This window comes from Coregonus clupeaformis, chromosome 12 (genome assembly GCF_020615455.1).
Source record: "Coregonus clupeaformis isolate EN_2021a chromosome 12, ASM2061545v1, whole genome shotgun sequence".
Taxonomy (NCBI): domain Eukaryota; kingdom Metazoa; phylum Chordata; class Actinopteri; order Salmoniformes; family Salmonidae; genus Coregonus; species Coregonus clupeaformis.
In genome coordinates, this window is record NC_059203.1 from 32,732,490 (window position 1) to 32,876,668 (window position 144,179).

At 41.9% G+C, this 144,179-nt stretch overlaps 2 protein-coding genes and 1 pseudogene across 4 annotated transcripts; all 3 read right to left on the reverse strand.

The window, feature by feature from the left end:
* Nucleotides 1-53,004: 53,004 nt before the first annotated feature.
* On the reverse strand, nt 53,005-77,767 carry LOC121578442 (annotated as a pseudogene).
* A 6,486-nt stretch (nt 77,768-84,253) lies between these two features.
* On the reverse strand, nt 84,254-106,113 carry LOC121578027 (rac GTPase-activating protein 1). 3 transcript variants are annotated; one of them, XM_041892075.2, is made up of 17 exons: nt 105,892-106,113; nt 105,480-105,567; nt 104,784-104,986; nt 104,368-104,522; nt 104,087-104,156; nt 103,841-103,894; nt 103,576-103,653; nt 102,456-102,576; nt 102,164-102,309; nt 96,068-96,235; nt 95,752-95,850; nt 95,355-95,553; nt 94,825-94,930; nt 94,431-94,566; nt 94,059-94,167; nt 93,825-93,930; nt 84,254-85,928 (listed from the first exon to the last, which is right to left on the reverse strand). In XM_041892075.2, the coding sequence occupies exons 2-17, from the start codon at nt 105,562-105,564 to the stop codon at nt 85,853-85,855; spliced, it is 1,911 nt and encodes a 636-aa protein (XP_041748009.1). In that variant the 5' UTR covers nt 105,565-105,567; nt 105,892-106,113; the 3' UTR covers nt 84,254-85,852. The 3 variants fall into 3 exon arrangements, with proteins under 3 accessions (XP_041748009.1, XP_041748011.1, XP_041748012.1); XM_041892077.2 differs by having other exon boundaries at nt 105,480-105,645; XM_041892078.1 differs by lacking the exons at nt 84,254-85,928; nt 93,825-93,930 and having other exon boundaries at nt 94,167-94,249.
* Nucleotides 106,114-115,180: 9,067 nt separating this feature from the next.
* LOC121578028 (major intrinsically disordered Notch2-binding receptor 1-like) lies at nt 115,181-121,300 on the reverse strand. Its single transcript, XM_041892079.2, has 4 exons — nt 120,888-121,300; nt 117,970-120,103; nt 117,041-117,274; nt 115,181-116,533 (listed from the first exon to the last, which is right to left on the reverse strand). The coding sequence occupies exons 2-4, from the start codon at nt 120,088-120,090 to the stop codon at nt 116,339-116,341; spliced, it is 2,550 nt and encodes an 849-aa protein (XP_041748013.2). The 5' UTR covers nt 120,091-120,103; nt 120,888-121,300; the 3' UTR covers nt 115,181-116,338.
* Between the last annotated feature and the right edge of the window lie 22,879 nt (nt 121,301-144,179).

Consider the following 144,179-nt stretch of genomic DNA (forward strand, 5'->3'; position numbering starts at 1 on the left):
TGGTCGGGGCTCTTCTCTCTCGCTCCCCGACCACCCCTTTAGCCCCCCCAAAATTGTTTTATTGGGGCTGCTTCTCGGGCTTCCTCCTCGGCCGGCTTCTGTGTTGCCATTGCTCCTCTCCTGCCTCCTCGCCCAGGGTCCTTTTCCCGCAAATATCTCCTCCCACGACCACATCTTCCCCACCTGTGTCCAGGGTGTTCGGTCTTCCTGGGCACGCTGCTTGGTCCGTGTTTGGTGGGATCTTCTGTCACGTTCGTTTAAGGACGGGTTAGACCAAGGCGCAGCGTGATATGCATACATGTTTATTTACAACGAATAAACACACGACAAAACAACAAACCAAATGAAAAACATGAAGTCCAAAGGCTGAACACAAAACTAATCTATACACGGAACAAGCTCCCACAACTAACAAGTGCCAATAGGCTGCCCAATCAGAGACAACGAGCGACAGCTGCCTCTGATTGGGAACCACACCGGCCAACATAGATCTACACATACTAGAACATACACATAGATATACACAACATAGAAAACCACACCCTGACTCAACATATAACAGTCCCCTGAGTCAGGGCGTGACAAAATACCTGTTAGCACTGCAGAGTGTTGCCTACACACAAAGTTATTAACAGGCTAGCTTGTTTGAAGTTCCAGAATGAATATAATCCTAATGTAGTGGAATGGGATGTTTGTTAAATTAGCTTTGGCTGAGACATACTCGTAGCCCTTTTATGCAGTCAAATGACAAAATTGCCCTCTAATAGCCTCATGGGTGGAATGTTATTCATATTTTTCATAATTAATAAACATTCATTCTTTCTTTTTTTACAGCCGAAAATCCGGTGTTTCTATGTCAAACGGTTTTGTTACATTTCAGTCTTCTGTGATGTACATGAAGTGTAATATTGGGATGCAAACTCAAAATTGAATACATTTCAACTCTATATCTGACATGGTACATGTGTGTGATCTGTATATGATTGTTTCAAAGAAGATTTGTTTAAGACTACCAAGAAGCACCCTGATTTAGCCCACTGCAGTAAAAGGTTACTTTGCCCTCCCTTTCTGTGTCCTACATGGCCAAATACCCTCTCTGTACTGTTGATATGTTTGTATAATCAAGTGTCTGTGCTGAGAAATGGGTTGCGTGATTTGGCCAAGTTTTGATAGATAAATCTATATTCAAAGTGTAATATTTTAGAGAACTCTTTGATTTAGAAGAGCTGAGGATTGTTGAATAATGCATTGGCTATTTAGAGTCAGCGAGACTGGACTGGCTTCAAACAAGGGCATATGAGACCTTCGAATAAGCCCACTAATGAAAAGGAGACATACTGCTCTGCCTTCCCCACTTCCCCTTGGTATTATATAATTCAAACACGCGCCTGCACCACACACACACACCCACACATGCCAAAGCAATGCTTATCAGGAATAACTTTTGGGGGAGAGTTGACAAGTAGCACATGCAATAGGAGCCTACTTTCATAATCTGCGTGTGACAGTATATCATTCATTGGGAAAATGCTGGTTATTTTGCTGACACTGGTGGAAGATGTGGAAAAAGAGAAGTGATGCACACAATTCTGTTGAACTAGTTTAGAATGTTAGTTATTGTCATTCTTGACAAGAAGCAGTTCATTTCTCATTCTTTACAATAAGCAGTTGTCACTGTGAGAATTGTTGCTAGAGGTAACTCATGTTAGTCATGCAACATCGATTCTAGCCTGTTAACTTGAAGGATAAGCAGCATCTAAAGCTGAGCCTGTGCAGGGTTTCGGCATGTGTAGTTTCACCACAGGTGTTCTGCTGTTCACCCTCAGGAACTGAGGAAGAGGACGCTAACGCAACAGAATTTGCAGTGGTAGGACTTACCCGCTAATTTGTATATTTACTTTAATTTAGCCTCTGTAGGCTATGTACTCATTCACCTCTATTTCATGACACTATCGCTGGGGATTGGGACATTGTCACAACTACATCTACCACTGCAACTCAAGGTAAACACAGTTTTGGCTCTTTTCAACATGTGGAACATGTTGTTAGGCCACAACTGTAGTCAACAGTCAGTTATTGGCACCCTTGATAAAGATGAGCAAAAAATAAATACTGTTATACTAATACAATTGGTCAGAGAAAAATATTTTTTTAACACTAGAAAAGCCAGGCCTCGAGGGACCCCACTTTGAGCCAATGAGCACTTTGATTGCATCAGTCTAATAAATACAGTTGCTATATTATGCTATCGGAAAAATAATCCTTTGTTTCTGTTTATGAAGGTCTTGGGTAACATTCGAATACAAATGTGTATTTATTTCAAAGAACACAATAGCATTTTCATTAGTGTGCATACAGCATATGGATTTTTGTCAACTCTGCTTCTACATGTGTTGTCTGTATATCCTGTTTATCGTCTGTCTGTATATCCTGTTTATCGTCTGTCTGTATATCCTGTTTATCGTCTGTCTGTATATCCTGTTTATCGTCTGTCTGTATATCCTGTTTATCGTCTGTCTGTATATCCTGTTTATCGTCTGTCTGTATATCCTGTTTATCGTCTGTCTGTATATCCTGTTTATCGTCTGTCTGTATATCCTGTTTATCGTCTGTCTGTATATTATGTTTATTGTGGCAGCACCATTTCACCATGTCAAATTCCTGGTTATACAAATGTATTTGTCGAAAATAAAGGTGATTCTGATCCTGTAGGCTATCTGCTGCCGCATGCTCATGTATGGAGAGCGGTTATTTGGCAAAAGTACGTGTTTTGGAACCCTCAGAATCTGCACTTTCTGATACTATATAGAAATAAAAACGTCTTACCTGCATGTAGAAGGATTTGACAAAGCCACTTTTTGACTCTCTTTCCCTCCCTCAGTGTCAATTCCAAGCTGCGCTGGCCCATCTCTTCATTTACAATTAGACAATTGATAATATTGTCACCCATCAGACTATTGTCAATTTAATATTGTCTTTAGGCTAACTTTATTAAATTATTTCAACATACTGTAGTTTAGGTGTAGTTTAGATGGGCCATTATCAGCTGTGCAGTCTGACTGCCGGTGAATGGGGGCGGTGGTGGGGATGGAATGTCCTCTTAAAACTGCTTATAACACATTCTGTTTGTGATATTGACATTTTAACAACCTACGTGTGTTAAATAGACTTCATTAGGAAAATTCAAGGGAAGAGGGGGGCATGACTTTCAAAATGGCCGAGATATTTGCATTTGCAATTCATATGTCGTCAAAATGACTGGCTCTGTGCTTCTATAGTTAACAAGTAATACAAAATAAAATTATTGGCACTCCTCTGTTTTCAATACTCGGGCACCCTCCCCTTGCGAGGATAATGACACTGAAACTTTATCTAAAAAATTAATATGAAACCTGAGAGGGAGAGAAATAGATTTAATTGCATTTAGTTATTCCAGAGCTGTTACTCAAATACTTTCCTCACTCTGTCTTAACCGCCCCTCCCTGTTGCCACTTAGTGTGAAAAGGAAAATGAATGAAAGAGTGTTGTCTCCTTTCTCTCAGTCTCATCCCTCGTTTTCTCACTTGTTTATTTGTTTGATTTGATTCAGTGTCGCTGTGTGTGTGTGTGCATGTGTGTGCATGTGTGTGTGTGTGTGAAGTAAAGGGTGAGAGTGAAGCCGGTGTAAAGTGTGAAAAAGAGAACCAGTGGGACCGTACATCAATATGCTGTATGAGGTGTTCTCTGATGAGGTGTGTCCCCTACTGGAGTCCATCTTTCCTCACATCTTAAAGAGGAGAGATGGACCTGTCACAAGACAGCCACAGCCATCAATCTCTGACAGACACCAACATACTGACTGCCCCCCCTCCCCTCCCCTCTCTCTCTCTCGCTCTCTTCTCCCTCTCTCTCTCTCTCTCTGATCCTGTCTCTTTCTCTCGCTCTCTCTCTCTGTCGCTGTCTCTGTCTCTGATCCTGCCTCTCTCTCTCTCTCTCTCTTGCTCTCTCTCGCTCTCTGTCTCTGTATCTGATCCTGTTTCTCTCTCGCTCTCTCTTGTGCGCTCTCTCTCTCTCTCTCTCTCTCTCTCTCTCTCTCTCTCTCTCTCTCTCTCGCCTTATTTCTCTCTCTCTGTTGTCATTGGCTTAGTGGTTAGGGTAATGGTGGTTGGATATAGGTGCACGTATTTTCGCTGGGGATTGGCTAGAGTAGAGGGAGCTGACCATTGGCTGGCTCATGATTTTAACCCTTAAGTGCAGAGGGTGGTTATAGTTAGAGATTGGTGGTGTAGGTTGTAAGACGTAAGGCACTATAGGTCCTCCTATATGAGAGTATTTCATTCCAATCCTCTTTCTAACTAGTCTTGTAGTGCATCTAACAAGTATTTTAAGGACTCTAATAACTTTCACCCACTAAAATGCCATTGCCATTTTGAAAAGGTCAATATCCACAACCATGTGTTTCACACACTATAAAGCATAATAACAACCTCATTAATTCCTGCTGCACTCGTTCAACAGCCAACTCATCAATGGCTTTTAAATAGACACATTATATAGCGTTTTATGGGTTTGGTGTTACGCTTGGTTTTATGGTTTAGGTCTTTGGAGTTTTCACCAACTCAAAGGGCGTGAGAGGTGGAATTGGGATTTTAGTCAGGGTTCATTCTGCAGAGCTATGATTTTAGTCAGGGTTCATTCTGCATATGATTTTAGTCAGGGTTCATTCTGCATATGATTTTAGTCAGGGTTCATTCTGCATATGATTTTAGTCAGGGTTCATTCTGCATATGATTTTAGTCAGGGTTCATTCTGCATATGATTTTAGTCAGGGTTCATTCTGCATATGATTTTAGTCAGGGTACATTCTGCATATGATTTTAGTCAGGGTTCATTCTGCATATGATTTTAGTCAGGGTTCATTCTGCATATGATTTTAGTCAGGGTTCATTTTGCATATGATTTTAGTCAGGGTTCATTCTGCATATGATTTTAGTCAGGGTTCATTTTGCATATGACTAATATGGTATAAGAATAATGTGACAGCATGTCATTATATTCCAAAGATCACAATTAAGAAATATCAGATTCTCCTAAAATGTTCGTAAAAGAGATCCATCAAAAGACACAATATGTAATGACCAGAACAATATTGACCCGAGCAACTACCAATTAATTATTAAATTAGACCTATTAATGATTCAGTATCCGACAAAAGTAATGATGTTGATCGTGCGGTGTGTTGCTAAAAACAGAGGGGAGAGTACAAACACACACACTCTCTCTCTCTCTCTCTCTCTCTCTCTCTCTCTCTCTCTCTCTCTCTCTCTCTCTCTCTCTCTCTCTCTCTCTCTCTCTCTCTCTCTCTCTCTCTCTCTCTCTCTCTCTCTCTCTCTCTTTATCTCTCTCTCTCTCAGTCCTTTAGTATGGATGAGTCAGTGAAGTGGAGTTTAATGATGTGTGTGGGGCCACAGCAGTCTCCATTACTCAGGAATAATTACCAAATAAAACATGTGTAGGCTAAATGGAGGAACAGCCTGCAACTGTGCCTGCAATCACTGCAGAGAGAGAAGGAGACAGAGAGAGAGAAAAGTGTGTGTGCGTGCTTGGATGTGTATGTTTGTGCATGTGTTCATGAGTAACAGAGTGATCGAAATAAGGTGTGTATATTATAGCCTAAGAGAGGGTTTTGTTAGTGTGTGTGACACAATGCAATAGAAAGGTGTGTATGTGAATGTTACACCTTGTGAGAGCGTTGTGTCCATTGGTGTGTGTGCAATAGAGGGAGGGAGCAAGAATTTGAAAGAGAGAGAGAGAGAGAGAGAGAGAGAGAGAGAGAGAGAGAGAGAGAGAGAGAGAGAGAGAGAGAGAGAGAGAGAGGAAGAAAGAGAGAGAGAGTCGTTCTTTTGTGATAGTAATAGGAGTGTAATAGTAATAGGAGTGTAATAGTAATAGGAGTTAATAGGAGTGTAATAGTAATAGGAGTGTAATAGTAATAGGAGTGTAATAGTAATAGGAGTGTATAAGTAATAGGAGTTAATAGGAGTGTAATAGTAATCGGAGTGTAATAGTAATAGGAGTTCATAGGAGTGTAATAGTAATAGGAGTGTAATAGTAATAGGAGTGTAATAGTAATAGGAGTGTAATAGTAATCGGAGTGTAATAGTAATAGGAGTTCATAGGAGTGTAATAGTAATAGGAGTGTCATAGTAATAGGAGTGTAATAGTAATCGGAGTGTAATAGTAATAGGAGTGTAATAGTAATCGGAGTGTAATACTAATAGGAGTTCATAGGAGTGTAATAGTAATAGGAGTGTCATAGTAATAGGAGTGTAATAGTAATCGGAGTGTAATAGTAATAGGAGTGTAATAGTAATAGGAGTGTAATAGTAATAGGAGTGTATAAGTAATAGGAGTTAATAGGAGTGTAATAGTAATCGGAGTGTAATAGTAATCAGAGTGTAATAGTAATAGGAGTGTAATAGTAATCGGAGTGCAAAAGTAATAGGAGTTCATAGGAGTGTAATAGTAATAGGAGTGTAATAGTAATAGGAGTGTAATAGTAATCGGAGTGTAATAGTAATAGGAGTGTAATAGTAATCGGAGTGTAATAGTAATAGGAGTTAATAGGAGTGTAATAGTAATCGGAGTATAATAGTAATAGGAGTGTAATAGTAATCAGAGTGTAATAGTAATAGTAATAGGAGTGTAATAGTAATAGGAGTGTAATAGTAATCAGAGTGTAATAGTAATAGTAATAGGAGTGTAATAGTAAAAGGAGTAATGGAAATATAAGTGCACTTGTGTGTGTGTCTGTGTGTGTGTGTGTGTGTGTGTCTGTCTGTCTGTCTGTCTGTGTGTGTGTGTGTGTGTGTGTGTGTGTGTGTGTGTGTGTGTGTGTGTGTGTGTGTGTGTGTGTGTGTGTGTGTGTGTGTGTGTGTGTGTGTGTGTGTGTGTGTGTGTGTGTGTGTGTGTGTGTGTGTGCGCGCAAGATCTATATTGATGCAGTAGAAGACACCAGGCTCCTGCTGAGACGATCATCAGAAGCAACCCAGATCTGTCATAAATACGCCGAATTACCCTTCACTCACTGCAACGCTGCCTTGAGGTGGAATGAAGGGATGATATGAAGCGATGATATGAAGAAGGGATGATGGGGTGGATAAATGGAGGAGGAAGGTGGCATCTGACCTCGTTGTCTGGAATGGCAGGTGTAGTTTCTTTCATACTTTCATACATTCTCTGATTCCCAGACTGCGGAATTAAATTGAAGACTGGGTAATATGATGCAATTCAGAATAGTCCTTTTACAGTTAGACATTTATATTCTCAAAGCACAGAGTGGAAAACAGATTTCTCTGTAAATACTATAGAAAGTATTAGTCACTTTTGTATTTGCAACCCTTGTAATTGTACTTCATGGCTGAATGCTTTCTGTTTCCCTAAACTACAATAACAGACTCTAAAGCACTTCTGGGCCCAGTTTTTGGAAAATCAATGCTTGTGTTCGTGTTTGTGTTTCTCTTCTGTTCACCTCACAAACTAAGCTGTGAAATCTTTCCTGATATTTAGTTGATGTAGATAAAAATCATATTGATGTATGGTCAGTATCAAGAAAGGCTGGAATAGTTTCCATTTTGGCAAGTCTTTGTCATGGAGAAAAATATCTGCAAGGGAGAAGATAAGAGGACGATTTAATTGGCTACGGCGCTATAAGAGAGGGAATGTGAGAGGAAATGAAAGAGAGGGATTTAGTTATGAGCAGCAGAGAGAGAGAGAGAGAGAAAGAGAGAAAGAGAGAGAGAGAGAGAGAGAGAGAGAGAGAGAGAGAGAGAGAGAGAGAGAGAGAGAGAGAGAGAGAGAGAGAAGGGAACAGTGAGAGAGAGAAAGAGAGAGAGGGGGAGAGCGCGAGAGAGAAGAGACAGAGAGAGAGAAAAGGAGATAGACAGGAAGCTTGTAATTATTGTGCTGGTGTTAGCCTTCTCAAGGTGAATCAGTGGATTATTTCTGTCACACGCTGATACTGTAGCCTGCGTGTTACCACCCACGCATGCACACACACACTCACATACTGTATATACTTACACACATACAAACACATGCAGGGACGATCACATACACAAACGAACGTGCACACACACACACACACAAACACACACACACTTTCTTACATTCACACACACATACCTTCTGTGGCCCAATGGAGTGACATGCTGTCAGACTAGGTGGGGAATAAAATAACAAGGTAGGTACACACACACACACACACACATAGACACACACACACACACACACACACACACACACACACACACACACACACAAGCACACAAGCACACACACACTCAAACACACACGTCAAACCCAGCTGGGTGTACTTCTTTATTATTAAAATGGCTTCCAGGCCTCTCTCTTCATTAAATCACCTGCCATCGTACCTCCGCCCCTGCTAAATAAAGTCTTCATTAGTTCACACCTACATTACGCTACAGGACCTCTACTTTGACATTGGAAAATGAATCCATTCAGTGTTGTTCATTACTTACCACACCGCTGTCCCCCAATACATGCAGGTGGGAGGTGTCATTTCTATTAGTGACACCAGGGCAGAACAAATTGACCTGTTGTTGTCCCCAGTGGCTTTGGCTGAAACAGCTCGTCTGAGTGACTTGATGTCATGGGTTTCTGTAGTACCGTTAATCTAGGGCTCTATTCAATCTGCGTTGAGGAAGTTGAGCTTGACTGCGTGATTTAAATGTAAAGGCAATGTTCTCGCGTTAGCAGAGACTGCATTCATGGTAAACGCTGCAAATGTTGGCTCAATCGGGAATTACCTTTATATTTATATTTATATTGCGCAGTCTGTAACACTTCAGCAATGCAGATGTATAAGCTGTAGACCACACTATTTACCAAGAGTTTTCATCTATATTTTTCATAGCTATCTATTTACCACCACAAACCAATGCTGGCATTAAGATTGCACTGAATGAGCTGTATATGAGACAGTCTATAGGGAGGAGGTCAGAGACCTGGCCGTGTGGTGCCAGGATAACAACCTCTCCCTCAACGTGACCAAGACAAAGGAGATGATTTTGGACTACAGGAAAAAAAGAGGACTGAGCACGCCCCCATTCTCATCGATGGGGCTGTAGTGGAACAGGTTGAGAGCTTCAAGTTCCTTGGTGTCCACAACGTGACCACAACGAACTATCATGGTCCAAACACACCAAGACAGTCGTGAAGAGGGCACGTCAAAGCTTATTCCCCCTCAGGAGACTGAAAAGTTTTGCCATGGGTCCTTAGATCCTCAAAAAATTATACAGCTGCACCCTCGAGAGCATCCTGACTGGTTGCATCACCGCCTGGCAACTGCTCGGCCTCCGACCGCAAGGTACTACAGAGGGTAGTGCGAACGGCCGAGTACATCACTGGGGCCAAGCTTCCTGCCATCCAGGACCTCTATACCAGGCGGTGTCAGAGGAAGGCCCTCAAAATTGTCAAAGACTCCAGCCACCCTAGTCATAGACTGTTCTCTCTGCTACCGCACGGCAAGTGGTTCCGGAGTGCCAAGTCTAGGTCCAAAAGGCTTCTTAACAGCTTCTACCCCCAAGCCATAAGACTCCTGAACAGCTAATCATGGCTACCCAAACTATTTGCACTGCCCCCCCACCCCCACCCCCAGCCCATCTTTTTACGCTGCTGCTACTCTGTTAATGATTTATGAATAGTCACTTTAACTCTACCCACATGTACATATTACCTCAACTACCTCAACTAGCCGGTGCCCCTGCACATTGACTCTGCACCGGTACCCCCCTGTATATATAGCCTCCCTACTGTTATTTTATTTTACTTCTGCTCTTTTTTTCTCAACACTTTTTTGTTGTTGTTTTATTTTCCTTTTTTTATAAAAAAATTAATGCATTGTTGGTTAAGGGCTGTAAGTAAGCATTTCACTGTAATGTCTACACCTGTTGTATTCGGCGCATGTGGCCAATATAATTGTATTTTATTTTATTTTAATTGAGCCCTTATTGATAGTAGAGTGGCTACTTTACTGATGGTGACAAGACAGTGTAGGACAATGCTTACAAACAGAACTTTGGCTATTACACCTTTGGGATGATGACCCAACACTCCGGCCCCAATTCAATCAATCAATCAATCAATCAATCAATCACGCAACTGATGAATCTCTCAATCAATGTGGGTTCATTCAGAATGGTTACACTGCATTGATCTATTTTACTGTAAAGTTAATTGAGATGTTTAAATGCACTGGAAGTGTGGAAGGTTTTTTATTTTAATTTAACTTTTAAAAAAGGTGTTTTGTAAATGATAGGAACATAGCATTGCCAGCACCTATTTCTCAGCACCTCTCTTTGTAAATATTGCAAACCTGACAGTGAGAGTTGCAACGTGTCTGGTCTCGCTCAATCTTTGCCTTTGGGCCAAACAGATGAAACACGGAATTAGCCAACAGCGCTAGCTTTGCACAGGAAGGACAAGGCATTTCTCACGGGTTAACAATGTGTGTGTGTGTGTGAGTGTGTGTGTGTGTGTTTGTGTTTGCATGTGTTAGTGCATGTGGGGACAGCAGGAAATAAATCATTCCTATCAAACTCACTAAGCTCCATGTTCCATATAATAGCTCATTTAAAGAAACACACAGCTTTATTCATATTCATCATCCTGAACAGTACCTTAGGCATTCTGCTGTTGTTGCTGTGCAGTTCCACTAAGCTGGCTGGCACGGCAGCACTGGTACCCTTCTCACCCTGCTGCCACACACCTCTTTAAGTCAATTCAAGTGTTTCATTAGGAAAGGCTCATTTGTGTAACGTCATTTACATGACGCAGTCAGCCTTTGCCAGAATATTGTTGCCTGAAGTGCAATTGTTGTGTGTGCGTGTGTGTGTGTGTTTGCGTGTGTGTACATGTGTGTACAAGTCCATGTTACGCAAATTACTTGTTGACTTGGTGTACACAAAGTGATACAATTTTAGCAATGAGACCTGCAATGTCATTTGCATAGTACACACTTAACAATAGTACATGTGTGCAAATGTATGACGCTGATCAAATCTTAGGGCATCTGTTTTAGAGTAAACCCATCAGAAATAAATGTATAAAAATTTATCGATATTCATAGTAAATGTAAAAATGTCTTATGTCTTATTCTGCATTTCTGTTTTATCCTGATCATTTTCCGTTGGAAATTACAAAACAAACATCACAATAGGGCTTCTCTTTCCCATCTGAAGTAGCTCTTAGCACCACTTAGCATGCTCTTGCGTACATGATGCATCCACAGAGCCGGTGCCAGCGAGGGCCCCCACCAACAGTGCCCCACATGAAACAAAGCACCTTGAATTAAGGGTTCCCTTTCACAAAGCCCTATTTTGTAATGAAGTACCTTCCCTCCTCCTTTTAAAAATGTATCTTTTGAGGCCAGCTCCATTAAGGTAGAGGAACATCTCTATCTCTCCGTTAGAATCATAAACTACCATTTGATGAAGCCGCTCTCTGACCCATTTTACACTACTAAGAGAAAGGGAGAAGAAAAAGGGATGAAGAATGGAGACTAAGGAGAAAGAGAAAGGGAGGGAAGGAGGGGGGTTGGAGGACAGAAACGTTACGATGGGTTATTAGAATTCATATTTCCTCTGTAATGGATGGTCACTCAGTGACGCTCACGATACTTCCTCATTCTATTCACCATCTGCACAACAAAAGGATACTGAATTATAAGCAAATGGTTGCCACGGTAATGTGATGGTACTTGTTCTCTCATAAGCTTCTGGGAACAAGCTGATAATTAAAGGAGAGAGGAGAAAGGAGAGAGAGGAGTACAGAGAGAGAGGAGAGTGGAGAGAGGAGGGAGAGGAGAAAGGAGAGAGGTGAGAGGAGAGAGGAGAGAGGAGAGAGAGGAGAGAGGAGAAATGAGAGAGGAGAGAGGAGAAAGAGGAGAGAGGAGGAAGAAGAGAGGAGAAAGGAGAAAGGAGTAAGAGAGAGGACAAAGGAGAGAGAGAAGAGAGAGTAGAGAGAGTAGAAAGAAGAGAGAGGAGAGAGGAGAAAGGAGAGAGGAGAAATGAGTGAGGAGAGAGGAGAGAGAGGAGAAAGGAGAGAGAGGAGAAAGGAGAGAGAGGAGTGAGGAGAGAGAGGAGAAAGGAGAGAGAGGAGAGAGAGGAGAAAGAAGAGAGAGGAGAGAGGAGAAAGGAGTGAGGAGAGAGAGGAGAGAGAGGAGAGAGGAAAGAGAGGAGAGAGAGGAGAAAGAAGAGAGAGGAGAGAGGAGAAATGAGAAAGGAGAGAGGAGAGAGAGGAAAGAGGAGGAAGGAGTGAGGAGAGAGGAGAGAGAGGAGAAAGGAGAGAGGGGAGAGAGGAGAAATGAGTGAAGAGAGAGGAGAGAGGAGAGAGAGGAGAAAGGAGAGAGAGGAGAAAGGAGAGAGAGGAGTGAGGAGAGAGAGGAGAAAGGAGAGAGATGAGAGAAATGAGAAAGAAGAGAGAGGAGAGAGGAGAAAGGAGAGAGAGGAGAGAGGAGAAAGGAGTGAGGAGACAGAGGAAAGAGAGGAGAGAGAGGTGAAAGGAGAGAGGAACTATAGGAGAGAGGTGATAGAGGAGAAAATAGAGAGAGAAGAAAGGAAAGAGAGGAGAGAGGAGAGAGGAGAGAGGAGAGAGGAGAAAAGAGAGAGAGGAGAGAGGGGAGAAAGAAGCGAGAGGAGAGAGATGAGACACAAGAAATGAGAGAGGGGAGAGAGGTGAAGGAGGAGAAAGGAGAGAGAGGAGAAAGGAGAGAGAGGAGTGAGGAGAGAGAGGAGAAAGGAGAGAGAGGAGAGAGAGGAGAAAGAAGAGAGAGGAGAGAGGAGAAAGGTGTGAGGAGAGAGAGGAGAGAGAGGAGAGAGGAAAGAGAGGAGAGAGAGGAGAGAGGAGAAATGAGAAAGGAGAGAGGAGAGAGGAGAGAGAGGAAAGAGGAGGAAGGAGTGAGGAGAGAGGAGAGAGAGGAGAAAGGAGAGAGAGGAGAGAGGAGAAATGAGTGAAGAGAGAGGAGAGAGGAGAGAGGAGAGAGAGGAGAAAGGAGAGAGAGGAGAAAGGAGAGAGAGGAGTGAGGAGAGAGAGGAGAAAGGAGAGAGATGAGAGAAATGAGAAAGAAGAGAGAGGAGAGAGGAGAAAGGAGAGAGAGGAGAGAGGAGAAAGGAGTGAGGAGACAGAGGAGAGAGAGGAGAGAGAGGTGAAAGGAGAGAGGAACTATAGGAGAGAGGTGATAGAGGAGAAAATAGAGAGAGAAGAAAGGAAAGAGAGGAGAGAGGAGAGAGGAGAGAGGAGAAAAGAGAGAGAGGAGTTAGGGGAGAAAGAAGCGAGAGGAGAGAGATGAGACATGAGAAATGAGAGAGGGGAGAGAGGTGAAGGAGGAGAAAGGAAAAAGAGGAGAGAGAGGAAAAAGGAGAGAGAGGAGAAAGGAGACAGAGGAGAGAGGGGAGAAAGGAGACAGAGGAGAGAGGAGAGAGTACAAAGGAGAGAGAGCAGAGAGAAGAGAGAGAGGAGAGAGGAGAGAGAAGAGAGAGGAGAGTGGAGAGAGGAGAAGGACAAAGGAGAGAGGAGAGAGAAGAGAGAGGAGAAAGGAGTGAGGAGAGAGGAGAGAGAGGAGAAAGGAGAGAGAGGAGAGAGGAGAAATGAGTGAGGAGAGAGGAGAGAGAGGAGAAAGGAGAGAGAGGAGAGAGAGAAGAAAGGAGAGAGAGGAGTGAGGAGTGAGAGGAGAAAGAAGAGAGAGGAGAAAGGAGAGAGAGGAGAAAGAAGAGAGAGGACAGAGAGGAGATAGAGGAGAGAGGAGAGAGGAGAGAGGAAAGAGAGGAGAACGAAGACAGGGGAGAGAGGAGAAAGGAGATAGAAGAGAGAGAGGAGAACGGAGAGAGGAGAGAGGGGACAGAGGAGAGAAGAGAGAGGAGAGAGAGGATAAAGTAGAGAGAGGAGAGAGGAGAGAGAGGAGAAAGGAGAGAGAGGAGATAGGATAAATTAGAGAGAGAAGAGAGGAGAAAGGAGTGAGGAGAGAGAGGAAAAAGGAGAGAGAGGTGAAAGGAGAGAGGAACTAATGGAGAGAGGAGATAGAGGAGAAAATAAAGAGAGAAGAAAGGAGAGAGAGGAGAGAGGCGAGAGAGGCGAGAGAGAGACAGTAGAGAGGAGAGAGGAGAAAGGAGAGAGACGAGAGGTGAGAGGAGAAAGGAGAGAGGAGAAAAGAGAGAGAGGAGAAAGGAAAGTGGAGAAAGGAGAGAGAGAAGAGAGGAGAAAGGAGAAAAGGAGAAAGGAGAGAGGAGAAGGAGAGAGAGGAGAAAGGAGAGAGAGGAGAGAGGAGAGAGAGGAGAGAGACGAGATTGGAGAGATGAGAGAGAGGGAAAAAGGATAAAGAAGAGATGAGAGAGGGGACAGAGGAGAGAAGAGAAAGGAGAGAGAGGAGAAAGGAGAGAGAAGAGAGAGGAGAGAGAGAAGAAAGGAGAGAGAGGAGAAAGGAGAGAGAGAAGAGAGGAGAGAAGAGAGAGGAGAGAGATGAGAAAGGAGAGAGAGGAGAGAGGAGTAGGTGAAAGGAGAAGGAGAAAGGAGAGAGACGAGAGAGAGAATAAAAGAGAGAGAGGAGAGAGGAGAGAGAGGAGAAAAGAGAGAGAGGAGAGATAGGAGATAGGAGAGAGAGGAGACTGGAGAAACGAGAGAGAGTAGAAAGGAGCAGGATTAGAGAGGAGAGAGGAGAGAGAAAGTAGAGAGAGGAGAAAGGAGAGAGAGGAGAGAGGCGAGAGAGAGACAAGTAGAGAGGAGAGAGGAGAAAGGAGAGAGACGAGAGGTGAGAGGAGAAAGGAGAGAGGAGAAAGGAGAGAGAGGATAAAGGAAAGTGGAGAAAGGAGAGAGAAGAGAGGAGAAAGGAGAAAGGAGAAAGGAGAGAGAGGAGAAGGAGAGAGAGGAGAAATGAGAGAGAGGAGAGAGGAGAGAGAGGAGAGAGAAGAGATTGGAGAGATGAGAGAGAGGAAAAAGGATAAAGAAGAGAGGAGAGAGGGGACAGAGGAGAGAAGAGAAAGTAGAGAGAGGAGAAAGGAGAGAGAAGAGAGAGAGGAGAAAGGAGAGAGAGAAGAGAGCTGCGAAGAGAGAGAGGAGAGAGACGAGATTGGAGAGATGAGAGAGAGGAAAAGGATAAAGAAGAGAGGAGAGAGGGGACAGAGGAGAGAAGAGAAAGGAGAGAGAGGAGAAAGGAGAGAGAGGAGAGAGAGGAGAAAGGAGAGAGAGGAGAAAGGAGAGAGAAGAGAGAGAGGAGAAAGGAGAGAGAAGAGAGAGAGGAGAAAGGAGAGGGAGAAGAGAGGAGAGAGGAGAGAGAGGAGAATGGAAGGGAGAGGAGAGAGGGAGATATGAGAAAGGAAAAAGGAGAGAGAGGAGATTGAGGAGAAAGGAGAGAGAAGAGAGAGGGGAAAGGAGAGAGGAGAGAGAGGAGAAAGGAGAGAGACGAGAGAGAGAAGAAAGGAAAGAGAGGAGAGAGGAGAGAGGAGAAGAAGAGAAAAGAGAGAGAGGAGAGTGAGGAGATAGGAGAGAGAGGAGGAGGGAGCGAGAGGAGAGAGAGGAGACAGGGGAAAGGAGAGAGAGGAGAGAGGAGAAGGAGGAGAGAGGAGAGAGAAAGGAGAGAGAGGAGAAAGGAGAGAGGAAAAATGAGAGAGGAGATAGGAGAGAGAGGAGAAAGGAGAGGGGAGAGAGGGGAGAGGAGAATGGAGAAATGAGAGAGAGGAGAGTGAAGAGAAAGGAGAGAGATGAAAAAGGAGATAGAAGAGAGGTGAGAGGAGAAAGGAGAGAGGAGAAAGGAGAGGGGAGAGAGAGGAGAAAGGAGAGATATGAGAGAGAAGAAAGGAAAGAGAGGAGAGAGGAGACAGAGGAGAAAAGAGAGAGAGGAGAGAGAGGAGAAAAGAGAGAGAGGAGACAGAGGAGATAGGAGAGAGAGGAGGAAGGAGAGAGAGGAGATAGGAGAGAGGAGAAATGAGAGAGGAGAAAGGAGAAAGGAGTGAGAGGAGAGAGAGGAGTGGGAGAGAGAGGAGAAAGGAGAAAGAGGTGAGAGGAGAGAGAGGAGAGAGACGAGATAGGCGAGAGGAGCGAGAAGAAAAAGGATAAAGAAGATAGGAGATAGGAGTGAGAGGAGAAAGGAGAGAGACGAGAGAGAGGAGAGAGAGGAGATAGGAGAGAGAGGAGGAAGGAGCAAGATCAGAGAGAGGAGACAGGGGAAAGGAGAGAGAGGAGAGAGGAGAAGGAGGAGAGAGGAGAGAGGAGAGAGAAAGTAGAGAGAGGAGAAAGGAGAGAGGAAAAATGAGAGAGGAGATAGAGAGAGAGGAGGAAGGAGAAGGAGGAGAAAGGAGAGAGGAGAGAGAGGAGAAAGGAGAGATATGAGAGAGAAGAAAGGAAAGAGAGGAGAGAGGAGAGAGAGGAGAAAAGAGAGAGAGGAGAGAGAGGAGATAGAAGAGAGAGGGGGAAGGAGAGAGAGGATTTAGGAGAGAGAGGAGGAAGGAGAGAGAGGAGATAGGAGAGAGAGGAGAATGGAGAAAGGAGTGAGAGGAGAAGGAGAGAGAGGAGAGAGGAGAGAGGAGAAAGGAGTGAGAGGAGAGGAGAGAGAGGAGAAGGAGAGAGAGGAGAAAGGAGAGAGAGGAGAGAGGAGAGAGAGGAGAAAGGAGAGAGAGGAGGAAGGTGAGAGAGGAGTGGGAGAAAGTAGAGAGGAGAGAGGAGAAGGAGGCGAGAGGAGAGAGGAGAGAGAAAGTAGAGAGAGGAGAAAGGAGAGAGAGGAGTGAGGAAAAAGGATAAAGGAGAGAGAGGTGAGAGAAAAGAAATGAGAGAGAGGAGAAAGGATTGAGAGGAGAAAGGAGAGAGGAGAGAGAGGAGAGAGACGAGATAGGAGAGAGGAGAGAGAAGAAAAAGGATAAAGAAGAGAGAACATAGGAGAGAGAGGAGAAAGGAAGAGAGAGGAGAGAGGAGAGAGGAGAAAGGAGAAATAATGGAGAGGAGAGAGAGAAGAGAGGAGAGATAGGAGAGAGGAGAGAGGGGAAAGGAGAAAGGAGAGAGAGGAGAGAGAAGAGAAAGGAGAGAGAGGTGATAGGAGAAAGGAGAGAGGAGAGAGAGGAGAAAGGAGCGAGAGGAGAGAGAGGAGACAGAATAAGGAGAGAGAGGAGAAAGGAGACGGAGGAGAGAGGAGTGAGGAGAGAGAAAGTAGAGAGAGGTGAAAGGAGAGAGAGGAGAGAGGCGAGAGAGGAGAGACAGTCGAGAGGAGAGAGGAGAAAGGAGTTAGAGGAGAGAGGAAAGAGAAGAAATTAGAGAGAGGAGAGAGAGGAAGAAGGATAAAGAGAGAGGAGATAGGAGAGAGAGGAGAGAGAGGAGAAAGGAGAGAGAGGAGAAAGAAGAGAGGCGAAAGGAGAAAGTAGAGAGAGGAGAAAGGAGAGAGAAGAGAGAGAGGAGAAAGGAGAGAGAGAAGAGAGGAGCGAAGAGAGAGAGGAGAGAGACGAGATTGGAGAGATGAGAGAGAGGAAAAAGGATAAAGAAGAGAGGAGAGAGGGGACAGAGGAGAGAAGAGAAAGGAGAGAGAGGAGAAAGGAGAGAGAGGAGAGAGAGGAGAAAGGAGAGAGAGGAGAAAGGAGAGAGAAGAGAGAGAGGAGAAAGGAGAGAGAAGAGAGAGAGGAGAAAGGAGAGGGAGAAGAGAGGAGAGAGGAGAGAGAGGAGAATGGAAGGGAGAGGAGAGAGGAGATATGAGAAAGGAAAAAGGAGAGAGAGGAGATTGAGGAGAAAGGAGAGAGAAGAGAGAGGGGAAAGGAGAGAGGAGAGAGAGGAGAAAGGAGAGAGACGAGAGAGAGAAGAAAGGAAAGAGAGGAGAGAGGAGAGAGGAGAAGAAGAGAAAAGAGAGAGAGGAGAGTGAGGAGATAGGAGAGAGAGGAGGAGGGAGCGAGAGGAGAGAGAGGAGACAGGGGAAAGGAGAGAGAGGAGAGAGGAGAAGGAGGAGAGAGGAGAGAGAAAGGAGAGAGAGGAGAAAGGAGAGAGGAAAAATGAGAGAGGAGATAGGAGAGAGAGGAGAAAGGAGAGGGGAGAGAGGGGAGAGGAGAATGGAGAAATGAGAGAGAGGAGAGTGGAAGAGAAAGGAGAGAGATGAAAAAGGAGATAGAAGAGAGGTGAGAGGAGAAAGGAGAGAGGAGAAAGGAGAGGGGAGAGAGAGGAGAAAGGAGAGATATGAGAGAGAAGAAAGGAAAGAGAGGAGAGAGGAGACAGAGGAGAAAAAGAGAGAGAGGAGAGAGAGGAGAAAAGAGAGAGAGGAGACAGAGGAGATAGAGAGAGAGGAGGAAGGAGAGAGAGGAGATAGGAGAGAGGAGAAATGAGAGAGGAGAAAGGAGAAAGGAGTGAGAGGAGAGAGAGGAGTGGGAGAGAGAGGAGAAAGGAGAAAGAGGTGAGAGGAGAGAGAGGGAGAGAGACGAGATAGGCGTAGAGGAGCGAGAAGAAAAAGGATAAAGAAGATAGGAGATAGGAGTGAGAGGAGAAAGGAGAGAGACGAGAGAGAGGAGAGAGAGGAGATAGGAGAGAGAGGAGGAAGGAGCAAGATCAGAGAGAGGAGACAGGGGAAAGGAGAGAGAGGAGAGAGGAGAAGGAGGAGAGAGGAGAGAGGAGAGAGAAAGTAGAGAGAGGAGAAAGGAGAGAGGAAAAATGAGAGAGGAGATAGGAGAGAGAGGAGGAAGGAGAAGGAGGAGAAAGGAGAGAGGAGAGAGAGGAGAAAGGAGAGATATGAGAGAGAAGAAAGGAAAGAGAGGAGAGAGGAGAGAGAGGAGAAAAGAGAGAGAGGAGAGAGAGGAGATAGAAGAGAGAGGGGGAAGGAGAGAGAGGATTTAGGAGAGAGAGGAGGAAGGAGAGAGAGGAGATAGGAGAGAGAGGAGAATGGAGAAAGGAGTGAGAGGAGAAGGAGAGAGAGGAGAGAGGAGAGAGGAGAAAGGAGTGAGAGGAGAGGAGAGAGAGGAGAAGGAGAGAGAGGAGAAAGGAGAGAGAGGAGAGAGGAGAGAGATGAGAAAGGAGAGAGAGGAGGAAGGTGAGAGAGGAGTGGGAGAAAGTAGAGAGGAGAGAGGAGAAGGAGGCGAGAGGAGAGAGGAGAGAGAAAGTAGAGAGAGGAGAAAGGAGAGAGAGGAGTGAGGAAAAAGGATAAAGGAGAGAGAGGTGAGAGAAAAGAAATGAGAGAGAGGAGAAAGGATTGAGAGGAGAAAGGAGAGAGGAGAGAGAGGAGAGAGACGAGATAGGAGAGAGGAGAGAGAAGAAAAAGGATAAAGAAGAGAGAACATAGGAGAGAGAGGAGAAAGGAAGAGAGAGGAGAGAGGAGAGAGGAGAAAGGAGAAATAATGGAGAGGAGAGAGAGAAGAGAGGAGAGATAGGAGAGAGGAGAGAGGGGAAAAGGAGAAAGGAGAGAGAGGAGAGAGAAGAGAAAGGAGAGAGAGGTGATAGGAGAAAGGAGAGAGGAGAGAGAGGAGAAAGGAGCGAGAGGAGAGAGAGGAGACAGAATAAGGAGAGAGAGGAGAAAGGAGACGGAGGAGAGAGGAGTGAGGAGAGAGAAAGTAGAGAGAGGTGAAAGGAGAGAGAGGAGAGAGGCGAGAGAGGAGAGACAGTCGAGAGGAGAGAGGAGAAAGGAGTTAGAGGAGAGAGGAAAGAGAAGAAATTAGAGAGAGGAGAGAGAGGAAGAAGGATAAAGAGAGAGGAGATAGGAGAGAGAGGAGAGAGAGGAGAAAGGAGAGAGAGGAGAAAGAAGAGAGGCGAAAGGAGAAAGGAGAGAGAGGAGAAAGGAGAGAGAGGAGAGAGGAGAGAGGAGAAAGGACAAAGGAGAGAGAGGAGACAGAAGAGAAAGGAGTGAGAGGAGAAAGGTGAGAGACGAGAGGTGAGAGGATAATGAAGAGAGGAGATAGGAGAGAAATAGGAGAAAGGAGAGAGGAGAAATGAGAGAGAGAAGAGAGGAGAAAGCAGAGAGGAGAAAGGTGTGAGAGGAGAGAGAGGAGTGGGAGAGAGAGGAGAAAGGAGAGAGAGGAGAGTAGAGAGAGGAGAGAGACGAGATAGGAGAGAGGAGAAAGAAGAAAAAGGATAAAGCAGATAGGAGATAGGAGAGAGAGGAGAAAGGAAGGGAGAGGAGAGAGGAGAGAGGAGAAAGGAGACAGGAGAAAGGAGAGAGAGGAGATAGAGGAGAAAGGGGGAGAGAGGAGAGAGGAGAGAGAAAGTAGAGAGAGGAAAAATGAGAGAGGAGATAGGAGAAAGAGGAGAAAGGAGAGAGAGGAGAGAGGAGAGAGGAGAATTGAGAAATGAGAGATAGGAGAGTGAAGAGAAAGGAGAGAGCGGAAAAAGGAGAAGAGACGAGAGGTGAGAGGAGAAAGGAGAGAGGAGAAAGGAAACAGAGGAGAGTAGAGAGAGGAGAAAAGAGAGAGAGGAGATAGGAGAGAGAGGAGGAAGGAGAGAGAGGAGTGAGAGAAATGAGAGAGGAGAGAGGAGAAGGAGGAGTGAGGAGAGAGGAGAGAGAAAGTAGAGAGAAGAGAAAGGAGAGAGGAAAAAGGAGATAGGAGATAGGAGAGAGAGGAGAAAGGAGAGAGAGGAGTGATGAGAATTGAGAAAGGAGAGAGAGGTGAGAGAAGAGAAATGTAGAGAGGAGAAAGGCGTGAGAGGAGAAATTAGAGAGGAGAGGGACAATTAGAGAGGAGAGAGACAAAATAGGAGAGAGGAGAGAGAAGAAAAAGGATAAAGAAGAGAGGACATAGGAGAGAGAGGAGAAAGGAAGAGAGAGGAGAGAGGAGAGAGGAGAAAGAGGAGAGAGGAGAGAGGAGAAAGGAGAAAGGAGAGAGAGGAGAGAGAAGAGAAAGGAGATAGAGGTGAGAGGAGAAAGGAGAGAGGAGAAAGGAGAGAGGAGAGAGGAGAAAGGAGAGAGATGAGAGAGAGAAGAAAGGAAAGAGAGGAGAGAGGAGAGAGAGAGGAGAAAAGAGAGAGAGGAGAGAGAGGAGATAGGAGAGAGAGGAGGAAGGAGCGAGAGGAGAGAGAGGAGACAGGAGAAAGGAGATGGGAGATAGGAGAAGGAGGAGAGAGGAGGGAGAAAGTAGAGAGAGGAGAAAGGAGAGAGAGGAAAAATGAGAGAGGAGATAGAAGAGTGAGGAGAAAGGAGAGAGAGGAGAAAGGAGAAAGGAGAGAGGAGAAAGGAGAAAGGAGAGAGAGGAGAGTGAAGAGAAAGGAGAGAGAGGAAAAAAGAGAGAGACGAGAGATGAGAGAAATGTAGAGAGGAGAAAGGAGTGAGAGGAGAAGGAGAGAGGAGAAAGAGGAGAGAGACGAGATAGGAGAGAGGAGAGAGAAGAAAATGATGAAGAAGAGAGGACATAGGAGAGAGAGGAGAAAGGAAGAGAGAGGAGAGAGGAGAGAGGAGAAGGAGAAATAATGGAGAGGAGAGAGAGAAGAGAGGAGAGATAGGAGAGAGGAGAGAGGGGAAAGGAGAAAGGAGAGAGAGGAGAGAGAAGAGAAAGGAGAGAGAGGTGATAGGAGAAAGGAGAGAGGAGAGAGGAGAGAGAGGAGAAAGGAGCGAGAGGAGAGAGAGGAGACAGGATAAGGAGAGAGAGGAGAAAGGAGACGGAGGAGAGAGGAGAGAGGAGAGAGAAAGTAGAGAGAGGTGAAAGGAGAGAGAGGAGAGAGGCGAGAGAGGAGAGACAGTCGAGAGGAGAGAGGAGAAAGGAGTTAGAGGAGAGAGGAAAGAGAAGAAATTAGAGAGAGGAGAGAGAGGAAGAAGGATAAAGAGAGAGGAGATAGGAGAGAGAGGAGAGAGAGGAGAAAGGAGAGAGAGGAGAAAGAAGAGAGGCGAAATGAGAAAGGAGAGAGAGGAGAAAGGAGAGAGAGGAGAGAGGAGAGAGGAGAAAGGACAAAGGAGAGAGAGGAGACAGAAGAGAAAGGAGTGAGAGGAGAAAGGTGAGAGACGAGAGGTGAGAGGATAATGAAGAGAGGAGATAGGAGCGAAATAGAAAGGAGAGAGGAGAAATGAGAGAGAGAAGAGAGGAGAAAGCAGAGAGGAGAAAGGTGTGAGAGGAGAGAGAGGAGTGGGAGAGAGAGGAGAAAGGAGAGAGAGGAGAGTAGAGAGAGGAGAGAGACGAGATAGGAGAGAGGAGAAAGAAGAAAAAGGATAAAGCAGATAGGAGATAGGAGAGAGAGGAGAAAGGAAGGGAGAGGAGAGAGGAGAGAGGAGAAAGGAGAAAGGAGAAAGGAGAGAGAGGAGATAGAGGAGAAAGGGGGAGAGAGGAGAGAGGAGAGAGAAAGTAGAGAGAGGAAAAATGAGAGAGGAGATAGGAGAGAGAGGAGAAAGGAGAGAGAGGAGAGAGGAGAGAGGAGAATTGAGAAATGAGAGAGAGGAGAGTGAAGAGAAAGGAGAGAGCGGAAAAAGGAGAGAGACGAGAGGTGAGAGGAGAAAGGAGAGAGGAGAAAGGAAACAGAGGAGAGTAGAGAGAGGAGAAAAGAGAGAGAGGAGATAGGAGAGAGAGGAGGAAGGAGAGAGAGGAGTGAGAGAAATGAGAGAGGAGAGAGGAGAAGGATGAGTGAGGAGAGAGGAGAGAGAAAGTAGAGAGAAGAGAAAGGAGAGAGGAAAAAGGAGATAGGAGATAGGAGAGAGAGGAGAAAGGAGAGAGAGGAGTGATGAGAATTGAGAAAGGAGAAAGGAGAGAGAGGTGAGAGAAGAGAAATGTAGAGAGAAGAAAGGCGTGAGAGGAGAAATTAGAGAGGAGAGGGACAATTAGAGAGGAGAGAGACAAAATAGGAGAGATGAGAGAGAAGAAAAAGGATAAAGAAGAGAGGACATAGGAGAGAGAGGAGAAAGGAAGAGAGAGGAGAGAGGAGAGAGGAGAAAGGAGAAAGGAGAGAGAGGAGAGAGAAGAGAAAGGAGATAGAGGTGAGAGGAGAAAGGAGAGAGGAGAAAGGAGAAGAGGAGAGAGGAGAAAGGAGAGAGATGAGAGAGAGAAGAAAGGAAAGAGAGGAGAGAGGAGAGAGAGGAGAAAAGAGAGAGAGGAGAGAGAGGAGATAGGAGAGAGAGGAGGAAGGAGCGAGAGGAGAGAGAGGAGACAGGAGAAAGGAGATGGGAGATAGGAGAAGGAGGAGAGAGGAGGGAGAAAGTAGAGAGAGGAGAAAGGAGAGAGGAAAAATGAGAGAGGAGATAGAAGAGTGAGGAGAAAGGAGAGAGAGGAGAAAGGAGAAAGGAGAGAGAGGAAAAAAGAGAGAGACGAGAGATGAGAGAAATGTAGAGAGGAGAAAGGAGTGAGAGGAGAAAGGAGAGAGGAGAAAGAGGAGAGAGACGAGATAGGAGAGAGGAGAGAGAAGAAAAATGATGAAGAAGAGAGGACATAGGAGAGAGAGGAGAAAGGAAGAGAGAGGAGAGAGGAGAGAGGAGAAGGAGAAATAAGGGAGAGGAGAGAGAGGAGAGAGGAGAGAGGAGAGAGGAGAGAGGAGAGGAGAGAGGAGAGAGGAGAAAGGAGAGAGAGGAGAGAGAGGAGAGAGAAGAGACAGGAGAGAGAGGTAAGAGTAGAAAGGAGAGAGGAGAAATGAGAGAGGAGAGATAGGAGAAAGGAGAGAGATGAGAGAGAAGAAAGAAAAGAGAGGAGAGAGGAGAGAGAGGAGAAAAGAGAGAGAGGAGAGAGAGGAGATAGGAGAGAGAGGAGGAAGGAGCGAGAGGAGAGAGAGGAGACAGGAGAAAGGAGAGAGGAGATAGGAGAAGGAGGAGAGAGGAGGGAGAAAGTAGAGAGAGGAGAAAGGAGAGAGGAAAAATGAGAGAGGAGATAGGAGAGAGAGGAGAAAGGAGAGAGAGGAGAAAGGAGAAAGGAGGGAGGAGAAAGGAGAAAGGAGAAAGGAGAGAGAGGAGAGTGAAGAGAAAGGAGAGAGAGGAAAAAGGAGAGAGACGAGAGATGAGAGGAGAAAGGAGAGAGGAGAGGAGAAAGGAGAAGGAGAGAGAGGAGAAAAGAGAGAGAGGAGAGAGAGGAGAGACAGAAGAAAGGAAAGAGAGGAGAGAGGAGAGAGGAGAGAGAGGAGGAAGGAGAGAGAGGAGATAGGAGAGAGAGGAGACAGGAGAAAGGAGAAAGAGGAGAGAGGAGAAGGAGGAGTGAGGAGAGAGGAGAGGGAAAGTAGAGAGAGGAGAAAGGGGAGAGGAAAAATGAGAGAGGAGATAGGAGAGAGAGGAGAAATGAGAGAGAGGAGAAAGGAGAGAGGAGAAAGGAGAGAGAGGCGGGAGAAGAGAAAGGAGAGAGAGGAGAAAGGAGAGAGACGAGAGGTGAGAGGAGAAAGGAGAGAGGAGAAAGATGAGAGAGGAGAAAGGAGAGAGGAGAAAGGAGAGAGAGAAGAGAGGAGAAAGAAGAGAGGAGAATGGAGAAAGGAGTGAGACGAGAGAGGAGAAGGAGCGAGAGGAGAAAGGAGAGAGAGGTGAGAGGAGAGAGACGAGAAAAGAGAGAGTGGAGAGAGAGGAGATAGGAGAGAGGAGGAAGGAGAGAGAGGAGAGAGGCGAGAGAGGAGAGACAGTCGAGAGGAGAGAGGAGAAAGGAGTTAGAGGAGAGAGGAAAGAGAAGTATAGAGAGAGAGGAGAGAGAGGAAGAAGGATAAAGAGAGAGGAGATAGGAAAGTGAGGAGAGAGGAGAAAGGAGAGAGAGGAGAAAGAAGAGAGGAAAAATGAGAGAGGAGATAGGAGAGAGGAGAAAGGAGAAAGGAGAGAGAAGAGAGAGAGGAGAAAGGAGAGAGGAGAAAGGACAAAGGAGAGAGGAGAGAGAAGAGAAAGTAGAGAGAGAAGAAAGGTGAGAGACGAGAGGTGAGAGGATAAAGGAGTTAGAGGAGAGAGGAAAGAGAAGTATAGAGAGAGAGGAGAGAGAGGAAGAAGGATAAAGAGAGAGGAGATAGGAAAGTGAGGAGAGAGAGGAGACAGGAGAGAGAGGAGAAAGGAGAGAGGAGAAATGAGAGAGAGAAGAGAGGAGAAAGAAGAGAGGAGAAAGGAGAAAGGAGTGAGAGGAGAGAGAGGAGTGGGAGAGAGAGGAGAAAGGAGAGAGAGGAGAGAGGAGAGAGAGGAGAGAGGAGAGAGAGGAGAGAGACGAGATAGGAGAGTGGAGAGAGAAGAAAAAGGATAAAGAAGATATGAGAGACTACATTTACATTTACATTTTAGTCATTTAGCAGACGCTCTTATCCAGAGCAACTTACAGTTAGTGAATACATATTTTTTTATACTTGCCCCCCGTGGGAATCGAACCCACAACCCTGGCGTTGCAAACGCCATGCTCTATCAACTGAGCTACATCCCTGCCGGCCATTCCCTCCCCTACCCTGGACGACGCTGGGCCAATTGTGCACCGCCCATGAGTCTCCCGGTCACCGCCGGCTGCGACAGAGCCTGAATTTGAACCAGGATCTCTAGTGGCACAGTTAGCACTGCTATGCAGTGCCTTAGACCACTGCGCCACTCAGGAGTAACCCCGAGGACTACAGAGAGAAGAAAGGAAAGAGAGGAGAGAGGAGAGAGAAGAGAGAAGAGAAAAGAGAGAGAGGAGAGAGAGGAGATAGGAGAGAGGAGGAAGGAGAGAGAGGAGATAGGAGAGAGAGGAGACAGGAGAAAGGAGAAAGAGGAGAGAGGAGAAGGAGGAGAGAGGAGAGAGGAGAGGGAAAGTAGAGAGAGGAGAAAGGGGAGAGGAAAAAAGAGAGAGGAGATAGGAGAGAGAGGAGAAAGGAGAGAGAGGAGAAAGGAGAGACGAGAAAGGAGAAAGGAGAGAGAGGCGAGAGAAGAGAAAGGAGAGAGAGGAGAAAGGAGAGAGACAAGAGGTGAGAGGAGAAAGGAGAGAGAGGTGAGTGAGGAGAAAGGAGAGAGGAGAAAGAAGAGAGAGGTGAGGGAGGAGAAAGGAGAGAGAGAAGAGAATAGAGAGAGGAGACAGGAGACAGGAGAGAGGAGAGAGGAGAAAGGATAAAGGAGAGAGAGAAGAGAGATGAGAAAGGTGAGAGGAGAAGTGAGAGAGGAGAGAGAGGAGAATTGATAAAGAAGAGAGAGGAGAGAGAGGCGAGAGAGGAGAGAGGTGAGGGAGGAGAAAGGAGAGAGAGGAGAGGAGAAACGAGAGAGAGGAGAGAGGAGAGAGGAGAAAGGAGAGAGAGGAGAACGGAGACAGAGAGGAGAGAGGAGAGAGGGGAGAGAGGAGAGAGAGGAGAGAGGAGAGAGAGAAGAGAGAGGAGAGAGGAGAGAGAGGAGAGAGAGGAGAGGAGTGAGGAGAGAGAGGAGAGAGGAGAGCGATGAGAGAGGAGAGAGAGGAGAAAGGAGAGAGAGGAGAGAGAGGAGAGGGTTGAAAGGAGAGAGAGGAGAAGGAGGAGATAGGAGAGAGGGAGGAGATAGGATATTGAGGAGAGAGGAGAGGGAGGAGAGGGAGTAGAGAAGCGAGAGAGGAGAAAGGAGAGAGAGGAGAGAGAGGAGAAAGGAGAGAGGAGAGAGAGGAGAGAGGAGAAGGGAGAGAGGAGGAAGTTGAAAGGTGAAAGGAGAAAGGCCAGAGGAGAGAGAGGAGAGAGGAGACAGGAGAGAGGAGAGAGGAGAGAGGAGAAAGGAGCTGGTAGAGAGGAGAAAGGAGAGAGTGGAGAAATGAGAGAGAAGAAGGGAGAGAGGAGAGAGGAGAAAGAAGAGAGGAGAAAGGAGAGAAAAGAGAGGAGAGAGGAGAAATGAGAGAGAGGAGAGAGGAGAGAGGGGAAGGAGGAGAGGGGAGAGAGGAGAGATGAGAAAGGAGAGAGAAGAGAGGAGAAAGGAGAGAGAGGGGTTAGGAGAGAGAGGAGAGAGAGGAGAGAGAGGAGATATGAGAGAGGCGAGAGGAGAGAGGAGAGAGGAGAAAGGAGGGGAGCGAGATGAGAATGGATAAAGGAGAGAGGGGAGATATGCGAGAGAGGAGTTAGGAGAGAGAGGAGAAAGGAGAGAGAGGAGAGAGAGGAGAGAGAAGAGAGAGGAGAAAGGAGAGAGGTGAAAGGAGACAGAGGAAGTGACAAGTTCAAAGGTGTTTGAAGAGAGGGAGAGATATGGTTATGTACAAGTGAAGGAGAAGCAGGGATAAATGTGAAGAAATTGTCTGTGTGACCGACCAGGGTTTGAATCCGTGTTTTTACACGCTATGAACTGTGTTAGTTTGGTCAATAGCCTAAGCATTAGCTCAGGGACTCAGGCGAATTTACCACCTCGTGTACACCTGCATGTGACTGATGAATTTTGAGCTTTTTTCAAACCAAATTAATATGTGTTTAATATTCTAAGTTCAGTGGAATGTACTTTACTGTAGCCTATTGTATGAATTCAATATGAGAGAGGAAGGGAGGGAGGGAGTGAGGTAAAGGAGGGTTTAAATACTGTTTTCCCTCTTATTAACCCTAGTCATTCCCCAGTGGGCCCTGTGGCTTTGACACTGTCAGTCACCCGTCACTTCTGTCACATCTGTCAGTGTGTGTGTGTGTGTGAGTGTCGCACAGGGGATCTCATAATGATGTGCCATGTTGTACCATGAGGACTCTGAATATTATTTATAGGGGTCTCACCAAATAGGCCCATCCATCAAAAGTACTCAGTCAGGTGGAAGAGACAGGAAAGACAGACGGGGAGAGAGCAACGTCATTGGCTGTGACATTTATCTACTCTCCTATTGGTTCCTCTTCCATTTCCTGGCTAGAGCTTCTGCCTCCTATTGGTTGGCCATGATGCAAGCAGTGTTGAAAGTTGAAGCTCATGCACTGTGTTTTGTACACTCAGTGTAAGAAGAGGTAACTGCTGGTGCACAACCACATTTCTAAATTACACCTTGTGTATTCTACTATTCTAACTCGCAATAGTAAGTTGAGACCCCAAGTTCCCCAAAATCAAAAAAATTAAATATCCTCATATGTAGCTACGATGCTGTCACGCCCTGATCGAGAGAACTCTTGTTGGTTGGGTCAGGGTGTGAGTGTCGTTTGAGATCTATGTTATTAGATTCTATGTTTAGGATAGTATTTGTATTTCTATGTTTGGCCAGGTGTGATTCCCAATCAGAGGCAGCTGTCGCTCGTTGTCTCTGATTGGGGATCATACTTAGGTAGCCTGGTTGCCTACCTTAGTTGTGGGATCTTGTTTGTGTTCCTGTTAGGCTTGTTGTGTGTATAGCCCATTGGACTTCACGTTTTCGTTGTTTTGTTATTTTGTCAAGTGTTTATTGATCTTAATAAACATGTACGCATACCACGCTGCACCTTGGTCTGACCCGTCTCTCAACGATCGTGACAGATCCTGGATGCAAGCTAGAGTTTCTACCTGCTATTGGTTGTCCATGATGCAAGCCACTTGTGTTCGTTTGGTCCATCTATCTGGTAATAGGATATTATTAACTAATTGAATCATTGATTGGATTTATAGTGCCCTTTCCAAATGTTTTCCCGTTTGAATTAAGAACCAACAGCTTTGATTGGTTGTTTCTCAGCATTGTGTGTTTACAGCCAGGGGTCTCACTTATTTCAGAACCATAAAATGGAACAAGACACATCATTTCCATGCTATTACATATCAGTTCAATGCTATTACACATATTTCCCTGCAGTTACACATCAGTTCCATATTTTCGTAGATTACAGACTATTCATATTGGAGCAAAAGCAGTCTAATCTGTTGCACTGTGTTAAGCCTTCAATCTAAACTAAAGCATTCATATCCATATCAGTCTCGTTTCCACAAACAAACAGCTGCAACTCTCCCCCGGATCCATCATTCTAAATTAGCTCAGCCTCTCACCCCTCTACTGACACCCCCACTTTGAATCAAATGTAGTTTGTCTATGGCAGAGCCAATATGCTTCTTTGTTGTGCACTTTTGATCATATTATTTTTATGACCAAAGATGAACAAGAACAAAGGGCATCTTCTGTCTTTGATGTGTATTTTTCTTGTTGTCTTAAAATGATGAAACCGGCTTGATGTCAACAAACCCTGCTTTTCTCTCCCTCTGATCTGTCTATACTGCGATCAGAGGGAACGTGATCAGTGGTTGCTGGTAGTGCAAGCCGTCATAGTACAATCACATGGTTCTGTCCCCATCCCCTGCCGAGTAATGGCAAAATGTAGATTTCCGCCTAAATAGACATACCCAAAAGTAACTGCTATTCATGTGTAATTATATGATTCTGACATGCAAACACTTGGTATATTTGGAAAGAAGATATCTGGGAGATTATGAGGAAATTATCAGAAGATAGACAGGAGTTACATAGTTCAGAATACACAAGATCAAGCACACATTTTCTGGAGATGGCGCCGGAGGGGATGGCTGCCGTTTTATGGACTCTTAAACAACCGTGCTATTTTGTTTGTTTTTTCGCATTGTTTGTAACTTATTTTGTACATAATGTTGCTGCTACCGTCTCTTATGACCGAAAATAGCTTCTGGACATCAGAACAGCAATTACTCACCTTGAACTGGACAAATAATTTTCTTTAATGAGTCGGACGAGAGGGATTTGCTCCAGACACCCGACAGGGCCCTCATCCCCGTCATTCGCAGTAGAAAGAAAAGGAGATATCGAGGAAGGAGATTGGGGTGCCTGGTAAGGAGCCGGCGACGAGTGGCTAATCTGCCTTTGCCATCGATACTATTGGCCAACTTACATCCGCTTGATAGTAAAGTGGACGAACTACAGGCACGTAATTTATATCCTACCAACGGGACATTAAAAACTGTAATATCTTATGTTTCACCAAGTCGTGGCAAAACAAAGACATGAATAACATACAGCTGGCGGGTTATGCGCTGTATCGGCAGGATAGAACAGCAGCCTCTGGTAAGACAAGGGGTGGCGGTCTATGTATATTTGTAAACAACAGCTGGTGCACGATATCTAAGGAAGTCTCAAGGTTTTGCTCGCCTGAGGTAGAGTATCTCATGATAAGCTGTAGACCACAGTTTTCGTCTATATTCTTCGTAGCTGTCTATTTACCACCACAACCCGATGCTGGCACTAACACCGCACTCAATGAACTGTATACGGCCATAAGCAAACAGGAAAATGCTCATCCAGAGGCAGCGCTCCTAGTGGCCGGGGACTTTAATGCAGGGAAACTTACATCCGTTTTACCTCATTTCTACCAGCATGTTAAATGTGCAACCAGAGGGGAAAAAACTCTAGACCACCTTTACTCCACATACAGAGACGCGTACAAAGTTCTCCCTCACCCTCCATTTGGCAAATCTGACCATAATTCTATCCTCCTGATTCCTGCTTACGAGCAAAAACTAAAGCAGGAAGCACCAGTGACTCGGTCAATAAAAAAGTGGACAGATGAAGCAGATGCTAAGCTACAGGACTGTTTTGCTAGCACAGACTGGAATATGTTCTGGGATTCTTCCGATTGCATTGAGGAGTACACCACATCAGTCACTGGCTTCATCAATAAGTGCATCGATGACGTCGCCCCAACAGTGACTGTACGTACATATCCCAACCAGAAGCCATGGATTACAGGCAAAATCCACACTGAGCTAAAGGGTAGAGCTGCCGCTTTAAAGGAGCGGGACTCTAACCCGGAAGCTTATAAGAAATCCCGCTATGCCCTCTGACGAACCATCAAACAGGTAAAGCGCTAATACAGGACTAAGATCGAATCGTACTACACCGGCTCCGACCCTCGTTGGATGTGGCAGAGCTTGCGAACTATTACAGACTACAAAGGGAAGCACAGCTGCGAGCTGCCCAGTGACACAAGCCTACCAGATGAGCTAAATTACTTCTATGCTCGCTTCGAGGCAAGTAACACTGAAACATGCATGAGAGCATTTGCTGTTCTAGACGACTGTGTGATCACGCTCTCCGTAGCAGATGTGAGTAAGACCTTTAAACAGGTCAACAAGGCCGCAGCGCCAGACGGATTACCAGGACGTGTACTCCGAGCATGCGCTGACCACTGTCAATGTCTTCACTGACATTTTCAACCTCTCTCTCTGAGTCTGTAATACCAACATGTTTCAAGCAGACAACCATAGTCCCTGTGCCCAAGAACACTAAGGTAACCTGCCTAAATGACTACCGAGCCGTAGCACTCAAATCTGTAGCCATGAAGTGCTATGAAAGGCTGGTCATGGCTCACATCAACACCATCATCCCAGAAAACCTAGACCCACTCCAATTTGCATACCGCCCCAACAGATCCACAGATAATGCAATATCTATTGCGTTCCACACTGCCCTTTCACACCTAGACAAAAGGAACACCTATGTGAGAATGCTATTCATTGACTACAGCTCAGCGGTCAACACCATAGTGCCCTCAAAGCTCATCACTAAGCTAAGGACCCTGGGACTAAACACCTCCCTCTGCAACTGGATCCTTGACTTCCTGACGGGCCGCCCCCAGGTGGTAAGGGTAGGTAACAACACATCTGCCATGCTGCTCCTCATCACAGGGGCCCATCAGGGGTGCGTGCTCAGTCCACTCCTGTACTCCCTGTTCACTCATGACTGTATGGCCAGGCACGACTGCAACACCATCATTACGTTTGCCGATGACACAACAGTGGTAGGCCTGATCATCGACAGCGATGAGACAGCATATAGGGAGGAGGTCAGAGACCTGGCCATGTGGTGCCAGAATAACAACTTCTCCCTAAACGTGATCAAGTCAAAGGAGATGATTGTGGACTACAGGAACAAGAAGAGGACCAAGCACGCCCCCATTCTCATCGACAGGGCTGTAGTGGAGCAACAAACTATCATGGTCCAAATACACCAAGACAGTTGTGAAGAGGGCACGACAAAACCTATTCCCCCTAAGGAGACTGAAAAGATTTGGCATCGGTCCTCAGATCCTCAAAAGGTTTGTCAGCTGCACAATCAAGATCATCCTGACTGGTTGCATCACTGCCTGGTATGGCAACTTCTCGGCCTCCGACCGCAAGGCACTACAGAGGGTAGTACGTACGGCCCAGTACATCACTAGGGCCAAGCTTCCTGCTATCCAGGACCTCTATACCAGGCGGTGTCAGAGGAAGGCCCTAAAAATTGTCAAACCCCCCCTCTCTTTTATGCTGCTGCTACTCTCTGTTTATTATCCATGCATAGTCACTTTAATACCTCTACCTACATGTACATATTACCTCAACTACCTCAACTAGCCGGTATTATTACCTAACAACTAGAAATGGGCAGATGTTTTAGTCAGTGGTGTCAGGTGTGGTCACTGGACGTTTCCAAGTGTCCCTAAACTTCTCCAATGTGGCATATGTCTGTAAATTAGATAATTCCAGTGCTATTACATATTTGCAATCCCTAAATGCTATTTGTTCAGTATAAAAACACAATTTCTACCATATCAACCTCACTCAAACAGTCCATGTCTCGGTTGGCTGGAGTCTTTTTAGGGCCATTTTTAGGGCCTTTCTCAGACACACCTGGCATGTACACTACATTAGCAAAAGTATGTGGACACCTGCTCGTCGAACATCTCATTCCAAAATCATGGGCATTACTATGGAGTTGGTCCCCCCTTTGCTGCTATAACTGCCTCCACTCTTTTGGGAAAGGCTTTCCACTAGATGTTGGAACTTTGCTGCAGGGACTTGCTTCAATTCAGCTACAAGAGCATTAGTGAGGTCGGGCACTGATGTTGGGCGATTAGGCCTGGCTCGCAGTCGGCGTTCCAATTCATCCCAAAGGTGTTCGATGGGATTGAGGTCAAGGCTCTGTACAGGCCAGTCAAGTTCTTCCACACCGTTATCGACAAACCATTTCTGTAGGGACCTCGATTTGTGCATGGGGGCCTTGTCATGCTGAAACAGGAAAAGGCAATCCCCAAACTTTTGCCACAAAGTTGGAAGCACAGTATTGTCTAGAATGTCATTGTATTCTGTAGTTTTAAGATTTCCTTTCACTGGAACTAATGGGCCTAGCCCGAACCATTAAAAACAGCTCCAGACCAGTATTCCTCCCAAACTTTACAGTTGGCACTATGCATTCGGGCAGGTAGTGTTCTCCTGGCATCCGCCAAACCCAGATTTGTCCTTCAGACTGCCAGATGGTGAAGCGTGATTCATCATTCCAGAGAACGAGATTCCACTGCTCCAGAATCCAATGGCGGCGAGCTTTACACCACTCCAGCCGACGCTTGGCATTGCGCATGGTGATCTTAGGCTTCTGTGCGGTTGCTCGGCCATGGAAACTAATTTCATGAAGCTCCTGACGAACAGTTATTGTGCTAACGTTGCTTCCAGAGGCAGTTTGGAACCCGGTAGAGAGTGTTGCAACCGAGCTCAGACGATTTTTATGCGCTACGCACTTCAGCACTCGCCAGTTCCGTTCTGTGAGCTTGTGTTGCCTACCACTTCGCGGCTGAGCCGTTGTTGATCCTAGACGTTTCTACTTCACAATAACAGCACTTACAGTTGACTGGGGCAGCTCTAGCAGGGCAGAAATGTAACGAACTGACTTGTTGGAAAGGTAGCATCCGATGACAGTGCCATGTTGAAAGTCACTGAGCTCTTCAGTAAGGCCAGTCTACTACCAATGTATGTCTATTTTATTTATTTTACCTTTATTTAACAAGGCAAGTCAGTTAAGAACAATTTCTTATTTACAATGATGGCCTACACCGGCCAAACCCGGAAGACGCTGGGCCAATTTTGCACCGCCCTATGGGACTCCCAATCACAGCCGGTTGTGATTCCATACAGCCTGGAATCGAACCAGGGGGTCTGTAGTGACGCCTCAAGCACTGAGATGCAGTGCCTTAGACCGCTGTGCCACTCGGAAGCCCAATGGAGATTGCATGGCTGTGTGCTCAAGTGAATACACCTGTCAGCAACGGGTGTGGCTGAAATAGCAGAATCCACTAATTTGAAGGGGTGTCCACATACTTTTGTATATACAGTGGCTTGCGAAAGTATTCACCCCCCTTGGCATTTTTCCTATTTTGTTGCCTTACAACCTGGAATTAAAATTGATTTTTTTGGGGGGGCTGAAACAAACAAGAAATAAGACAACAAAACAGAAACTTGAGCGTGCATAACTATTCACCCCCCCAAAATCAATACTTTGTAGAGCCACCTTTTGCAGCAATTACAGCTGCAAGTCTCTTGGGGTATGTCTCTATAAGCTTGGCACATCTAGCCAATGGGATTTTTGCCCATTCTTCAAGGCAAAACTGCTCCAGCTCTTTCAAGTCGGATAGGTTCCGCTGGTGTACAGCAATCTTTAAGTCATACCACAGATTCTCTGTTGGATTGAGGTATGGGCTTTGACTAGGCCATTCCAAGACATTTAAATGTTTCCCCTTAAACCACTCAAGTGTTGCTTTAGCAGTATGCTTAGGGTCATTGTCCTGCTGGAAGGTGAACCCCCAGTCTCAAATCTCTGGAAGACTGAAACAGGTTTCCCTCAAGAATTTCCCTGTAATTAGCGCCATCCATCATTCCTTCAATTCTGACCAGTTTCCCAGTCCCTGCCGATGAAAAACATCCCCACAGCATGATGCTGCCACCACCATGCTTCACTGTGGGGATGGTGTTCTCGGGGTGATGAGAGGTGTTGGGTTTACCCCAGACATAGCGTTTTCCTTGATGGCCAAAAAGCTCAATTTTAGTCTCATCTGACCAGAGTACCTTCTTCCATTTGTTTGGGGAGTCTCCTACATGGCTTTTGGAGAACACCAAACGTGTTTGCTTATTTTTTTCTTTAAGCAATGGCTTTTTTCATCCGTAAAGCCCAGCTCTGTGGAGTGTACGGCTTAAAGTGGTCCTACGGACAGATACTCCAATCTCCGCTGTGGAGCTTTGCAGCTCCTTCAGGGTTATCTTTGGTCTCTTTGTTGCCTCTCTGATTAATGCCCTCCTTGCCTGGTCCGTGAGTTTTGGTGGGCGGCCCTCTCTTGGCAGGTTTGTTGTGGTGCCATATTCTTTCCATTTTTTAATAATGGATTTAATGGTGCTCTGTGAGATGTTCAAAGTTTCTGATATTTTTTTTACAACCCAACGCTGATCTGTACTTCTCCACAACTTTGTCCCTGACCTGTTTGGAGAGCTCCTTGGTCTTCATGGTGTCGCTTGCTTGGTGGTGCCCTTTGCTTAGTGGTGTTGCAGACTCTGGGGCCTTTCAGAACAGGTGTATATATTCTGAGATCATGTGACAGATTATGTGACACTTAGATTGCACACAGGTGGACTTTACTTAACTAATCATGTGACTTCTGAAGGTAATTGGTTGCACCAGATCTAATTTAGGGGCTTCATAGCAAAGGGGGTGAATATATATGCACGCATCACTTTTCCGTTATTTCTGTTTTAGAATTTGTTTAAACAAGTTATTCTTTTTATTTCACTTCACCAATTTGGACTATTTTGTGTATGTCCATTACATGAAATCCAAATAAAAATCCATTTAAATTACAGGTTATAATGCAACAAAATAGGAAAAACGCCAAGGGGGATGAATACTGTAAAAGTTCCTAAGGATCTGAAGGGCCATGCCAATTCATTTCAGCCTCCTGAGGGAGAAATATGTTTTTTTTTGTTGATAAATGTATTTAAATGCCTCCATACTGGTGTCACATTACTACAAAATGGGAAGATATCATGAATTATACATGGCATTAGGGCATAGTATTTATTCGTCTTTAGAGGGAAGACGCAGATTTTATGTCACGGGCTAGCTCGAGCAAAAACATGCATGACACCTGTTCATTTCATCATGCTCTATTAAAGTCTTGGTTTAACCTCAACAATAAGCCTGGCTTGTTTTGCACTGCACATTGCGAGGAACTATTCAAATTCACCAATACACTGTATTTATATGCAGATGCGTATGTCTATAAATGAAAGAGCATTCCCTTTGATAGAACGCCAGACTTTTGAGACTCCTATTTTCCAAATGCCAATCTATATTTATATAGTATATAAAAAAATAAAATAAAATAAAGAATGCCGGGAGCAGAGCATCTGCAGAGGGCTAGTTTACTTTCACCTTTGAGAGAGAGAGAGAGAGAGAGAGAGAGAGAGAGAGAGAGAGAGAGAGAGAGAGCTGTGGCTCCAGGCACAAGTCCTCTTCATTACAAGGCTTTATACATTTTAGGAGACGGGCTTCTTGTGTGAGTGTATTTTTACTGAGCTGGTTAAGGTCTGACATGGTAAGAAGAGGAGGAGGAGGAGGGGGGAGAAACACATTTCTGCAATTGAGGGGGGGGTTAAAGATTCTCAATCAACGTTTAGCTGAAACCCCAGAGGTGTGTGTATCTACGAGACTTAACAATCAACAATAGACAGATATACATGTTTTTTATTATATATTTCACTTGCTTTGGCAATGTAAACATATGTTTCCCCTTAAATTGAAATTGAATTAAGAGAGAGAGAGAGAGAGAGAGAGAGAGAGAGAGAGAGAGAGACAGAGAGAGAGAGAGAGAGAGAGAGAGGAGGGGGGATGGGGGTAAGATGGAGAATGGAGAGAGAGAGAGAGAGAGAGAGAGAGAGAGAGGGGGGGATGGGGGTAAGAGGGAGAATGGAGAGAGAGAGACAGAGGGTGGGATGAAGGGAGGGAGAATTGTTGATAATGTGTCTAAGCAGAGTTTGCCATGACAGTGTTACCTGACTGACATTACAGAGGTGATATCAAGTTTCAAGTTCAAATTTCACGTGCACAAGTAGAGTGAAATGCCTTTCTGAAATGCCTTTCTTGCAAACTCTATCACCTGTCTGATCGCCAAAAGAGTCAGTCCCATACCATGCTATCACCTTCTATCACACACACTCTCTTAAACATGCTAACGTGCCCATAGTCATGCTAGCACTCTATATCTATCTCACAAAGGACCAAGGCAGTGTTGACTGTGAAAACGACTAATGTCTTCTCCAGGAACCCAGAGAGACAAGCTTATGAAATAACCATCATGGCGAATGCAATTAGAATCTAGTTAAAAACAAAGGTTGTAATGAATTATGCTGAACAAAAATATAAATGCAACATGTAAAGTGTTGGTCCCATGTTTCATGAGCTGAAATAAAAGATCCCAGAAATGTTCCATATGCACAATAAGCTCATTTACATCCCTGTTAGTGAGCATTTCTCCTTTGCCAAGATAATCCATCCACCTGACAGGTGTGGCATATCAAGAAGCTGATTAAACAGCATGAGCATTACACCGGTGCACCTTGTGCTGGGGAAAATAAAAGGCCACAGAACACAATGCCACAGATATCTCAAGTTTTGAGGGAGCGTACAATTGGCATGCTGACTGCAGGAATGTCCACCAGAGCAGTTGCCAGATAATTTAATGTTAATTTTTCTATCATAAGCCGCCTCCAATGACGTTTTAGAGAATTTGGTAGAACGTCCAACCGGCCTCTTAACCGCAGACCACGTGTGACCACGCCAGCCCAGGACCTCCACATCCGGGTGGGGAGCCCACCCATGGCTGCGCCCCTACACAGTCATGTGAAATCCATAGATTGGGCCTAATGAATTAATTTCAATAGACTGATTTCCTTATATGAACTGTAACTCAGTAAAATCGTTGAAATTGTTGCATGTTGCATTCATATTTTTGTTCAATATACATAATTGCTGATGAACAATCCTTTTTTTACCATTGAAAAGTTATATTCTATTCTCAAAATCATTGTGAAACATTGATTCACACATAGATTCAATTGTTTGGTACATGTTGACTATTAGAGTAAATCTGGTAATCATTTTAGGATGGATTCAGCCGAAAGACACAGACACATACACACACGCACGCACACACACACACACACACACACACACACACACACACACACACACACACACACACACACACACACACACACACACACACACACACACACACACACACACACACACTAGCATGCTTGCTGGTGTGTGCCTGACTAGCCTATCTTTCCTCATACTTAAAACCTGTGGTGACATTTACAGTATATGTGAATACTGCATACATAGAGACATTCAAATTCAGACATTCAAAACACATCACACTCTAAGGCCCTTACTCTCTGTCCTTATAGTAACACCATCAGCATTCCGGCTGATTTAGATGCAATAGCGTATTCACACATGGAGAAAATGACACTTCGCTTTGCAAATTAAGGGGTGTGACAGCTTGTGCGACGGCAGCGAATGCATGCAGGGCTTTGGATGGCACATGTTCCCTGAGGGGGTCGGCCCTGGTTTGATATATTTCATAAACTTCAAATCCGACAAGCTGGCAGCAGCAGCTATAGCGCTGCTAACGTCTCTCCTCAGGGAAAGGAGCTGTGAAACAGTTTTTTGATCGATTTTGGTGAAATGTGTGTGTGTGTGCACACGTTTGTGTGTGTGCCTGCATGCATGTGGATTCCACATTAAGCTATGTAATGAAATGACTTCATACCACATCCTGCCAACCTCAGATTCTCGAGTCAATCACCGCTGGACTTTTCTTCAGACGTTTTGGTGCATTTTGATGTGCTCTTTTAGAAAAGTGTCCCTTTCAGAGATGTTTAAAGTGCAGTAGCTACTGAATTATAACATGTACACTACCATTCAAAATGTTGGGGTCACTTAGAAATGTCCTTGTTTTCAAAAGAAAAGCATTTTTTTTGTCCATTAAAATAACATCAAATTGATCAGAAATAGTGTAGACATTGTTAATGTTGTAAATGGCTATTGTAGCTGGAAACGGCTGATTTTTTATGGAATATCTACATAGGCGTACAGAGGCCCATTATCAGCAACCATCAGTCCTGTGTTCCAATGGCACGTTGTGTTTGCTAATACAAGTTTATCATTTTAAAAGGCTAATTGATCATTAGAAAACCCTTTTGCAATTATGTTAGCACAACTGAAAACTGTTGTGCTGATTAAAGAAGCAATAAAACTGGCCTTCTTGAGACTAGTTGAATATCTGGAGCATCAGCAATTGTGGGTTCAATTACAGGCTCAAAATGGCCAGAAACAAATAACTTTCTTCTGAAAATCATCAGTCTATTCTTGTTCTGAGAAATGATGGCTATTCCATGCGAGAAATTGTCAAGAAACTGAAGATCTCGTACAAAGCTGTGTACTACTCCCTTCACAGAACAGCGCAAACGGGCTCTAACCAGAATAGAAAGAGGAGTGGGAGGCCCCGGAGCACATCTGAGCAAGAGGACAAATACAGTCGTCTTCTGGCTCTACTATCTGCTGTCCAGGTTCCTGAGGGGAGACTTCTATTCTAAATAGAGATGAAAATCAAGGTTTAGGTGGTGGTGCTGCTAACACAATCATGGTCTAAAGTAGTTTTATGAATAACCTCAGTCTTAAGTATTCACTATTCTTTAAAGGGGCAATCAGCAGTTGCTACATCAATTTTTGGACTTATAGATTAATGATCGGTACCCATTGTTTCTTGAAGAATGTAACGTATACATGCCTCAGGGGCTTAGTTCAACTGTCATACCCCATGAGAACCCAAAATATAAGCTTGTTTTACTTCAATGTTTGTAAACAAAGTAAATGTAAACAAACACTGTATAGCCTCAAAACATGGTTAAAACTATAATTTTGATACCATGGCTGGTCAGTCATTGCCTCCATAGCTCAGTCTATGAATTTGAGAGTTGTTACATTTCTCCAGCCTTATCCCTCAGCTTCTTACAAAAAACGGGTGGGGAGACAACCTTTTGTGAATGTGAGAACCCACTACCAGAGATCTATAAACATAATCCAGCATCCCTGCTACATCTCATCCTCCTCTAGTAAATTAAAGCGAGTTAAATTGAATTAAACACTTTCTGTCCAATCCAGATTTAGAACAAATTATCTGACAGAGTGCAAAATGGTCTCTTTAACGCTGTCTCTACGTCTAATCTCTCCCTCACATGGCCTGTCTGATGTCCAATTAGCCATAATGCAAGCTGCTTGCTTATCCTATTTGAAGCCATTATCAAGATGAGGGAAACCTCAAAGCTACCTCCAAGTTCCCTGCCAAAATCCCCCAAATATATGCTTTTCAGATAACGCTGTAGAGCGATAAGTGGAGGGAGAAAGCCAAACTCTGTCAAACAATGAAAAAATAACTCAGGACTTAATACGACTTAATGTGATTTAAAATGACTTAAAGCGACTTAATAATCTAGACTGGAAAAGTATGAGTTAAATGAGTTAATCCGATATTGATTGTGTCAAGTGTTAGTTTGTTGTCACAAATATGGCTTGACGAAGATAGTTTGAAGCTTTGGCTAAACTTCAACGCAAGTGTGTCAAATCCCTTTGGATGGTTTTAGATGATAGATTTCCCAAACTGTAGTCAGTCACATATATCTATTGAATAGAGATAATAATTCATTTCTTTGTGGGACTGTCACGCCCTGGCTCTGGGGACTCTAATATGTTGAGCCAGGGTGTGTATAGTCTATGTGTGTTCTAGGTTTCACTTTCTGGTTTTGTAGATCTATGTTGGCCAGGGTGGCTCCCAATCAGAGACGGCTGTAGCTCGTTGTCTCTGATTGGGAGTCATACTTAGGTAGCCGTTTGGCACTCATTCATTGTGGTTTCTTGTTCGTATTTGGTTTGTGTATTACCATTGACTGTCACGTCATCGTTTTGTTGTTTTGATCGTGTGATCATTCTATAAATAAATATGTTCGCCTTCAACGCTGCGCCTTGGTCCTCCTCTCTGTTCGACGAGCGTGACAGAAGAAACCACCAAGACTTGACCAAGCAGCGTGTCCAGGAGCCATCGCCAGGGAGATCTCTAGCAGATCTCCTTCGCCTCCTCGACCAGGGCTTGACATTGAGGCAGAAGGGCGAAAGGCTGGCGAGGGACATGGAGACCTGGTCCACGGGTAGGAGAGACGCCCAGAAAATCTTTAGGGGGGGCTAACGCCGTGGACGACGGGCCAGCAGGAGACCGCGGCAGAGCGGCCCAGCGGATTGGCAGAGGAGGCCGCCAGGTTACGGGGGCCACTGGTCGAAGAGGGGGTGGAAGGTGTAGAGGCACGGCGAGAGGTACTGGGGTGTGTTACCAGTCCGGTCCGGCCCATTCCAGATCCCTGCGTAGGACCAGTGGTGTGTGTCCCCAGTACGGTCCGGCCTGTTCCTGTTCCCCGCACCAAGTAAGTGGTGCGCTTCGTCAGCCCGGCTCGGCCCGTTCCTGCTCCCCGCACCAAGTCAGTGGTGCGCTTCGACAGCCCGGCTCGGCCCGCTCCTGCTCCCCACACCAAGCCAGTGGTGTGCGTCGTCAGTCCGGCACGGCCCGTGCCTGTTCCACCGGTGGCTGGTCCGGCACCGGTCAGATGCTTCACGCCGGAGCTAGAGCAATCCGCTCCACCAGTGTGCAGTCCAGCTCCGGCCAGCGGGGCCAGACCGGACCAGGGGTACTTTGGGGGGTTGGAGAGGGAGCGGGGATCAGGCCCGGAGCCGGATCCGCCGCCTAAGCGGAGTGCCCACCCGGTCCCTCCCCTGTGGTGTTTGGTGGGCGCGGTCGGAGTCCGCGCCTTTAGGGGGGGGTACTGTCACGCCCTGGCTCTGGGGGACTCTAATATGTTGAGCCAGGGTGTGTATAGTCTATGTGTGTTCTAGGTTTCACTTTCTGGTTTTGTAGATCTATGTTGGCCAGGGTGGCTCCCAATCAGAGACGGCTGTAGCTCGTTGTCTCTGATTGGGAGTCATACTTAGGTAGCCGTTTGGCACTCATTCATTGTGGTTTCTTGTTCGTATTTGGTTTGTATATTACCATTGACTGTCACGTCATCGTTTTGTTGTTTTGATCGTGTGATCATTCTATAAATAAATATGTTCGCCTTCAACGCTGCGCCTTGGTCCTCCTCTCTGTTCGACGAGCGTGACAGGGACCTGGTTTCTATATATTATGCTATTGAAATATCATCTTTTATACATACAACATGATGAAATCATTAATTCCACTGGTATACTATGAAACAAAATGTGGCAAATGAACACGAGGCATCTCCACTAAACCCAGCACTGTGAAAGATCTGAAGTCAGATGACGTAAGCCTACTGACATGAATCTCTTCTCATCTCTCTGTGCTATATAGTGTGAGAAGCTTGTGCTGAGGTGGTGAGAAGAAGCCCCACCATATATTCTTCTAACGAGCCCCTGTGGGACCGGTTACAGTGCCGGGCTACAAGCAACCAACTGAAAAGTGAGAGCAGCCTGAGCTACTTTTGGCCTATAACAAGGCAAGTGTGAACATTACAATTCATTAGATAAGGACCTAATATCACACTCCTGGGTGACAAGCTGTTAGATGGCACGCTACAAGGGCTACAAGGAGATGTCAGATTCAATGATGGCTCAATGCAGCAAAACTGAATTGTTGCATGGCCGATCCATGTTCTGTGATCATCTGTGGTTCCTAAGGGTTTAAGGGTATGTCAGGCAATTACCGCAGTGCTAGACAGAGCTTGTCTGACTCTCCCATTGGCCAGTTGTGGATGTGTCTGATGTTCTTTGTATCAGTTACTCTACCTACATGTACATATTACCTCAATTACCTCGACTAACCGGTGTCCCCGCACATTGACTCGGTACCGGTACCCCCTGTACATAGCCTCACTATTGTTATTTTTGCTGCTGCTCTTTAATTATTTGTTACTTTTATTTTGAAATTATTTAATATTGTATTTTTTTGTGATTTTTTTTGGTATTCTTTCTTAAAACTGCATTGTTGGTTAAGGGCTTGTAAGTAAGCATTTCACTGTAAGGTCTACACCTGTTGTATTCGGCGCATGTGGTTAAGAGCGTTGTGCCAGTAACTGAAAGGTCGCTGGTTCTAATCCCCGAGCCGACTAGGTGAAAAATCTGTCGATGTGCCCTTGAGCAAGGCACTTAACCCTAATTGCTCCTGTAAGTCGCTCTGGATAAGAGCGTCTGCAAAATGACTTAAATGTAATTTGATTTGATATGCTGGATATAGTGTTCGGTAAAATATTAGACTTGGAGGATGTGCATTCCTCTTCCTCAGTCAAATTGATCTGTAAAATTTTTCAGAGACACTGGAGGGACATGTATCCCTCCAACTGTGGTTTGTAGCGTGTGTATGTAGCCTTCCAGTGTGTAAGTCACTGATATTTCAGTGCATAAACCACTGGTATTTCAAATCCAATCAAATGTTTTTTGTCACATGCGCCGACTACAACAGGTGTAGACCCTACAGTGAAATGATTACTTACAAGCCCTTAACCAACAATGCAGTTTTAAGTAAAAAATAGATAAGTAAAAAATAAAAAATATAAATATAAATATATAATATAAAATAATTAAAGAGCAGTAGTAGAATAACAGTAGCGAGGCTATATACAGGGGGTAGCGGTACGGTTCACGGGTTAGTCGATGTAATTGAGGTACTATGTAGCTAGAGTCAAAGTGACTATGCATAGATAATAAACAGACACGAGCAGCAGCGTAAAATAGGGTGTGGGGTGGTGTGGGGGGACAACGATAATAGTCCGGGTAGCAATTTGATTGGCTGTTCAGAGTCTTATGACTTGGGGATAGAAGCTGTTAAGAAGCGCTCCGGTTCCGCTTGCCATGCGGTAGCAGAGAAAACTGGAGTCTTTGACAATTTATAGGGCCTTCCTCTGACACCGCCTGGTATAGAGGTCCTGGATGGCAGGAAGCTTGGCTCCAGTGATGTACTGGGCCGTACGCACTACCCTCTGTAGTGCCTTGCGGTCTGAGGCCAAGCAGTTGCCATACCAGGCAGTGATGCAACCAGTCAGGATTCTCTCGATAGTGCAGCTGTAGAAACTTTTTGAGGATCTGACGACCAATGCCAAGTCTCCTGAGGGGGAATAGGCATTATCGTTCCCGCTTCACGACTGTCTTGGTGTATTTGGACCATGATAGCTTGTTGGTGATGTGGACACCTAGGAACTTGAGGCTCTCAACCTGCTCCACTACAGCCCTGTCGATGAGAATGGGGGCGTGCTCGGTCCTCTTCTTGTTCCTGTAGTCCACAATCATCTCCTTTGTCTTGATCACATTGAGGGAGAAGTTGTTATTCTGGCACCACATGGCCAGGTCTCTGATCTCCTCCCTATAGGCTGTCTCATCGTTGTCGATGACCAGATATACCACTGTTGTGTCGTCGGCAAACTTAATGGTGGTGTTGGAGTCGTGCCTGGCCATTCAGTCATGAGTGAACAGGGAGTACAATAGGGGACTGAGCACGCACCCCTGAGGGGCCCCCGTGTTGAGGATCAGCGTGGCAGATGTGTTGTTACCTACCCTTACCACCTGGGGGCGGCCCGTCAGGAAGTCCAGGATCCTGTTGCAGAGGGAGGTGTTTAGTCCCAGGATCCTTAGCTTAGTGATGAGCTTTGAGGGCACTATGGTGTTGAACGCATAGCTGCAGTCAATGAATAGCATTCTCACGTAGGTGTTCCTTTTGTCCAGGTGGGAAAGGGCAGTGTAGAGCGCAATGGAGATTGCATCATCTGTGGATCTGTTGGGGCGGTATGCAAATTGGAGTGTGTATATGGTTTCTGGGATGATGGTGTTGATGTGAGCCATGACCAGCCTTCCGAAGCACTACATGGCTACAGACGTGAGTGCTACAGGTCGGTAGTCATTTAGGCAGGTTAACTTAGTGTTCTTGGGCACTGGGACTATGGTGGTCTGCTTGAAACATGTTGGTATTACAGACCGAAAGGGACAGGTTGAAAATGTCAGTGAAGACACTTGCCAGTTGGTCAGCGCATGCTCGGAATACATGTCCTAGTAATATTGACCTGTTTAAAGGTCTTACTCATATCGGCTACGGAGAGCGCGATCACACAGTCATCCGGAACATCTGATGCTCTCATGCATGCTTCAGTGTTGCTTTCCTCGAAGCGAGCATAGAAGTAATTTAGCTCGTCTGGTAGGCTCGTGTCACTCGCGGCTGTGCTTCCCTTTGTAGTCTGTAATAGTTTGCAAGCCCTGCCACATCCGACAAGCGTCGGAGCTGGTGAGGTACGATTCAGTCTTAGTCCTGTATTTACGCTTTGCCTGTTTGATGGGTCGTCCGAGGGCATAGCGGGAATTCTTATAAGCGTCCGGGTTAGAGTCCCGCTCCTTGAAAGCGGCAGCTCTACCCTTTAGCTCAGTGCGGATGTTGCCTGTAATCCATGGCTTCTGGTTGGGGTATGTACGTACAGTCACTGTTGGGATGATGTCATCGAAGCACTTATTAATGAAGCCAGTGACTGATGTGGTGTACTCCTCAATGCCATCAGAAGAATCCCGGAACATATTCCAGTCTGTGCTAGCAAAACAGTCCTGTAGCTTAGCATCTGCATCATCTGACCACTTCTTTATTGACCGAGTCACTGGTGCTTCCTGCTTTAGTTTTTGCTTGTAAGCAGGAATCAGGAGGATAGCGTTATGGTCAGATTTGCCCAATGGAGGGCCAGGGAGAGCTTTGTTTGCGTCTCTGTGTTGGAGTAAAGGTAGTCTAGAGTGTTTTCCTCTCTGGGTGCACATTTAAAATGCTGGTAGAAATTAGGTAAAATGGATTTGTTTCCCTGCATTAAAGTCCTCGGCCATTAGGAGCGCCGCCTCTGGATGAGCGTTTTCCTGTTTGCTTATGGCCTTATACAGCTCAGTGAGTGCGGTCTTAGTGCCAGCATCGGTTTGTGGTGGTAAATAGACAGCTATGAAAAATATAGATGAAAACTCTCTTGGTAAATAGTGTGGTCTACATGAGATACTCTACCTCAGGCGAGTAAAACCTCAAGACTTCGTGCACCAGCTGTTGTTTACAAATATACACAGACCGCCACCCCTTGTCTTACCGGAGTCAGCTGTTCTATCCTGCCGATTTAGTGTATATCCTGCCAGCTGTATGTTATCCATGTCGTCATTCAGCAATGACTATGTAAAACATAAGATATGACCGTTTTTAATGTCCTGTTGGTAGGATATCTGTGATCTTAGTTTGTCTATTTTGTTATCCAATGATTGTACGTTGGCTAGTAGGATTGATGGTAGAGGCAGATGACGCACTCGCCGTCGGATCCTTTCAAGGCACCCCGACCTACAATATCTCGGTCTCTATCTCATGCGAATGAAAGAGATTTGGTCCTTGTCGGGTGTGTGAAGAAAATCCTTTTCGTTCGACTCGTTTAAGATAAAAATCTTCGTCCAGTACGAGGTTAGTAATCGCTGTCCTGATATCCAGAAGCAATTTTTTGGTCACAAGAGACGGTGTCAGAAACATTATGTACAAAATAAGTTACAAATAACTCGAAAAAACTAACACAATAGCACAGTTGGTTAGGAGCCCATAAAACGGCAGCAATCTCCTCCGGCGCCAGTGATTTCAGTGTATAAGTCGCTGATATTTCAGTGTTTAAGTCACTGGTATTTCAGTGTATACATCAAGAGGCCGCAGGCACATTACCAATGAGGTAGTCTTCATCACTCGCAATATTATGCTGTGTTTATTGCGAGTGCGAGCAACTCAATAAAGGATAGTGTCGGTTGGTTGAAGCCGAGGAGGGAAGAGTCAGTGTAATACATTTTCCAGTGTGTGTGGCTTGGCCATTTATTTATTCAACTAGGCAAGTCAGTTAAGAACAAATTCTTATTTACGATGACAGCCTACCCTGGCTAAACCCAGAAGATGTTGGGCCAATTATGCGCCGCCATACAGGACTCCCAATCATGGCCGGGTTGTGATACAGCCTGGTATCAAACCAGGGTCTGTAGTGACACCTTTAGCACTGAGATTCAGTGCCTTAGACCGCTGCGCCACTCGGGAGCCCATGGTGGCGTGTCATAGCTCATTTCAAGCCATATCACTGTTAGGAATCTCCCTGCAGACCCCAAGCTTCAGCTCTGGGATCTCTAACCTTATCTACACCCTGTCTTATCAGAGGCGTGTCCCCACACAACCTGTCTCCGAGGAGATAAGCGTCTCTTAGGCCTGTATCCAGTTTTTTTTCTGTGGCCTTATGTAGCTGTATAAAGGAAACTAACCTAATCCTAGATGTCTACTGGGGCTGGTTTGAATTTTTTTTTGACCGGTCTCTTGGAAACAGATTAAGCCTAGTCCTGGGCTAAAAAAGCATGCTCAAAGGAAAATATCTTAATTTGTGTCCAGGAAACGGGCCCTACGGTTTAGAGAATTAGGGCCTTTAACTGAGAGTGGTGCTCTCTGGATCGCTGGTCCTCAAATGCATTTTGATGCCGAACACGAGTTAGCGCTTACTTTTTAAGACAACCCTCATAGCACCACATTCATTAACTTTGCCTTGTTCTCATTAGTCATGGAAAAGACAACGCAAAACATATGTTTCCTAGAAAAAAACGAACTTATAATAAACATTTCCTTACAGCCTAATTTCTACGCCACGTGTGCAGCCCCGCAATTTATAACTTGATGCAAGTACACATGATCATGATTTTGCGTAACTGCATTCTTGCATTGTGTAGGTTATAAACTAGGCTAGATTCACCGCTTCATCCTTAATTACTCCTGATGTCCACCATGCACTCCGAAAGACCACTGGATTGATTGGGCCACTGCATCTTCTAATTACTTTTAGAATAATATCACATTAGGGAACAATAAATCCCATATGTGTTTTTGACATATAGACTCCGAAAAAGTCATTTATTTATTTTCATCCCACTTAAACTTGAATCATTTCATTATTACTACTTCAGATGTTGGCCACTCTGGAGAGATAAGGTGAGCATGTCTGGGCTCTTATTTATTTTTTGCCTGTGAACTCTGGGTGTTAATTGTGTGAGGTTCTAGCAGAGGTGGGAATCATTTAACTGTACTAGGCAATTAGAAGGGTAAGCGTTGGGTCCTGCATGTGTTAACCTCTTCCATATGGACTGCTTTCTATGTGTGTGCGTGTGTGTGCGAGCGGCGTGTCCTTTGCGAGCGTGCGCATGTGTACACTTGCACATGCCTCTATGTGTGTGTGTGTGGTTGTGTTGGAATGCGCCTGGTTTATGTCTTCAATAACGGGATTGTTTGTGGTGTGTGGTAAATTTGTGCATCAGATCTGAGTGTTTGGCCACATGCAGTCATATGGTTGCTGCCAGAGGGTCTTGGACAGTGAGACAGTCCCTAGCGCAGTCAGCCCTTACTGTTTGCATTGGGGCAATCCCCCAGTCTCACCCTGACAACTGTTCTGAGATCTGCTCCTGGCTTCTGGTCACAACAAGTACGCCCATGTTTGCTATCAGAGGCCGTGTGGCTTCTGTTTCCTTTATGCCACCGAGTATTTGGGTTAAAAGGCAGTAGAAACTGTCAAAACAAATGTGTGTTTAAAAAATGTTTATTTAAAGAGGAGCGTATCTGGATGAAAAGGGCCAGTGTGGCATCGGTAGTAGTCAGAAACATTCATTCTACAGCCAAATTGACTACAAAGTGTAAATAGGATAACTTTGGTCATAAAGTCAGTGTCTTCCAAAACAGAGATTTGCAAGATTTAGGAAATTAATTATTGATGTTGCTAAATCATTGGATATTTGAGGGTTTGGTTTGGATTCCAGTACTGCCCACTTACACGGTTCAGCTGCCTGGTAGCACCTAAATCATCAAGCTCCACGCTATATCAACCTACAGCCCACCCATTTCTTTATAGACAGCAGAACTACCCAATTGAGTCATTAGCATGCAGCGCCTGGGAACTTGTTTGATTGACATGAGACAACGAACGAGAAATAGCTACAATACATCATCGCAATGTTATGTTGAAAGAACAATAAATGTTTTTTATAAATGGCTTGGGGTTTTTCTCCAACACAAACATCCTCACATTTGTGCGCTAACGTTAGCATCACAAACACAACTGTCATTCCTGTCGTTCCAACTTTATCTCAACTACAGTGAGTGAAGAGGAACAAACAAGCATAACTGCCAGAGTATGATGTAGCGAACACAACACACCCACAAACCGCACCCCCAAGATGCAAATCACGTTTTCTTTATGAGTTGGAAAACCTAGCCGAAATCCTTGCAGCCCCCCTTTAAAAGGGTTTAAAAAGTGTGGAAAAGGGGCCAAAGCCTCGAACAGAATCTTGCAACTGTCCATAACCTCATTTTTCATGTTCTCTATGTTGTGTTTCCATGGTGATCAATGATACTTGTTTTTTTCTTGACTTACACGTTCTACCATTTTGATGTACGTCGTGAAATGAATCGATGTGAAAATCAACAAAGTTGAAGTTAACGTATAAACTTGCTGTTTAATGAGGTAGATGCATGGATAAATGGATACATGTATGGAGTCTCAGTGGGTTCCATATTACCCGAAAAACATTATAGATTCGGAATGATTTGAGAGAAATAATGATTTCCAATTAAGCACGTGTTTGCAACAACATTCTCACATTGTTTACATTTTAATGGTTCTATATATTAATTCACTTTTTAATCTAGTGATCTTGTGCTTATTTTTTAATACCTTGTATCACTTCAAAACAGCTATAACTGTAAGGGACCAAATGATTAATTAGGTAAACAATATGCTTCTATTTTGAGCGTGAGGGGTCAATGGTAGACCACAGGCAGTAATGTACCTTCATGATGATTGACAGAAACACAGAATGAGGAGAATAACAAAGACCATGATGTCACAGAAACAAAGCTGTCTGTTACAACAAAGCTAGGATTCATTTGCAATGATTATTAATGTCTCTATGGATTTTTTTCCCGACAGTATGTGGTAAATTGTTGATATATTACGCTGTGCAAAGAACAGACCCACTAGGCAAAAACTGAATCAACGTTGTTTCTAAGTCATACAATAAATAAATAAAATCAATGCGATGACATTGAATCAATGTGGAAACCTGATTGGATTTGCAAAAAGTCATCAACGTAAAGTAACTGCGTCTTTTGTTCTCTCAACTTTTAACCTAAATCCAATGATGTGAAATATTTTGTTGATTTCAAGTTGAATTCACATTAGTTGGCAACTCTACCAAATGTAAATCAAAACTAGACATTGAACAGACGTCTGTGCCCAGTGCGAAGGAAGTGCATTCTCTCGTACTACTCTCACATACGTTTACTTTTCGGAACATTTATTTATAAACAACTTACTGTATTTGTATCCTTAGTCTCTTTGTGCTTGTGTGTCCATTCCTCTCACTTATAACATTTCTTTGCAGGTATTTTGTCTCACTCAAACGTGTATTCATTGAAAACAAGGATGGGTGCAGAACAGGGTTATGAGATACAATATGACACATTTACTTTGGAAAATATTACTAAAGCTGAACTCTGACATTGAATGAATTACAAGGCTAAATGTTTAGTTTTCATGCATGCACACACACACACACACACACACACACACACACACTGTCACTCACACAAAGACAGAGACAGAGACAGAGACAGAGACAGGGACGAGGCAATAGTACATGCGAGTCCCTTTTGAGGTACAATCAAATGGAATATTTAAATGCAACCTAGAGTCAATTGTCATTACAAAATATATTTTTTTTACAGATTTAACTAGATACAGTACTGAATATTGAACAATATGATCCAAGTTGACAGTGTGTATTTTTATATGCACACAATAATATGATTATTGTGAATAGTCAGAGCAAGAAACAGCATGTGCATTGGCCACATACAACAGTCCCACAAGAATAGTTTTTTTTTTCTTCTTCTCAAGATTTCTATCTTAAACCGTGATCATTTTTACCCATTATCATTCAAGTGTTGAGTCTCCAACAAAACAAAGAACATGCTGAATAACTTCAAACAGCCTCCTCTTCTTTCTTCAACATGAATGCTCCTACACTTCGTTTGCTGAGTACCATTTCCCAATGCAATGCAGGTTGCCTTTGATACCGGGAGAGAGTAGAAAAATCTCATTTTATAATTCAAATGACGCAATTAAAGTTAGCATAATAACAACCTCTCTGGCTATTGTGTATGCAAGGTTTCTGTTTGGGAGCAACATGGTTGTTGAATAAAACCATTCGGGTCAGGCCCGCATTCAATCTATCTCACCTCATTGAAAGGGATCAGAGGAGGCAGGTTGGTTAATTCCCCTCATTTGATAACAGAATGGCCTGTGAGGGGAAGTATCTGTATGGTGGGGGTGTTTCGAAGGCCAAAGGTGGCCATTTTGTATTCTGCAGGTTTATTTATTTTATTTTTTATTTGAAATATATATATACTGTATATTTCTTCTTACAAACAACAATACAATACAGACAATACAAATCTCCTCTCCCACTGTGGGTGCTCTGGTCAGAGGGTGCTCTCCCACAGTGGGTGTTCTGGTCAGAGGGTGCTCTCCCACAGTGGGTGTTCTGGTCAGAGCAAGGCCCCGCCCCCGCCCCAAAGGGATTTTCCAAGGGTGGGCATGGAAGCGAGCGCACCCATAACTACCCGGACCAGCACACACACCGCTCACAGCATGAAACCAAACCACAAAACATAAATAATGAAAAGCAAAACATATAATAATCCCATCCCTCACCTTTGATTGGAGGACCTCAAACATTTACACTGTACATTTGTGTATATAATTATTCCAACACTTATCAATTCCATCCTTCAGACAGACACAGATCAACCCATCTTTCCCAATCATTCTACCATTTCCTCTCGCAATACATCCCTCCATTCTCCCATGGTGTCTCACTAGGGACTTGAACCTCCTCATCTACAATATTTCTGCTGAAATTGCCCCAAACATAAACATTTTACCCATTTTACATTTTAGTCATTCAGCAGACACTCTTATCCAGAGCGACTTACAGTTAGTGAGTGCATACATTTTTCATACTGGCCCCCCTTGGGAATCGAACCCACAACCATGGCGTTGCAAGTGCCATGCTCTACCAACTGAGCTACACGGGGCCAATTACCCAAGAGCACAATGATATTTCCTATTGACTGACTGGTCCTTCAAATCCCCCAGCAATACAGTGTACAGGTCCAACCGCACCCTGATATTATGACAAGGTTAGTTCTATTTGCTTTGCCCCTAAAAACCTGGTCTTAGGTTAGATCTGTGCCTACTGCCTACAAGCAATTTCTACCTGGTGCTAGAGAACCTATATGCTTATCACAACAACCTAGCATTGTGCATTGGGACTTAAATTCATGATATTCTTTGTTGTTAATTTTACAGACAGAAGGACATTTCTGCACAGATCAGTGAATGACTACAAATGTATTATTGTTCATTTATTTCTGAGAGAGTGAGAGAGCGAATGAGCTTTAAAGTGAGAAAGTTAGATGGGTGAAGATGAGACAGGGACTTTTGTTCAGGGAACATTCTCAATCGTCTCAAAAACATCAGTGTGCTCGTTCTTCTAAAATGACAAGTCAGTAAAAAGAGCTTTCTCTCTTTCCCACATCTTGATTTAACTAGTTTAATTAGTTGAAATACTGTCTGAAAAGCATATTTCCTTACAAGCACTTTTATTCAACAAGACAAAAGCTTTTTTCCTTAGATGTAAATTCTCCTTTGCTTCTACTCAACCCTGCTATTTGCTTATCTCAGTAATGCCTTTTCTTTGTCACTCATTTTTTTAAATAGAATTCCAACTTCCACTTTATCCACATAAAATGGTACATCATTTTGCATTCTGCAAAACATGTATGCTCAAGCAATTAACAGGAAATTTATAAAAATGGCCAATGTACCATTAATAAAAATGGCCAAATCTGTGTACAAAAGCTATTTTCTCTGCGTAGTGTTGTGGGGGTTTACAGCATGAGCCGTGCATGTAAGAGGATGGTCAGAGGCAGGGAGACACATTGGAGGCTAGTTAAATGCCCATTGGTATTAATTGGTTTTAAAATCATAACAGGGATGTCGTCGAGGTAGATGAAGATGAACCGGTTCAACATGTCACGGAGAACGTTGTTAACCAGGGGCTGGAACACAGCTGGAGCGTTGGTCAGACCAAATGGCATAACCAGACATTCGTAGTGTCCGCTGGCCATGTTCAAGGCTGTCTTCCACTCGTCCCCTTCCCGTATCCACACCAGATGGTAGGCGTTCCGCAGGTCCAACTTCGAGAAAACGGTGGCTCCCTGGACCGGCTAGAAGGCCGAGGCGATGAGTGGTAGCAGGTAGTGGTTCTTAACCGTGATGTTATTGAGCCCCCGGTAGCCGGTACATGGGCGCAGGGTTTTGTCCCTCTTCTCCACAAAGAAGAAACCTGCGCTGGCGGGGAAGGCAGAAGGACGGATACACCCTGCAGCCAGGGAGTCCTCGACATAGGTCTCCATAGCCTTGGTCTCCGGACCCGACAGAGAATACAGTCGTTCCCGGGGTGGTGTGGTGCCCAGGAGAAGTTGAATCCCGCAGTCATAGTGTTGATGCAGAGGAAGCGAAGTGGCCCGGGCCTTACTGAAAGCCTCCCTGATGTCCGGGTACTCCGCAGGAACGGCGGAAAGGTCAGAGGCTATTTCCAAGCCCACAGGAAGATGTCCCGGGGCAGGCTGTGCCGACTTCAGGCAATGGGCATGGCAGAACGGGCTCCAGCCCCTGATGGCCCCAGCAGTCCATTCGATGAGGGGATTGTGTCGCTGGAGCCAAGAGAATCCCAATACCACGGGAACCTGAGGAGACTTAATAAGCATGAACTTGATAGGCTCGCTGTGGTTCCCTGACACCCGCAAGTTGATGGGAGTGGTATTGTGGGTGACCCTGCCTATAGAGCGCCCAACCAGCGCTCTAACGTCCATGGGAATGGAGAGGGACTGAGTGGGGATGCCCAGCTCTGATGCCAGGGTAGTGTCCAAAAAACTCTCATCGGCCCCAGAGTCGATGAGTACCCGGAGATATTTCGACTGGTTCCCCCACAGCAGGATGGCATGGAGAGGGGTGCGAGGAAGGGGAGAAGGAAAGTTCTCCATATGGTCCACCAGAGTACTCGCCCCTACCGTTGAGCCTGGTCTTTTAGTGGACAGGTAGACACGAAATGACTGGTAGTCCCGCAATATAGACAACACTTTGTGTTAAGCCTGCATAAACGTATGGCTTGAGACAACCTAGCTCTGCCTAGTTGCATCGGCTCGGGAAGAGGCGAATTGGCAGACTTCGGAGACTCTCGGTGGAACTCGGGTAGCCTCGGATTCTCTCGGAAACGTAGACGTCGGGGACTTCCGGGATGCCTCGGAGGTGAGGTAGAATCCTTGGGTGGGTGCGTGGAACCGGAAACGGACCTCCTCTCCTTCCTATGTTCCCAAAGCCGCCCATCAATCCGGATGGTCAAGGCGATGAGCGAGTCGAGATCCGTCTGCAGTTCCCGGGCTGCGAGCTTGTCCTTTACTTCCTCAGATAATCCGTGCAGGAACGTGTCAAACAGGGATTCTGGGTTCCAGGCACGATCGGCAGCCAACGTGCGTTTGCCACACTGCGGGATTCTTGCCAAAGCTGGAGTAACTTCTGGGCAGCCTCTCTCCTGGACAACAGAGAATCGAAAACCTTCTTCACCTCAGCCACGAACTCCTCCAGACTGTAGCACACGGCAGACTGTTGTTCCCACACTGCTGTAGCCCAGGCGAGAGCCCGCCCGGACATCAGCGTGCTGAGGTACGCTATCTTCAAGAGAGCTGAGGGGAAGGAGGAAGGCTGCAGTTCGAAGATGAGCTTCTGCCAAGGTCTGGAAACCTTCCATAAGACCACGAAGCTACTCCTCGTGCCTTCCAATGGTGGCTCCTTGGGAGGAGATGGCGTTGCGGAGCTGGTTCGAGTCTGCTGGGTCCGTCATGGCCAGTTCGTACTATCACGGCTCAGGAAAAGACCCAGATGCAGACAGTTCGAATAACGGACATTTATTATATAAACAGGGGGCAGGCAAAGGACAGGTCAAGGGCAGGCAGAGGTCGGTAGTCCAGGGCAGAGTCCGTAAGGTATAGAGTGGCAAGCAGGCTCAGGGTCGGGGCAGGCAGAGGTCAGTAATCCAGGGCAGTGTCAAAACGGTACAGAACGGCAGGCAGGCTCAGGGTCAGGGCAAGCAGAAAGATCAAAACCGGGAAAACTAGAAATCAGGGCTCAAGATAACAGGTGTACGAAAAACACGCTGGTAGGCTTGACGAGACAATACGAAATGGCAACAGACAAACAGAGAACACAGGTATAAATGCACAGGGAATAATGGGGAAGATGGGCGACACCTGGAGGGGGGTGGAGACAAGCACAAAGACAGGTGAACCAGATCAGGGTGTGACATGTCTTCCAGTTGGTGCCTTGTGAACACAACCCAGGCTTTCAGTACTTTAATATAGCCACACAATGCTAACGTTAGCATAGATTAACACAACAATATAGGCAGAAATGTTGCAGACTGCAGGAACTATCAAGCAACTGTAGAAAGCAAAATGAAATCTGTGTGTGGTTAATCTTTTCCACCACATTTTATGCAGCCATCTGTCTTTTCCAATCATTGTCAAGCAATCCTAAGGTTCATCCACCTGTTAGATGTCATTGGGCCCTGGTACATTAGAAAGCATTGGTGCAACAATAACTTCATAGACACACAGCAAATGGCATCATATACATATTAACCTTTCATCCCTAGCTGCTTCGTGTTCAACATGACAAGGAATAAGCATTAAGTTGTGGCCCACTTGTACGGTGCACATTTTAGGACATCCCTACTCTATGACAAAATTCCCTGTTCTGTAATTTGCCACCATTCACCCGCCATGAGACTTAATGAAGGGTGATCGAGACCATGCCTCCTACCTTTGTTCTTCTGTGTAAATAATTCCTGAACATACCCATGAAGTGCACGTATATTGAGGTACATATGTACCTCGATGTCGATTGAATATGTATTTATGTATGAATTCTGATCCTCCTCACACAATATTGACCCTGGGGGTTTCGACCAAGACAGATGGATCTTAATCATAGAAATATAATCTATTGAATGTATTCTACTTCTATGACTATGATCTTACAGTTTTTCTCAAGCGCGTACAAGCATTTTTTGGATTCTATGTTGAGATGCAGAGAAGGAAGTTGGGTTAATTCTAAGTGACTTTGGGTTAATTCTAAGTGACTTTGGATTACTCCTAAATCATCGTCTCAAAGATTGTGACCTTCCAGTGTAGAGCTTTGCTTTGGTGTGGCTGAGGCCTATACAGTCATACCAGTTGTGTTCCTCCATTGTATTCACCTTTCCTTATGTCTATTGTGGATTGTGTTTCTTTGTGCCAATGGAAAGTCTACAAAACTATGAGGAAATCAGCATATGTATTGAATAGATGGAATTGGATTGTGATACCGATGAATATATAATATATATAATATAATAATAAATAATATGCCATTTAGCAGACGCTTTTATCCAAAGCGACTTACAGTCATGCGTGCATACATTTTTTTTTGTGTATGGGTGGTCCCGGGGATCGAACCCACTACCTACTACAAGCGCCGTGCTCTACCAGCTGAGCTACAGAGAACCACAAAAAATGAATGAATCTTGCAAACAATGGTCTTACATTTTTAGTCATTTAGCAGACGCTCTTATCCAGAGCGACTTACAGTTAGTGAATACATATATACTTTTATTTATACTGGCCCCCCGTGGGAATCGAACCCACAACCCTGGCGTTGCAAACACCATGCTCTATCAACTGAGCTACATCCCTGCCGGCCATTCCCTCCCCTACCCTGGACAACGCTGGGCCAATTGTGCGCCGCCCATGAGTCTCCCGGTCACGACAGAGCCTGGATTCGAACCAGAATCTCTAGTGGCACAGTTAGCACTGCGATGCAGTGCCTTAGACCACTGCGCCACTCAGGAGTCTTATTTGTATTTTTTATATATATATATATATATATATATATATATATATATATATATATGTATGTATGTATATATATATATATATATATATATATGTATGTGATATATATATATATATATATATATATATATATATATATATATATATGTATGTATATGTATATATATATATATATATATATATATGTATATGTATATGTATATATATATCAGGAATAATATTTAATTTGATGTGTATGAAATTGTTTAGTGAAATGTGCATAAAAGGAGAGTAATTGCCCATAAATCTGCACCTTTACATAGTTGTCCTTCCAATTTTGATCATCATGATTTAGTGACTGCAAAGAAAATGTATCGATCTACTGAGATTTTTAAAAGACAGACTAACTTTCTGTTTTGTGGTCTTGGACTCAACAGATAAATGTTGTGTTCATCTTTTTGCAGGCAGTCGTGTTCTTTTTAAGAATGTATTTGCAATTTTGATGGTATAATAGTTGTGTGAAAGCGCATTTACTGTTTTGCAAAATAACAAAGAGTTCTGTGTCTTGTGGACTCGATTTTGAAAATCGATAACGTTGTTCAACAGCAATGTGATATATGATGCAGTACATAAGAGGTTGCCTACTTCCCAACCCTCTTTTTGAAGAGTGTGTATGCTTTTGTTCCATTCCTATCTTAACTCTCCAAATTCACCGAATCAAGGTCCCGTTGAGCTGCTGATTGGTAGAACCAAGGTTGTTAAAGCAGGGCTGGAATAAAAGCCTGCACACCCGGTAGCTCTATCCTGGAGGAAAGTTGCCAAATTAGCAACCCATGCAGTAGGCTACATCTACCCATGTGAATCATTTTTCAATTCAAACAGACCTATGCATTTGACAAGACAAGAACATATATCTCCTATAAACCACCATCAACAATAACGTACCCCAAATGAGATGGTGCTCTAGGAAAATATGACGTGTTCATGCTCGGTTCAGTGAGACGACAGAGGAATAAACTGTCACCTGATTTTATAATTATCACATAGTACAACACTACCCCCTAGTGTCCATTATGTGGAATTAAATAAATATGTGGTGACCAGGGTTAGTGGGGGGTGCCACTCAATATTAGGAAGGTGTTCATAATGTTTGGTATACTCAGTGTATATCAGTAGGCTGGCTAATCGGTAGGTTTGTGTTTATGTGTGTGTTCTGTTCTGTTTACAGGGAAACATATCCCAGCATGTCACAGTTCTTTTAACAGGAAAAGGAACACCAGCTATTCTACCTGACAAGGGACACTGAGGATTCAACATTCGAAAGCCCAAACCCTGGGTAAGAGGGGCTCTGTGAATGTGGTCTGGAACGTGTGCAGGTGGGTCAGTGTGTCAGAGGAGACACTGTAGAAGAACAGGGTGCCGGCCGGCCAGTCCAGATACACCCCTACTCTCTGGCACCGGGAGGGGGGGACAGGTATTTCAGTCCTATTATTGTGCCAAGCACAGTAATAGTTACTATAGATGCTCAGGCACCAGGACTTGTCATTGAGTCCAAATTCACAGTCATTATTACCAATCCTCCTCTCCTGATTCCTCTATAAAGTATTCATCCCCCTTGGTGTTTTTCCTATTTTGTTGCATTACAACCTGTAATTTAAATTGATTTTTATTTGGATTTCATGTAATGGACATACACAAAATAGTCCAAATTGGTGAAGTGAATTGAAAAAACATAAAAATAAAAATAACGGAAAAGTGGTGGAGAAGTACAGATCAGGGTTGGGTTATAAAAAAATATCCGAAACTTTGAACATCTCACAGAGCACCATTAAATCCATTACTAAAAAATGGAAAGAATATAGCACCACAACAAACCTGCCAAGAGAGGGCCGCCCACCCAAACTCACGGACCAGACAAGGAAGGCATTAATCAGAGAGGCAACAAAGAGACCAAAGATAACCCTGAAGGAGCTGCAAAGCTCCACAGCGGAGATTGGAGTATCTGTCCATAGGACCACTTTAAGCCGTACACTCCACAGAGCTGGGCTTTACGGAAGAGGGGCCAGAAAAAGCCATTGCTTAAAGAAAAAAATAAGCAAACACGTTTGGTGTTCGCCAAAAGGCATGTGGGAGACTCCCCAAACATATGGAAGAGGTACTCTGGTCAGATGAGACTAAAATGGAGCTTTTTGGCCATCAAGGTAAATGCTATGTCTTGCGCAAATCCAACACCTCTCATCACCCGAGAACACCATCCCCACAGTGAAGCATGGTGGTGGCAGCATCATGCTGTGGGTATGTTTTTCATCGGCAGGGACTGGGAAACTGGTCAGAATTGAAGGAATGATGGATGGCGCTAAATAAAGGGAAATTCTTGAGGGAAACCTGTTTCAGTCTTCCAGAGATTTGAGACTGGGACGGAGGTTCACCTTCCAGCAGGACAATGACCCTAAGCATACTGCTAAAGCAACACTTGAGTGGTTTAAGGGGAAACATTTAAATGTCTTGGTATGGGCTAGTCAAAGCCCAGACCTCAATCCAACTGATAATCTGTGGTATGACTTAAAGATTGCTGTACACCAGCGGAACCCATCCAACTTGAAGGAGCAGGAGCAGTTTTGCCTTGAAGAATGGGCAAAAATCCCAGTGGTTAGATGTGCCAAGCTTATAGAGACATATCCCAAGAGACTTGCAGATGTAATTACTGCAAAAGGTGGCTCTACAAAGTATTGACTTAGGGGGGGTGAATAGTTATGCATGCTCAAGTTTTCTGTTTATAAAAAAAAAGATTTCTTGTTTGTTTCACAATAATAAATATTTTGCATCTTCAAAGTGATAGGCATGTTGTGTAAATCAAATGATACAAACCCCCAAAAAATATATTTTAATTCCAGGTTGTAAGGCAACAAAATAGGAAAAATGTAAAGGGGGGTGAATATTTTCGCAAGCCACTGTACGTCACTCCTATCCAAGTTAACCCGCTCCACTCTGATTCCCAGTAACAACGTCCAGTCAGACTCTCTCTACACAGCACCTGTTGCCAGACCTGCAATCTCTCTGGGTGATCAGGATAGGGCTTGCCCTCTCTCACCCATTTCATTGTGTTGTTCCCCTCAGACAGAGAGTGCTGTCTGTATGCTGTGTTTAGATCCAGTGTGAGATCAAAGGCATCTGATGGGGAGACCAAGACACAACATTATTACAGCTCATGTTTGTGCAATCAAGTATGCCAACCACAGGAGGTTGGTGGCACCATAATTGGGGAGGATGGGCAGGTAGTAATTGCTGGAGCGGAATAGGTGGAAAGGTATCAACAGCATCAAACAAATGGTTTTCATGGTTTCCTTGTTTTTGATGCCATTCCATTCGCTCCATTCCAGCCATTATTATGAGCCGTCCTCCCCTTCCAGTCCACCAGAGAGCAGCTTCACTCCTGAATCTCCTGGGTGATACTAACTCAAGTCCAGGTCTCTCAGGTGGGAGGAGTTTGACCTCAGAGCTGAGCCCAGAGGAGTACAACATCTTTCTGTGATGTTACAGCCATTCAGCCTAAATGAAAAGTATAACAGGCAATGTTCAGGAATTTGTGTGTGAATTGTTATTTCAGAAAAGTAGCAATATGATGTTTTACTTTGGTACGTATTCTGTCTGAAGATTACATTTTGAATATCCATGTACTTACAGAGCTGTTCTGGAGGCTTTGACCACTGGCAGCAGCCCCAGAAGTCCCTCCTCTGATCTGGAGTATTTAATCAGGTCAAACACATCCAGCTCCTCTTCTGAAGTCAGCAACACAAAGACCAGAGCTGACCACTGAGCAGGGGAGAGGTTGTCTTCTGAGATACGTCCTGACCTCAGGTAGCTTTGGATCTCCTTCACTAGAGAATGGTAATTCAGCTCATTCAGACAGTGGAACAGATGGTTGATGCATCTCTCAGAGGAGGATTTGTCCCTGATCTTCTCCATGATGTACCTGACTATCCTCTTATTGGTCTGTGAGATGCTTCTTGTCTGTGTCAGAAGGCCTTGGAAGCGAGTCTGATTGGACTCCAGTAAGAGGCCCAGAAGGAAGAGGAGGAACAGGTCTAGGTGTCCACTTTCACTCTGTAAAGCCTTGTCCACTGCATTCGGGAGGAAGATGAAATGGTTTTCTCTGAACAGTGTCAGCAGCTTTGTAGAGGTTGATTGTGGTCCAACCATTAGATTCACATTGTTGTTGATGAATGATAGGAACACATAGACAGCAGCAAGAAACTCCTGGATGATCAGATGAACAAAGCAGTACACCTTCTCCTGGTACAGACCACAAGATCTGTGGGCATACTCCTGAGTACACTGATGCTTCTCTGACAGCAATGCCACACTCTTTCAGGTCTTCGTCATAAAAAATCAGATTGCCCTTCTCCAGGTGTTCAAAAGCCATCTCATGATGCTCTCTTTATTCCAGTGGGGATCTTTCCCAAGATACTTCACATTCATCAGTTTGGACTGAAATATCAGGAAGTATGTGTACATCTCAGTCAGAGTCTTGGGAATCTCTCCTCTCCTATCTGAATTCAAAATGTCTTCAAGAACTGTAGCTGGCACATGATGTGGAGACTCATTGATGTCTTTACGTGTGAGATGATTCTCCTGGCCTGGTACTCATCACTCAATCTCTTCCTGAAGTACTCCTTCTGTGGGTCATGAATCCTTGTACCTCTGTCATCTGGTCAACACACCAAGGAGGGATCTGATTGGCTGCTGCAGGTTGTGATGTTACCCAGAGGAGAGCAGAGGGAAGCAGATTCCCCTTGATGACGTTTGTCAGCAGCACATCCACTGAGATTGACTCTGTGACATCACACCAGCTTTCGTTGTTCTTGAAGTATAGAGGAAGTCGGCACTCATCTAGACCAATGAAATACAAACAGAACTTCGTACTTGTCATAGTTGGAGATTCCTGATTCTTTGGTTTCCATAAAAAAGTGATGAAGAAGTTCCAACAAGGTGTGTTTTTTCCCCTTCATCAAATTCAGCTCCCGAAAAGGAAGTGGAAATGTGAATTGAAGATCCTGATTTGCTTTTCCTTCAGCCCAGTCCAGAATGAACTTCTGTACAGAGACTGTTTTTCCAATGCCAGCGACTCCATTTGTCAGCACAGTTCTGATAGATTTGTTTTGTCTAGGTAAGGGTTTAAAGATGTTGTTGCATTTCATTGGATTCTCGTGTTGCTGGTCTTCTGGATGCTGTCTCAATCTGTCTCACCTCATGTTCATTATTGACCTCTCCACTTCCACCCTCTGTGATGTAGAGCTCTGTATAGATCTTATTGAAAAGTGTTGGATTTCCTTGTTTAGCTATTCCCTCAAATACACTTTCAAACTTCTTCTTCAGACAATATTTTAGTTTCCGTTGGCTCCACATGGAAGGCATATCTACAAAACCCAACAATAGAGTGGACATAAATGTTACCAGAGCTTTGATTTACTACATTCAGAATCTCAAGATGAAAGTCTGTATGTGCAAAACATTTTTCAAATTATTTAGAGAGATCAGCCAACACTATACCAAGATATTTACTTTGTTTGGCTAATATATTGTGTATTCAGCATGAAACCTACAGACTAATTGATACATAATTGGACAATCTGATTGTACCTAACTAATGCGCTTTTTAAAGCAACAGACTTTGTTTGGCTCATGTTATATAAACTTAGAGATCTCTTACTTTTCTCCAGTGTATCAGCAAGTTCATTCTGGTTCATGTTCCTCAGGACGTGCAGTGTGATCTTCAGATCCCCCTCTCTGGCACTGCTCTCCTGCTTCTCATCTTCAGCGTTCACCACTTCCTCATCCTTCTCAGACCCACAAAGCATTCTGGGAGATCTGGACTCAGAATCCTCTTGATCCTCTTCAGCTCTTTCTTCACAAACGTGATATTCTCTTGAAGTGACTGAACACACAAAATAAAAGAGTTGAGCTCAAAAGAACATCAGTGTTATAGCCCCGACCCAACACCTTAGTCATTACGCCAAGCGATCCAAACCTATTTGATGAGGTCGCTAGTTGTTTATGGTCGCTACTTAATTATACAACTATGCTTTTATATGAATCACTTCATTTTACTTTTCAATATTCTGTACTGACATAATTAAGACCACTCTACAACACCTCACCCTGAGTACGGAGGACAGGTCTGTTTTGATTACTCTGGGCAGACTGACCTCTGGGAATCTCTGACTGTGATCTCTCCTGTTGGTCTCTGTGGACAAAACATGATTATGCGCTTTACTCTATATACCTGGAGGGTACACACACACTGAGAATGAGAACCATGGGACTGTGTTTATTGGCTCAGGGCATTGACTTGTACGTGTCTATCTTACACACACAAATATTTCAAATACTCCAGATATTGAAGGACACATGACTACTCTGAATTTATAAAATTATCAAATCTCTTACCTTAGCTCAGTAGAAAAGTCTACCTTGCTGAAATTATCTGGAAGTACCATTGACCAGTCACTCTTCATGGACACACAACTGGGTACAGGTGAACAGTGGCGTGTATTCATGGATGGCAAGGGAAGGCAGGCTTCCCCAAAAAATTGTCCAAGAAAAAAAGAACAAACATATAAAATAATAATGTATCTTTCGTCTCTCTTTGTTTTCATATTTTTCCTTCAATTCGCAAGAGGCTGAATGTATCTCACCAGAGAAAGCATCCGAGTGAGCGAAACAGTGCCCCTCTGTCTTTGTATGTGTAGGCCATCTATTTGATGCTGTCTGGTCAAAAAGATTATGACATTGTCACTGCCCGTAGCATTGAAAGCAAGGGAAACCAGCGAGCATTTGACCTCCCTTGATAAAATTTTTTATAAAATAATCAGCTTTGAGCTAAACTGAGTAAGCTCAACTGTGAATGGTCCTGGCACACCAAAAAAAAAGTGTCAAGGGATGCCAGTTGGGATTTGGCGTCACTCCTATCAAATTGCATTGAGAGAATACGTCATTGACAGAAGCAACTTGAATTGTTGCATCTCACTCCCTTTCCTAAATTAGCCATGGATGGAGATGGGGATTTGGACTTGTGGTTTTACTTAATTCTCCGTACTAGCCAATGATTATAATGTTGATTCTGATCCAAGCATTAATTCGTACATTGTGCCCCTGGCCTGAGAGGATGGAAGTTCAATATGTAGCTAGATGTAGAAGGCTAATGTTAACTAGCTAACGTTTCCCATGAAAGGAAGTTAGGCTAGCGAGCAAGCATTTTAGCCAGGTAGCCTAGGAGAAGTGTGATAGACTGTTTTGGCAACATGAAAGAGAGGAGGATGGCATTGGCGTTTCTCTAATATAGGGTGAGTCAACATGTTTTTTCTATTTGCACGCATTCACACACGCACACACACACACAGAAATCTGAACCATGGACAGGCACATCATATTTAGCTTAAGTTGATTGGACTAAATTGTTTTGGTATCTTTTAGTTGTCACTGTTTTAAACTAAGCATATGTGATTTGATGATATTGAAATGTTGAAGTTGAAATAGTGCTGGAATAGTGGGGGCGGCTGATGTTTTCTTTGCGACTTGCGGTAACTCTCTGTGGTTCTAAATCAATAGTTGTTTAGTGGTCCGAAAATTACAGAAACATTAACTTGCTTGACCATACTGTGGGTCATGTAACTGTTTGTTACAAGCAATATGCTTTGTGGACTTCACCGGACAGAGATTGCTCTCCGGTTTTGTGATGAAACAAAGGTGTGGTTGAATTTATTCTGCCACTGTGTCTTCTTATTGTCTCGGCCTTAGGCCTCTATATCACTGTGGCAAGGCATATGAACTAACAGGTTATAGCGCAAACAACACAATTATCACAACACATACAGTGTGTCACGCCCTGACTCAGGGGACTCTTATTTGTTGAGTCAGGTTGTGGTTTTCTATGTTGTGTATATCTATGTTGTATAGGTTCTAGTATGTGTATTTCTATGTTGGCCGGTGTGGTTCCCAATCAGAGGCAGCTGTCGCTCGTTGTCTCTGATTGGGGAACATACTTAGGCAGCCTATTGGCACTAGTGGGTTGTGGGATCTTGTTCCGTGTGAGGTATGTTGTTTGTGTACCTTGGACTTCACGTTTCGTTTCGTTTGTTGTTTTGTCGTTGTTTATTCGGTTCTAATAAACATGTATGCATATCACGCTGCGCCTTGGTCTGACCCGTTCATGAATGATCGTGACAGAAGATCCCACCAAACGAGGACCAAGCAGCGTGCCCAGGAAGAGCGAATTGCCATGTCACAGGTGGGCAAATGGTGGTCATGGGAGGAGATATTTGCGGGGAAAGGGCCATGGGCAAAGGTAGATGCCCAGGCAGGAGAGGAGCAACGGCAGCACAGAGGAAGCCGGTCGAGGAAGAAGCCCGAGAGACAGCCCCAAGAAAAAAATTTGGGGGGGCTAAGAGGGTGGTTGGCGGAGCCTAGGGTTAGAGCAGAGCCAACTCCCCGTACTCACGCGAGAAGGCGTATGACTGGGCAAGCTCCATGTTATGCGGAGCTACGTACTGTGTCGCCAGTGCGCCGGCACAGTCCTGTACGTCCTGTGCTTGCACCACGCACGTGCCGTGCGAAGATGGGCATCCAGCCAGGACGGGGTGTGCCGGCTCAACGCTCCTGGTCTCCAGTACGCCTCCTCGGTCCCGCATATCCTGCGCCAGTTCTACGAGCTGTATCGCCAGTACGCGTGCACAGCCCAGTGGGTCCTGTGCCAGCGCCCCGCACGTGTAGTGCGAAAGTGGGCAGCCAGCCAGGACGGGTTGTGCCAGCTCTCCGCTCCAGACCTCCAGTCTGCCTTCGCAGCCCGGCCCGGCCTGTTCCTGCCCCTCGCACCAAGCTAGTGGTGCGCATCGCCAACCCGGCCCGGCCTGTTCCTGCCCCTCGCACCAAGCCAGTGGTGTGCGTCGCCAGCCCGGTCCGGCCTGTTCCTGTCCCTCGCACCAAGCCAGTGGTGCGTGTGGCCAGACCGGCCCTGCCTGTTCCTGCCCCTCGCACCAAGCCAGTGGTGCGCGTCGCCAGCCCGGCCCGGCCTGTTCCTGCCCCTCGCACCAAGCCAGTGGTGCGCGTCGCCAGCCCGGCCCGGCCTGTTCCTGCTCCTCGCATCAAGCCAGTGGTGCACGTCGCCAGCCCGGCCCGGCCTGTTCCTGCCCCTCGCACCAAGCCAGTGGTGCGCGTCGCCAGCCCGGCCCGGCCTGTTCCTGCTCCTCGCATCAAGCCAGTGGTGCGCGTCGCCAGTCCGGCCCGGCCTGTTCCTGCTCCTCGCACCAAGCCAGTGGTGCGCGTCGCCAGCCCGGCCCGGCCCGTTCCTGCTCCTCGCATCAAGCCAGTGGTGCGTGTTCCTAGTCCGGTCCGGCCCGTGCCTGCTCCTCGCACCAGACCAGTGGTGCGTGTGTCCAGTCCGGCACGGCCCATGCCTGTTCCACCGGTGCCTGTTACGGCACCGGTCAGCTGCTCCACACCGGAGCCAGAGCAGTCCGCTCCACCTGTGCCTGATCCAGCTCCGGTTAGCTGCTCCACTCCGGAGCCAGAGCAATCCGCTCCACCGGGGTCCAGTCCAGCTCCGGTCAGCGGATCCACTCCGGAGCCAGAGTAGTCCGCTCCACCGGTGCCCAGTTCAGCTCCGGTCAGCTGCTCCACTCCGGAGCCAGAGCAATCCGCTCCACCGGGGTCCAGTCCAGCTCCGGTCAGCGGATCCACTCCGGAGCCAGAGCAGTCCGCTCCACCGGTGCCCAGTTCAGCTCCGGTCAGCTGCTCCACTCCGGAGCCAGAGCAATCCGCTCCACCGGGGTCCAGTCCAGCTCCGGTCAGCGGCTCCACTCCGGAGCAAGAGCAGTCCGCTCCACCGGTGCCTGATCCAGCTCCGGTCAGCGGCTCTACTCCGGAACCAGAGCAGTTCGCTCCACCGTCGTCGGGTTCAGCTGCAGTCAGCGGTTCCAGTCCAGACCCAGACGTCAGCCCCTCTCCAGGTTCGGGGTCTCCCACACCAGGGTCCAGACAGGGCTTGGAGTATAGTGGGAGGAAGGAGAGGGGAAGCAGCGCGCCGAGGTCCAGACCAGACCAGGGGCGCAACAGGGAGGCGGAGAATAGGTGGTGGTCACGCCCGGAGCCGGATCCGCCTCCGAGGCGGAATGCCCACCCGGCCCCTACCCTGTTAAGTAAAGGTTGTGCGGTCAGAGTCAGCACCTTTGGGGGGGGGTACTGTCACGCCCTTTACATTTTCTATGTTGTGATTGTCTATGTTGTATAGGTTCTAGTATGTCTATTTCTATGTTGGCCGGTGTGGTTCCCAATCAGAGGCAGCTGTCGCTCGTTGTCTCTTATTGGGGACCATACTTAGGCAGCCTATTGGCACTAGTGGGTTGTGGGATCTTGTTCCGTGTGAGGTATGTTGTTTGTGTACGTTGGACTTCACGTTTTGTTTAGTTTGTTGTTTTTGTCGTTGTTTATTCGGTTCTAATAAACATGTATGCTTACCACGCTGCGCCTTGGTCTGACCCGTTCATGAACAATCGTGACACAGTGCCTTCGGGAAGTATTCAGACCCTTGACTTTTTCTTTATTTTGTTACGTTACAGCCTTATTCTAAAATTGATTACATAAATTAAAATCCTCAGCAATCTACACACAATACCCCATAATGACAAAGCGAAAAAAGGTTTTTAGAAATTTTAATAAATAGAAATACCTTATTTACATAAGTATTCAGACCCTTTGCTATGAGACACGAAATTGAGCTCAGGTGCATCTTGTTTCCATTGATCATCCTTGAGATGTTTCTACAACTTGATTGGAGTCCACATGTGGAAATTCAATTGATTGGACATGATTTGGAAAGGCACAGGCCCACCCAATGGGGAGCCATGCCCACCCACTGGGGAGCAAGGCCCAGCCAATCAGAATTCGTTTTTCTCCACAAAAGGGCTTTATTACAGACAGAAATACTCCTCAGTTTCATCAGTTGTCTATGACTTGGATAGACAACTCTAGTGCCCAAAAGCCTGTTTTAACATTTTAACAAACATGTTTTAACAAAATTCACCATTTTGAAGCAGTCAACTGGGTGGGACTTCCCATGGGTTAAGGAAGGATCACATACTTCTATCCAGGTCATCAGGAGGGGTCAGCCAATGAATTATACTTTTGAGCAAACATTCCATAACCGCAGGTTGCAGTGAATCACCAACCTTGGCTTTATACCTGTTTGAACAATGCATTCCAGGTGGCAGTATTTTTTCTTTCAGTATGTTTTCCAAGTCATAGAAGTAGTAGAAGAATAAATATAATACTTTAAAATGGAGATAGCCTCAATGGCGCTGTCCATGCTTTTATAGATGCCATAATGGGACAGATAAAAAGATAAGAGGTCTATCCAAGTCTATGACCTATTGAAAGCACAGAAATCCATTGAAATCTATTGAAATCCACATTCTGTGTTCTTGATATTGTGTTATCTTGATCAGAATGATCCTATCTGATCCTTTTCTGTAAAACTAGCAAAAAATCAGCCAGGTTGATCTGATCCTGGATTGCAAATAAGGGGATCACACAATCCTGATCATTTTTATCCAGATTAAACGTTTATAAAAACTGAACCCAGACCATACATTTTCTTTACTATAACCAAGCATCAGACAAAACATTTCACTATTAGTTGGGTCCTTACCTGGTCTGAAATCACAACCAGAACATCACAATGTCAAATCACTGAAATATCTTTAGTTCTGTTTTGGGAGAGATCCTTAGAATAGGTGTTGTTTGTGAACCATCACAAAACAAGTAGCTCTGTTGTATTCTAGTTTGGTGTACAGTTGATCTTGTGATGCAAGGATGTGTTTTAAATATAATGTCATACTATCATTAACAGATGCAGGTAAGGATCTAGGTGTGTAAAAATGTCAGTTTTAACTGAACAATTTCGTCTGAACATGTAGATATAGTATTCCATATGTAGTCTCCCATATTCACATTCACTCATGCACACATACAACCCCTCACATACAAGCACATAATCCATGCAGCACGCACTCATACGTGCATGCATGTGCACTCTCGCACACACACACACACACACTCTGAACTCTCAAGTACTAGGTTTACTGATGATTGGTTTATGGCCAGGATGTAATATAATGACGTGGTGAGCCTGGGCAAGTGGGTGGTAGTGTGGAGACAGTGGAAGGGAAGGCAAATGTGGCAGAGCAGTGATGGAGCATGAAGGCTCAAAGGAAAAAGGTGAGGTTGGGGGGGTATTGAGCTCTCAACTGGCTACAAGACCTGATGAACATGCCCAGCAGAAGGGAGGTGTATTCAGCAAGAAGGGATGACTCAACCCCTCAGTGGGAGAGAGGGAGAGAGTGATTCAGGGCTCTAGCATGTTGACTTGATGAAATTGACTCACTGGACTCAGAGGTGTTTGAGTTCATACTGGTGATGACACTGGCTGCTCACTTGGTCCCTCTGGGCTTGGATCCAGCATGTCCCTGTTACAGCTATCTCTTTAAGACGGTGTCTGCAAACCCGTTGCAGGAAACAAGTAGTTCTTACTGGACAACTTCAGATAGTACCTCCTTGTTTTACTCTGCTTTCTTCTGTTTCATGCCAAATTAATATGACCCTGATTTAACTAATGGAGGGCTTAATGATTGGGTAGGGAATGTTTTCCTTGGTACTTTGGGCTTAATCAATAGATATGAATAGAGGGAACAAGGAATGGGTTAAGAAAGGATCCCAGAATTCTATCAAGGCCAGCAGGAGAGGTCAGCCGATTAATTATACTTCTGAGCTAACATTCCATAACTGCAGGTGGCAGCCTGGGTACCAGTCTATTTGTAACATTACGTTGACATGGTTTAGGTGTATTTGTAGGCACACTTATGAAGGTGGGTAAAAAAAAAGAGTGAAATGAAAATGTTGAACAGCACTGGGACACAACAATAGTAAATGCCAGGTCATCAAAAAACAAGTAGGGCCAAGACAATCTTCATATGATTAAAATGCCTTTATTATAATGGAATGTTGAATAGAACGCCCCCCTTCACCAGGGAGAACAATGATAGAATGAGTACAACATGTCTTCTATTGGTTAGAAACAATACAGTCATTGGTGGACAGAACACAACTATCCCCATCCTTCTCCTGTCTACAGTAAATTCCAGACATTTGACAAGCCAAAGACTCAAGACTCATTATTGACTATTGTTGCTAACTCATTATTGACTATTGTTGCTATTGAGTGTTTCTAATACATAATCTATCTTCAAATCAAAACAATTGACATTTCTAGTGAGTAAAACAACTTAAGTACATGAAGGGGAGGAGAGTGAATGGAATGTTGTATACTTAAGCAATAAGGCCCGAGGAGGTGTGGTATATAGCCAATATACCATGGCTAAGGGCTGTTCTTAAGCACGACGCAACGCGGAGTGCCTGGATACAGCCCTTAGCCATGGTATATTGGCTATATACCACAACCCCCCGAGGTGCCTTATTGCTATTATAAACTGGTTACAATTGTAATTAGATCAGTAAATAGTCATTTTTTGTCATACCCATAGAATATGGTCTGATATACAATGGCTTTCAGACAATCAGCATTCAGGGCTCAAACCACCCGCTTTATGAATTGATTTATTGAACTTTAAACAAAAGGTAAAGTCAGATGGATTTATCTAAAAGGTAATCACAGAAACAAGACTAGAAGGCCAGTCTGTTCCTCTTTAGACCGATAGATAACTGTTATTACACCAAGGAGGATACTCTACTACACAATATACACTATATACAACCTTCTAGACTTTCATGTTTGTCCATTTTCCACTGAGATTATTTGTGTGCTGCATCTAAACAGGGAGAACAATCACAAACTCACAGACAGAAACACATAGGATAGGGCTGGCCCTCTCTCACCCATAACACTGTGCTGTTCCCCTCAGACATAGAGAGCTGTCTGTTTGCTGTGTTTGGATCCAGTGTGAGCTCACAGGCATCTGATGGGGAGACCAAGACACAACATTATTGCAACTTATATTTGTGAAATCCTGTCAGCAAATAATATGTATTGGTCTTTAGCTATGTATCACAGTATGAACAATTGGCTGATGTCTGACTGTAGACCAAACTTTACATTCAGAACTCCTTTATTCTTTGGTTGAAATTAAGAGTTTGATAATGTTAGCTAACTCCAGGAACTAACACATTTCACTATCTGGAACTTGAGTCGGGATCAGATCAGTCTACCTAGCCTCCACAACCCCGTTTCAGCTCAATACATTTGAACTATAGGTTATTATTCCTTAAAGCAGTCATAACTCACATTTCTTAGGCCATGGTTTCAAACATCACTGTCCACCATTGTCCACACTGTAGGGAAATTCAGTATCACAATTACACACATACATACACACAAATAAACAAACAAACTGGCACACACACACTAACATGCACACACATACAAGGTTCATGTGTGTGTAATATGAATCCTGATTGACACAAACCCTCAACATACTTGAGTGTCTCCAGTCTGGATCATCCAGTCCAGCAGAGAACAGCATCACTCCTGAATCTCCTGGGTGATTGTAGCTCACGTCCAGGTCTCTCAGGTGGGAGGGGTTTGACCTCAAAGCCGAGGCCAGAGAAGCACAGCCTTTTTCTGTGACCAGGCAGCCTGACAGCCTAAAGAGAGTTGATCATGATTTCTATATGTAGCATTTCCACATTACAAACCAAAACCATATTACCGCTATAGAGTGGTGAGGAGGATGAGCTTTTTCTCTTGTCAATTAACTAATGACATTCCTGGATTAATCATAAAATTAATAAAGTCCGATTTAATCAACAAATGCGATAGTCAGTTAAACAAGTTTAAGGGTGCAAGACTGTGTACATACAGTATCTGGCTGTGTTTGCGAAATCACTACATATCCCATCGAGCAAAGCGGGGAGAGACTGTCCGCTGTCACAGACCAGTCAGTAACATCCAGCTAACCCTACGCCAATTACATTTGACATTTTAGTCATTTAGCAGACGCTCTTATCCAGAGCGACTTACAGTTAGTCACATTATTATTATTATACTTTTTTTTAGTTTTTTCTTCATACCCCCTGTGAGAATCGAACCCACAACCCTGCCGTTTCAAACGCCATGCTCTATCAACTGAGCTACATCCCTGCCGGCCATTCCCTCCCCTACCCTGGACGACGCTGGGCCAATTGCGCGCCGCCCCATGGGTCTCCCGGTCGCGGCCGGCTACGACACGGGTGGATGACACCGGTGTCGACTAATGACACCGGGATCTCAAAACTGAGCTTGGATCCACCTTAAGTAGCAATGATATCCTTAACCACCATTGTCTTACGACAGATATGACTATTCAACAAAACAATAAATAATTTTCAAGTTTCTTAGTTACATAATTGTATAACTAGCAAAGGAGTTTTAAAGTTGAGAGCGCAGTATTTATGAAGTTTGGCAATGAGGACGAAAAATAGCATAGTTCAGCTATTTTAGCCAGGGAAAATGAGCTCGGGACAGGATATAGCTGGCGCACATGCGCACTAGGCTAATTCAGGAGACAGATTGTAGTTTTTATGCCCTGATGTCAGGAGCTGGTGGCGAAAAGTTAGATTAAACAACTCAGAGATTGAAACAAATACATCGGATGACAAATATTTAAGGAGAGCCAATCGATATACAATCCCAAAATCAGCTGTAACTGTTTATAGTAAAACAGAGCTTAACACAATGTTTGAGTGAACCTTATCATTTGTTTGACAAGTACAATAATACTGACCTCAGTGTCTCTAGTCTACAGTGTGGTTTCTCCAGTCCAGCAGACAGCAGCTTCACTCCTGAATCATGCAGATCATTGTCACTCAGGTCCAACTCTCTCAGATGTGAGGAGTCTGAGCTGAGAGCTGTGACCAACACATCACATAATTTTCATCATAGGTACACGTCAACTATGACAGACAACTTGAGAAAAAAAAAATCCAGAAAATCACATTGTAGGATTTTTAATGAATTTATTTGCAAATTATGGTGGAAAATAAGTATTTGGTCACCTACAAACAAGCAAGATTTCTGGCTCTCACAGACCTGTAACTTCTTCTTTAAGAGGCTCCTCTGTCCTCCACTCATTACCTGTATTAATGGCACCTGTTTGAACTTGTTATCAGTATAAAAGACACCTGTCCACAACCTCAAACAGTCACACTCCAAACTCCACTATGGCCAAGACCAAAGAGCTGTCAAAGGATACCAGAAAACAAAATTGTAGACCTGCACCAGGCTGGGAAGACTGAATCTGCAATAGGTAAGCAGCTTGGTTTGAAGAAATCAACTGTGGGAGCAATTATTAGGAAATGGAAGACATACAAGACCACTGATAATCTCCCTCGATCTGGGGCTCCACGCAAGATCTCACCCCGTGGGGTCAAAATGATCACAAGAACGGTGAGCAAAAATCCCAGAACCACACGGGGGGGACCTAGTGAATGACCTGCAGAGAGCTGGGACCAAAGTAACAAAGCCTACCATCAGTAACACACTACGCCACCAGGGACTCAAATCCTGCAGTGCGAGACGTGTCCCCCTGCTTAAGCCAGTACATGTCCATGCCCGTCTGAAGTTTGCTAGAGTGCATTTGGATGATCCAGAAGAGGATTGGGAGAATGTCATATGGTCAGATGAAACCAAAATAGAACTTTTTGGTAAAAACTCAACTCGTCGTGTTTGGAGGACAAAGAATGCTGAGTTGCATCCAAAGAACAGCATGGGGGTGGAAACATCATGCTTTGGGGCAGTTTCTTCTGCAAAGGGACCAGGACGACTGATCCGTGTAAAGGAAAGAATGAATGGGGCCATGTATCGTGAGATTTTGAGTGAAAACCTCCTTCCATCAGCAAGGGCATTGAAGATGAAACGTGGCTGGGTCTTTCAGCATGACAATGATCCCAAACACACTGCCCGGGCAACGAAGGAGTGGCTTCGTAAGAAGCATTTCAAGGTCCTGGAGTGGCCTAGCCAGTCTCCAGATCTCAACCCCATAGAAAATCTTTGGAGGGAGTTGAAAGTCCGTGTTGCCCAGCGACAGCCCCAAAACATCACTGCTCTAGAGGAGATCTGCATGGAGGACTGGGCCAAAATACCAGCAATAGTGTGTGAAAACCTTGTGAAGACTTACAGAAAACGTTTGACCTGTGTCCTTGCCAACAAAGGGTATATAACAAAGTATTGAGAAACTTCTATTATTGACCAAATACTTATTTTCCACCATCATTTTTAAATAAATTCATTAAAAATCCTACAATGTGATTTTCTGGATTTTTTTTTCTCATTTTGTCTGTCATAGTTGACGTGTACCTATGATGAAAATTACAGGCCTCTCATCTTTTTAAGTGGGAGAACTTGCACAATTGGTGGCTGACTAAATACTTTTTTCCCCCACTGTATTTAGTTTTGCCCGTATTAAGCATATGTTTAAAATCAGTAAGGGCTTCCTGCACAACTACAAAATAAGACTTTAGCCTTGTCACAGTCGAGGCAAGTGCGTACATAATAGTATCATCCACATATAGATTCAATTAAAAAATGTTAAAAGAATGACCAATAGCATTTATATAAATAGTGAAAAGAACAGGTCCTAGTATCGACCCCTGCGGAACACCTTTATGTAACTCAAGAAATTCGGAATTAACGCCAATCAATTACGATGGCCTTAGTTCTGTCACTAAGATAATCATGAAACCAAGAGCAGGCGTCAGAGCCCAGGCCAATCGAGGACAACTTGTTCAGTAAAATAGCATGTTCAACAGTATCAAACGCTTTTGACAGGTTCACAAACAAGGCAGCACAATTCATTTTAGTGTCTAAAGCAATTACAATATTATTAACAACTAATGTGGTTGCTGTGATAGTGCTGTGCCCTGGCCTAAACTCAGATTGATTTATATTCAAAACACCATGCTCAGATAAAAAAATTTGCCTTTTTGATCAGTCTTACACATTGATTCCTCAGTTGCCTAAAAGATTGCCAATCCGGTCCAAAGCCTGTGTTCCTGGCCATGATCTAGCCAACATTTCTCTTATGAATCACTTAGGATAATTCAGGAATTAACCAGGTATTTGATCTACCTTTAACGCTGAGAGTTTTGAAGGGTGCATGATTATCTACAATAGTATTGAAGACATTAGCAAAAAAGCTTCAAGCTAAATCAGGTTCAGGGATAGCTGAGATACAATCAAGGTCACTAAAATAACAATTATGTCAAAACGTTTTTTTAAGTTCCTTGTCCACTGCATTCTGTGTCAGCTTCACTGTAGAGGTTGATTGTGGTCCAGCAATAAATTAACATGACAATAGAAAATGTGAGAACAAACACACAACGCTACTCACCTCAGTGTCTCCAGTCTCCTGCAGTCCAGCAGTGAGCCGCTTCACTCCTGAATCATGCAGATCATTGTTACTCAGGTCCAACTCTCTCAGATGTGATGAGTCTGAGCTGAGAGCTTTGGCCAACACTTCACTGCAGTTAGAAGTAAGATTATACCTATTCAACCTAAATACACAATAGAAATTATGAGATATTATGAAATGAACATGAAATGAACATGAAAATGTGCGAACAAACAATGCTACTCACCTCAGTGTTTCCAGTCTACAGAGTGGATCCTCCAGTCCAGCAGAAAGCAGCTTCACTCCTGAATGTTGCAGATCATTGCCATTCAGGTTCAGCTCTGTCAGGTGTGAGGAGTTTGACCTCAGAGCTGAGCCCAGAGGAGCACAGCATCTTTCTGTGAGGTTACATCCATTCAGCCTAAATGAAAAGTATAATATTCAATGTTCAGGACTTTGTGTGTGACTTGTTAATTGAGAAAAGTAGTAATAGGATGTTTTACTTTGGTACGTATTCTGTCTGAAGATTACATTTTGAACATCCATGTACTTAGAGCTGTTCTGGAGGCTTTGACCACTGGCAGCAGCCCCAGAAGACCCTCCTCTGATCTGGAGTATTTCTTCAGGTCAAACACATCCAGCTCCTCTTCTGAAGTCAGCAACACAAAGACCAGAGCTGACCACTGAGCAGGTGAGAGGTTGGCTGCTGAAATGCGTCCTGAGCTCAGGTAGCTTTGGATCTCCTTCACTAGAGAATGGTCATTCAGCTCATTCAGACAGTGGAACAGATTGATGCATCTCTGAGGAGGGTATTTCCCTGATCTTCTCCTTTATGTACTTGACTATCCTTTTATTGGTCTTTGAGCTGCTTCTTGTCTGTGTCAGAAGGCCTTGGAAGAGAGTCTGATTGGACTTCAGTGAGAGGCCAAGAAGGAAGCGGAGGAACAGGTCCAGGTGTCCATTCTTACTCTGTAAAGCCTTGTCCACTGCGTTCTGAAAGAACAGTGTCAGCTTCTTTGTAGAGGTTGATTGTGTTCCAGCCATTAGATTCACATTGTTGTTGATGAATGATAGGAACACATAGACAGCAGCAAGAAACTCCTGGATGCTCAGATGAACAAAGCAGTACACCTTCTCCTGGTACAGACCACACTCCTCTTTGAAGATCTGTGTACACACTCCTGAGTACACTGATGCTTCTCTGACATCAATGGCACACTCTTTCAGGTCTTCCTCGTAAAAAATGAGATTGCCTTTCTCCAACTGTTGGAAAGCCAGTTTCCCCAGTGACAGAATGCTATCTTCATTCCAGCACGGACCTGTCTCTTCTTCCCCAAGATACTTCACATTCATCTGTTTGAGCTGAAATACCAGGAAGTCTATGTACATCTCAGTCAGAGTCTTGGGCATCTTTACTCTCCTATCTGTATTCCAAATGTGCTCAAGAACTGTAGCCGAAATCCAGAACAGAAGACTGGAATGTGAATCATGATATGGAGGCTCCTTGTTGTCTTTACGTGTGAGACGATTCAACTAGCCAAGTTTTCATCACTGAATCTCTTCCTGAAGTACTCATCCTTCTGTGGGTCATTGAATCCTCGTACCTCTGTCACCTGGTCAACACACTCAGAAGGGATCTGATTGGCTGCAGCAGGTCTGGATGTTATCCAGATGAGAGCAGAGGGGAGAAGATTCCCCTTGATTAGGTTTGTCAGCAGCACGTCCACTGAGGTTGACTCTGTGACATCACACAAGCTCTCATTGTTCTGGAACTCTAGAGGAAGTTGGTACTCATCCAGACCATCAAAGACAAACAGAACGTTGTACTTGTTATAGTTGGAGATTCTTGATTCTTTGGATTCCATAAAAAAGCGATGAAGAAGTTCCAACAAACTGTGTTTTTTCCCATTCATCAAATTCAGCTCCTGAAAAGGAAGTGGAAATATGAATTGAAGATCCTGATATGCTTTTCCTTCAGCCCAGTCCAGAATGAACTTCTGCACAAAGACTGTTTTTCCAATGCCAGCGACTCCCTTTGTCAGTACGGTTCTGATAAATGTATCTTGTCCAGGGAAGGGTTTAAAGATTTTGTTGCATTTGATTGGTGTCTCTTGTGTTGCTTGTCTTCTGGATGCTGACTCAATCTGTCTCACCTCATGTTCATTATTGACCTCTCCACTTCCACCCTCTGTGATGTAGAGCTCTGTGTAGATCTTATTGAAAAGTGTTGGGTTTCCTTGTTTAGCTATTCCCTCAAAAACACTTTCAAACTTCTTCTTCAGATGAGATTTGAGTTTACGTTGGCTCCTCATGGTAAGCAGATCTACAAAACCCAACAATACCAGAGCGTTGATTTACTGTTTTCAGGATTTCAAGCTGCACCAATCATGTTCAATTCTTAACAGGGACTATCCTCCACCACACTAAGACATCTACATAGTTTGGCTCACATATCACAAATGTTATAGTGAATTTAGAGACCTTATGATACTTTACTGTAGGCTATAGTCTGATAACATGCATCTAACTATTGGGCTTTATAAGCTAACAGACCTTGTTCGGCTAGCCTTATAAAAACTTAGAGATCTCTTACTTTTCTCCAGTGTGTCAGCGAGCTCATTCTGGTTCATGTTCCTCAGGACGTGCAGTGTGATCTTCAGAGCCCCCTCTCTGGCACTGCTTTCCTGCTTCTCATCTTCAGTGTCCTCCACTTCCTCATCCTCCCTTTGACCTCCAAAGCATTCTGGGAGATCTGGACTCAGAATCCTCGTGATTCTCTGCAGCTCTTTCTTCATAAACATGATGATATTCTCTTCAAGTGACTAAAACAAACAAAATGAAAAAGATAAAATTCAACATAAAAATATGCCTTTATATGAATAACTTAATTCCACTTTTAAATCTTCTTTACTGAGGTAATCATGATCACTGAAAACAACTCACCATAAATAAGGAGGCCAGGTCTGTGTGATGACTCTGGTCAGACAGACCACTGGGAATCTCTGACTCTGATCTCTCCTGTTGGTCTCTTTGGACGAAACATAATTAAACTATACCCTACATACCTGATTAAACTGTACCACACACACACAAACACTGCTTCCTTTATACAATAATGATTTACTAATAAGTCCACGTATTGTAGGGCACATGATTGCTCTCCTACATAGTCATACATCTCATACAGGCATGTTATAAAATAGGTTTCTTACCTTAGTTTAGTAGAAATGTCTCCATTGCTGAAATTATATGGAGGGTCCATAGACCGGTCACTATTCATGGACACACAGCTGGGTACAGGTGATTCTGTTCTCTCCTGCTGGACCCTAGCAGAAGTATATAGAGAAAAAATAGTTACTTAGTCTCTCTGTAAACACAGACATTATTTTAAACTCAAAAACCAAAGTTACATCAATTGACCATCCAAACCTATCCCTGGTATTGAAGATATATGGAGGATTCATAGACCGGTCACTCTTCATGGACACACAGCTGGGTACAGGTAAGTCTGGTCTCTCCTGATGGATTGGGCTTCAACACAACAGAGACAGACCTTCAGTCTCTAACCTATTCTGTCTAATAATGATGATGTAATACAAGCTCAGACAGAACATACACTTGAAGTCGGAGATTTACATACACCTTAGCCAAATACATTTAAACTCAAGTTTTTCACAATTCCTGACATTTAATCCTACATTCCCTGTATTAGGTCAGTTAGGATCACCACTTTATTTTCAGAATGTGAAATGTCAGAATAATAGTAGAGAGAATGATTTATTTCAGCTTTTATTACATTTATCACATTCCCAGTGGGTCAGAAGTTTACATACACTCAATTAGTATTTGGTAGCATTGCCTTTAAATTGTTTAACTTGGGTCAAATGTTTTGGGTAGCCTTCCACAAGCTTCCCACAATAAGTTGGGTGAATTTTGGCCCATTCCTCCTGACAGAGCTGGTGTAACTGAGTCAGGTTTGTAGGCCTTCTTGCTCGCACACGCTTTTTCAGTTCTGCCCACACATTTTCTATAGGATTGAGGTCAGGGCTTTGTGATAGCCACTCCAATACCTTGACTTTGTTGTCCTTAAGCCATTTTGCCACAACTTCGGAAGTATGCTTGGGGTCATTGTCCATTTGGAAGACCCATTTGCGACTAACCTGTAACTTCCTGACTCATGTCTTGAGATGTTGCTTCAATATATCCACATAATTTTCCTTCCTCATAATGCCATCTATTTTGTGAAGTGCACCAGTCCCTCCTGCAGCAAAGCACCCCCACAGCATGATGCTGCCACCCCCCGTGCTTCACGGTTGGTATGGTGTTCTTCGGCTTGCAAGCAACCCCCTTTTTCCTCCAAACATAACGATGGTCATTATGGACAAATAGTTATATTTTTGTTTCATCAGACCAGAGGACATTTCTCCAAAAAGTACAATATTTGTCCCCATGTGCAGTTGCAAACCATAGTCTGGCTTTTTTATGACAGTTTTGGAGCAGTGGCTTCTTCCTTGCTGAACGGCCTTTCAGGTTATGTCGATATAGGACTCGTTTTACTGTGGATATAGATACTTTTGTACCTGTTTCCTCCAGCATCTTCACATGGTCCTTTGCAGTTGTACTGGGATTGATTTGCACTTTTTGCACAAAAGTACGTTAATCTCTAGGAGACAGAACGCATCTCCTTCCTGAGTGGTATGATGGCTCCGTGGTCCCATGGTGTTTATATTGCGTACTATTGTTTGTACAGATGAACGTGGTACCTTCAGGCGTTTGAAAATTGCTCCCAATGATGAACAAGACTTGTGGAGGTCTACAATTATTTTTCTGAGGTCTTGGCTGATTTCTTTTGATTTTCCCATGATGTCAAGCAAAGAGGCACTGAGTTTGAAGGTAGGCTTTGAAATACATCCACAGGTACACCGCCAATTGACTCAAATTATGTCAATTAGCCTATCAAAAGCTTCTAAAGCCATGACATCATTTTCTGGAATTGTCCAAGCTGTTTAAAGGCTCAGTCAACTTAGTGTATGTAAACTTCTGACCAACTGGAATTATGATATAGTGAATTATAAGTGAAATAATCTGTCTGTGTAAACAATTGTTGGAAAAATTACTTGTGTCATCCACAAAGTAGATGTCCTAACCAACTTGCCAAAACTATATTTTGTTAACAAGAAATTTGTGGAGTGGTTGATAAACAAGTTTTAATGACTCCAACCTAAGTGTATGTAAACTTCTGACTTCAACTGTACATTAGGAAAGGATGAACTTAGACACACAGTACTGACACTGTACATTACACACTCAACATAATACAACACTTTCCCCATGTCATACACGTTGTACACGTCTCATACAGACATATACATAATACATAATGGACACTTCTCTTAGACATTCTGTCAGTGGCATACTAACACAGCTCAGCTTTACTTATTTCTGTTTAGGTGTTTGATAGTCATGGGAATGAAGGATTTCAGCTTACACTTCGGAAGTGTTCAGCTTACACTTCGGAAGTGTTCAGCTTACACTTCGGAAGTTAGTGTAGTCTACAGTGTACATGCACACACACACACACACACACACACACTCGCTCTCTTCCTCCATTTCTCTCCCACCTTTTAGCTTTGGTGTCGGTGCCAGTGTTCCCCTCCTTTCTCTCCCCAGAGAGACTCATTTTAGAGGTAGTGGTCCCCTCCTCTCTCTCCCCAGAGAGACTCATGTTAGAGGTAGTGGTCCCCTCCTCTCTCTCCCCAGAGAGACTCATGTTAGAGGTAGTGGTCCCCTCCTTTCTCTCCCCAGAGAGACTCATTTTAGAGGCTGTGGTCCCCTCCTCTCTCTCCCCAGAGAGACTCATTTTAGAGGCAGTGGACCCCTCCTCTCTCTCCCCAGAGAGACTCATGTTAGAGGTAGTGGTCCCCTCCTTTCTCTCCCCAGAGAGACTCATTTTAGAGGCAGTGGTCCCCTCCTTTCTCTCCCCAGAGAGACTCATTTTAGAGGCTGTGGTCCCCTCCTCTCTCTCCCCAGAGAGACTCATTTTAGAGGCAGTGGACCCCTCCTCTCTCTCCCCAGAGAGACTCATTTTAGAGGCTTTGGTCCCCTCTCTCTCCCCAGAGAGACTCATTGAACCTAACCAAAGACATCCAGTATATGCTAACATTAAAGTAGAATACGTTAAAGTAGAATAGTTGTGTCAAGTTGTCTTGATGTCCTTTGGGTGGTGGACCATTCTTGATACACACAGTAAACTTTTAAACGTGAAAAACCCAGCAGCGTTGCAGTTCTTGACTCAAACCAGTGCGCCTGGCACCTACTACCATACCCCGTTCAAAGGCACTTAAATTTTTTGTCTTGCCCATTCACCCTCTGAATGGCACACACACACAATCCATGTCTCAATTGTCTCAAGGCTTAAACATCCTTATTTAACCTGTCTCCTCCCCTTCATCTACACTGATTGAAGTGGATTTAACAAGTGACATCAATAAGGGGTAATAGCTTTCACCTGGTCAGTCTATCTCATGGAAAGAGCAGGTGTTCTTAATGTTTTGTATACTCAGTGTACTGTATAACCCATCAACTTAGTGAATACCATTGGTGTTTAATATGAGGGTTTCAGCATGGAATATCCTTTATTTATATTATTTATTTTACTATGTCAATATGTCTTTGTTGTAAATATTTTGGCGCCAAACTGGTGGCAGTTGTAAAAAAAAAAAAGTACATTGTTGGATGAGTTGCGGACTTAACTTCAAATTATGCCATTGTTGATAGATGCTTTTTTAAAGGTACTTTCTCTTGAACGTTATGGTTTCTACTAGAAACTCATGGACAATATGGACCCAGATATAAAGATCAAAAAGTTATTCAACTATAAATCACCAAACTTTCCATAGATTCCCTTAATTACTAACATTATTGAAAATTAGGGTTAGCTTTCGTAAATTTAGCTTTTGTAAATTACCAGTAGTTTTGCAACCCTAACTATACTGACACATGTCCATGTAACTAAGGTGGGGAGGTTTAAAAAAACAATCTTACATCTGAAAACAAAGGTTTATAACTGTGTTTTCATTATGCTAAATTGACTGCAGTTTATTCATGTGGTCAGATTTTATATTGGGTGGTGTCAAATAAATGCATGTACTTACAAGTGATATGAAGGCTCTATCATTTTTTATTTTATTTTCCTTTATTCATGTATTTTACTAATCTCTGTTTCACTGACAGTGTAGAAGCAGTAACATGACCTGTCCAGTAGATGGCAAATTGTAGGCTTATTCCATAGACTTGGATCAGGGGAGAACGACTGCCCCCTGTCATTGAGGATTTCAAGTTCACAGCCAACCGGTGTACTGCAGGCAATGTTGTCAGAAAGCAGGATCCCCGATTATAGTCAATGGGAGTATGGTGATCTTTGTGGTCAATATTCATGTATATATAAAAATAACACATTCTGAACACAATCATACTACCAATACTTACTTCTATTTCACCAGATGTATGTGGATTGCAAACAAGGGGATCACACAATCCAGACTTTTAAAATCTTTTTTTGTTGTTAAACTGGGCCCAGACCATACATTTTTTTACTATAGACTTTACTATAGTCTGCTAAATGACTAAAATGTAAACATACATTTCACTATACTTTAAGCATCAGACAATACATTTCACTATTAGTTGGGTCCTTCCCTGGTCTGAAATCACAACATCAAATCACTGAAATATCTTCATTTCTGTTCTGGGAGAGATCCTTGGAATAGGTGTTGTTTGTGAACCTTCAACTGTAGCTCTGTTGCATTCTACAGTTGATCTTGTGATACAATAATATGTGGTCAAAGTCTGTCATCTCATTAACAGATGATGACTGGTGAGGTTTTAGGTGTGTAATAAAAGCCCAGTTTAATAATTAACAGAACAATATCTTCTTAACATCTAGTTATGATACATAGTATCCCATATTCACATTCACTCTTTTGATTTACACATACAAGCCCTCAGATAAAATCACATGCAACACACACATACAGTACATAGTGTACAGGTGTGTGTTTGTGAGCCAGAACCGTGGTAGTAGTATCAATTATGGATGTGGTGCATTTGTTGACCTTGAACACTCAGGATAAATCTTGTTTATTAGTATTTCAAATGAATGAACCTGGTTGAGGGCATTATTAAAATACAGAAGATTCTGTCCCTTTATCAGAACAGCTCTTGTTAGAGTGCAAATGGTCCAACCTTTGTAGTCAATGCAGCCATTAAGGAGAGGGATTGTCAGTAATGATAGACATGCAGTTTTAATGTACCAGAAGATAAGAGACTTGAGTCAGGAACAAGCAAAGGCTCACTCAGCCCGAATGTTACATTTCTAACTCTATGAAAAGGCATAAAGACTCTGGGCTGGCAAGCCTGGCAGACATTTTTCAATTAACTGTCGGAGGCATTCTCTCAGGTGACAGGAGACGTTTATGCCAGGGTGGCAGGCGCTAACGGGTAGGTAGGCAAGGCGGGCATGGTGGTATCTCTGCCCATTTGGGCTTGTAATGAGCCACTCTGATGAGCTTGTATGACAGCAGCCAGTGAGAAAGAAATACAAACTGGAAACAGCCAGCCAGGGATAAGAAGTGCAAATGAGAGCGAGGGAGGAGAGAAAATGCGTAATGTTTGCTGCTCTTAAGGCAGCAATACATTGTTTTAATGTGGCACCACAGCAGTAGCAGGCACTCTGTAGCAGCAGTCTGTTGTGTTTGCTACCAAATTGGAGGGAATAAAGTGATTTGCTGGTCCAAACTCTCTCTCTCAGAATCTCTATCACTCTCTCCACCCCCTTCCGTCTCTATCACTCCTACTCTTGCTCTCTCCTCCCCTCCAAACATCCTAGATGCGAATAACGCCATGCAGTCTGACGGAAGTACATTGGTTTCAAATGGGATGTGGTGCACACTAATGAGACTTTGCATATCATGATAATTGCAAGTAGCCAAGAACTTTCCTCAAAAATAGTTGCAGTCTTCAAAATCTGTGCTAGTAAGGATAAAAGAGAAGCCAGTACAACAGTTGAAAGGAAAATAATTGTGTGCCAATCTCTTCCTTCTTTTTGGGATTGAGATATAGCCTGAATCTATACAACCGGTAGAATGAGACGAAGTAAACTTCAGACAATTTTTTAGATCCGAAAACATTGGAGAAACTGATTTGATTGAAATATCCCTTTAATTCTGTCCTCGTGACCAAGAATCTGTGAGCATACCCAAAAAAAAAAATATGTTGGTAAAAACGTTATATTCACATGATCAACAATTGCATTTCTTAGAGGGGGAAAGATAGTATAAACAGTGCATTTTGATGGTGTGTCAAATGGTGCAATTACACCCCCTTGCGGAAAAAATAACAAAACTTGAAACTACTCAGGTAATGACAAATAAAAGGTGTATTCTGTGACTGACACACCTGAAAGGGAAATCACTTCAATGTTATTGTATAGAGACCAACTCTTTTCACATGTCCTTCACATCAAGTTTTACAATTGTTTGTGAGAATTTTGTATCAATAACAGGACAATTATAACCGTTTTTCAGATTCTTACAGAAACATCCTGAGGGCCATTCTCATGTTCTTTGTCATCTTTACATAATCCCCTCTTATGTGTTATCTAGTAAGTTTAGCATGATCATGTTACCGCAAAAAACTACTTAAAACCATCAATAAAGAAAAACATACAATCATTGCATTCCAAAATACAGATCACATTAACGGTTACAGGACAAGCCTGTACATTTTTTTTTTTTCCTTCTGTTCCAATCCAACGCTAGTGTACCACCAACTCTGTGATTACAATCACAGTATAAAACAGTATCACTACCAATGCATCATTTATACACCTAATCAACTTAGGCGTTACACAACACTTTATGTACTGTAATGTATAGTGGTCAATACCAGACCTGGGTTCAAATACTTTAGCTAGGCTTGATTGAGTTTGCCTGGCACAATGGAACTAATAGAATAGTGGCAAAACTGCAAATCCTGTCCATTTGGCACTCCAGGCAGGCTAAAGTAAATGATAACAGTACTTAAAGATTTGAAAAAAGTATTTGAGCCTATGTCAGATCATTACACAGAATGGTCATCAAAGGTCCTTGGTTTGATTTAGCAGCAACTTCACACTGGCTAACAGTTACTCTTTCTTCCATGATTTTACAGATCAGACCATACTGATTAATCATCGTAAATACCAAGATATCCCATTAAATATAGAGATTCAAATCTCATAGCCTAAAATATCAACATAAAAAGGATTAAGTGTTTTTTTGTGTAATAGTGGTTTTAGTTTAACGTTAAATAAAGCTATTTCAAGGCATTAGTGTTTAAAGCTAAATCAAATATTGCATAGTTCGTTAGAAAATAGTTTAAAATAAGTTTGATATAAAATTGTATAAAATATACTGCAGTAGTTTGCCATATTACAGTAGTAGATATGTTTACAAGAATGACGGTGTTTAAAGCAAAATATTGCACAGAAAATATATTAAAATAAGATTGATATAAAATGGTATAAAACATTGTGACATTGCAGAGGTTTCCCATGTACAGTGGCTACGTAAAAATTAACAGTTGTTCCTTGACCACATAACTGCATTATTGGTACTTTTTTTTAAAAAAGAGTTTCAAATAATGTTATTTTTTCCCATAATACCGTGGTTTGACCACTACTTCAGCTGAGGGGAGGCAAAGAAGCCTCCTTGGCGACTTGAGCTAGTGGATGCCTTGCTCTTGCTTCCAAATCTGTAAATATATACAAGAATAAAAAACATTAAACTTAACCACAGATTAAGCTAATTAAGCACAGATATAATCCAAGCTAACGAGAATATTAAAAAGACATTCAGACAGATTGATCACCCAAGAAACACATTTAGGGCTGACTCCATTTATTTGACTGGTCGATTGTTTGGTCGATAGGCTGTTGGTCGACCGAGATTTCCTTAGTCGAGCAGTAGGAAAAAAAAGTAATGGTGTACAAGACACCTGCCTGATTCACGCCTGTCTGAGTGGACTAATCCATTGTGGAGGCCGTGGGGATGGCACAGTCCATCACTAAGACATGTGCTACTGAAATTGTACAGTGGGGAAAAAAAGTATTTAGTCAGCCACCAATTGTGCAAGTTCTCCCACTTAAAAAGATGAGAGAGGCCTGTAATTTTCATCATAGGTACACGTCAACTATGACAGACAAATTAAGAAAAGAAATTCCAGAAAATCACATTGTAGGATTTTTTATGAATTTATTTGCAAATTATGGTGGAAAATAAGTATTTGGTCACCTACAAACAAGCAAGATTTCTGGCTCTCACAGACCTGTAACTTCTTCTTTAAGAGGCTCCTCTGTCCTCCACTCGTTACCTGTATTAATGGCACCTGTTTGAACTTGTTATCAGTATAAAAGACACCTGTCCACAACCTCAAACAGTCACACTCCAAACTCCACTATCTGTGTCAAAGGACACCAGAAACACAATTGTAGACCTGCACCAGGCTGGGAAGACTGAATCTGCAATAGGTAAGCAGCTTGGTTTGAAGAAATCAACTGTGGGAGCAATTATTAGGAAATTTAAGACATACAAGACCACTGATAATCTCCCTCGATCTGGGGCTCCACGCAAGATCTCACCCCATGGGGTCAAAATGATCACAAGAACGGTGAGCAAAAATCCCAGAACCACACGGGGGGACCTGGTGAATGACCTGCAGAGAGCTGGGACCAAAGTAACAAAGCCTACCATCAGTAACACACTACGCCGCCAGGGACTCAAATCCTGCCGTGCCAGACGTGTCCCCCTGCTTAAGCCAGTACATGTCCAGGCCCGTCTGAAGTTTGCTAGAGTGCATTTGGATGATCCAGAAGAGGATTGGGAGAATGTCATATGGTCAGATGAAACCAAAATATAACTTTTTGGCAAAAACTCAACTCGTCGTGTTTGGAGGACAAAGAATGCTGAGTTGCATCCAAAGAACACCATACCTACTGTGAAGCATGGGGGGTGGACACATCATGCTTTGGGGCTGTTTTTCTGCAAAGGGACCAGGACGACTGATCCGTGTAAAGGAAAGAATGAATGGGGCCATGTATCGTGAGATTTTGAGTGAAAACCTCCTTCCATCAGCAAGGGCATTGAAGATGAAACGTGGCTGGGTCTTTCAGCATGACAATGATCCCAAACACACCGCCCGGGCAACGAAGGAGTGGCTTCGTAAGAAGCATTTCAAGGTCCTGGAGTGGCCTAGCCAGTCTCCAGATCTCAACCCCATAGAAAATCTTTGGAGGGAGTTGAAAGTCAGCGACAGCCCCAAAACATCACTGCTCTAGAGGAGATCTGCATGGAGGAATGGGCCAAAATACCAGCAACAGTGTGTGAAAACCTTGTGAAGACTTACAGAAAACGTTTGACCTGTGTCATTGCCAACAAAGGGTATATAATAAAGTATTGAGAAACTTTTGTTATTGACCAAATACTTATTTTCCACCATAATTTGCAAATAAATTCATTAAAATCCTACAATGTGATTTTCTGGATTTTTTTCTTCTCATTTTGTCTGTCATAGTTGACGTGTACCTATGATGAAATTACAGGCCTCTCTCATCTTTTTTAAGTGGGAGAACTTGCACAATTGGTGGCTGACTAAATACTTTTTTCCCCCACTGTATATGGTTATACAGTGGGGAAAAAAGTATTTAGTCAGCCACCAATTATGCAAGTTCTCCCACTTAAAAAGATGAGAGGCCTGTCATTTTCATCATAGGTACACGTCAACTATGACAGACAAAAATGAAAAAGAAATCCAGAAAATCACATTGTAGGATTTTTTATGAATTTATTTGCAAATTATGGTGGAAAATAAGTATTTGGTCAATAACAAAAGTTTCTCAATACTTTTGTTATTTACCCTTTGTTGGCAATGACACAGGTCAAACGTTTTCTGTAAGTCTTCACAAGGTTTTCACACACTGTTGCTGGTATTTTGGCCCATTCCTCCATGCAGATCTCCTCTAGAGCAGTGATGTTTTGGGGCTGTCGCTGGGCAACACGGCCTTTCAACTCCCTCCAAAGATTTTCTATGAGGTTGACATCTGGAGACTGGCTAGGCCACTCCAGGACCTTGAAATGCTTCTTACGAAGCCACTCTTCGTTGCCCAGGCGTGTGTTTGGGATCATTGTCATGCTGAAAGACCCAGCCACGCTTTCATCTTCAATGCCCTTGCTGATGGAAGGAGGTTTTCACTCAAAATCTCACGATACATGGCCCCATTCATTCTTTCCTTTACACGGATCGTCGTCTTGGTCCCTTTGCAGAAAAACAGCCCCCAAAGCATGATGTTTCCACCCCCATGCTTCACAGTAGGTATGGTGTTCTTTGGATGCAACTCAGCATTCTTTGTCCTCCAAACACGACGAGTTGAGTTTTTACCAAAAGTTCTATTTTGGTTTCATCTGACCATATGACATTCTCCCAATCCTCTTCTGGATCATCCAAATGCACTCTAGCAAACTTCAGACGGGCCTGGACATGTACTGGCTTAAGCAGGGGGACACGTCTAGCACTGCAGGATTTGAGTCCCTGGCGGCAGTGTGTTACTGATGGTAGGCTTTGTTACTTTGGTCCCAGCTCTCTGCAGGTCATTCACTAGGTCCCCCGTGTGGTTCTGGGATTTTTGCTCACCGTTCTTGTGATCATTTTGACCCCACGGGTGAGATCTTGCGTGGAGCCCCAGATCGAGGAGATTATCAGTGGTCTTGTATGTCTTCCATTTCCTAATAATTGCTCCCACAGTTGATTTCTTCAAACCAAGCTGCTTACCTATGCAGATTCAGTCTTCCCAGCCTGGTGCAGGTCTACCATTTTGTTTCCGGTGTCCTTTGACAGCTCTTTGGTCTTGGCCATAGTGGAGTTTGGAGTGTGACTGTTTGAGGTTGTGGACAGGTGTCTTTATACTGATAACAAGTTCAAACAGGTGCCGATTAATACAGGTAACGAGTGGAGGACAGAGGAGCCTCTTAAAGAAGAAGTTACAGGTCTGTGAGAGCCAGAAATCTTGCTTGTTTGTAGGTGACCAAATACTTATTTTCCACCATAATTTGCAAATAAATTCATTAAAAATCCTACAATGTGATTTTCAGGATTTTTTTTCTCACTTTATCTGTCATAGTTGACGTGTACCTATGATGAAAATTACAGGCCTCTCTCATCTTTTTAGTGGGAGAACTTGCACAATTGGTGGCTGACTAAATACTTTTTTTCCCCACTGTATTACATAAGAACAAATGGTGCAACACTAATAACAATAAATGCACTTTCTATTTTGCCATCAGTGCCTTTTCCTAGACCATGTTGCTACGTCTATAACAGCAAAGTTAACCAGCATATCTGTGTTGAGAACAATGTGACGGCGGCAGCAGCGGAGTTAGGAGAGGAGAAAACAGCCCTCGTCTTAATTGTCTAAGAAAAGTGAGGAGAGAGGAAACCAACTTAATTTGGTCTATAATCAATAGTCTAACTGTTAAATGGGCCTGGCTTTATAGATCATCAATACATCTACAGAAATAAGACAGATTCTGCTTCTGTTTGAGTGTTTGTTTAATAGCCTACTGATTCCCTGAGCACCAAGCCTCAGCAACCACATCGGATAAACTATTTCCCAAATCCAGCTGTTTTTAATCTTTATTATGCTGTAATAAAAGCTTTACACTTTAAATTTTTTTTAATGACAAAGCGACACTTGAATAATTAGCGTAAACAATAAATAAACCGTTCCATTTCGGAATTAATGCGACTGTTTGTCTTTGCTGTAATAAGGGCTTTACAAAAAAACGTCAGACTCTCTGGTATGCTTATAATATATTTAATGTAGTTTACATTGTTCCAAACGGTCAGAAAAATGATATTGTAATCTATACAGCACCTGTTTGGCAAATATAATATGCACGCAGCGCTTGCTCCTTACCTTATTTTTCTTGATCTCCAGTATTTTCCACAACTAGTCACATTTATTCCACACATCTGACTTCCCCTTTACCTCTTGATCAACCAGTAAACATTGCCCCGTTTCGAGTTTATTTGTCACGTCCTCTGCATCCATTTTGCTGTCACGTGTTACGGTGTTCGGAGTTTGTTATAAGCAATTTATTGATGTGATTATGATATGCTATAGGTCAGGCCCTATTGGTCACGTGCATGCGATACATACATGTGTCACGTAAAGGAGAGCAAAGGTTGAGGGAATAGGGAATGTTTTTCCTAAACAAATTAGGGATTTCGGTAACAGAACTTTTCACTCAGATATGGCTGTAATTATGTTGAAGCATCAGCAACACGGACAGCGCAATAAATAAAGTCAAATTTGAATCTGACTTGAATCTCTGAAATGGTTGACGATGTTCTTTCAGGGTGGCCCAGTGTGTACTAGACACCAAGATGGATATCACCAATCAACACTGTTGATGTCCTGTGGTGGTCGCTGCAGCAGGGAGGAGAGAGAGACAACGGGTGCTAGTCACACAGTCACTCGCTGTCATTTTTTTAAAACACAGCGCTGCAAGTCTGAGCCCGGTCCAGCACAATCAAACCAAATTGCGGTCGGACTCCCTCTAGTCATTTGTGTGTCTTAACTGGGATATGCTTAACACCCCGGCCATCCTACAATCTAAACTAGATGCCCTCAATCTCACACAAATTATCAACGAACCTACCAGGTACAACCCTAAATCCGTAAACATGGGTACCCTCATAGATATCATCCTGACTAACTTACCCTCTAAATACACCTCCGCTGTCTTCAACCAGGATCTCAACGATCACTGCCTTATTGCCTGCGTCCGTAACGGGTCCGCGGTCAAACGACCACCCCTCATCACTGTCAAACGCTCCCAAAAACACTTCAGCGAGCAGGCCTTCCTAATTGACCTGGCCCAGGTATCCTGGATGGATATAGATCTCATTCCGTCAGTAGAGGATGCCTGGTTGTTCTTTAAAAGTAATTTCCTCTCAATCTTAAATAAACATGCCCCATTCAAAAAATACAGAACTAAGAACAGATATAGCCCCTGGTTCTCCTCAGACTTGACCAGCACAAAAACATCCTGTGGTGTACTGCATTAGCATCAAATAGCCCCCGCGATATGCAACTTTTCAGGGAAGTTAGGAACCAATATACACAAGCAGTTAGGAAAGCAAAGGCTAACTTTTTCAAACAGAAATTTGCATCCTGTAGCACTAACTCCAAAAAGTTTTGGGACACTGTAAAGTCCATGGAAAATAAGAGCACTTCCTCCCAGCTGCCCACTGCACTGAGGCTAGGAAACACTATCACCACCGATAAATCTACAATAATCGAGAATTTCAACAAGCATTTTGCTACGGCTGGCCATGCTTTCCACCTGGCTACCACTACCCTGGCCACCAGCTCTGCACCCTCCGCTGCAACTTGCCCATGCCCCCCGCTTCTCCTTCACACAAATCCAGACAGCTGATGTTCTGAAAGAGCTGCAAAATCTGGACCCCTACAAATCATCTGGGCTAGACAATCTGGACCCTTTCTTTCTAAAACTAGCCGCCGAAATTGTCGCAACCCCTATTACTAGCCTGTTCAACCTCTCTTTCGTAACGTCTGAGATCCCCAGAGATTGGAAAGCTGCCGCGGTCATCCCCCTCTTCAAAGGGGGTGACACTCTAGATCCAAACTGTTACAGACCCATATCCATCCTGCCCTGCCTTTCAAAAGTTTTTGAAAGCCAAGTCAACAAACAGATCACCGACCATTTCGAATCCCACCGTACCTTCTCCGCTATGCAATCCGGTTTCCGAGCTGGTCATGGGTGCACTTCAGCCACGCTCAAGGTCCTAAACGATATTATAACCGCGATCGATAATAGACAGTACTGTGCAGCCGTTTTCATTGACCTGGCCAAGGCTTTCGACTCTGTCAACCACCGCATTCTTATTGGCAGACTAAATAGCCTTGGTTTCTCAAATGACTGCCTCGCCTGGTTCACCAACTACTTCTCAGATAGAGTTCAATGTGTCAAATCGGAGGGCCTGTTGTCTGGACCTATGGCAGTCTCTATGGGGGTGCCACAGGGTTCAATTCTTGGGCCGACTCTTTTCTCCGTGTATATCAATGACGTCGCTCTTGCTGCTGGTGACTCTCAGATCCACCTCTCACGAGACGACACCATTTTGTATACATCTGGCCCTTCATTGGACACTGTGTTAACAAACCTCCAAACGAGCTTCAATGCCATACAACACTCCTTCAGTAGCCTCCAACTGCTCTTAAACACTAGTAAAACTAAATGCATGCTCTTCAACCGAACGCTGCTTGCACCCGCCCAGCCGACTAGAATCACTACTCTCGACGGGTCTGACCTAGAGTATGTGGACAACTACAAATATCTAGGTGTCTGGTTAGACTGTAAACTCTCCTTCCAGACTCACATTAAGAATCTCCAATCCAAAGTTAAATCTAGAATCGGTTTCCTATTTCGCAACAAAGCCTCCTTCACTCATGCTGCCAAACATGCCCTCGTAAAACTGACTATCCTACCGATCCTTGACTTCGGCGATGTCATTTACAAAATAGCCTCCAACACTCTACTCAGCAAATTGGATGTAGTCTATCACAGTGCCATCCGTTTTGTCTCCAAAGCCCCATATAATACCCACCACTGTGACCTGTACACTCTTGTTGGCTGGTCCTCACTACATATTCGTCGCCAAACCCACTGGCTCCAGGCCATCTATAAATCACTGCTAGGCAAATCCCCGCCTTATCTTAGCTCATTGGTCACCATAGCAACACCCACCCGTAGTCTGCGCTCCAGCAGGTATTTCTCACTGGTCATCCCCAAAGCCAACACATCCTTTGGCCGCAATTCCTTCCAGTTCTCTGCTGCCAATGACTGGAACAAATTGCAAAAATCTCTGAAGCTGGAGACACTTATCTCCCTCACTAACTTTAAGCATCAGTTGTCAGAGCACCTTACCGATCACTGCACCTGTACACAGCCCATCTGAAATTAGCCCGCCCAACTACCTCATCCCTATATTGTTATTTATTTTGCTCATTTGTACCCCAGTATCTCTATTTGCACATCATCTCTTGCACATCTATCATTCCAGTGTTAATACTAATTGTAATTATTTTGCACTATAGCCTATTTATTGCCTTACCTCCATAACTTGCTACATTTGCACACACTGTATATATATATATGTATTTCTGTTGTATTTTTGACTTTGTTTTGTTTTACCCCATATGTAACTCTGTGTTGTTGTTTTTAATCGCACTGCTTTGCTTTATCTTGGCCAGGTCGCAGTTGTAAATGAGAACTTGTTCTCAACTGGTTTACCTGGTTAAATAAAGGTGAAATAAAAATAAAATAAATAAAAAACTATTTAATCAAACAGTGCGCTTAAAGCATCAGACAAGCTCAGCGCATATAGTTGTTTTGATTAAAACACATTGGATTTGTTCATATATGGAAAAATACAAGTTTAAATATGACAACTCTCAGTCGACAAATTATTATTTTTTTGTCGGGGACAGCGCTAAACACATTAGACCCATTTGAGATATGCATTAAGATCTGAGGGGGAAGAGCCCTATGGTTAGAGTGTGCTGCTTACATGGTGGTGCTAGAGAATGTCTGTTTCATGCGCTGGGACAGGGAGCTGGAGGAGGGCGTTTTAGTCATCTGGTGTTCTGGAGTGGTCACTGGCCCCAGCATGCTCACTGTGTGGTGAGAGAATTAACACATTTAGGAGAAAATTATTATTTCAAACTGGCGAATATTGCGAAAATAATTTTGACACTACTGTATGTCTATAGGACAGGAGAGACTGGTTCTCAATGCTGCTTACCTTTGTGGTCTGGAGTGTTGTAGCAGTTAGCATTGTCTGGATGGGTGTGCTGCTCCACTGTGAACGGTCTCCAGTACTCGTAAGGAAGGTCCAACAAGCGCTCCATCACCTGTTTACATCAATACGAATCTCTCAGAACTGTTATCACCACTTAAGAATAGCCTTGTGTAGAGATAACAGTACTTTCAGCTCTGTGGAGAGAACCATTGTTATTGGGTACAGTAATATAATGTAATAAGAATATTCTGTTAAACTAGACAGCTGATAAATAAAATGTCCACATAATATAGAAATAACTTAAATTCAGCTTAGGGTCTGTGTACATCTTTTACATATGCATGTCTAAATACATTTGTATAGATCCCTACATACCCGTGGTTGTCTATTGGTGTCGTGCAGGATGGTCATGGGGTCTGGGTCTGGGACGGCATGGCCCACCAGGGTGGGTCCAAAAACTCTGGCCAGATTGGTGATATCCATCTTGGTGTCTAGTACACACTGGGCCACCCTGAAAGAACATCGTCAACCATTTCAGAAATTCAAGTCAGATTCAAGCTCCTGCAGTGCCTTGTGAAATCAGGACTTGATTTTAAACTAGTCTTTGATTATGGGGGGCGGTTACCACAGAATATCAACATCCACCACTACAGTTTACAAACACGTGCAGGCAGGGGCACCACTTTTGACTGGTTTTGCAAGTTACAGATTGTGCCTTAAATGGTGGCTTGATGGAGTAACCATGAGGTAGTTTGAAGCTCTGCTATACCTCTGCAGGTGGATGGCCAGATAGGCCAGAGTGTCTCTGTTGGGTTGGGGCAGCTCACTGATGGTCTGGTAGATCATCGCCAGGCTACTGCCATCTTCCTGGATTTCTGTGTGCAAGGCAAGAGAAGTGATATAAGAAGAGCTCCATAGACAACTTACAAGGTGAAGAAACCAATCTGTCCAATATTACATTTTCATTTCGAGTGCTTGGTAAGAGAAGGTTCTTTCTATCTGCAAAAAGATGAATCAGAGATAATTGGCTTTAATATTTCAAACCCTCATTGGTTTGAATGGTGTCAGCATGTTTTATTGAATTGGCTGTATTTAGAGTACTATATAGGTAGAGAACATTGAACAGAACAAGTCTCAATAACTCAATTCTGCCAAGAATGTAGATAGACCCTTATAGTCCCAAGCTCTCGATTTGCATATCAGAGTTAAATGACTGCACTTGACTAACATAACCAAAATAACTTCTAAGTTTTACATTTATTAAACCCCTTAAAAGACAGCCAAAAGCTGAAGACAGACCTGCAGCCTCCATGAAGTCGCGGTTGAGGCGGAAGGTGAGGAGGGGCTCCGGGAGGTTTCTCAGGAAGTCCTTGAGGAGGCCTGTGACACAGTGGATGTCCTCCACCTTGGCCAAGGAAGGCACCGTCCTCCCCCGCAGGAATCTCTCCTTCAGCTCCTTCACTGTGCGCCCCTCGCCTGACACGCGGTACAGACCCGTCTGATAGGGAGTGAGAGAAAAATAAAGAATGGGATGGAATATTAACTGGCAGTCTGGATGAAGAGTGATGACATCAGTTCAACAGGAATGATCAAGGTAAAAACAAAACATTTGTAAAGAGTGCTGATATGCGTAAAGATTATTTGCTTAAAATTGAATTTTGTAAGTGCTAAAATGGCAACTTTTGAGGCTGCTCACCTCATGTAAACCCCTGTGCTCGATCTCCTTGACACAGTGGACCACCAGGGCAGGGATCATGGGAGAGGAGGAGGGAGCGTAGTCTGCAAGGGTGCTTGGCTGCAACACAAGATACACACTTATGACATGGGACGTTTGGAGAAGGCATTCAAAACACAGATGGTACCGATACAAATCAGTCAGAATACGTATAACAATACCCAGGACCCTGAATCATAAATACAAAATCATTAGTCTTAATTACTGCAGTATAAGCATTGCAAATATGAAGTGTTGTCAATCTAAGAATGTATAACTAACTCTGCAGGTGTAATACCTCTCTGGTCCTGATGGGGGTGGTGTCTGTAGAGATAGGGTTACATGGCAGGGGGCAGCGGTCGCGGCACTCTGGGTGAGCCACCAGCCTGCAGTCCTGGCACCTCAGGTAGAGCTTCCCGAACTTGGTCTTCCTTCCACACGGCACGCAGAACTCTGACCTGATCACCTGTGTAAGGAGAAGGGACGGGACAGACAGAGGTTAGTGAGACGGGACAGACAGAGGGTAGAAGAGGGAACTGGACAGTGCATTCGGAAAGTATTTAGACCAATTGACTTTTTCCACATTTTGTAACGTTACAGCCTAATTCTAAAATACAGTTGAAGTCGGAAGTTTACATACACCTTAGCCAAATACATTTAAACTCAGTTTTTCACAATTCCTGACATTAAATCCTAGTAAAACTTCCCTGTCTTAGGTCAATTAGGATCACCACTTTATTTTAAGAATGTGAAATGTCAGAATAATAGTAGAGAGAATGATTTCTTTCAGCTTTTATTTCTTTCATCACATTCCCAGTGGGTCAGAAGTTTACATACACTCAATTAGTATTTGGTAGCATTGCCTTTAAATTGTTAACTTGGGTCAAACGTTTCGGGTAGCCTTCCACAAGCTTCCCACAATAAGTTGGGTGACTTTTGGCCCGTTCCTCCTGACAGAGCTGGTGTAACTGAGTCAGGTTTGTAGGCCTCCTTGCTCGCACACACACACTTTTCCAGTTCTGCCCACAAATGTTCTATAGGATTGAGGTCAGGGCTTTGTGATGGCCACTCCAATACCTTGACTTTGTTGTCCTTAAGCCATTTTGACACAACTTTGGAAGTATGCTTAGGGTCATTGTCCATTTGGAAGACCCATTTGCGACCAAGCTTTAACATCCTGACTGATGTCTTGAGATGTTGCTTCAATATATCCACATAATTTTCCTTCCTCATGATGCCATCTATTTTGTGAAGTGCACCAGTCCCTCCTGCAGCAAAGCACCCCCACAGCATGATGCTGCCGCCCCCGTGCTTCACGGCTGGGATGGTGTTCTTCCACTTGCAAGCAACCCCCATTTTTCCTCCAAACAAACTTCCGACGTCAACTGTAGGTTGGAGTCATTAAAACTTGTTTATCAACCACTCCACACATTTCTTGTTAACAAACTAGTTTTGGCAAGTCGGTTAGGACATCTACTTTGTGCATGACACAAGTAACTTTTCCAACAATTATTTCCCTGTATTACAATTCCAGTGGGTCAGAGGTTTACATACACTAAGTTGACTGTGCCTTTAAACAGCTTGGAAAATTCCAGAAAATAATGTCATTGCTTTAGAAGCTTCTGATAGGCTAATTGACATAATTTGAGTCAATTGGAGGTAGACCTGTGGATGTATTTAAAGGCCTAACTTCAAACTCAGTGCCTCTTTGCTAGACATCATGGGAAAATCAAAATAAATCAGCCAAGACCTCAGAAAAGAAATTGTAGACCTCCACAAGTCTGGTTCATCCTTGGGAGCAATTTCCAAACGCCTGAAGGTACCACGTTCATCTGTACAAACAATAGTACGCAAGTATAAACACCATGGGACCACGCAGCCGTCATACCGCTCAGGAAGGAGACGCGTTCTGTCTCCTAGAGATGAACGTACTTTGATGCGAAAAGTGCAAATCAATCCCAGAACAACAGCAAAGGACCTTGTGAAGATGCTGGAGGAAACAGGTACAAAAGTATATATAGCCACAGTAAAACAAGTCCTACAGTGAGGGAAAAAAGTATTTGATCCCCTGCTGATTTTGTACGTTTGCCCACTGACAAAGAAATGATCAGTCTATAATTTTAATGGTAGGTTTATTTGAACAGTCAGAGACAGAATAACAACGAAAAAATCCCGAAAAACACATGTCAAAAATGTTATACATTGATTTGCATTTTAATGAGGGAAATAAGTATTTGACCCCCTCTCAATCAGAAAGATTTCTGGCTCCCAGGTGTCTTTTATACAGGTAACGAGCTGAGATTAGGAGCACACTCTTAAAGGGAGTGCTCCTAATCTCAGTTTGTTACCTGTATAAAAGACAACTGTCCACAGAAGCAATCAATCAATCAGATTCCAAACTCTCCACCATGGCCAAGACCAAAGAGCTCTCCAAGGATGTCAGGGACAAGATTGTAGACCTACACAAGGCTGGAATGGGCTACAAGACCATCGCCAAGCAGCTTGGTGAGAAGGTGACAACATTTGGTGCGATTATTCACAAATGGAAGAAACACAAAATAACTGTCAATCTCCCTCGGCCTGGGGCTCCATGCAAGATCTCACCTCGTGGAGTTGCAATGATCATGAGAACGGTGAGGAATCAGCCCAGAACTACACGGGAGGATCTTGTCAATGATCTCAAGGCAGCTGGGACCATAGTCACCAAGAAAACAATTGGTAACACACTACACCATGAAGGACTGAAATCCTGCAGCGCCCTCAAGGTCCCCCTGCTCAAGAAAGCACATATACAGGCCCGTCTGAAGTGTGCCAATGAACATCTGAATGATTCAGAGGAGAACTGGGTGAAAGTGTTGTGGTCAGATGAGACCAAAATCGAGCTCTTTGCCATCAACTCAACTTGCCGTGTTTGGAGGAGGAGGAATGCTGCCTATGACAAAGAGAACACCATCCCCACCGTCAAACATGGAGGTGGAAACATTATGCTTTGGGGGTGTTTTTCTGCTAAGGGGACAGGACAACTTCACCGCATCAAAGGGACGATGGACAGGGCCATGTACCGTCAAATCTTGGGTGAGAACCTCCTTCCCTCAGCCAGGGCATTGAAAATGGGTCATGGATGGGTATTCCAGCATGACAATGACCCAAAACACACGGCCAAGGCAACAAAGGAGTGGCTCAAGAAGAAGCACATTAAGGTCCTGGAGTGGCCTAGCCAGTCTCCAGACCTTAATCCCATAGAAAATCTGTGGAGGGAGCTGAAGGTTCGAGTTGCCAAACATCAGCCTCGAAACCTTAATGACTTGGAGAAGATCTGCAAAGAGGAGTGGAACAAAATCCCTCCTGAGATGTGTGCAAACCTGGTGGCCAACTACAAGAAACGTCTGACCTCTGTGATTGCCAACAAGGGTTTTGCCACCAAGTACTAAGTCATGTTTTGCAGAGGTCAAATACTTATTTCCCTCATTAAAATGCAAATCAATTGATAACATTTTTGACATGCGTTTTTCTGGATTTTTTTGTTGTTATTATGTCTCTCACTGTTCAAATAATTCTACCATTAAAATTATAGACTGATCATGTCTTTGTCAGTGGGCAAACGTACAAAATCAGCAGGGGATCAAATACTCGTTTCCACTCACTGTATATCGACATTACATTTACGTCATTTAGCAGACGCTCTTATACAGAGCGACTTACAAATTGGCATAACCTGAAAGGCCGCTCAGCAAGGAAGAAGCCACTGCTCCAAAACTACCATAAAAAAGCCTGACTACAGTTTGTAACTGCACATGGGGACAAAGATCGTACCTATTGGAGAAATGTCCTCTGGTCTGATGAAACAAAAATAGAACTGTTTGGCCATAATGACCATCGTTATGTTTGGAGGAAAAAGGGCTTGGCTTGCAAGCCGAAGAACACCATCCCAACCGTGAAGCACGGGGGTGGCAGCATCATGTTGTGGGGGTGTTTTGCTGCAGGAGGGACTAGTGCACTAGTAGATGGCATCATGAGGAAGGAAAATTATGTGGATATGTTGAAGCAACATCTCAAGACATCAGTCAGGAAGTTAAAGCTTGGTCGCAAATGAGTCTTCCAAATGGACAATGACCTCAAGCATACTTCCAAAGTTGTGTCAAAATGGCTTAAGGACAACAAAGTCAAGGTATTGGAGTGGCCATCACAAAGCCCTGACCTCAAGCCTATAGAACATTTGTGGGCAGAACTGAAAAAGCGTGTGCGAGCAAGGAGGCCTACAAACCTGACTCAGTTACACCAGCTCTGTCAGGAGGAATGGGCCAAAATTCACCCAACTTATTGTGGGAAGCTTTTGGAAGGCTACCCGAAACGTTTGACCCAAGTTACACAATTTAAAGGCAATGCTACCAAATACGAATTGAGTGTATGTAAACTTCTGACCCACTGGGAATGTGATGAAAGAAATAAAAGCTGAAATAAATCACTCTACTATTATTCTGACATTTCACATTCTTAAAATAAAGTGGTGATCCTAACTGACCTAAGACTGGGAATTTTTACTAGGATTAAATGTCAGGAATTGTGAAAAACTGAGTTTAAATGTATTTGGCTAAGGTGTATGTAAACTTCCGACTTCAACTGTAGATTATTGTTTTTTCCCCTCATCAATCTACACACAAAACCCCATAATGACAAAGAAAAAACAGGTTGATACATTTTAGCAAAGTTATTAAAAATAAAAAGATGAAATATCACATTTACATTAGTATTTAGACCCTTTACTCAGTACTTTGTTGGAGCACCTTTGGCAGCGATTACAGCCTTAAATCTTCTTGGGTATGACGCTACAAGCTTGGCACACCTATATTTGGGGAGTTTCTCCCATTCTTCTCTGCAGATCCTCTCAAGCTCTGTCAGATTGGATGGAGAGCGTCGCCGCACAGCTATTTTCAGGTCTCTCCAGAGATGTTCGATCAGGTTCAAGTCCGGGCTCTGGCTAGGCCACTCAAGGACATTCAGAGCCACTCCTGCATTGTCTTGGCTGTGTGCTTTGGGTCGTTGTCCTGTTGGAAGGTGAACCTTTGCCACAGTCTGAGGTCCTGAGCGCTCCGGAGCAAGTTTTCATCAAGGATCTCTCTGTACTTTGCTCCGTTCATCTTTCCCTAGATCCTAACTAGTCTCCCAGTCCCTGCCGCTGAAAAACATCCCGACAGCATGATGCTGCCACCACCATACTTCACTGTAGGGATGGTGCCAGGTTTCTTCCAGACGTGACACTTGGCATTCAGGCCAAAGAGTTCAATCTTGGTTTCATCAGAAAAGAGAATCTTGTTTCTCATGGTCTGTGAGTCTTTAGGTGCCTTTGGCAAACTCCAAGCGGGCTGTCATGTGCCTTTTACGGAGGAGTGGCTTCCGTCTGGCCACTCTACCATAAAGGCCTGATTGGTGGAGTGCTGCAGAGATAGTTGTCCTTCTGGAAGATTCTCCCATCTCCACAGAGGAACTCTGGAGCTACTTCAGAGTGACCATGAGGTTCTTGGTCACCTCCCTGACCAAGGCCCTTCTCCCCCAAATGCTCAGTTTTGCCGGGCGGCCAGCTCTAGGAAGAGTCTTGGTGGTTCCAGACTTCTTCCATTTAAGAATGATGGAGGCCACTGTGTTCTTGGGGAACTTCAATGCTGCAGAAATGTTTTGGTGTCTTTCCCCAGATCTGTGCCTCGACACAATCCTGTCAGAGCTCTACAGACAATTATTTCGACCTCATGGCTTGGTTTTTGCTCTGACATGCACTGTCAACTGTGGGACCTTATATAGACAGGTGTGTGCCTTTCCAAATCATGTCCAATCAATTGAATTTATCACAGGGGACTCCAATGAAGTTGTAGAAACATCAAGGATGATCAATGTAAACAGGATGTACCTGAGCTCAATTTCGAGTCTCATAGTAAAGGGTCTGAATACTTACGAAAATAAGGTATTTCTGTTTTTTATTTTTAATACATTTGCAAACATTTCTAAACACCTGTTTTCGCTTCGTCATTATGGGGTATTGCGTCCTAGAGCAAACCAACATGTATGTGTCCGTGAGAGTCTCATCTTTCCATAGAGGGGTCATAGTAGTCTGTAGGCCGAACCTTTCAGACGCCACAGAGATTTTCATGAGAAGACCGATTTTCAGGATGTCTCATGGTCTGACAAACACTGCTCTAGCTCTGTCACCTGATGCGGAAGTGCGACATAGGCGGATGTGGTGGATTGAGACGCATCCAATGCATAAAAATAGATATCTCTAGCTTAAACTGATGGATTTTGATGGGGATTTTAAAAAATGCTAATTAGATTCCCACCGAACAAAAAAAGTGTATTACAGACAAAAGTGTATTACAGATAAAAGTAATAACAGAACGTGTACTGTTTTGGCAAGGAACTCGTGCTTTCGGGCCCCCATTTTGACTCTGGATGTTTTGGTTGGGGGCGGAGCCTCACTGCATGGGGTGTTGAGAGCCTCGCTAGCTGTCTCTGATTGGTCAATAGAAGTAGAGTCCCAGCCCTGAGCAGCTGGGAAAACAAGAGAACGTCGAGTTTTTACCCCTCAAACTGTTTTTTTATTTCATTTTCTTCAAATTGAAAATGTTGATACATTGTGCGCATCTGAACATGGCTGTCAAGAATAAGGTACTGTAGGCTTGCTAGTGCCGTCTCACCGGTCCTCCTCCTGCTGCCGGTCCAGAAGCCAGGCACTGTCTCGATGGTGGACACAGCCTCTACCGGACCTCCGTTGACGGGCACTGTGATGGTGGTCTTGGTCACTATGGACTCGTTCACCTGTAATAATGCATATATAACTTAAGAGTCACATGAAATAATAGTTTAAAAGGAGAAAGCAAAACACAGAAGCATTTATTTTTTTTACAATTTGAAGCAACTGATGGTCTACAGAGCAATGTTTTATTTACACGCAAACATTTGAGTGATGCGTGCGCATGCTAACATCAAAAAGCCCTGTAGCAGAATAGCTTTACACTGATGTTGGTACCTTGACAAACTTAGCAGTGAGTGAGTGATGACCATGAAAACGCACGATGGCTGTAGCTACTGTATGTTCAACAAGTATATTATTCTTCTGGCTTTATCTAGCTCTACCTTGCCTAGCTTGGCTTACTAGGTAATCAATCCTCTGACATCTGCAATGTTGTAGACCATAACCATCTGATTACTTTTGTTAACTTGCATGTGCTACATCTGAAGTTGGATGTTGTCAAATTTACTTAAATGTAAACAAGCCTCTTTCTTGTGCCAAACTGAGCACGCAACTTTTCATGACGCAGACCGGAAATTGGTATTTTGACCGAAATTCAACACATTGAATACCAGTGTGCCGAGTGCTATTCAAATCAAGTGAAACTACGGTTAGAAATTTTTACACTCCAAGTTTTTCTGTAGTATTAGCTACATTGGAGTTAGTTTCAGAAGCCTGGCTACCCATCCACACCGCTCCAGCCAAACAGACCTTTCTTCTCTACAATTAGTTGGGATTTCCCTCTCTCCCGTACGATTTCTAGAATGCAAACACATTCTGACTGTTCTGATTGGTCCTAGAAACCAATTCGTTGGGTCGGAGCCAGCCTACATGATGACGTTATCAACTTCGATACTCTGATTGGTTAGAGAAGATCCAATTGCTGATTAATTTGTTTTGTACAATGCCCCTCATTTTGAAGTCACACAAACAACTTCTAGGATGGCAGTTTCATGTATGTAGCGATCAATAGAGCAGAGGAATTAAATTCAGGGTGAGTGGTCAGGCAATGCATTGAGTAGTACCCTCTCTGAAGTGCGGCCAGTGGAGCGGGGTTTCTTCACCACCTGCTGGGGAGGCTCAGCAAGGATTCTGGAGGAACGCTGTGGAAACAAATAGGAATGACTGAGTTAACAATACTTCCAAATGACTGAGCATTGTAGAACTACATTCCCACCCTATCCTTCACTACAGATCCTTTAGATATAAAATGACAACAACAAAAAAATGTACGTACATTTCCATTGAGGATCTGTCAGGCTATAAACTAAACAGTAACTCTCCACTCACCCTTTTCTGGAGTTTTCTCAGTCGCACTGTCCTCATCACAGAAGAGTCACAATCCTACAGGAAATATAGAGTGATGACAACCCCATAGTTCATGTTTATATAGGTAGTATTAGTGTGGCTATATCTATTTGACACTTTTTCTATTTTGGCATATTGTATTCATGTATTTTTGTGATGGTGCCACTACAATGTCCAAGACAAATGTCCCCTTGTGGACAAGGTGAAAATGTAAAATGCAATACTTACCAGAGAATCATCAGTTTTGTCATAGCTAATGTCTGACAACAGGGAAGCAGATTCATCTATGGTGGTTAACCTGAAAGACATGACAGGAGGCTTGGTTGCAATCACTGTTCTGAATCTGAACAATCTGGGTCATATTCACGAAACAAAAAAACTGAATCAAACGGGACGAAACAGGGTAGGCATATCTAATTCTGTCCTAAAAGATACATTTATTTTTGTTCATTGTAATGAACGCAGGCCAGACATGGATGATGAGGGCCTAATAAAGGACTGTACAGCACCTGTGGCTGGTGTTGAGGTTGTTCTTGGCAGCCAGCGCGGCCTGGGAGTGGGCGTTGAGGAAGGCCAGAGCAGAGCGCTGCTCCTCACTCAGGTGGAGGCTGCTGCTGGAGCTCTCCGCCACCAGCATATCCCGGATTAGCTGGATTTGACGCTCCTACACACACACACACAGAGATCAGGAAATTACCCCACAATGTTATAGCCTACCAAACAGTGTGATTTTGTGAATTTCTTATCAACTCATAACTAGTAACTAATTAATCTAACCATAAGCGTCTTCAAACTTTGTCCTCTTTTTGACAATAAACATCACAAATGAGATGCATTACGCAATAGAAGCCACCACAACATGTACAATTATGATGTAGAATCACCTGGGACCTGTACTGTAGCTGTCCTATAACTGTTTACCTACCAGTTTCTCGTAGTCTGCCTCTGCCCGCTGGCGCCGTCTGATCTCCACATCCACCTGGTTGCGGGCGTGCTTCAGCTTGACCTCCAGAGCCCCCCTCTCCATCTCTGTTTTGGTCAGCACCTCCTTGCAGGCTCCCAGTTCCTCCTCCCGCTGCAGCCACTTCCGCCTGCAGTCCTCAAAGTTCAGAGCCATCTGTATGAACTCTGAACAAAGAAGTAAGGCCAAGGGGATGGTTATTGGTTGAAGATCTGCTTTCATCTCATTCAGACTAGTTTACTCTTTTGAAGTCAATCTCCCCTATGGTTTTTCAGGTGAGGGGTGAAGGGGGGGGGGGCATTGATGCCAACATTCTTTCAGGCAGGTGGCAACAGAGATGGGCAAGGGTCCCGCCTTGCCTAAGTGAATGAGCAATAAGTACTTTTGTTATCCATTTTAGATTATTTAACTTTTTTCAAACCTACCAATACCCCCTTTCAATTTTGGGGTCATCAAGTGTCTTGTGCAAGGGCACCTGGAATTCTCACTCCTGCAAACCTCCAGTTGTTAGTTAATCTTTCAATGTCATTACACCTGGGATTTCAACCAGCAACAACCTGCCAGCCAGTGAGTTTCTGGTCTGCTGAAAACTTGCCATCCCTGATATGCATGGGCACGGATTCAACCTTTCACCAAAAGCATGCGCCACTGGTCACTTACGTGGTTCGATGCCCTCATTGAGAATATCGGAGTGTGCACGCAGATTCTGGAACTGGTTGTACAGGTTCAACACTGTCGATTCCATGTCCTGATAAAGCAAGGTGCCAAAATGACATGGGGGGACCGGTCACGTGACAGAAACCCAGCAGGGGACTTCAAAGATTTTCTAGCAAAGACAGTACAGTATGGTTTAGAAACTATTTCTAGTATAGCTTTTCCTCTCCGACTTTATTTATTTGGTAGGTAGTTATAATGTTAGCAAGATTATAAATAATAGATAGCTAGCCTTGCTGCCAAAGTTAGTAAAACTGATTGAAACACTTTTTAGCAAGCAGGCTAGCTAGCTAGCTAACGTTAGCTAACTTTCGTTTTTTTTTAACAACACTTAAAACAAACATGAACAGATACTTACGGCCTTTGGTCCTTCCTAGAACAGTGTCCCACGGCTGATGTTTCCAGCTGCTATCAAAGGCAACTTCTATTGTAATTCGTGATAATAAGTGGACTACGTTGTCTCTAGCCACACAAGCTACCACACCTGTCTGGTTCAACTTTTCCAAGGGTTTCAAAAACCAGGCGCCGAGGAAGAAGGCGTTTCTTCGGGCTGGGTTTTCTGACACTGCAGATGGCAGTTATTTGTGCATTATCGCCACCATGAGACTTGGAGTGTAACTACGCTTACAACGAAAGGCTAAAATACAGTCGAATAGGCCCAGGGTTTCCCAAACTCGGTCCTGGGGGCCTCTGGGTGCACGTTTTGGTTTTTGCCTAACACTACACAGCTGATTCAAATCATCAAAGCTTGGTGATGAGTTGGATATTTGAATCAGCTGTGTGAGTTGGTTATTTGAATCAGCTGTGTAGTACTAGGGCAAATAAAACGAAATGTGCACCCAGGGAGGTCCCCAGGACTGAGTTTGGGAAACCATGGAATAGGGAACATACAACTGCCTTGTAAAAACCCATGTTGGTCGAAGAAAAAGAGAGAATACATAAGAGAGAAATTTGCCATGTTACATTCTTCAAGGGTCTGGGGTGTAAGACACCAATGAGATATAGGGTGGAATGCCTGTGAATTATCAGGTCTTTAGTCAGACACTGCTGCCTGTCCTCCTTTAGTTTGTCTGTCACACATGGGACATACCCCACAGCATCATTAATCAACACATGCTGGCGTATCTGGGCCCTGCATCAGCTTTACTGTGCCATATAATGAGGAGAACAGAAACTCACTCACTCGCGGACACACACTAACATACAAACACATTTGGATCAAAATTGTATGTGTTTGTAAAAAATAGGACGACATGCAAATAGGCAAACACACACTTGTACACACATAGTCGCGGCAGGTAGCTTAGTGGTTAAGACCGTTGTGCCAGTAACCGAAAGGTCCCTGGGTCTAATCCCCGAGCCGACTAGGTGAGAAATGTGTTGATGTGCCCTTGAGCAAGGCACTTAACCCTAATTGCTCATGTAAGTCGCTCTGGATAAGAGCGTCTGCTAAATTACTAAAATGTAACTAATTGTCTTCTTTGTGTTTCACATTGCTCTTCCACTACTGTAGGTCCATTAGTCTTGATTTGAGATAATTGGACCTGTCAGTCAATAATACTGACTCTTTGTCTATATCTATTATTTATACAACAGGCTCGGCAAATATTCCACTAATCAAGCATCAATTAACTGCCGGAAATCTCTCCTCTCAAATCAGTCTACTTTGTCTTGGACTGACTAGAGAAGTTAGTGAGTTTCCTCTCTAGGAAGCTTGGCATCTGTCTTACAAAGACTGTGATATGCAAAGAGAATATGGAATGACTTTGCATTACCAAACAACCCATAGAAGGCATTTTGGGAAATAAGCCACCACCTATCATGCCAATGAAGAGTTTTACCAACAGAATGAATGCATTTCACAGATTTCTATTACAACACACCACTCCTTCTGCCCTTTGCCGTGGCTGCATCACTTAAATCTGGACGCATTCTTTGTACACACAATACTCCATCCACTGTAGCACTTTAACACACATCAATCCTGCAACTCTAATGCATACTATCTACACGTATGATGCTGCTAGGGCTTCCTGCCACCTACAAGCATGTGTTCACACATGAGTTAAACTGATTGGAGTGAAACCTGAAACTACCTGTAACACAGTGTGGCTGGATCAATGTGTTTTACAGTAAAGAGGGTACAGGAGAAAAAGCCTTCATCTCCGCTATCGGGGTCACTATCAGACTCAGGAATAAGAACAATGAGGGTAACAGACAAACGGTTAACCTCTGGAAATGTATTCCATTTTGAGTTTGCATTCCAATATTACACTTTATATATATCACAGAAGACTGAAATAATGTATAACAAAACCGTTTGACACAGAATTGGATTTTCGGTGAATAAAAATAAATAATTATTTATTAATTATGAAAGTGCTTAACTTGAGCTGGATCCTGCCAGAACAGGATCCGGTACCTCTTCATTTTGGACTGTGTAAGGGATCGGGGGTTGGCTGGGTCTAGACAGAGTCTGACACTTCCCCGATCTACAGAGAGGGGGAGTCATCAGACTCGATCTGGTTCACCTGAGTTCTGAGCACACCTGTCCATAATTAGGGTAGGATATAAGGTGTGCTCAGAGGTTCAGTCGGTGCGAGGTATTGTTCCTTTGTGACTTGCTAAGCGTTTTGTTCTGAGAGAGAGAGAGAGAGAGAGAGAGAGAGAGAGAGAGAGAGAGAGAGAGAGAGAGAGAGAGAGAGAGAGAGGAGAGAGAGAGAGAGAGGAGAGAGAGAGAGAGAGAGAGAGAGAGAGAGAGAGAGAGAGAGAGAGAGAGAGAGAGAGAGAGAGAGAGAGAGAGAGAGAGAGAGAGAGAGAGAGAGAGAGAGAGAGAGAGAGAGAGAGAGAGAGAGAGAGAGAGAGAGAGAGAGAGAGAGAGAGAGAGAGAGAGAGAGAGAGAGAGTTTGTTGTTTTTTGATTACCCGTGTATCCGACCAGTGCCTTGTTGTTTGATTCCCCGTATCGCTTAACCCTCTGCTTGTCTATCTCAGTGATTACCGTACTCTGACCCTGTGCCTGTGCCCTCGACTACGACTACGCCCGCTCCTTTGGTACCTCTGCCTGTCTATGCCTGGCCCGGTTTTGACCACAGCCCGCCCGACCACGATTAAGCTATTCCCTTGTCTGTACTCTAATAAAGCATCGCTATTCTGCGATTGGATCTTACCACTCTGTCCGAGTATTCATTACAGACTGTTTCGTTCTGGAACCTATTTGGCCGGATCTGTATCCTGTACCTCATGGCATAAAACATATTTTTCACTTTTTGCAATGTAAACATTTTAATAGAAGAGATCCCCCCCTAAAAACACATAATGTGAAAAAGTAGATTTTCAGCCCGGGCCTGATATTATAAGAGTTGAATCGGGTTGGGCCGGCCCGGGCTTATGGTTTGCGCAACATTGTAACCTACGGTATGTGTGAGACCAACCCGTGGCGGTGGCTGTGTGAGAAGCGCGCCTGTGTCTCTCGCAGAACTAGAATAAGAATCACTTTATATGATCTCTCTCCCTTTCACTGCTCTGGTAGACATGAGCCTGCTGTAGGCTACCAAAATATTTGATCAACTTCCAAATATTGTTTTACAAAGTAAAACATGAGCAAGATAGGCTTTTGGCACGAGCGCATCCGCCATCACCAGCGAGTGAGCTGCTCATCATTGGGTGAGTCAGTGAAACTGGAAAGCATTTTAAGGACTATAGTTTCCTCCTCATGTTGTAGCCAATATGTCTCCACACACCTAGGCCTAGGCTATTGATGGATTAAAAACAAGGTCATTTTTATTGATCTCAGATTGTCAGTTCGTCAGTGTCAAAGTAGCCTGTCATTTCGATCATTTGTGCGGTATTAAAAAATATTCTGCCAAAGCCTCCAGTCATGTAAAATGACGTAGAATTGTATGAAATGCGTTTATAAAATGACATTTAACCCGATCCTAGGCTACTACATTTCCCCCCGGTGTGTGCAACTTCTGTAAGTGCCTCTACTCTACTGCTCTATGCCACTACGCAAATGCGACGATATGCATGCTTCGCTTTATTATAGAGGTGATTTTTTTTCTCATGCGTTCCGGTACCTCAGAGCTCCCTAGGTCAACCCCCTCTTACGCTCACTTTTTGTTCCGGCACCTCCCGATTTAAGCACAGAAAATATTAATAACGTTCCACCATGAGGCCAAAACATAAACTGTGTTGTGTATGTGGCGCGTAATAATGCTTTTGATGTGCATGCAGTATGAGCAAAGATGGTTGGCCGCATCTGACCCCTTTTGTGTTGTTCCTTAAAATCGGGCCCTAGCTTTTCTGTATTCAGTGGGTCACAACAACAAAAAAGCTTGAGATGGGTCCCATTGATAATCAATCAATCAATTTTATTTTATATAGCCCTTCTTACATCAGCTAATATCTCGAAGTGCTGTACAGAAACCCAGCCTAAAACCCCAAACAGCTAATAATGCAGGTGTAGAAGCACGGTGGCTAGGAAAAACTCCCTAGAAAGGCAAAACCTAGGAAGAAACCTAGAGAGGAACCAGGCTATGAGGGGTGGCCAGTCCTCTTCTGGCTGTGCCGGGTGGAGATTATAACAGAACCATGCCAAGATGTTCAAAAATGTTCATAAGTGACAAGCATGGTCAAATAATAATCAGGAATAAATCTCAGTTGGCTTTTCATAGCCGATCATTAGAGTTTAAAACAGCAGGTCTGGGACAGGTAGGGGTTCCATAACCGCAGGCAGAACAGTTTAAACTGGAATAGCAGCAAGGCCAGGCGGACTGGGGACAGCAAGGAGTCACCACGGCCGGTAGTCCCGACGTATGGTCCTAGGGCTCAGGTCTCTCAGTTGGCTTTTTCATAGCCGATCATTTAGAGTTGAAAACAGCAGGTCTGGGACAGGTAGGGGTTTCGTAGCCGCAGGCAGAACAGTTGAAACTGGAATAGCAGCAAGGCCAGGCGGACTGGGGACAGCAAGGTGTCATCATGCCCGGTAGTCCTGACGTATGGTCCTAGGGCTCAGGTTCTCAGAGAGAAAGAGAGAACGAGAGAATTAGAGAGAGCATACTTAAATTCACACAGGACACTGGATAAGACAGGAGAAGTACTCCAGGTATAACCAACTAACCCCAGCCCCCCGACACATAAACTACTGCAGCATAAATACTGGAGGCTGAGACAGGAGCGGTCCGGAGACACTGTGGCCCCATCCGAAGAAACCCCGGACAGGGCCAAACAGGAAGGATATAACCCCACCCACTCCGCCAAAGCACAGCCCCCGCACCACTAGAGGGATATCCCCAACCACCAACTTACAATCCTGAGACAAGGCCGAGTATAGCCCACAGAGGTCTCCACCACAGCACAAACCAAAGGGGGGGCGCCAACCCAGACAGGAAGATCACGTCAGTAACTCAACCCACTCAAGTGACGCACCCCTCCCAGGGACGGCATGAAAGAGCACCAGCAAGCCAGTGACTCAGCCCCTGCAACAGGGTTAGAGGCAGAGAACCCCAGTGGAGAGGGGAACCGGCCCGGCAGAGACAGCAAGGGCTGTTCGTTGCTCCAGCCTTTCCGTTCACCTTCACACTCCTGGGCCAGACTACACTCAATCATATGACCTACTGAAGAGATAAGTCTTCAGTAAAGACTTAAAGGTTGAGACCGAGTCTGCGTCTCTCACATGGGTAGGCAGACTGTTCCATAAAAATGGAGATCTATAGGAGAAAGCCCTGCCTCCCGCTGTTTGCTTAGAAATTCTAGGGACAATTAGGAGGCCTGCGTCTTGTGACCGTAGCGTACGTATTGGTATGTACGGCAGGACCAACTCGGAAAGATAGGTAGGAGCAAGCCCATGTAACGCTTTATAGGTTAACAGTAAAACCTTGAAATCAGCCCTTGCCTTAACAGGAAGCCAGTGTAGGGAAGCTAGCACTGGAGTAATATGATCAAATTTCTTGGTTCTAGTCAGGATTCTAGCAGCCGTATTTAGCACTAACTGAAGTTTATTTAGTGCTTTATCCGGGTAGCCGGAAAATAGAGCATTGCAGTAGTCTAATCTAGAAGTAACAAATGCATGGATAAATTTTTCTGCATCATTTTTGGACAGAAAATTTCTGATTTTTGCAATGTTACGTAGATGGAAAAAAGCTGTCCTTGAAACAGTCTTGATATGTTCGTCAAAAGAGAGATCAGGGTCAAGAGTAACGCCTAGGTCCTTCACAGTTTTATTTGAGACGACTTTACAACCATCAAGATGAATTGTCAGATTTAACAGAAGATCTCTTTGTTTCTTGGGACCTAGAACAAGCATCTCTGTTTTGTCCGAGTTTAAAAGTAAAAAGTTTTCAGCCATCCACTTCCTTATGTCTGAAACACAGGCTTCTAGCGAAGGCAATTTTGGGGCTTCACCATGCTTCATTGAAATGTACAGCTGTGTGTCATCCGCATAGCAGTGAAAGTTAACATTATGTTTTCGAATAACATCCCCAAGAGGTAAAATATATAGTGAAAACAATAGTGGTCCTAAGACGGAACCTTGAGGAACACCGAAATGTACAGTTGATTTGTCGGAGGACAGACCATTCACAGAGACAAACTGATATCTTTCCGACAGGTAGGATCTAAACCAGGCCAGAACTTGTCCGTGTAGACCAATTTGGGTTTCCAGTCTCTCCAAAAGAATGTGGTGATCGATGGTGTCAAAGGCAGCACTAAGGTCTAGTAGCACGAGGACAGATGCAGAGCCTCGGTCTGACGCCATTAAAAGGTCATTTACCACCTTCACAAGTGCAGTCTCAGTGCTATGATGGGGTCTAAAACCAGACTGAAGCATTTCGTATACATTGTTTGTCTTCAGAAAGGCAGTGAGTTGCTGCGCAACAGCTTTTTCTAAAATTTTTGAGAGGAATGGAAGATTCGATATAGGCCGATAGTTTTTTATATTTTCCGGGTCAAGGTTTGGCTTTTTCAAGAGAGGCTTTATCACTGCCACTTTTAGTGAGTTTGGTACACATCCGGTGGATAGAGAGCTGTTTATTATGTTCAACATAGGAGGGCCAAGCACAGGAAGCAGCTCCTTCAGCAGTTTAGTAGGAATAGGATCCAGTATGCAGCTTGAAGGTTTAGAGGCCATGATTATTTTCATCATTGTGTCAAGAGATATAGTACTAAAACACTTAAGTGTCTCTCCCGATCCCAGGCCCTCGCAGAGTCTGTGCAGATCCAGGACAGCTAAGCCCTGGAGGAATACGCAGATTCAAAGAGGAGTCCGTAATTTGCTTTCTAATGGTCATGATCTTTTCCTCAAAGAAGTTCATGAATTTATCACTGCTGAAGTGAAAACCATCCTCTCTTGGGGAATGCTGCTTTTTAGTTAGCTTTGCAACAGTATCAAAAAGAAATTTTGGATTGTTCTTATTTTCCTCGATTAATTTGGGAAAAGTAGGATGATCGAGCAGCAGTGAGGGCTCTTCGGTACTGCACGGTACTGTCTTTCCAAGCTAGTCGGAAGACTTCCAGTTTGGTGTGGCGCCATTTCCGTTCCAATTTCCTGGAAGCTTGCTTCAAAGCTCGGGTATTTTCTGTATACCAGGGAGCTAGTTTCTTATGACAAATGTTTTTCGTTTTTAGGGTGCAACTGCATCTAGGGTATTGCGCAAGGTTAAATTGAGTTCCTCAGTTAAGTGGTTAACTGATTTTTGTCCTCTGACGTCCTTGGGTAGGCAGAAGGAGTCTGGAAGGGCATCAATGAATTTTTGTGTTGTCTGAGAATTTATAGCACGACTTTTGATGCTCCTTGGTTGGGGTCTGAGCAGATTATTTGTTGCGATTGCAAACGTAATAAAATGGTGGTCCGATAGTCCAGGATTTTGTGGAAAAACATTAAGATCTACAACATTTATTCCATGGGACAAAACTAGGTCCAGAGTATGACTGTGGCAGTGAGTAGGTCCAGAGACATGTTGGACAAAACCCACTGAGTCGATAATGGCTCCGATAAGTTTGGGATCCAGGGGTGTGGAGAAGTTTCAGATCATTACTATTACTGAATCCCCACAGACTGGCAGCGTCGTGCTGAGTACAACAGCTTTCCTGTGGCTCCAACACAACAACGGTAATGGATCAGCAACTAGACTCGAGGGGACCACTTCGTCGACACACATCCACTTAAGAGGAAGCATTGCTCTCAACATCCTGCGTGTGTGGGTGGGTGAGGTCTCAGGGTCCGCAAAGGCAGCACAACAAACCACACTTTGGCCTTACATTTTCAGATCATCCTCTAAAGCACTGTGGTACAACTACGTCAGTAAGACCGCATTCCCTGGCAATCACGTCATAGGAACTTTGGCTGTGTGTATTATACAGGCCTTGATTTTATTAATGTGATGTGCATGCGCGTGTGTGTGTACATACAGTAACACGGTAGTGGTATCACACAAATTAGATTGCACAGTGAATCCCCTATTCACAAAGTGGTTCCTGGCAGAGGATTCCTTTTCCATATCCCCAAGGGCCAAAACATCAACAACAACTAAACAAACAGGCAGGGCTGGCCCGCTCATTAGGCACGATTAGGCGGCCGCCTATGGCATTTTCTGAGCTACACTGACCAAGATGCACCTTCAACACATAAAACCTCACATAATTCGACCCCAAAACAATGACAATTTCTCTCAACCAGTGGCATGTGGGCTTTTTAGGTGAATATTGATGCCGCCCTGTGATAAGCGGTGCCCACTTTGTCAAAGTAATATTTTGCTTGTCCATTCCCAGCAAGGCTCTCCACGGTTGGAGAGAGGCATCTCTGTGGTGCTCCAACAATGTCAAAAAAAGAATCTAACATAAATCATGTAGCAGCAGGGGCGCAACTTTGGTTTTAGAAGTGGGGGGGACATATTTTTATATTTTTAATTTTTTAAAATCCAGTTGGATAAACACTCCAAACAGCCTACCCGACCACTCGGAGGCTTCTGCATGGTCCTAAAGCACACCATTGCCTCGTTTTGTATCACATTCCAATGATAAAACTGGGGGAGACAAAAATGCAATTTCTAAAATGCATGTCCCCCCTGTCCCCAGTGAAAGTTGTGGCCCTGTGTAGCAGATATAGGATATGGTAGAAAGAGCAAGTTACCTTTTCTGTAGCCTACAGGCTGGAGATAAAAGGTATGACAATTTAATGACAAGGACACTTTTTATATCATGCAGGTTTCTTCGATGAAATAGCCTAACCTAAGACACTTTTTACATCATGCAGGTTTCTCTGATCAAACAACCTAAATGGCGCCCAATAAAAAAACCAAAAACATTAACTGTCATGTTAACGAACAACATATCCTAAAAACAGGACAGGTCAAAGTAAAATGGACAATATGGAATGAACAATCACAACTGTTGTCTAGGATTTTCACCCCATTGTCATGATCAGTGGTTTCAAATTTGTATCCATAAATTTTTGACAAGCTGATCGTAGCGAAAAGGAAAATGTTCTGCATTTCCCTCTGTGTAAACACATTACAAATAGGCTCACAATAACTCCTGATAAAGTTGGGTAGCTGATATTCAGAGCTTAAACAGACAAATTGATTAGTCACAGGAATCAGGACTAATAAAGCCAATGCAATGTCCTGTTTTACAAATGGTGGGCCTACCACATGGATGGGCATTCATAAAATTCAATTTCAGGTAATACTGTAGGCTACACCTCAGTAAGCACGGACCGATGCCAATGCCATTTGGACGTCTTTTTTTGGTGCAGTCCAGACCTGACTTGATTTCCACATTCACAGTCATTGGTTTTTGGTCCGGTCCAGTCCAAATATGAACCAATCATAGACGTCTATGTTTGGTTCAGATTTGGTGCGGTCCAGACCAGCCTTGATTTCAACGCCCACAGATATAGATTTTTGGTCCGATCCGAAATCTGAACCTATCAACATCCGGAAAATAAGTATTTTCAACTTTTATTAGAATCTAAATTAACCTGATTTCAACGTGTGGAAAATATGTATTTTCAACGTCCGGAAAAGATGCCTTTTCAACGTCCTGGAAAATATGTATTTTAAACGTACGGAAAATATGTTATTTCACCTTTCATTCAGACCTAAATGAACCTAACTTCAATGTCTGGAAAGTACGTATCGTAGACGTCTTTTCAACGCAATTTTGCTTGCTGGGACCATTCTAGTTTTGCAGGGTGCCATTTTCTGGTCTTGCATAGACTAGGGCTGCAGAACAGCAAGGAAAGGCCCTGCAAACAGGTGTGGCATGTTTCATGAAACAAACACATTGGCTTAGCCAGCGAAAAATTGCGGAAATCACAGATTTCCCACTCTTGAAAAACCACTATGACAACAAAAGTTGTTTTATTCAACATAACTTACTGTACCATACTGCTTAGTGAGAAACAAAGGCATTCAAAGTCAGACAGTAGACCCACACAAATGCTGTGCTTTTTACAATTTTGAATTTTTTCAGTTGTGCTTGAAAGAAATGAGCCCAGTAAGGGCAACAGGATAAGGCCAAAATAGCACTCAAGGGCATAACTGACTGTGATAACATGGGGATTCACAAAGTGTTTGCATTAGTTTAGCTTCGTCTTTTGTTATTACTCTCCCCTGAGAATAGTGGTGCAAAAGCATGGTATATGTAGGGCATATTAGTCCCCTACATCATTATATGAAAAAGAAAAGTTATGTATCAGATAAACACTGCATTCAGACTTCAGAATCCCTGTATCTCGTCATCACTAATCAACCAATCAAGTCAGTCTATGTTTGGAGGTTTCCTGTCTGACATCCAATCAGAGCCTCAGGAGCTCATGGTGGCGATGGGGATGACGATGACAAGGATTATGGTAATGGCTGTGAAGATGAGCGCCCCCAGCTTGCAGGCTTTGGCTCTGCGCTGGTCGGCCTCTTTGCGCCTAAGCAGTGTGTTGTAACCTGGCGTGTAGATGTCCTCCATCCAAAACTCCAGGTTATTGGGGTTTAGAGGCTCCTGGGCCTACGAGACAAAACATTAGGTCACCACCGCTCTATCATGCCAGATGTTAGAGAGTCAGATAGATAACCGTTCCAGTTGTTTCATTAAAAGTCTTATTCACTGGGAGTTCCATTTGGATCCCAGTTCAGATATATTTTCTGAAGATTCAATGACTAATCCTGGTTTATATCATTTTAGGAGAAAGCTCTGTGAAACTTTACCTAATGCATTATGATGCAGTTATAGTGCATCACAAGACCCTGACTGAATAACATCTGTTTTCAGATGACTGAATAACATCTGTTTTCAGTCTGTTGAATATTGACAGCATATTCATACATTTAAGCTTATAATAAGACATTGTAAGTGCTCATAATAACAACAAAACATTTCCTCTTGGAAAGCAGGGGTCTCAAACTGGGGGCCGGCGGGCCAGATACGGCCTGCAAGCTGATTAAATGATTAAATGTGGCCTGTGGTTGTATTAAAGGAAAGTGTTACCAAAAGGCCAATAAGATCCTAATGTACCTGTAGGTCCAGAGGGGACATTCTGGCCTCTCTCTCCTCCACGGTCCAGACCGGGGCTCCTCCTCTCCCACCATCCAATCTGGGGTCACAGGGCAGCCCAGAGGACAACCCGGGATTGGTCAACCCACCACCCTTCTGACGCAAGAGAGAGGAACTGAACACCGGTTCCACCAGTTGGGAGTGTTTTTGAGGGGGGAGCTTATGACTCTGGGCGGAGTTGTTTGATTGGTCCATCTGCATGGAGGGATTGAGTCAAAGATGTGAAAGAGCGAATGCGGATGGATGAGAAGGAGGAAGAGAGAAAAATAGAGCAAACGTAAAGGCAGAAACAGAAGTTGTCATATTGGAATAAACGTGTGAACAAACTGGATACACACAAGCAGACTTTCTCTTGCCTTCTTGTCCTAAGTGGAAGATTACTGATTGCACTCTCAGAAAAAAAAGGTGCTATTTAGAACCTAAAAGGGTTCTTCAGCTGTCCCCATAGGATAACCATTTGAAGAACCCTTATTGGTTCCAGTTAAAAACCTTTTTGGCTCCATGTAGAACACTTTCCACAGAGGATTCTACATGTAACCCAAAAGGGTTCTACTTGGAACCAAAAAGGTTTCTCCTATGGGGACAGCTGAACCCTTTTTTTGACGAGTGTACAATGAAAGGCAGTCCTGCACTGACATTAAAAGAGCCATGGGTTATACTAATCAACTATGTAAACAACTGACCACCTAAACCACAGTCTGACCAACAGGCCAGCTAATTACATGTCTGACTCTGCTTTAGATTTGAGTATTCAAAACGAATTAATGTGTGCATACTTACACACACACACACACACACACACACACACACACACACACACACACACACACACACACACACACACACACACACTCACATACACTGTTGCACTGACTAAGGTCATACATCACCTGTCGTTTTTTTCCAGGCTGGGCCTTGACGTCTTTACTTTTCGAGAATGACACCGTCCAATCCCGCGCAGACGAGTTGGAGACGACGCTCGGCCGTTTGGAGTCTACGCCACTCTTCTCCTCAGGCTTGGAGGAGGCCAGCCGAGAGAGCACCACCTTCTTCCCCCCTTCGGTCTCGCTCAGACCTCCGTTTGTCTCTGTCTTCCTTTGGCTGCTGCCCCACCGGTTCCAGTCCAGGCTGCCAAACGAATGCCCAGATACAGACAGGGGCTGGGGTTCCGAGGAGCCACCAGACCCAGGAGTGAGCGAATGGCTCAGGCTACCTAGGGAAGACCCAACACCACTGGGCGGTCCCAGCCACCTACCTCCACCCCCTCCTCCCCCTCCCATGGCCTGTTCTTGTATCTTCTCATCCAGTCGCTGGAGGAAGGAGAGCACCTGGGAGATCTCAGCCTTGACCTCGGACAGTGACTCCAGGCGCCGCTCGATCTGGCCCATTCTCAGGAGGAGTTTACACACGCTGGCCTTGAGCCCACCGTCGTCGCTGCCATCCAGGGAGTGAAAGAGCCTCTGGAGCTGGCCCAGGCGGCCGCGCCGCGCCTCCGGGGTGTCCTGGGCTGCCGAGGGGCCCACGTCATGGGGGTGGAGGACCCCTGTGGAGCCACACATGCTCATGTCATCCAGGAAGCGGAAGATGGCGCTGATGTCATCCTCGCCCATCATGTCGGGGTCATCCATCGAGGTCATGAAAGACAGGCGGTCGGCGTGCACCAGGCTGCGCAGGCGCCGCGGGTCTGACATGGTGTCGGTCTGGGTGCCCCTGTTACAGGCCATCAACCCCCTTCCTCCAAGTGCGGGAATGGAGGTCCCCTCCCATCCCTTTGGAGGGGACAACCCCCCACCAAGGTTGTTTGTGGTGGGGCTGGGAGTGAGTCTCACCTGAAGAGAGCCCTCAGAGCCATCCAAGCCCACACCCACTAAGCCCACCACCCTGTCGTCCAGACTCAGGCTCTTGTCGGCCCACCCTGGCCTCTGGGCCCTGGGAGGTTGGAGGTGGAGAGGGGACCATTCTTGAATAGTATCCCCTGGGCCAAAGTACGTGGAGTCCTGGAGGTCGTCCAGGCTTTCATGTTTGGCCCGGCGCTCCGGAGAAGACCTACCGACAGTTGGAGAAGGATACGGGTTGGATAGCAGCTCAAAGCTGCGGTTGGAAAAAAGTTCCTGCCTCCCTCTTTGTCCTACTCCTCCTCTTGGAGTCTGAGACTCAGTACTGATGGTCACATGGGGAACCAGTTGTGACTGGTTGTGGAAGTCCTTCTTGAAGATGTCTCTCTTCTTCACGCAGGAATGCCGCTCCGATCCTGGCTGTGATCCCGGCTCCGATCCTGGCTCCGATCCGGGATCCCTGGGTGCCGAGTCTCCACTCAGGGAATCCTTGGAGGACTCGCTGTCTGTCTCCAGGGGGAGGTAGATGCTCTGCATGCCTGGGATGCTGCCGCTGCCAGCGAACAGCGGGGTGTTGTGTCGCCAGTCGAAAGACACAGCCCTGGCACGGCTCGGAGGGGATGAGGAGACCAGAGAGAGGGGATCGGGAGGGAGACTGGCGCGCTTGCGGAACGAGTAATTTGATTTGGGCCAGAGCAAGCTCGGGTCGATGGGGCCTGAGAGGGTCTGAGAGTCTGAAAGGGTGCGCACCCTTTCACGTCTGGAGATTCTCGCCTCGTCAGTGATGGGCAAAGAGCTTTGCAAAGAGGGCTCTGGGGATTGGTCGATGTGGGGGGCGGGCTTGGCTTTCATTGGCTGGGCAGGCTGGGCCTCATCGGGAGCCCCACCCGTCATTTGAATGAGGTTGAATATGGTGACGATGTCAGCTGCCACACCTATCGGGGATGTCCCCAGTCCCTTGGGGGTGACCCTGTCTCTGAAGAGGGTGGCGGGGAAACAGGGGTCGCGGCAGGCTGCGGAGAACAGCAGGCTCCTAAGCTCTGTGAGGTGCTGCAGGTCGAAGCGGGTGCTGACCATTCGACACAGGTCCTGGAAGGAGAGCCAGTGGCGCATAGCGGCCAGCTCCTCCAGAATACCCAGCAGGACCAGGGGGTACTCCTGTTGCAGGCTGGCCATGAGCCAATATCACCTTCATATCAACAATAAAATCAACAGGAGACATGAGAACAATCAAAGTGGTTGGAAATAACTCCTAGGATAAATACCACTAATTTATTACCACTAATTTATTACCACTTGAATACCACTGAGCCAGAGTAAAACCTAAAGTAAGAACATATTAGTAGAATATTATTTATCATATATCAAAATAACATGAAATCACATAATCTATAGCTAAATAATGAAGCATGGTCTTGCAATTTTATTTAATTCAAACCAAAAACATGTGGACCCTGGTGTTTTACTACAGTGATGTCAAATGTTCTATTTCACTGAGAGTCACACTTTACAGCAAGCGACCTTATTTTGAGCCTTAAAATAACTGACCAGATGATATGACGAGGAAGTGCTGCATAGCCTATCATATACTGTACACCGGTAAGAGGACATGCAAATTAACTTGATTGAACCAGATGAAAAAATGTAGGCTAAATGAAAAGCCAAACTCAAATAGCAGTGTTTTAAAATACATCTTAAACAAATACAAGAGAACATATGACATATATTAATTTGATAATGTAGTCGTTTTTAAGCCATCTCAGAAGCACTAAAAGTTTAACTATCGGGAGAGCAGAATCTATCACAGTCGTGGAGTCAATCCAGTCAGTGTCAAATAATCCATGCCATGAGAACATGAAATCATCTTCACTTGTGCTTGTTGAAAAGGTTGAAAAGCCTATAAAGTAGGCTAGCCTATTTAGAAACAATATTTTATCAACAGTCACACAAAGTAGGAGACTTAGGTAGCCTACCTGTTATCTCTGGGCAAAGAATCGTTGGATTTCAGCACCTCCGTTAGAATAACAGCATTGGCTTTGAGAATCGCAAAACGACCTCAGGTAGCATATTGTCTGCAGATTAATAAAAGGACGATATTCCTTTGGAAAGAAAGATCTAATCCACTGCACAGTTGATTCTCATCTGTCTGGTTGAGCTCTGTTAAAACGGGTAGCTACAGACCAGGCTGAGAGTAGAAAATTAGAAACCAGGTCATCCTCTCACTAGTCCCTAAGTCCCCAAAGGAGCCTCAAAAAAGCAGCCATTCAACTAAGTATGATCTCTCCGAATAGAATAGCTTTATGACACCTGAAATGTCAATACAAACTAGAGGCTACATGTAGGCTAATCAAATTAATCATACACTAGCCTATAATAAAGACATACCGGTTGGCACGATATATCTCTGTGTGTGAGGGAGTGTGGGAGTGTTTCTTTTCGGCTGTCAGATTACAAAAGTGTGTTTGTGTGTGTAACGGAGAAAACAGATTAAAAATGTATGATTTCATAATTGAGACTCCTCAACAACATTTAGCTTGATAGTAAACCAAGAGGACCTGATAGCACACACGCACACTCGCACAAACACACACACAGACACACACACACAGTAAAACACACACACACACACACACACACACACACAGCACACACACACACACACACACACACACACCGGCCAATCCTCCTCGTGGACCTGTCATCATTAGCGAACATTAGCATCCATAAAGGCCAATACTTAAAACCCCATTAGACTGAGAGGAGAAGAAAGCTTTCAGCTTTTACATCTCTGTCAGTTGCACCAGTCAGCCATATAGGAATGAATCAATCATATATCGAGGATGGAATCCCTTTCGATCCATAAAATGAGTGGATGGCATAGGAAAGCACTTTTATATAAGATTTTATTCTACAATACAGAAATTACGGTGTATTTACCTAGAAGTAACATGGTAGTAGCAGGTCATTTTTGGCAATTGTTTGTACAATGTTTGAAGAAAATAATAATGTACTGTGTAATTACCTTAGTGGTTAATAATCCTCTCTTCATCATCCTGTGTAATTACGTTAATAGTTAATAATCCTCTCTTCATCATACTGTGTAATTACCTTAATAGTTAATAATCCTCTCTTCATCATACTGTGTAATTACCTTAATAGTTAATAATCCTCTCTTCATCATACTGTGTAATTACCTTAATAGTTAATAATCCTCTCTTCATCATACTGTGTAATTACCTTAATAGTTAATAATCCTCTCTTCATCATCCTGTGTAATTACCTTAATAGTTAATAATCCTCTCTTCATCATACTGTGTAATTACCTTAATAGTTAATAATCCTCTCTTCATCATACTGTGTAATTACCTTAATAGTTAATAATCTTCTTGTCATCATACTGTGTAATTAGGGAATGGCCGGCAGGGATGTAGCTCAGTTGATAGAGCATGGCGTTTGCAACGCCAGGGTTGTGGGTTCGATTCCCACGGGGGCCAGTATAAAAAAAATATGTATTCACTAACTGTAAGTCGCTCTGGATAGGAGCGTCTGCTAAATGACTAAAAATGTAAATGTAAATGTAATTACATTAATATTACAATAATCCTCTCTTCATCATACTGTGTAATTACCTTAATAGTTAATAATCCTCTCTTCATCATACTGTGTAATTACCTTAATAGTTAATAATCCTCTCTTCATCATACTGTGTAATTACCTTAATAGTTAATAATCCTCATTCATCATCCTGTGTAATTACCTTAATAGTTAATAATCCTCTCTTCATCATGCGGTGTAATTACCTTAATAGTTAATAATCCTCTCTTCATCATACTGTGTAATTACCTTAATAGTTAATAATCCTCTCTTCATCATACTGTGTAATTACCTTAATAGTTAATAATCCTCTCTCATCATACTGGGTAATTACCTTAATAGTTAATAATCCTCTCTTCATCATACTGGGTAATTACCTTAATAGTTAATAATCCTCTCTTCATCATACTGTGTAATTACCTTAATAGTTAATAATCCTCTCTTCATCATACTGTGTAATTACCTTAATAGTACAATAATCCTCTCTTCATCATACTGTGTAATTACCTTAATAGTTAATAATCCTCTCTTCATCATACTGGGTAATTACCTTAATAGTTAATAATCCTCTCTTCATCATACTGTGTAATTACCTTAATAGTTAATAATCCTCTCTTCATCATACTGTGTAATTACCTTAATAGTTAATAATCTTCTCGTCATCATACTGTGTAATTACCTTAATAGTTAAATAATCCTCTCTTCATCATACTGTGTAATTACCTTAATAGTTAATAATCTTCTCGTCATCATACTGTGTAATTACCTTAATATTACAATAATTGCCTCTTCATCATACTGTGTAATTACCTTAATAGTTAATAATCCTCTCCTCATCATCCTGTGTAATTACCTTAATAGTTAATAATCCTCTCTTCATCATACTGTGTAATTACCTTAATAGTTAATAATCCTCTCTTCATCATACTGGGTAATTACCTTAATAGTTAATAATCCTCTCTTCATCATACTGTGTAATTAACTTCATTGTTAATAATCCTCTCTTCATCGTCCTGTGTAATTACCTTAATAGTTAATAATCCTCTCTTCATCATACTGTGTAATTACCTTAATAGTTAATAATCCTCTCTTCATCATACTGTGTAATTACCTTAATAGTTAATAATCCTCTCTTCATCATACTGTGTAATTACCTTAATAGTTAATAATCCTCTCTTCATCATACTGTGTAATTAACTTCATTGTTAATAATTCTCTCTTCATCATCCTGTGTAATTACCTTAATAGTTAATAATCCTCTCTTCATCATACTGTGTAATTACCTTAATAGTTAATAATCCTCTCTTCATCATACTGTGTAATTACCTTAATAGTTAATAATCCTCTCTTCATCATACTGTGTAATTACCTTAATAGTTAATAATCCTCTCTTCATCATACTGTGTAATTACCTTAATAGTTAATAATCCTCTCTTCATCATACTGTGTAATTACCTTAATAGTTAATAATCCTCTCTTCATCATACTGTGTAATTACCTTAATAGTTAATAATCCTCTCTTCATCATACTGTGAAATTACCTTAATAGTTAATAATCCTCTCTTCATCATACTGTGTAATTATCTTAATAGTTAATAATCCTCTCTTCATCATACTGTGTAATTACCTTAATAGTTAATAATCCTCTCTTCATCATACTGTGTAATTAACTTAATAGTTAATAATCCTCTCTTCATCATACTGGGTAATTACCTTAATAGTTAATAATCCTCTCTTCATCATACTGTGTAATTACCTTAATAGTTAATAATCCTCTCTCATCATACTGGGTAATTACCTTAATAGTTAATAATCCTCTCTTCATCATACTGGGTAATTACCTTAATAGTTAATAATCCTCTCTTCATCATACTGTGTAATTACCTTAATAGTTAATAATCCTCTCTTCATCATACTGTGTAATTACCTAAATAGTACAATAATCCTCTCTTCATCATACTGTGTAATTACCTTAATAGTTAATAATCCTCTCTTCATCATACTGGGTAATTACCTTAATAGTTAATAATTCTCTCTTCATCGTCCTGTGTAATTACCTTAATAGTTAATAATCCTCTCTTCATCATACTGTGTAATTACCTTAATATTACAATAATTCCCTCTTCATCATACTGTGTAATTACCTTAATAGTTAATAATCCTCTCTTCATCATCCTGTGTAATTACCTTAATAGTTAATAATCCTCTCTTCATCATACTGTGTAATTACCTTAATAGTTAATGATCCTCTCTTCATCATACTGTGTAATTACCTTAATAGTTAATAATCCTCTCTTCATCATACTGTGTAATTACCTTAATAGTTAATAATCTTCCGTCATCATACTGTGTAATTACCTTAATAGTTAATAATCCTCTCTTCATCATACTGTGTAATTACCTTAATAGTTAATAATCTTCTCGTCATCATACTGTGTAATTACCTTAATATTACAATAATTCCCTCTTCATCATACTGTGTAATTACCTTAATAGTTAATAATCCTCTCTTCATCATACTGTGTAATTACCTTAATAGTTAATAATCCTCTCTTCATCATACTGTGTAATTACCTTAATAGTTAATAATCCTCTCTTCATCATCCTGTGTAATTACCTTAATAGTTAATAATCCTCTCTTCATCATACTGTGTAATTACCTTAATAGTTAATAATCCTCTCTTCATCATACTGTGTAATTACCTTAATAGTTAATAATCTTCTTGTCATCATACTGTGTAATTAGGGAATGGCCGGCAGGGATGTAGCTCAGTTGATAGAGCATGGCGTTTGCAACGCCAGGGTTGTGGGTTCGATTCCCACGGGGGGCCAGTATAAAAAAAATATGTATTCACTAACTGTAAGTCGCTCTGGATAGGAGCGTCTGCTAAATGACTAAAAATGTAAATGTAAATGTAATTACATTAATATTACAATAATCCTCTCTTCATCATACTGTGTAATTACCTTAATAGTTAATAATCCTCTCTTCATCATACTGTGTAATTACCTTAATAGTTAATAATCCTCTCTTCATCATACTGTGTAATTACCTTAATAGTTAATAATCCTCATTCATCATCCTGTGTAATTACCTTAATAGTTAATAATCCTCTCTTCATCATGCGGTGTAATTACCTTAATAGTTAATAATCCTCTCTTCATCATACTGTGTAATTACCTTAATAGTTAATAATCCTCTCTTCATCATACTGTGTAATTACCTTAATAGTTAATAATCCTCTCTCATCATACTGGGTAATTACCTTAATAGTTAATAATCCTCTCTTCATCATACTGGGTAATTACCTTAATAGTTAATAATCCTCTCTTCATCATACTGTGTAATTACCTTAATAGTTAATAATCCTCTCTTCATCATACTGTGTAATTACCTTAATAGTACAATAATCCTCTCTTCATCATACTGTGTAATTACCTTAATAGTTAATAATCCTCTCTTCATCATACTGGGTAATTACCTTAATAGTTAATAATCCTCTCTTCATCATACTGTGTAATTACCTTAATAGTTAATAATCCTCTCTTCATCATACTGTGTAATTACCTTAATAGTTAATAATCTTCTCGTCATCATACTGTGTAATTACCTTAATAGTTAAATAATCCTCTCTTCATCATACTGTGTAATTACCTTAATAGTTAATAATCTTCTCGTCATCATACTGTGTAATTACCTTAATATTACAATAATTGCCTCTTCATCATACTGTGTAATTACCTTAATAGTTAATAATCCTCTCCTCATCATCCTGTGTAATTACCTTAATAGTTAATAATCCTCTCTTCATCATACTGTGTAATTACCTTAATAGTTAATAATCCTCTCTTCATCATACTGGGTAATTACCTTAATAGTTAATAATCCTCTCTTCATCATACTGTGTAATTAACTTCATTGTTAATAATCCTCTCTTCATCGTCCTGTGTAATTACCTTAATAGTTAATAATCCTCTCTTCATCATACTGTGTAATTACCTTAATAGTTAATAATCCTCTCTTCATCATACTGTGTAATTACCTTAATAGTTAATAATCCTCTCTTCATCATACTGTGTAATTACCTTAATAGTTAATAATCCTCTCTTCATCATACTGTGTAATTAACTTCATTGTTAATAATTCTCTCTTCATCGTCCTGTGTAATTACCTTAATAGTTAATAATCCTCTCTTCATCATACTGTGTAATTACCTTAATAGTTAATAATCCTCTCTTCATCATACTGTGTAATTACCTTAATAGTTAATAATCCTCTCTTCATCATACTGTGTAATTACCTTAATAGTTAATAATCCTCTCTTCATCATACTGTGTAATTACCTTAATAGTTAATAATCCTCTCTTCATCATACTGTGTAATTACCTTAATAGTTAATAATCCTCTCTTCATCATACTGTGTAATTACCTTAATAGTTAATAATCCTCTCTTCATCATACTGTGAAATTACCTTAATAGTTAATAATCCTCTCTTCATCATACTGTGTAATTATCTTAATAGTTAATAATCCTCTCTTCATCATACTGTGTAATTACCTTAATAGTTAATAATCCTCTCTTCATCATACTGTGTAATTAACTTAATAGTTAATAATCCTCTCTTCATCATACTGGGTAATTACCTTAATAGTTAATAATCCTCTCTTCATCATACTGTGTAATTACCTTAATAGTTAATAATCCTCTCTCATCATACTGGGTAATTACCTTAATAGTTAATAATCCTCTCTTCATCATACTGGGTAATTACCTTAATAGTTAATAATCCTCTCTTCATCATACTGTGTAATTACCTTAATAGTTAATAATCCTCTCTTCATCATACTGTGTAATTACCTAAATAGTACAATAATCCTCTCTTCATCATACTGTGTAATTACCTTAATAGTTAATAATCCTCTCTTCATCATACTGGGTAATTACCTTAATAGTTAATAATTCTCTCTTCATCGTCCTGTGTAATTACCTTAATAGTTAATAATCCTCTCTTCATCATACTGTGTAATTACCTTAATATTACAATAATTCCCTCTTCATCATACTGTGTAATTACCTTAATAGTTAATAATCCTCTCTTCATCATCCTGTGTAATTACCTTAATAGTTAATAATCCTCTCTTCATCATACTGTGTAATTACCTTAATAGTTAATGATCCTCTCTTCATCATACTGTGTAATTACCTTAATAGTTAATAATCCTCTCTTCATCATACTGTGTAATTACCTTAATAGTTAATAATCTTCTCGTCATCATACTGTGTAATTACCTTAATAGTTAATAATCCTCTCTTCATCATACTGTGTAATTACCTTAATAGTTAATAATCTTCTCGTCATCATACTGTGTAATTACCTTAATATTACAATAATTCCCTCTTCATCATACTGTGTAATTACCTTAATAGTTAATAATCCTCTCTTCATCATACTGTGTAATTACCTTAATAGTTAATAATCCTCTCTTCATCATACTGTGTAATTACCTTAATAGTTAATAATCCTCTCTTCATCATCCTGTGTAATTACCTTAATAGTTAATAATCCTCTCTTCATCATACTGTGTAATTACCTTAATAGTTAATAATCCTCTCTTCATCATACTGTGTAATTACCTTAATAGTTAATAATCTTCTTGTCATCATACTGTGTAATTAGGGAATGGCCGGCAGGGATGTAGCTCAGTTGATAGAGCATGGCGTTTGCAACGCCAGGGTTGTGGGTTCGATTCCCACGGGGGGCCAGTATAAAAAATATGTATTCACTAACTGTAAGTCGCTCTGGATAGGAGCGTCTGCTAAATGACTAAAAATGTAAATGTAAATGTAATTACATTAATATTACAATAATCCTCTCTTCATCATACTGTGTAATTACCTTAATAGTTAATAATCCTCTCTTCATCATACTGTGTAATTACCTTAATAGTTAATAATCCTCTCTTCATCATACTGTGTAATTACCTTAATAGTTAATAATCCTCATTCATCATCCTGTGTAATTACCTTAATAGTTAATAATCCTCTCTTCATCATGCGGTGTAATTACCTTAATAGTTAATAATCCTCTCTTCATCATACTGTGTAATTACCTTAATAGTTAATAATCCTCTCTTCATCATACTGTGTAATTACCTTAATAGTTAATAATCCTCTCTCATCATACTGGGTAATTACCTTAATAGTTAATAATCCTCTCTTCATCATACTGGGTAATTACCTTAATAGTTAATAATCCTCTCTTCATCATACTGTGTAATTACCTTAATAGTTAATAATCCTCTCTTCATCATACTGTGTAATTACCTTAATAGTACAATAATCCTCTCTTCATCATACTGTGTAATTACCTTAATAGTTAATAATCCTCTCTTCATCATACTGGGTAATTACCTTAATAGTTAATAATCCTCTCTTCATCATACTGTGTAATTACCTTAATAGTTAATAATCCTCTCTTCATCATACTGTGTAATTACCTTAATAGTTAATAATCTTTCGTCATCATACTGTGTAATTACCTTAATAGTTAAATAATCCTCTCTTCATCATACTGTGTAATTACCTTAATAGTTAATAATCTTCTCGTCATCATACTGTGTAATTACCTTAATATTACAATAATTGCCTCTTCATCATACTGTGTAATTACCTTAATAGTTAATAATCCTCTCCTCATCATCCTGTGTAATTACCTTAATAGTTAATAATCCTCTCTTCATCATACTGTGTAATTACCTTAATAGTTAATAATCCTCTCTTCATCATACTGGGTAATTACCTTAATAGTTAATAATCCTCTCTTCATCATACTGTGTAATTAACTTCATTGTTAATAATCCTCTCTTCATCGTCCTGTGTAATTACCTTAATAGTTAATAATCCTCTCTTCATCATACTGTGTAATTACCTTAATAGTTAATAATCCTCTCTTCATCATACTGTGTAATTACCTTAATAGTTAATAATCCTCTCTTCATCATACTGTGTAATTACCTTAATAGTTAATAATCCTCTCTTCATCATACTGTGTAATTAACTTCATTGTTAATAATTCTCTCTTCATCGTCCTGTGTAATTACCTTAATAGTTAATAATCCTCTCTTCATCATACTGTGTAATTACCTTAATAGTTAATAATCCTCTCTTCATCATACTGTGTAATTACCTTAATAGTTAATAATCCTCTCTTCATCATACTGTGTAATTACCTTAATAGTTAATAATCCTCTCTTCATCATACTGTGTAATTACCTTAATAGTTAATAATCCTCTCTTCATCATACTGTGTAATTACCTTAATAGTTAATAATCCTCTCTTCATCATACTGTGTAATTACCTTAATAGTTAATAATCCTCTCTTCATCATACTGTGAAATTACCTTAATAGTTAATAATCCTCTCTTCATCATACTGTGTAATTATCTTAATAGTTAATAATCCTCTCTTCATCATACTGTGTAATTACCTTAATAGTTAATAATCCTCTCTTCATCATACTGTGTAATTAACTTAATAGTTAATAATCCTCTCTTCATCATACTGGGTAATTACCTTAATAGTTAATAATCCTCTCTTCATCATACTGTGTAATTACCTTAATAGTTAATAATCCTCTCTCATCATACTGGGTAATTACCTTAATAGTTAATAATCCTCTCTTCATCATACTGGGTAATTACCTTAATAGTTAATAATCCTCTCTTCATCATACTGTGTAATTACCTTAATAGTTAATAATCCTCTCTTCATCATACTGTGTAATTACCTAAATAGTACAATAATCCTCTCTTCATCATACTGTGTAATTACCTTAATAGTTAATAATCCTCTCTTCATCATACTGGGTAATTACCTTAATAGTTAATAATTCTCTCTTCATCGTCCTGTGTAATTACCTTAATAGTTAATAATCCTCTCTTCATCATACTGTGTAATTACCTTAATATTACAATAATTCCCTCTTCATCATACTGTGTAATTACCTTAATAGTTAATAATCCTCTCTTCATCATCCTGTGTAATTACCTTAATAGTTAATAATCCTCTCTTCATCATACTGTGTAATTACCTTAATAGTTAATGATCCTCTCTTCATCATACTGTGTAATTACCTTAATAGTTAATAATCCTCTCTTCATCATACTGTGTAATTACCTTAATAGTTAATAATCTTCTCGTCATCATACTGTGTAATTACCTTAATAGTTAATAATCCTCTCTTCATCATACTGTGTAATTACCTTAATAGTTAATAATCTTTCGTCATCATACTGTGTAATTACCTTAATATTACAATAATTCCCTCTTCATCATACTGTGTAATTACCTTAATAGTTAATAATCCTCTCTTCATCATACTGTGTAATTACCTTAATAGTTAATGATCCTCTCTTCATCATACTGTGTAATTACCTTAATAGTTAATAATCCTCTCTTCATCATACTGTGTAATTACCTTAATAGTTAATAATCTTCTCGTGATCATACTGTGTAATTACCTTAATAGTTAATAATCCTCTCTTCATCATACTGTGTAATTACCTTAATAGTTAATAATCTTCCGTCATCATACTGTGTAATTACCTTAATATTACAATAATTCCCTCTTTATCATACTGTGTAATTACCTTAATAGTTAATAATCCTCTCTTCATCATCCTGTGTAATTACCTTAATAGTTAATAATCCTCTCTTCATCATACTGTGTAATTACCTTAATAGTACAATAATCCTCTCTTCATCATACTGTGTAATTACCTTAATAGTTAATAATCCTCTCTTCATCATACTGGGTAATTACCTTAATAGTTAATAATCCTCTCTTCATCATACTGTGTAATTACCTTAATAGTTAATAATCCTCTCTTCATCATACTGTGTAATTACCTTAATAGTTAATAATCTTTCGTCATCATACTGTGTAATTACCTTAATAGTTAATAATCCTCTCTTCATCATACTGTGTAATTACCTTAATAGTTAATAATCTTCTCGTCATCATACTGTGTAATTACCTTAATATTACAATAATTCCCTCTTCATCATACTGTGTAATTACCTTAATAGTTAATAATCCTCTCTTCATCATCCTGTGTAATTACCTTAATAGTTAATAATCCTCTCTTCATCATACTGTGTAATTACCTTAATAGTTAATAATCCTCTCTTCATCATACTGTGTAATTACCTTAATAGTTAATAATCCTCTCTTCATCATACTGTGTAATTACCTTAATAGTTAATAATCTTCTCGTCATCATACTGTGTAATTACCTTAATAGTTAATAATCCTCTCTTCATCATACTGTGTAATTACCTTAATAGTTAATAATCTTTCGTCATCATACTGTGTAATTACCTCAATATTACAATAATTCCCTCTTCATCATACTGTGTAATTACCTTAATAGTTAATAATCCTCTCTTCATCATACTGTGTAATTACCTTAATAGTTAATAATCTTCTCGTCATCATACTGTGTAATTACCTTAATAGTTAATAATCCTCTCTTCATCATACTGTGTAATTACCTTAATAGTTAATAATCTTCTCGTCATCATACTGTGTAATTACCTTAATATTACAATAATTCCCTCTTCATCATACTGTGTAATTACCTTAATAGTTAATAATCCTCTCTTCATCATACTGTGTAATTACCTTAATAGTTAATGATCCTCTCTTCATCATACTGTGTAATTACCTTAATAGTTAATAATCCTCTCTTCATCATACTGTGTAATTACCTTAATAGTTAATAATCTTCTCGTCATCATACTGTGTAATTACCTTAATAGTTAATAATCCTCTCTTCATCATACTGTGTAATTACCTTAATAGTTAATAATCTTCTCGTCATCATACTGTGTAATTACCTTAATATTACAATAATTCCCTCTTTATCATACTGTGTAATTACCTTAATAGTTAATAATCCTCTCTTCATCATCCTGTGTAATTACCTTAATAGTTAATAATCCTCTCTTCATCATACTGTGTAATTACCTTAATAGTACAATAATCCTCTCTTCATCATACTGTGTAATTACCTTAATAGTTAATAATCCTCTCTTCATCATACTGGGTAATTACCTTAATAGTTAATAATCCTCTCTTCATCATACTGTGTAATTACCTTAATAGTTAATAATCCTCTCTTCATCATACTGTGTAATTACCTTAATAGTTAATAATCTTCTCGTCATCATACTGTGTAATTACCTTAATAGTTAATAATCCTCTCTTCATCATACTGTGTAATTACCTTAATAGTTAATAATCTTCTCGTCATCATACTGTGTAATTACCTTAATATTACAATAATTCCCTCTTCATCATACTGTGTAATTACCTTAATAGTTAATAATCCTCTCTTCATCATCCTGTGTAATTACCTTAATAGTTAATAATCCTCTCTTCATCATACTGTGTAATTACCTTAATAGTTAATAATCCTCTCTTCATCATACTGTGTAATTACCTTAATAGTTAATAATCCTCTCTTCATCATACTGTGTAATTACCTTAATAGTTAATAATCTTCTCGTCATCATACTGTGTAATTACCTTAATAGTTAATAATCCTCTCTTCATCATACTGTGTAATTACCTTAATAGTTAATAATCTTCTCGTCATCATACTGTGTAATTACCTCAATATTACAATAATTCCCTCTTCATCATACTGTGTAATTACCTTAATAGTTAATAATCCTCTCTTCATCATACTGTGTAATTACCTTAATAGTTAATAATCCTCTCTTCATCATACTGTGTAATTACCTTAATAGTTAATAATCCTCTCTTCATCATACTGTGTAATTACCTTAATAGTTAATAATCCTCTCTTCATCATACTGGGTAATTACCTTAATAGTTAATAATCCTCTCTTCATCATACTGTGTAATTACCTTAATAGTTAATAATCCTCTCTTCATCATACTGTGTAATTACCTTAATAGTTAATAATCTTCTCGTCATCATACTGTGTAATGACCTTAATAGTTAATAATCCTCTATTCATCATACTGTGTAATTACCTTAATAGTTAATAATCTTCTCGTCATCATACTGTGTAATTACCTTAATATTACAATAATTCCCTCTTCATCATACTGTGTAATTACCTTAATAGTTAATAATCCTCTCTTCATCATCCTGTGTAATTACCTTAATAGTTAATAATCCTCTCTTCATCATACTGTGTAATTACCTTAATAGTTAATAATCCTCTCTTCATCATACTGTGTAATTACCTTAATAGTTAATAATCCTCTCTTCATCATACTGTGTAATTACCTCAATAGTTAATAATCTTCTCGTCATCATACTGTGTAATTACCTTAATAGTTAATAATCCTCTCTTCATCATACTGTGTAATTACCTTAATAGTTAATAATCTTCTCGTCATCATACTGTGTAATTACCTTAATATTACAATAATTCCCTCTTCATCAAAATGTGTAATTACCTTAATAGTTAATAATCCTCTCTTCATCATCCTGTGTAATTACCTTAATAGTTAATAATCCTCTCTTCATCATACTGTGTAATTACCTTAATAGTTAATAATCCTCTCTTCATCATACTGGGTAATTACCTTAATAGTTAATAATCCTCTCTTCATCATACTGTGTAATTAACTTCATTGTTAATAATCCTCTCTTCATCGTCCTGTGTAATTACCTTAATAGTTAATAATCCTCTCTTCATCATACTGTGTAATTACCTTAATAGTTAATAATCCTCTCTTCATCATACTGTGTAATTACCTTAATAGTTAATAATCCTCTCTTCATCATACTGTGTAATTACCTTAATAGTTAATAATCATCTCTTCATCATACTGTGTAATTAACTTCATTGTTAATAATCCTCTCTTCATCGTCCTGTGAAATTACCTTAATAGTTAATAATCCTCTCTTCATCATACTGTGTAATTACCTTAATAGTTAATAATCCTCTCTTCATCATACTGTGTAATTACCTTAATAGTTAATAATCCTCTCTTCATCATACTGTGTAATTACCTTAATAGTTAATAATCCTCTCTTCATCACATTGTGTAATTACCTTAATAGTTAATAATCCTCTCTTCATCATACTGTGTAATTACCTTAATAGTTAATAATCCTCTCTTCATCATACTGTGTAATTACCTTAATAGTTAATAATCCTCTCTTCATCATACTGTGTAATTACCTTAATAGTTAATAATCTTCTTGTCATCATACTGTGTAATTAGGGAATGGCCGGCAGGGATGTAGCTCAGTTGATAGAGCATGGCGTTTGCAACGCCAGGGTTGTGGGTTCGATTCCCACGGGGGGCCAGTATAAAAAAAATATGTATTTACTAACTGTAATTCGCTCTGGATAAGAGCGTCTGCTAAATGACTAAAAATGTAAATGTAAATGTAATTACATTAATATTACAATAATCCTCTCTTCATCATACTGTGTAATTACCTTAATAGTTAATAATCCTCTCTTCATCATACTGTGTAATTACCTTAATAGTTAATAATTCTCTCTTCATCATACTGTGTAATTACCTTAATAGTTAATAAATCTCTCTTCATCATACTGTGAAATTACCTTAATAGTTAATAATCCTCTCTTCATCATACTGTGTAATTATCTTAATAGTTAATAATCCTCTCTTCATCATACTGTGTAATTACCTTAATAGTTAATAATCCTCTCTTCATCATACTGTGTAATTAACTTAATAGTTAATAATCCTCTCTTCATCATACTGGGTAATTACCTTAATAGTTAATAATCCTCACTTCATCATACTGTGTAATTAACTTCATTGTTAATAATCCTCTCTTCATCGTCCTGTGTAATTACCTTAATAGTTAATAATCCTCTCTTCATCATACTGTGTAATTACCTTAATAGTTAATAATCCTCTCTTCATCATACTGTGTAATTACCTTAATAGTTAATAATCCTCTCTTCATCATACTGTGTAATTACCTTAATAGTTAATAATCCTCTCTTCATCATACTGTGTAATTACCTTAATAGTTAATAATCCTCTCTTCATCATATTGTGTAATTACCTTAATAGTTAATAATCATCTCTTCATCATATTGTGTAATTACCTTAATAGTTAATAATCCTCTCTTCATCATACTGTGTAATTACCTTAATAGTTAATAATCCTCTCTTCATCATACTGTGTAATTACCTTAATAGTTAATAATCTTCTCTTCATCATATTGTGTAATTACCTTAATAGTTAATAATCCTCTCTTCATCATACTGTGTAATTACCTTAATAGTTAATAATCCTCTCTTCATCATACTGTGTAATTACCTTAATAGTTAATAATCTTCTTGTCATCATACTGTGTAATTAGGAATGGCCGGCAGGGATGTAGCTCAGTTGATAGAGCATGGCGTTTGCAACGCCAGGGTTGTGGGTTCGATTCCCACGGGGGCCAGTATAAAAAAAATATGTATTTACTAACTGTAATTCGCTCTGGATAAGAGCGTCTGCTAAATGACTAAAAATGTAAATGTAAATGTAATTACATTAATATTACAATAATCCTCTCTTCATCATACTGTGTAATTACCTTAATAGTTAATAATCCTCTCTTCATCATACTGTGTAATTATCTTAATAGTTAATAATCCTCTCTTCATCATACTGTGTAATTACCTTAATAGTTAATAATCCTCTCTTCATCATACTGTGTAATTACCTTAATAGTTAATAATCCTCTCTTCATCATACTGTGTAATTACCTTAATAGTTAATAATCCTCTCTTCATCATACTGTGTAATTAACTTCATTGTTAATAATCCTCTCTTCATCATACTGTGTAATTACCTTAATAGTTAATAATCCTCTCTTCATCATACTGTGTAATTACCTTAATAGTTAATAATCCTCTCTTCATCATACTGTGTAATTAACTTAATAGTTAATAATCCTCTCTCATCATACTGGATAATTACCTTAATAGTTAATAATCCTCTCTTCATCATACTGGGCAATTACCTTAATAGTTAATAATCCTCTCTTCATCATACTGTGTAATTACCTTAATAGTTAATAATCCTCTCTTCATCATACTGTGTAATTACCTTAATAGTTAATAATCCTCTCTTCATCATACTGTGTAATTAACTTCATTGTTAATAATCCTCTCTTCATCGTCCCGTGAAATTACCTTAATAGTTAATAATCCTCTCTTCATCATACTGTGTAATTACCTTAATAGTTAATAATCCTCTCTTCATCATACTGTGTAATTACCTTAATAGTTAATAATCCTCTCTTCATCATACTGTGTAATTACCTTAATAGTTAATAATCCTCTCTTCATCACATTGTGTAATTACCTTAATAGTTAATAATCCTCTCTTCATCATACTGTGTAATTACCTTAATAGTTAATAATCCTCTCTTCATCATACTGTGTAATTACCTTAATAGTTAATAATCCTCTCTTCATCATACTGTGTAATTACCTTAATAGTTAATAATCTTCTTGTCATCATACTGTGTAATTAGGGAATGGCCGGCAGGGATGTAGCTCAGTTGATAGAGCATGGCGTTTGCAACGCCAGGGTTGTGGGTTCGATTACCACGGGGGGCCAGTATAAAAAAAATATGTATTTACTAACTGTAATTCGCTCTGGATAAGAGCGTCTGCTAAATGACTAAAAATGTAAATGTAAATGTAATTACATTAATATTACAATAATCCTCTCTTCATCATACTGTGTAATTACCTTAATAGTTAATAATCCTCTCTTCATCATACTGTGTAATTACCTTAATAGTTAATAATTCTCTCTTCATCATACTGTGTAATTACCTTAATAGTTAATAAATCTCTCTTCATCATACTGTGAAATTACCTTAATAGTTAATAATCCTCTCTTCATCATACTGTGTAATTATCTTAATAGTTAATAATCCTCTCTTCATCATACTGTGTAATTACCTTAATAGTTAATAATCCTCTCTTCATCATACTGTGTAATTACCTTAATAGTTAATAATCCTCTCTTCATCATACTGTGTAATTACCTTAATAGTTAATAATCTTCTTGTCATCATACTGTGTAATTAGGGAATGGCCGGCAGGGATGTAGCTCAGTTGATAGAGCATGGCGTTTGCAACGCCAGGGTTGTGGGTTCGATTCCCACGGGGGGCCAGTATAAAAAAAATATGTATTTACTAACTGTAATTCGCTCTGGATAAGAGCGTCTGCTAAATGACTAAAAATGTAAATGTAAATGTAATTACATTAATATTACAATAATCCTCTCTTCATCATACTGTGTAATTACCTTAATAGTTAATAATCCTCTCTTCATCATACTGTGTAATTATCTTAATAGTTAATAATCCTCTCTTCATCATACTGTGTAATTACCTTAATAGTTAATAATCCTCTCTTCATCATACTGTGTAATTACCTTAATAGTTAATAATCCTCTCTTCATCATACTGTGTAATTACCTTAATAGTTAATAATCCTCTCTTCATCATACTGTGTAATTAACTTCATTGTTAATAATCCTCTCTTCATCATACTGTGTAATTACCTTAATAGTTAATAATCCTCTCTTCATCATACTGTGTAATTACCTTAATAGTTAATAATCCTCTCTTCATCATACTGTGTAATTAACTTAATAGTTAATAATCCTCTCTCATCATACTGGATAATTACCTTAATAGTTAATAATCCTCTCTTCATCATACTGGGCAATTACCTTAATAGTTAATAATCCTCTCTTCATCATACTGTGTAATTACCTTAATAGTTAATAATCCTCTCTTCATCATACTGTGTAATTACCTTAATAGTTAATAATCCTCTCTTCATCATACTGTGTAATTAACTTCATTGTTAATAATCCTCTCTTCATCGTCCTGTGAAATTACCTTAATAGTTAATAATCCTCTCTTCATCATACTGTGTAATTACCTTAATAGTTAATAATCCTCTCTTCATCATACTGTGTAATTACCTTAATAGTTAATAATCCTCTCTTCATCATACTGTGTAATTACCTTAATAGTTAATAATCCTCTCTTCATCACATTGTGTAATTACCTTAATAGTTAATAATCCTCTCTTCATCATACTGTGTAATTACCTTAATAGTTAATAATCCTCTCTTCATCATACTGTGTAATTACCTTAATAGTTAATAATCCTCTCTTCATCATACTGTGTAATTACCTTAATAGTTAATAATCTTCTTGTCATCATACTGTGTAATTAGGGAATGGCCGGCAGGGATGTAGCTCAGTTGATAGAGCATGGCGTTTGCAACGCCAGGGTTGTGGGTTCGATTACCCACGGGGCCAGTATAAAAAAATATGTATTTACTAACTGTAATTCGCTCTGGATAAGAGCGTCTGCTAAATGACTAAAAATGTAAATGTAAATGTAATTACATTAATATTACAATAATCCTCTCTTCATCATACTGTGTAATTACCTTAATAGTTAATAATCCTCTCTTCATCATACTGTGTAATTACCTTAATAGTTAATAATTCTCTCTTCATCATACTGTGTAATTACCTTAATAGTTAATAAATCTCTCTTCATCATACTGTGAAATTACCTTAATAGTTAATAATCCTCTCTTCATCATACTGTGTAATTATCTTAATAGTTAATAATCCTCTCTTCATCATACTGTGTAATTACCTTAATAGTTAATAATCCTCTCTTCATCATACTGTGTAATTAACTTAATAGTTAATAATCCTCTCTTCATCATACTGGGTAATTACCTTAATAGTTAATAATCCTCACTTCATCATACTGTGTAATTAACTTCATTGTTAATAATCCTCTCTTCATCGTCCTGTGTAATTACCTTAATAGTTAATAATCCTCTCTTCATCATACTGTGTAATTACCTTAATAGTTAATAATCCTCTCTTCATCATACTGTGTAATTACCTTAATAGTTAATAATCCTCTCTTCATCATACTGTGTAATTACCTTAATAGTTAATAATCCTCTCTTCATCATACTGTGTAATTACCTTAATAGTTAATAATCCTCTCTTCATCATATTGTGTAATTACCTTAATAGTTAATAATCATCTCTTCATCATATTGTGTAATTAACTTAATAGTTAATAATCCTCTCTTCATCATACTGAGTAATTACCTTAATAGTTAATAATCCTCTCTTCATCATACTGTGTAATTACCTTAATAGTTAATAATCTTCTCTTCATCATATTGTGTAATTACCTTAATAGTTAATAATCCTCTCTTCATCATACTGTGTAATTACCTTAATAGTTAATAATCCTCTCTTCATCATACTGTGTAATTACCTTAATAGTTAATAATCTTCTTGTCATCATACTGTGTAATTAGGGAATGGCCGGCAGGGATGTAGCTCAGTTGATAGAGCATGGCGTTTGCAACGCCAGGGTTGTGGGTTCGATTCCCACGGGGGGCCAGTATAAAAAAAATATGTATTTACTAACTGTAATTCGCTCTGGATAAGAGCGTCTGCTAAATGACTAAAAATGTAAATGTAAATGTAATTACATTAATATTACAATAATCCTCTCTTCATCATACTGTGTAATTACCTTAATAGTTAATAATCCTCTCTTCATCATACTGTGTAATTATCTTAATAGTTAATAATCCTCTCTTCATCATACTGTGTAATTACCTTAATAGTTAATAATCCTCTCTTCATCATACTGTGTAATTACCTTAATAGATAATAATCCTCTCTTCATCATACTGTGTAATTACCTTAATAGTTAATAATCCTCTCTTCATCATACTGTGTAATTAACTTCATTGTTAATAATCCTCTCTTCATCATACTGTGTAATTACCTTAATAGTTAATAATCCTCTCTTCATCATACTGTGTAATTACCTTAATAGTTAATAATCCTCTCTTCATCATACTGTGTAATTAACTTAATAGTTAATAATCCTCTCTCATCATACTGGATAATTACCTTAATAGTTAATAATCCTCTCTTCATCATACTGTGTAATTACCTTAATAGTACAATAATCCTCTCTTCATCATACTGTGTAATTACCTTAATAGTTAATAATCCTCTCTTCATCATATTGGGTAATTACCTTAATAGTTAATAATCCTCTCTTCATCATACTGGGCAATTACCTTAATAGTTAATAATCCTCTCTTCATCATACTGTGTAATTACCTTAATAGTTAATAATCCTCTCTTCATCATACTGTGTAATTACCTTAATAGTTAATAATCCTCTCTTCATCATACTGTGTAATGACCTTAATAGTACAATAATCCTCTCTTCATCATACTGTGTAATTACCTTAATAGTTAATAATCCTCTCTTCATCATACTGTGTAATTACCTTAATAGTTAATAATCCTCTCTTCATCATACTGTGTAATTACCTTAATAGTTAATAATCTTCTCGTCATCATACTGTGTAATTACCTTAATAGTTAATAATCCTCTCTTCATCATACTGTGTAATTACCTTAATAGTTAATAATCTTCGTCATCATCCTGTGTAATTACCTTAATATTACAATAATTCCCTCTTCATCATACTGTGTAATTACCTTAATAGTTAATAATCCTTTCTTCATCATCCTGTGTAATTACCTTAATAGTTAATAATCCTCTCTTCATCATACTGTGTAATTACCTTAATAGTTAATAATCCTCTCTTCATCATACTGGGTAATTACCTTAATAGTTAATATCCTCTCTTCATCATACTGTGTAATTAACTTCATTGTTAATAATCCTCTCTTCATCGTCCTGTGTAATTACCTTAATAGCTAATAATCCTCTCTTCATCATACTGTGTAATTACCTTAATAGTTAATAATCCTCTCATCATACTGTGTAATTACCTTAATAGTTAATAATCCTCTCTTCATCATACTGTGTAATTACCTTAATAGTTAATAATCCTCTCTTCATCATACTGTGTAATTACCTTAATAGTTAATAATCCTCTCTTCATCATACTGTGTAATTAACTTAATTGTTAATAATCCTCTCTTCATCGTCCTGTGTAATTACCTTAATAGTTAATAATCCTCTCTTCATCATACTGTGTAATTACCTTAATAGTTAATAATCCTCTCTTCATCATACTGTGTAATTACCTTAATAGTTAATAATCCTCTCTTCATCATACTGTGTAATTACCTTAATAGTTAATAATCCTCTCTTCATCATACTGTGTAATTAACTTCATTGTTAATAATCCTCTCTTCATCATACTGTGTAATTACCTTAATAGTTAATAATCCTCTCTTCATCATACTGTGTAATTACCTTAATAGTTAATAATCCTCTCTTCATCATACTGTGTAATTAACTTAATAGTTAATAATCCTCTCTTCATCATACTGGGTAATTACCTTAATAGTTAATAATCCTCTCTTCATCATACTGTGTAATTACCTTAATAGTTAATAATCCTCTCTCATCATACTGGGTAATTACCTTAATAGTTAATAATCCTCTCTTCATCATACTGTGTAATTACCTTAATAGTTAATAATCTTCTCTTCATCATATTGTGTAATTACCTTAATAGTTAATAATCCTCTCTTCATCATACTGTGTAATTACCTTAATAGTTAATAATCCTCTCTTCATCATACTGTGTAATTACCTTAATAGTTAATAATCTTCTTGTCATCATACTGTGTAATTAGGGAATGGCCGGCAGGGATGTAGCTCAGTTGATAGAGCATGGCGTTTGCAACGCCAGGGTTGTGGGTTCGATTCCCACGGGGGGCCAGTATAAAAAAAATATGTATTTACTAACTGTAATTCGCTCTGGATAAGAGCGTCTGCTAAATGACTAAAAATGTAAATGTAAATGTAATTACATTAATATTACAATAATCCTCTCTTCATCATACTGTGTAATTACCTTAATAGTTAATAATCCTCTCTTCATCATACTGTGTAATTACCTTAATAGTTAATAATCCTCTCTTCATCATACTGTGTAATTACCTTAATAGATAATAATCCTCTCTTCATCATACTGTGTAATTACCTTAATAGTTAATAATCCTCTCTTCATCATACTGTGTAATTAACTTCATTGTTAATAATCCTCTCTTCATCATACTGTGTAATTACCTTAATAGTTAATAATCCTCTCTTCATCATACTGTGTAATTACCTTAATAGTTAATAATCCTCTCTTCATCATACTGTGTAATTAACTTAATAGTTAATAATCCTCTCTCATCATACTGGATAATTACCTTAATAGTTAATAATCCTCTCTTCATCATACTGTGTAATTACCTTAATAGTACAATAATCCTCTCTTCATCATACTGTGTAATTACCTTAATAGTTAATAATCCTCTCTTCATCATATTGGGTAATTACCTTAATAGTTAATAATCCTCTCTTCATCATACTGGGCAATTACCTTAATAGTTAATAATCCTCTCTTCATCATACTGTGTAATTACCTTAATAGTTAATATTCCTCTCTTCATCATACTGTGTAATTACCTTAATAGTTAATAATCCTCTCTTCATCATACTGTGTAATGACCTTAATAGTACAATAATCCTCTCTTCATCATACTGTGTAATTACCTTAATAGTTAATAATCCTCTCTTCATCATACTGTGTAATTACCTTAATAGTTAATAATCCTCTCTTCATCATACTGTGTAATTACCTTAATAGTTAATAATCTTCTCGTCATCATACTGTGTAATTACCTTAATAGTTAATAATCCTCTCTTCATCATACTGTGTAATTACCTTAATAGTTAATAATCTTCTCGTCATCATCCTGTGTAATTACCTTAATATTACAATAATTCCCTCTTCATCATACTGTGTAATTACCTTAATAGTTAATAATCCTCTCTTCATCATCCTGTGTAATTACCTTAATAGTTAATAATCCTCTCTTCATCATACTGTGTAATTACCTTAATAGTTAATAATCCTCTCTTCATCATACTGGGTAATTACCTTAATAGTTAATATCCTCTCTTCATCATACTGTGTAATTAACTTCATTGTTAATAATCCTCTCTTCATCGTCCTGTGTAATTACCTTAATAGCTAATAATCCTCTCTTCATCATACTGTGTAATTACCTTAATAGTTAATAATCCTCTCATCATACTGTGTAATTACCTTAATAGTTAATAATCCTCTCTTCATCATACTGTGTAATTACCTTAATAGTTAATAATCCTCTCTTCATCATACTGTGTAATTACCTTAATAGTTAATAATCCTCTCTTCATCATACTGTGTAATTAACTTAATTGTTAATAATCCTCTCTTCATCGTCCCCAGTGTAATTACCTTAATAGTTAATAATCCTCTCTTCATCATACTGTGTAATTACCTTAATAGTTAATAATCCTCTCTTCATCATACTGTGTAATTACCTTAATAGTTAATAATCCTCTCTTCATCATACTGTGTAATTACCTTAATAGTTAATAATCCTCTCTTCATCATACTGTGTAATTAACTTCATTGTTAATAATCCTCTCTTCATCATACTGTGTAATTACCTTAATAGTTAATAATCCTCTCTTCATCATACTGTGTAATTACCTTAATAGTTAATAATCCTCTCTTCATCATACTGTGTA

What these genes read in the sequence shown, in the direction of transcription:
- LOC121578027 (XM_041892075.2), bottom strand. Translation starts at nt 105,564, where the DNA reads ATGGAATCGACAGTGTTGAACCTGTACAACCAGTTCCAGAATCTGCGT. An exon ending in CTGGCCATCCACCTGCAGAG is followed by an intron (nt 94,567 to 94,824) that starts GTATAGCAGAGC and finishes ATGTTCTTTCAG; the next exon opens with GGTGGCCCAGTGTGTACTAG. An exon ending in ACATTCTCTAGCACCACCAT is followed by an intron (nt 85,929 to 93,824) that starts GTAAGCAGCACA and finishes ATATATTTACAG; the next exon opens with ATTTGGAAGCAAGAGCAAGG.
- LOC121578028 (XM_041892079.2), bottom strand. Translation starts at nt 120,090, where the DNA reads ATGGCCAGCCTGCAACAGGAGTACCCCCTGGTCCTGCTGGGTATTCTG. An exon ending in AGCCTGGAAAAAAACGACAG is followed by an intron (nt 117,275 to 117,969) that starts GTGATGTATGAC and finishes CCCTCCATGCAG; the next exon opens with ATGGACCAATCAAACAACTC. An exon ending in TGTCCCCTCTGGACCTACAG is followed by an intron (nt 116,534 to 117,040) that starts GTACATTAGGAT and finishes TTTGTCTCGTAG; the next exon opens with GCCCAGGAGCCTCTAAACCC.